The sequence below is a fragment of the Pleurodeles waltl genome, chromosome 4_1 (assembly GCF_031143425.1).
Source record: "Pleurodeles waltl isolate 20211129_DDA chromosome 4_1, aPleWal1.hap1.20221129, whole genome shotgun sequence".
Classification (NCBI taxonomy): Eukaryota; Metazoa; Chordata; class Amphibia; order Caudata; family Salamandridae; genus Pleurodeles; species Pleurodeles waltl.
In genome coordinates this window covers 657,833,108-657,977,286 of record NC_090442.1, presented here as the reverse complement: position 1 = coordinate 657,977,286, position 144,179 = coordinate 657,833,108, and the positions used below count along the sequence as shown (strand labels likewise).

General features: G+C 43.6%; 1 protein-coding gene across 2 annotated transcripts; it reads left to right on the top strand.

The window, feature by feature from the left end:
- Positions 1-26,264: 26,264 nt before the first annotated feature.
- On the top strand, positions 26,265-124,606 carry KICS2 (KICSTOR subunit 2). Of its 2 annotated transcripts, XM_069229121.1 has the most exons (5): positions 26,265-26,371; positions 26,794-27,171; positions 51,871-52,315; positions 85,317-85,605; positions 123,705-124,606. In XM_069229121.1, the coding sequence occupies exons 3-5, from the start codon at positions 51,967-51,969 to the stop codon at positions 124,513-124,515; spliced, it is 1,449 nt and encodes a 482-aa protein (XP_069085222.1). In that variant the 5' UTR covers positions 26,265-26,371; positions 26,794-27,171; positions 51,871-51,966; the 3' UTR covers positions 124,516-124,606. The 2 variants fall into 2 exon arrangements, with proteins under 2 accessions (XP_069085222.1, XP_069085223.1); XM_069229122.1 differs by lacking the exons at positions 26,265-26,371; positions 26,794-27,171 and adding an exon at positions 27,189-27,366.
- Positions 124,607-144,179: the final 19,573 nt, after the last annotated feature.

Sequence of the window (144,179 nt, the reverse complement as noted above, 5' to 3'; positions counted from 1 at the left end):
CCGAATATGGCCATGTAACATGTCTATGATCATGGAATTGCCCCCTCTATGCCATCCTGGCATAGTTGGCACAATCCCATGATCCCAGTGGTCTGTAGCACAGACCCTGGTACTGCCAAACTGCCCTTCCTGGGGTTTCACTGCAGCTGCTGCTGCTGCCAACCCCTCAGACAGGCATCTGCCCTCCTGGGGTCCAGCCAGGCCTGGCCCAGGATGGCAGAACAAAGAACTTCCTCTGAGAGAGGGTGTGACACCCTCTCCCTTTGGAAAATGGTGTGAAGGCAGGGGAGGAGTAGCCTCCCCCAGCCTCTGGAAATGCTTTGTTGGGCACAGAGGTGCCCAATTCTGCATAAGCCAGTCTACACCGGTTCAGGGGACCCCTTAGCCCTGCTCTGGCGCGAAACTGGACAAAGGAAAGGGGAGTGACCACTCCCCTGACCTGCACCTCCCCTGGGAGGTGTCCAGAGCTCCTCCAGTGTGCTCCAGACCTCTGCCATCTTGGAAACAGAGGTGCTGCTGGCACACTGGACTGCTCTGAGTGGCCAGTGGCACCAGGTGACGTCAGAGACTCCTGCTGATAGGCTCCTTCAGGTGTTAGTAGCCTATCCTCTCTCCTAGGTAGCTAAACCCTCTTTTCTGGCTATTTAGGGTCTCTGTCTCTGGGGAAACTTCAGATAACGAATGCATGAGCTCAGCCGAGTTCCTCTGCATCTCTCTCTTCACCTTCTGATAAGGAATCGACTGCTGACCGCGCTGGAAGCCTGCAAACCTGCAACATAGTAGCAAAGACGACTACTGCAACTCTGTAACGCTGATCCTGCCGCCTTCTCGACTGTTTTCCTGCTTGTGCATGCTGTGGGGGTAGTCTGCCTCCTCTCTGCACCAGAAGCTCCGAAGAAATCTCCCGTGGGTCGACGGAATCTTCCCCCTGCAACCGCAGGCACCAAAAAGCTGCATTACCGGTCCCTTGGGTCTCCTCTCAGCACGACGAGCGAGGTCCCTCGAATCCAGCGACTCTGTCCAAGTGACCCCCACAGTCCAGTGACTCTTCAGTCCAAGTTTGGTGGAGGTAAGTCCTTGCCTCACCTCGCTGGGCTGCATTGCTGGGAACCGCGACTTTGCAGCTACTCCGGCCCCTGTGCACTTCCGGCGGAAATCCTTTGTGCACAGCCAAGCCTGGGTCCACGGCACTCTAACCTGCATTGCACGACTTTCTAAGTTGGTCTCCGGCGACGTGGGACTCCTTTGTGCAACTTCGGCGAGCACCGTTTCACGCATCCTCGTAGTGCCTGTTTCTGGCACTTCTCTGGGTGCTACCTGCTTCAGTGAGGGCTCTTTGTCTTGCTCGACGTCCCCTCTCTCTTCAGGTCCAATTTGCGACCTCCTGGTCCCTCCTGGGCCCCAGCAGCGTCCAAAAACGCCAAACGCACGATTTGCGACTAGCAAGGCTTGTTGGCGTCCTTTCGGCGGGAAAACACTTCTGCACGACTCTCCAAGGCGAGAGGGATCCGTCCACCAAAGGGGAAGTCTCTAGCCCTTTTCGTTCCTGCAGAAACCTCAGCTTCTTCTGTCCAGTAGAAGCTTCTTTGCACCCGCAGCGGGCATTTCCTGGGCATCTGCCCATCTCCGACTTGCTTGTGACTTTTGGACTTGGTCCCCTTGTTCCACAGGTACCCTAGATTGGAAATCCACAGTTGTTGCATTGCTGGTTTGTGTCTTTCCTGCATTATTCCTCTAACACGACTTCTTTGTCCTTAGGGGAACTTTAGTGCACTTTGCACTCACTTTTCAGGGTCTTGGGGAGGGTTATTTTTCTAACTCTCACTATTTTCTAATAGTCCCAGTGACCCTCCACAAGGTCACATAGGTTTGGGGTCCATTCGTGGTTCGCATTCCACTTTTGGAGTATATGGTTTGTGTTGCCCCTATCCCTATGTTTCCCCATTGCATCGTATTGTAACTATACATTGTTTGCACTGTTTTCTAAGACTATACTGCATATTTTTGCTATTGTGTATATATATCTTGTGTATATTTCCTGTCCTCTCACTGAGGGTACACTCTAAGATACTTTGGCATATTGTCATAAAAATAAAGTGCCTTTATTTTTAGTATAACTGTGTATTGTGTTTTCTTATGATATTGTGCATATGACACTAAGTGGTACTGTAGTAGCTTCACACGTCTCCTAGTTCAGCCTAAGCTGCTCTGCTAAGCTACCATTATCTATCAGCCTAAGCTGCTAGACACCCTATACACTAATAAGGGATAACTGGGCCTGGTGCAAGGTGCAAGTACCCCTTGGTACTCACTACAAGCCAGTCCAGCCTCCTACATTGGTTGTGCAGTGGTGGGATAAGTGCTTTGAGACTACTTACCACTCTTGTCATTGTACTTTTCATAAGAGAAAAATATACAAAACAAGGTCAGTGTATATACACATAGCCAAAAAGTTTTGCATTTCCTCTTTTCACTCTTTTCTAAGTGCTGAAAAGTACTTCTAACTTTCTAAAAAGTTCTAAAAAGTTTTAAAAGTTTTTTTCTCTGTCTTTCTAAAAGCTCTGACAAACTTTTTATCTTTTACTATCACTTTAACTCTCTCTAAAAATGTCTGGCACAGGCCAAAATGTTGAGCTGTCCAAACTTGCATATGACAACCTTAGCTGGAAAAGAGCAAGGAGTCTCTGTATAGAGAGAGGTTTGAGTGTAGGGAAGAATCCTTCCTTGGAACTGTTACTTAACATGCTTAGAGAACAGGATAAGGCCATAGGTGCCTCATCTGTTGAAAAAGTACCTAATAGTTCTCAATCTGATTCAGGGACTCCCCCAGGAAAAGATTCAGGAAAGAAACTTCCTAGCCTGCCCATTACTAGACAGTCTAGCATAGTTGGTAATGATGATGAACCACACCATACAAATAGTGTTGTCTCACATCATAGCAAAAGCATTTATTCTCACCATACTGGTAGTAATGTTTCTGTTAACCAAGCTGTTAGGGTGGCTCCTGTAAGGGACAGGTCTCCTTCTGTTCATTCCCATCATACCTCTGTTTCTAGGAATGTCCCTCCCACCAACCCTGATGACAGAATGTTAGAGAGGGAACTCAATAAGTTGAGGGTGGAACAAACCAGACTGAAGCTTAAAAAGCAACAGCTGGATTTGGATAGACAGTCTTTTGAATTAGAGAAGGAAAGACAGAAGTTGGGTTTAGATCACCATGGTGGCAGCAGCAGTATTCCCCATAGTCATCCTGCAAAAGAGCATGATTCCAGGAATCTGCACAAGATAGTTCCCCCTTATAAGGAGGGGGATGACATTAACAAGTGGTTTGCTGCACTTGAGAGGGCCTGTGTTGTACAGGATGTCCCTCAAAGGCAGTGGGCTGCTATCCTATGGCTATCATTTAGTGGAAATGGTAGGGATAGACTCCTTACTGTGAAAGAAAGTGATGCCAATAATTTTACAGTTCTTAAGAATGCACTCCTGGATGGTTATGGCTTAACCACTGAACAATACAGGATAAAGTTCAGAGAGACCAAAAAGGAGTCTTCACAAGACTGGGTTGATTTCATTGACCATTCAGTGAAGGCCTTGGAGGGGTGGTTACATGGCAGTAAAGTTACTGATTATGAAAGCCTGTATAACACAATTCTGAGAGAGCATATACTTAATAATTGTGTGTCTGATTTGTTGCACCAGTACCTGGTAGACTCTGATCTGACCTTTCCCCAAGAATTGGGAAAGAAGGCAGACAAATGGGTCAGAACAAGGGTGAACAGAAAAGTTCATACAGGGGGTGACAAAGATGGCAATAAGAAGAAAGATGGTGAAAAATCTCAAGATAAGCATGGGGATAAGGGTAAAACCAAAGATCCCACTTCAAATCTTAAACACTCTTCAGAGGGTGGGGATAAAACAAATTCTTCCTCTTCTTCCCAACCTGCACACATTAAAAAGCCTTGGTGCTTTGTGTGTAAAAACAGAGGCCATAGGCCAGGGGATAAGTCCTGTCCAGGTAAACCCTCTGAGCCTACCACCACTAATACATCAAGCTCTAGTGCCCCTAGCAGTAGTGGTACTAGTGGTGGGACTGCTGGCAACAGTCAAGTTAAGGGTGTAGTTGGGTTCACTTTTGGGTCCATAGTAGAAACTGGGGTAGTCAGTCCCAAGACAGTTTCTGTCACACCTAGTGGCATTGGCCTTGCCACACTGGCTGCTTGTCCCCTTACAATGGATAAGTACAGGCAGACAGTTTCAATAAATGGTGTTGAGGCCTTGGCCTACAGGGACACAGGTGCCAGTATCACTTTGGTGACTGAAAACCTAGTGCACCCTGATCAACACATCATTGGACAACAGTATAAGATTATTGATGTCCATAACTCCACTAAGTTTCTTCCCTTAGCTATAATTCAGTTTAGTTGGGGTGGAGTTACTGGCCCTAAGCAGGTGGTGGTATCACCTAGCTTACCTGTAGACTGTCTCTTAGGTAATGACCTAGAGGCCTCAGGTTGGGCTGATGTAGAGTTTTATGCCCATGCAGCCATGCTGGGCATCCCTGAGGGATTGTTCCCTCTCATTTCTACTGAAATGAAAAAGCAAAGGAGAGAAGGCCTGAAAACTCAGGATCCCTCTCCATCAACAGGTAAAAAGGGTATCACAGTATCCCCTAACCACCCTACCATTCAGGATACCATTCCTGTGGTGGGAGAAACCTCTCCTGGGGTGGCACCTGTTCCAAGGGAATCATCAGCTGGCAAAGCTGGACTCCCTGAGGTAGAAGTACCTCTCTGTGGGATAACTAACATTGGTGACAAAAAGAGCACCATTTTAGTTAACATGGAGCATCCCTCCAACCCTCCCAGAGAAACTTTAGTGCAGAAACCCTGCACTGCCTCACAACACTTAGGACAGCATCCCTGCCCTAGTGTGGAGCTCATAGGACAGCATCCCTGCCCTGCTCCAACTCAAGAGAAACAGCATCCCTGTTCTCTCTTCCAGCCATATGGACAAAGTTTTTGCCCAGCTATGGCTTTACTGAGACAGCATCCCTGTCTGGCATTTCCATCATTACAATTAGGTTCAGTGGACAATTCCCACTGCTCTAACCTTAAACTTACTGATAGAAACTCTGAAAATACATCTTCACATTGTTGCTTAGCTAAAAAACTTCAAACAGGGTGGTTTACATCCCCACAGGGAAGTAACCATATAGTGGATGATAAAGGGAGTAACCAGTCTATTGCAGAGCTACTCTCTACTTATCACCACTTAGACAATAAAGTCTCAACTGGCCAAGGTGAGCCTTATTGTCCTTCGTTTGGGGGGGGGTTGTGTGAGAAAGTAGCCTCTTTCTAGCCTTGTTACCCCCACTTTTGGCCTGTTTGTGAGTGTATGTCAGGGTGTTTTCACTGTCTCACTGGGATCCTGCTAGCCAGGGCCCAGTGCTCATAGTGAAAACCCCATGTTTTCAGTATGTTTCTTATGTGTCACTGGGACCCTGCTAGTCAGGACCCCAGTGCTCATAAGTTTGTGGCCTATATGTATGTGTTCCCTGTGTGGTGCCTAACTGTCTCACTGAGGCTCTGCTAACCAGAACCTCAGTGGTTATGCTCTCTCATTTATTTCAAATTGTCACTAACAGGCTAGTGACTATCTTTACCAATTTACATTGGCTTACTGGAACACCCTTATAATTCCCTAGTATATGGTACTGAGGTACCCAGGGTATTGGGGTTCCAGGAGATCCCTATGGGCTGCAGCATTTCTTTTGCCACCCATAGGGAGCTCTGACAATTCTTACACAGGCCTGCCACTGCAGCCTGAGTGAAATAACGTCCACGTTATTTCACAGCCATTTTACACTGCACTTAAGTAACTTATAAGTCACCTATATGTCTAACCTTTACCTGGTAAAGGTTAGGTGCAAAGTTTCTTAGTGTGAGGGCACCCTGGCACTAGCCAAGGTGCCCCCACATTGTTCAGAGCCAATTCCCTGAACTTTGTGAGTGCGGGGACACCATTACACGCGTGCACTACATATAGGTCACTACCTATATGTAGCTTCACAATGGTAACTCCGAATATGGCCATGTAACATGTCTATGATCATGGAATTGCCCCCTCTATGCCATCCTGGCATAGTTGGCACAATCCCATGATCCCAGTGGTCTGTAGCACAGACCCTGGTACTGCCAAACTGCCCTTCCTGGGGTTTCACTGCAGCTGCTGCTGCTGCCAACCCCTCAGACAGGCATCTGCCCTCCTGGGGTCCAGCCAGGCCTGGCCCAGGATGGCAGAACAAAGAACTTCCTCTGAGAGAGGGTGTGACACCCTCTCCCTTTGGAAAATGGTGTGAAGGCAGGGGAGGAGTAGCCTCCCCCAGCCTCTGGAAATGCTTTGTTGGGCACAGAGGTGCCCAATTCTGCATAAGCCAGTCTACACCGGTTCAGGGGACCCCTTAGCCCTGCTCTGGCGCGAAACTGGACAAAGGAAAGGGGAGTGACCACTCCCCTGACCTGCACCTCCCCTGGGAGGTGTCCAGAGCTCCTCCAGTGTGCTCCAGACCTCTGCCATCTTGGAAACAGAGGTGCTGCTGGCACACTGGACTGCTCTGAGTGGCCAGTGGCACCAGGTGACGTCAGAGACTCCTGCTGATAGGCTCCTTCAGGTGTTAGTAGCCTATCCTCTCTCCTAGGTAGCCAAACCCTCTTTTCTGGCTATTTAGGGTCTCTGTCTCTGGGGAAACTTCAGATAACGAATGCATGAGCTCAGCCGAGTTCCTCTGCATCTCTCTCTTCACCTTCTGATAAGGAATCGACTGCTGACCACGCTGGAAGCCTGCAAACCTGCAACATAGTAGCAAAGACGACTACTGCAACTCTGTAACGCTGATCCTGCCGCCTTCTCGACTGTTTTCCTGCTTGTGCATGCTGTGGGGGTAGTCTGCCTCCTCTCTGCACCAGAAGCTCCGAAGAAATCTCCCGTGGGTCGACGGAATCTTCCCCCTGCAACCGCAGGCACCAAAAAGCTGCATTACCGGTCCCTTGGGTCTCCTCTCAGCACGACGAGCGAGGTCCCTCGAATCCAGCGACTCTGTCCAAGTGACCCCCACAGTCCAGTGACTCTTCAGTCCAAGTTTGGTGGAGGTAAGTCCTTGCCTCACCTCGCTGGGCTGCATTGCTGGGAACCGCGACTTTGCAGCTACTCCGGCCCCTGTGCACTTCCGGCGGAAATCCTTTGTGCACAGCCAAGCCTGGGTCCACGGCACTCTAACCTGCATTGCACGACTTTCTAAGTTGGTCTCCGGCGACGTGGGACTCCTTTGTGCAACTTCGGCGAGCACCGTTTCACGCATCCTCGTAGTGCCTGTTTCTGGCACTTCTCCGGGTGCTACCTGCTTCAGTGAGGGCTCTTTGTCTTGCTCGACGTCCCCTCTCTCTTCAGGTCCAATTTGCGACCTCCTGGTCCCTCCTGGGCCCCAGCAGCGTCCAAAAACGCCAAACGCACGATTTGCGACTAGCAAGGCTTGTTGGCGTCCTTTCGGCGGGAAAACACTTCTGCACGACTCTCCAAGGCGAGAGGGATCCGTCCACCAAAGGGGAAGTCTCTAGCCCTTTTCGTTCCTGCAGAAACCTCAGCTTCTTCTGTCCAGTAGAAGCTTCTTTGCACCCGCAGCTGGCATTTCCTGGGCATCTGCCCATCTCCGACTTGCTTGTGACTTTTGGACTTGGTCCCCTTGTTCCACAGGTACCCTAGATTGGAAATCCACAGTTGTTGCATTGCTGGTTTGTGTCTATCCTGCATTATTCCTCTAACACGACTTCTTTGTCCTTAGGGGAACTTTAGTGCACTTTGCACTCACTTTTCAGGGTCTTGGGGAGGGTTATTTTTCTAACTCTCACTATTTTCTAATAGTCCCAGCGACCCTCTACAAGGTCACATAGGTTTGGGGTCCATTCGTGGTTCGCATTCCACTTTTGGAGTATATGGTTTGTGTTGCCCCTATCCCTATGTTTCCCCATTGCATCCTATTGTAACTATACATTGTTTGCACTGTTTTCTAAGACTATACTGCATATTTTTGCTATTGTGTATATATATCTTGTGTATATTTCCTGTCCTCTCACTGAGGGTACACTCTAAGATACTTTGGCATATTGTCATAAAAATAAAGTGCCTTTATTTTTAGTATAACTGTGTATTGTGTTTTCTTATGATATTGTGCATATGACACTAAGTGGTACTGTAGTAGCTTCACACGTCTCCTAGTTCAGCCTAAGCTGCTCTGCTAAACTACCATTATCTATCAGCCTAAGCTGCTAGACACCCTATACACTAATAAGGGATAACTGGGCCTGGTGCAAGGTGCAAGTACCCCTTGGTACTCACTACAAGCCAGTCCAGACTCCTACACAATGTTATCATGTTTACACAAGAGAGAACAAGCACTTTAGCACTGGTCAGCAGTGGTAAAGAGCTTAGAGCCCTTAAGCCAACAAAACAAGGTCTGAAAAGATGAGGAGGAAGGCAAAAGGATTTGGGTAACACTGCCAGAAGGGCTATCTCCAACAATGACCGCCAAGTCAAAGTCTTACATTCTATGTTATCTATAAGGCAGCCATTCATAATCCATTCTTTAATTTTGGAATCCTCGTTGCTGATCAAGTTGTATTCACATGAAATTAAAGCATGTTGAAAATAGTTACTGGCTCAATTTTAGGATTGGATGTGTTGTTAAAATGTAATCAATTCTAGTGAAGGTGTTTTGTGAACAAGAGTAGAATGTATAGTCTCTATTTGATGGATAGTGTAATGTGACCTACATAAGTGTAGTATTTGCACAAGTGGTCTATATTTGGAATGAAGTTCTGTCAATAGTGCCATCCACAGGGAGGTTAAAGTCACATCCCATTATAAGTTCAGCATGTTTTGGAAGATCTATCATAGACTTATTGAGGTGGGACAAGAATTCAGGGATATCAATTTTAGTGCATATATGTTGACTACAAATGCAATAAAATAATCTTTTTTGATTTCTGGGATCAGCCATCTACCTTCTGTATCACTCAAAATACCGAAATATCAGATTTTTAGGTATTCAAGATAATGCACAATTTTTCCTTTTTTGGGGGCAGGTGAGATAATGACTCATCTATTCAATGTGATCTCAGTTGGAAGCTTTTCCTATTAAAATCCTAGTTTCTTTTCCGAGAACTTTTTTCTTTTGACTGAGTGGTTTAAACCTTTGGTGTTCAGGGAAAGGAAATTATAGTTGCTCATGTTGTTCAAGTAGTCATTTGTTTTCCTGTTGGGATCATTGGATCGATGAGCATGCTTTTTTATTGCCCATTCTCACATGCCAAAATATTTAAAGCGATGATTCATTTGCGAATGAACACATGTATGTTACCAGGTCATCAAAATCCCCAGCTCTAACTATCCAAATTAGCATTGTAACCCTGTGCAGATGTGGATGTATTTTTGCTTTTTGACAGTCAGTTATTATAAGAAAGAGCAATTTTTGGAAACATAAATAAAGGAAATGAAGAATTAAAAAGCCCTAAAATGGCTGGCCCTGTGATCATCTTTCCTTTCCCCACAGAAGTTCCCAAGGTGTAGACGTCCATTAACAGCCACCCAATGTACAGTTTGGTCAAGGTTTTGAAGTAGGTAAATAAAGTGGGTTTTTAGCTTCTGCTGGCATCAGTTTACTTAGTATACATGTAACATTTAACTGTCTGCTAGCATCAGTTTACTTAGTATACATGTAACTTTGAACTGTCTGCTGAACCAACAGTATATAAACGTTAGGACAATCCAGCATCATGCCTTTCAGGCATAGCTAATCAAACTGTAATAAGCTGCTAATATATAAATGTGATTTGGATTTACTACAGATTGGCCCAATTAACAGAACAAAATCCTGGTAAATTTCAAAGAGGAAAAATGTGTGAGTAATTGTTGCAAAGTGACCTCTTTTTAGATGGTCAACCCCAGTTTTTCATTTTTTTATTTCTTCTGGTAATTTTGACCTGGGACACTGCTATTCAGTGCTTAATATATGCACCATGACCCCTAAAACATGTTGAATTAACTTAAAACCTGATTTACATGTTTAACTTTCCCCTAAGGCCATAGTATATGGTGAAGAAATACACCCATGGCATGGAAAGTTAAATGCCATTTGTGGACTGCAGCACTTATTGTGCCACCCACTACACTGGCACTGACAAACATGTCTCTAGGCCTACCCTCTATATCTTGACTTCTGTAGTGTAAAACCTGCAGTGTGACCTGCAAAAATAACTCCTTTTAACTGGTAAACACTTCTCTTTTAAATATTAGTAAGTCATCTCTATCCAGGCCGTGTAGCTCCCAAGGCAGGGTGCAAGATATTGGAAAGTGAAAGGGCCCCAAAAGCTATTTTTACTGTGGCAGGTCAAGCTGTCCTATGTAGAAACCAAACTGCAGATTAAAATGGTACTACTGATATCTCAGGAATTGGACCTGCTAGAAACATAATTAAACCACTATTTTAATAGTTAATAAAAATCCAATTTAATAGTGAATTCAGATTTTTAACAAAACATTAGGAAAAGTAACCTTTAGAAAGTTACCATTTCTTGCTCGTGCCTTCAGGGGGCTAATTAGCGTTAGCCTCTGGCAGCTGGTCAGCCTGTACTTGGTCTGAATAAGATGAGCTTTAGGTGTGAACTTTCTCCCAGGAGCTACACAGTAGGTCTGCTTGATTGACAAGTTGACTTGAATGGACAGGGTTGAATCCAATGAGCTCAGCACAATATTTGGGCTAGATGCTGTGGGCATCCTATTGGGAAAGCAGTGTCAGATCCTGCCTGACATGTCTGCCTGAGGCACATATATACTTTTGTGCTCTTGAAAGGGATCAAATAGGACAAGATAACAAATATTGCATATCTTGTCTCTGGTCACTGAGGGGCACTACTTTTATTTACTAGACCTCTGCCTACTCGTTTGCATCAAACTGGTTTTTAGTGTTAAATGTAGGTGGACACTGCTGATTCCCATGTTACATTCCTACGCTATCCCAGCCATTAGAGCCCACATTTAGTGCGGCTGAAGATGGCCTTCTTGGTACCTGGTGCATGGCATTTTAGACCTGTTTGCAGTAAGGCAAACATAAACTACTGAAAAAGTGAGTAGGCCTGGGAATATTTATTGCATTGGTCAGAGAAGGAGTAGGATTTTCTTTAGGTGACCACCGCCCCATACTGGTGACCCCTACAAAGCTGGGCCAGCCTTCCTCAGATACTTTCTGGACCTGCCTATGATCAGAAGAAGACTAGACCTGCTGTCTCTGATCTTAGAGGAGCCCTGAAGGACCTAACCTACTTCTTCTTGTGTCCAAGACAAAGAGGTGGACTCCAAAAGACAGTTGGCTGACGTTTGTGGCTACAATGACACAACAAGCTGCAAGAGGCTGTTTCTTGGAAATGCTCAGCTGACCAGTAGGAACTGGACCTAGACTAGACTTTACTGCTGGCTTCTGGCCAGATACCCAGAGACTCTGTAAGTGGCCTTCCCTGAGGTCCTGTAGGCCTTACAATTGTACTCCTGTAGTTGCTTGGGCACCTCAAAAATGTTTGGAAATTTTGAAAATGTTTCTTCGAGCACTCTAGAGCCCTCAGCAGCACCTTCCGAAAAAAGTATCCAAGCAGCTGTTCCATGGCGTTGGACTGAAGTTCAGGTTTGTTCAGCTCAAGGATCCCCACACCTTCAAAAAATGAGTAAGTCCCATTCTGTTTTGGGAATAGAAATGTTTCAGTGAGAAGTCTTCAAACTTCTTCAGGTATCCGGCCTTTAGTTCCACAGCGGTGGCTCCAATTTTAATTGCGACTCACTTGGGGAGCAATTTTTTCTCCAAAAAGTCCCTTTAAGCATTGGGACGTAGAAGAAATATCAACGCTTTTCTTCAAAAAAGTGGTAGTCTTTTTCTGAAGTGGGACTTTGTCTACTTTTAACTTCCTGACTTTCACCGGGGCCAGTGTACTTGGTGTATTCAATCTAATGACTTGTAAAGTTCCACTTCGCCACCAGCAGGCCCACTGTAACCAAGGGGTGGCTCCCCAAAGTGCCCGTCACCTCACTCAATGTGTTTATATATCTTGGACCAGTACTGGGATATCCTGGCGCACCCCTCACCATATAGCACAATTTAGCAGACTTCAACCTGTTGCGTCTGGCAATGAAGGTTATAATAGGTTTGGGGGAAATTTTGAACTACATAAAGGAATCTTGGTAGCCTCACCATTTTAAACAGTTGCCCATGGCTCATGATCAATAGAGGCTGTTTTTCCCAGACCTGCCCCTGCACCTGGCAGCTGCTTCTTCATTAGGATGGAGGAGTGTTGGCCCATGCTGCGAGTGCAACAAACATGAAAAATAAAATATTAATACAATTATTTTATTACCATTTTATTTTTCATGTTACCATCCCAAGCCAATTCTGAGAATGGGATGGAGCCAGCCCACCCCAGCCAATCCTTGTACCTCTCTCATGCTGGTTAATAGTATTAACAGCATTACAGCAGCATCTGGATTGGTTAGGGGAGTTGAATCTGTGACCCTGCGTTTGAGCCATGAACTGGCGCAACTGGAGAGGAACGCCAAGACAGTGGGTAAATACAATATTTTTTTAATTAAAAATTCCTTTTGACTCACTGACAGGCACTGTGGGAAACTCGCACTGCCTTCAGCCTCAACTCCAGAGCTCTCAACCATGGTCCGTTATAAACTCTGCTTATAACAGATCATGATTGAGAGCTTCGGCATTGAGCCTAAGGGTATTTCTGGTTTCTCAATACCTGGCATTGGGTCAGAATATTTGCCCAACCACTTTCATTTATCAGCAGGCCCCTTCTACCTGCCAACTGTAACAAAAAATGAATTGTATGTGAAGGGGCGGGGTACCTTGGAGGAGTTAGGGTTTACTTATTGGACATCAGTGGTTCAGAGCCTCCGAAAAACAAACGTGAAACCCACTGTTTACAGTGGTTTTTGGCTTGTTTTTGCAGAGGCTGCCCCCAAAGGTGGCATCAGGGGCCAGCGCAATAACAGCTACAGGGGACTGGGAAATGAATGGTTCTAGCCGCCTTAGTGGCAAAACAACATGGGGAGGGGCATCTCGCTCCCCCCCTCAATGGGACGAAAAGTGCGCCGTGGTTGGCGCGAAGGCGCTAGGCCAATGAGAGAGTTTGAACGTCCGTATGGGGGACACTTCTGCATCCTCAGCGGAGGCACGGGTGGTTAAAAGGACTGCGCTGCCCCGCAGAAGATACATTCATGGGGCAGCGCATGCAAGTTTTATCTATGATAGGAGGACATGGGAGTCCTCCTATCGTGGATAACATTTCCTATACACTGAGTGATAGCTATAGGATTCATTTTCTCTATGTAATATGCTTGTGACGCAAAGGGCACTGGCAAAGCACTGGGGTTAGGAGCATTGCTTTAAGGGTTAAAAAAAAACAAGAATAGTATTGGGAGTGGTAGAGGTAGAGGTAACTGAGAAGAGTGCAGAACAAAGCTTGCTCCTATATCAGCTAGCTGGTATTAGAACTCATCCGGCAAGGTAACTAAGTATCTGAGTTACCAGACACCTGATGGGGACAACTACTGTTGGATGCCTCTTCCCCCTATCAGGGATATAGCGCTAGGGGACCAAAAGAAGGGTCCCTGTCATACCTGTCAAAGGGATGTATTCCTCCACGGTGACAGTTGGGGTTTTAATGGGCCTCAGGCTCTTGGTTAGGCAGCGTAGCCAGGCCGGCTGCTGAGAAAGTACCAGCCATAAGGATGGTATCACTAGAGAAGGCAAATGTTAGGAGCCCCCCGCCAGTGTGGCAGAGAAAGCACCTTTAAACAGCTGCATTTAAGTATAAAAGTTGCCAATAGGCCGGCAGAAATGTATGCATTGTCATGATAGTGATTCATGGGAGGCCTGGCGGCCGGGACACATAGGTGCAATAACGAGAGCCAGTCATTAGCTGAGAGCTGCACTGAAAAGAGGAAGAAGGAGCAAAACCTCAAAGGACCAAAGGGGGAACCGCCTGGGACGTAAGCCCCTCAGGCGATGTGGCGATAAAAGGGGTACGTTGGTTGGAAAATGAGGCGCACCAGAGAGCAGTGTGCCGGAGAAAAGGCCACTTACCTTGGGATACACACATGACTGGTACTCAAACATACAACACTGCGGCTTTGAGTGTATAGGAGAGCAGTCCATAATAATGCAAAATAAACATGCACAATTACATCTCCTAACAATGGATTAAGATGAAGAAAACTGTTACAACCACAGCCAAGAGACATCCCACCAGCACAAGGTTAAAAACATTGACCATTGCACTTAGTCCCCAGTGATCATTAATAGTCCGTAGGTAAGCACAAAATGGCTCCCAGAATTCTTTGGGCCTTGGCACACTAAGAAGAGTCATAGAGCATGTTTCCATTCATTCCTCACACAATGTCATATCTTTAAGCCAGTCTTTAAATCAAGGAGAGTGACACTCCCCCCCCTCCCTAACACAACAGCAACATGGCCGGTTACCTAAAAGAATTAAAAGAATCACAATTGAAATGGGCTTCTGAAAATCCTTGGGTAGGGGTTTAACATATCCCAGTAACACAATGCTTGCTGATAGCTGAAGTCCAGTTTGAGTCATAGGTTCCACAACCTGTTGTAGTTGTGCCCAGAACTCAGCTACACTTGAGCAGTTCCATGCAAGATGTAAAAAAGTCTGCATCTCAAAAACCCACACCTTTTACAGCGACTGTCCTCAGATCCATTATCTTTAGCTAAAGTGTTCAGGATGAGATACAGCCGTAAGAGGAAACTGTAATGTATTAACCAAAGTCCACCATTAGTGGACACCTCTCCAGTCTGTTGACAGCAATAGCACCACATCTCACCTGTAATATCTATACCCAGATCTTCTGCCTATTTCAATTGAGCGAAATTCCACTTCTAGCAGGGACATGACCACCAAATACAGATGGGAGACAAGCTTAAGGGGCCAACAGTACAGGTAATTCCGGGGGATCTCTAGGAAACATTGGATATAGGCTCAGAACAGCATGGTAAAGAGAACCATATGTAATGGTATCAAGGAGCGTGGATGCAGCCCCTGGATATCTCCATACCATTTGAAATTGTGGTTTTGGAATAGGTCGCCTATAGTGATGATATGTCTGCTATGGAGATTAGTCATTGGAGGAAAGTGCCCCTTTTGGCATGGTTACTCCCCCACTTTTTGCCTGATATTGATGCTGACCTGGCTGCGAGTGTGTTAGGATCCTGCTAACCAGGCCTCAGCACCAGTGTTCTTTCTAAAAACCTGTACCATTGTCCCCACAACTGGCACATCCTCAGCACACAGTTAAGTCCCTTGTAAAAGGGCCCATGGTACCAAGGGCCCTGTGGGCAGGGAAGTTCCGCAAGGGCTGCAGCACTTGTTATGCCACCCTGGGGGATCCCTCACTAAGCACATGAACACTGCCTTTACAGCTTGTGTGTGATGGAGGGGAGAAAAAGACAAAGTCGACATGGCATCCCTCTCAGGGTGCCATGCCCACAAACCCCTCCCTGTGGCATAGGTAAGTCACTCCTCTAGAAGGCCTTACAGCTCTAAGGAAATATGCACTATACCACAGGTGAGGGCATAGCTGCATGAGCAATATACCCCTACAGTGTCTAAGTCCATTCTTAGACATTGTAAGTGCAGTGTGGCCATATAAAGTATATGGGCTGGGAGCTTATCATTACGAACTCCAGAGCTCCATAATGGCTTCACTGAAGTCTGGGAGGTTTGGTATCAACCTTCCCACCACAAAAAAACCCACACTGATGCTAGTGTTGGGTTTATTGAAAAATGCACCCAGAGGGCAGCTTAGAGATGCCCCCTGTATTTTAGCCAAACTTCTAGTTCAGGACTGGCTAGCCTATGCCAGCCTGCTACTTCCCGATGAGTTTCTGATCACATGGGGCAAGAGCCTTTGTGCTCTCTGTGGCTAGAAACAAAGCCTGCACTGGGTGGAGGTGCTTCACACTTCCCCCTACAGGAACTGTAACACCTGGTGGTGAGCCTCAAAGGCTCAGGCCTCTTGTTACAGTGCTCCAGGGCACTTCAGCTAGTGGAGATGCCCGCCCCCCTGACAAAGCCCCACTTTTGGCAGCAAGTCCGGCAGGAAAATTAGGAAAAACAAGGAGGAGTGACCACTTCAGCTGGGACCACCCCTAAGGTGTCCAGAGCTGAAGTGGACCCCTCCTTGCAAAATCCTCCATCTTGGTTTGGAGGACAGGGACCAATAGGGTTAGTTCTGTGTCTCCCTCCCCAAAGTGAGTGGACACTGGAAGGGTGTAGTCACCCTCAGGGACAGTAGAAATTGGATACTGCCCTCTGACCCCTGTAATGTCCCTAAATCCAGGATTTAAGGGCTCCCCTGAACCTAGCTCATCAGATTCCTGGAGACCTCAATTAGAAGAAAGAAGAAAAGAAGAAGGACTGCTAAGCCGACCATCAGCAGAGAAGCCTGAAGACACCAACTGACTTGCCTCCAGCCCTACAGGCCTGTCTCCAGCATCTGAAATCCTGCAACCAAAAGGCAATGCATCCTGCAGGACCAGCGAACTCTTAAAAGCCTTAAGAGGACTTCCTGCACCCCAGAGGACCAAGAACAACGGCCCTGTCCAGAAAGAAACTCCAACAAAGGACTCCAGAACCATCCAGGATCCGCAAGTCCTGCCCTCTCTGCACCCAACGCCCAACCGACTAGAGCTGGTCCCTAAGCGATTCTGACCTGGTGTGCACCCTGGGTTGATCCCTCCTGTTCAACTCGACGACTCCTGAAGCCTAAATCCAGAGGACCCCTGTGACCGTGACAGAACTGGACGTAGATTCCCAACGCCGAAAGGCACCCCTGCACCCTCAGCCCCCTGGCACTGGGGAATCCGACATTCGGTGCAGCAACGTCTAGCAGGCGGCCCTCCTCCTTGTCCAACCTTTAGTTTCCCGGAACCAACCCCCTGGACTTGGCCTGAAGAATTTTATGACCCCCGGGGTCCCCCTATTAGAAAGCATTAGGAGCCCAACCCTGTGATTGCACCCAGCACCTGCCCGCCTCTGCGCCACAGAGGGGGTGTGTTTGGTGCTGACCTGTGCCCCCGGAGACTGGAACTTTAAGTCTTGTACTTACCTCAAAACTGTGCTCACTTATCTTCCCCCCAGAACTGCCTTTGAAAATTGCACTGTGTCGACTTTTAAAACAGATTATTCCTATTTATTCGAAACCCGTATAACTTGCCAATTTGAAACAAAATGGTATTGATGCATAAGTTTGACACTAACTTGCAAATGTACTTACCTGCAACTTGAAACTTGTGGTTCTAGAAATAAAGTAACAAAATATATTTTTGATATATAAAAACAATTGGCCTGGAGTTAGTTATTGAGTGTGTGCTTCATGTATTGCCTGTGTGTACAACAAATGCTTTGTACTACCCTCTGATAAGCCTAACTGCGCGACCACACTACCACAAAAGAGAACATTAGTGCTATCTACTTTAGCCTCTGTTATGCCTCTGGGGAACCCCTGGACTCTGTCTGAGGTGTGTTCTATACAAATGGGGCTGTAGTGTTTAAAGGAATAAAAGGGGAGTAAGACATTGCCACTCCACATACTGTAGTCAATCTAGACAAGGCCCAGGCCGTGCACTGTACCACTTGAATCTTTGCCTTTGGCTCAGGAAAAAGAGAATAAGGTGCCTCTAGTATAGGCAGTGGGTGTATTTGATCTACTCTAACACACAGTGTGGGGCATGTCGACTATGAATCCAATGATGCATAAATTGACCCTGGGCCACCAAATAGTGTATCTAAAATTGCAGTGCTTCAAACCCTTCTCTGTCATTAGGGAGACATAACCGGTTTCAACCCAAACAAGACTGTTTATCCACCTAGGCCAAGAGTATCATAAGCAAGTTTAGTTGCTTAAAGAAAGACTTGTTTCCAATGGATAGGAATGTTTTAAAAACATATGGAGTAACCTTGGCAGAGTTATCATTTTCATCAGAGCCACCCTGCCAGCCAAGGACAGGGGCAGTGTTATCCAGCATTTCACTTTATCCCAGAGCCCTTCAATATGTGCCCCATAGGTCTGAAGAAGAACTGTCTGAGGATCGACATGATACATAATGCCTAAGTAGCGTAGTGGATCCGTCTGTCATTGTAGTGAGTGACAAAGCGGGCTTGGTAGTGGCATCTGTAAGCGGAACAAGAATGGACTTCATCCACTTAATTTGGAAACCTGTCAAGTGGCCAAATTGGGTAATCTCATCAATAATGGGACAAAGGTTAAGTTCAGTATCCCGCACCACCAGAAGAGCATCATCTGCATACACCCTGAGTAAGATGTAGCAATAACCCAAAGTAGGCCTGTGTCTGTAGTGAAATTCTCTAAGTATACATGCAAGGGGCTCCACCATAAGGGGAAAAAGTATGAGGCAGAGGTGAGAGCCTTGACTTGTGCCCCTGCTAATTGAAAAAGCTGCATTGACCCTACCTTGAGCGAGGGGGCCTGTGCAGAGAAATCAAATCCATATGGCCACAGCACCTCCCAAGCCCATTCGACAGTGTCAAACACCTTAGCGGCATCTAAAAACACTGGCACAACTTTTAAATTAGAGTCTAGTTGATGTGTAAGAGCGAACAGGGAGCGAAGGTTGTCAGCAGTGGAGTGCCCAGGAATAAAACTAGATTGATCTGGTTGATTTAGGTTGGGCATAAGATGAAACAGTCGGTTCACCAGTATTTTATCTAAAATCTTAGCATCCACATTTATAAGGGACAATAAGAATTACAACGTTCTGTGGGCTTATGCGACTTAAGGAGGGTGATAAAAAGCAACTTTTGCATTGTGTGCTGAAGTATACCTGCCTCATAAGCTTCCTCATAAGTTGCTAAAAGTAATGGTGCAAGTTTGGGGGCATATGTCTTATAAGGTTTGGCAGGGAGGACATCATCGCTAGGGTCAGTACCATTTTTAAGCTGCTGAATCACCACTTTAATCTCTACTAATGGAATAGGCTTCTTCAATGTATTGGCTCTTTGGGCCCTAACCAGGCCAAAGTTGCACACTCTCTAGGTAGCTGTGAATAACTGCATCATCAGCCTGCAGTTTGAAAGTGTATAGATCCCTGTAAAATGCGGCAAAGATATCTACAATGGCTTCTGGCGTGTAATGGTCTCCAACATTGTGAGTCTGTATGTAAGTAATATGCTCTGCAGCCCACTGAGGCCTGAGTAAGGAGGCTAAAGTGCACCTGGATCTGCCTCCCTCCCCATGTCACCAGGCCAATGCATGTTTGCCCAAGAACTTTAGTTCTCTGTCTGCCTTTTCTTTAAACTCCAGCAGGGAGCCATCGTGCAGGGTTATACTGCTGTTCTAAATTACGCAATTCATTCTCTAATCTATGAAGGCAGGTCCGAATGGACTTTAAGATCCTGTTACCCTTATTGATGCATTCACCTTGAATGGCGGTTTTCAGGGTGTCATATATTGTGACCAACCCCCTATTTAACTCTAGAAAATCTGTAATCGCTTTGCATATCTCCTCACGAAAAACTGAATCCAACGAAGTTTTAGGAGATGAGCGCCAGTGATGCGTCTGTTTCCAGCCACAGGGCCAATCTAGAAGCAGCATCATGGGGGAGTGATCTGAAAAGGTCCGGGGAGGGGTGACTGACTTTCCCCAGCCAGCCTACCACATCTTTCACGCCTAGCCAAAAATCTATCATGAAGAGGAGTTGTTAACCGATGAGTGGAAAGTATACTCATGATGGGATGGGCTTTATGCTCTCCAAAGGTCAATCAACGCAAAGTGTTGCCTGATGCCATGAAGAGCATCATGAACTTTAGCGTGATGCGGGTGTCCTCAGTCAGAACAGTCTAAGGACATATTCAGCACTATGAATCTCCCCAAATAATGTTAGATGGGTCCAGTCCTGCACGGTGTTTTATGACTGTATAAAAGAATTCAGGACAGTCTGTCTTAGGGACATATGAATCGATCAAACATGAGTGTAGTTAACTAGGCCTTGTAAAATCACAAATCTGCCCTCTGAATCAATTACAGGGCTCATGTGTTGAAATAGAACTTTCTTACGGATAAGTGTTATCACCCCTCTGGAGAAAGTGGAGTATGAGGAAAATAATCTATTAGGGCCCCATGTGGAGTCAAAGTGGTTTTACTGGTGAGGAGAAAGGTGCATCTCTTGAAGGAAGACAATATCTACTGTGTACCTAGCTAGGTAGGCAAGAACCTGCTGACATTTCTTCGGATTATTGAGACCGTCAACATTCCATGTGAGCAATTTTAAAGTGCTGGGACCTCTATGTTTGCACACAACCATAATAATCTGTCAATTGCATTACTAGCCCAGTATGAAGCAAAATGGACCTTTACCAAATAACAGAATAAACAAAATGTATTACTGCCCCTTTTGACAAACTGCCCAACCGCACCCTCCATTCACATCATGACCCAGTCTCCCAATGGATACCCTCAACATACTTTTCCACAACATACAAATTTACCAGTATGTATTGAATTACCAGCTTTAGGCTCACAATCGGTAAAAGCTGGGGGCGGCCAGAATAACTTATGATATAAATGTAATTCCATGCTCAGCCTGAATATACAATAAGTATATGAATACAGCTAAAATGAACCACTAATCAGTTGGCTGAAACAAATTGTGGACTCATTGGTGACCTCACACATTTCTCCAACATGATCAAAACACAGATTAATTCAGATGAACAGTAGCTCTCATACAAAACAGTATTGTCTAGTACAGATAAGGGTTGATACACCAGGATGGTAGAGGCTAATTCAAATTCACCAGTGGCGAACCAGAGTCGCCCCATTTCGGGGAGATCCTAAACCGCGGTCCAGAGTAGTGCGATGAAGAAAGGAGAGAGCCATCCCAGAATCAGTAAAAATCATTGGTTTGCCTTCCCAGCTAAATTTAGGATGATCGGATATATAATAGTGTAGGGAATGCCTCTTTCTTGCAATTTTTTTTTTAACTGGAAGAATTTATTTTCTGGGCATTCTGTACAGCATCTGTGTAATCGAGAAAAAAAGGAGAGTTTCATCCCCACATGTTGCGTCTCTACAGCTTCTCTGGCTAAGCGGAGTAATTGGTTTCAGTCTTTATAATTGAGGAACTTAGCAATAATTGGATGAGGCGGGGCATTCAGGACTGTCCTGGGGCCCAGTGATGAGGGAGCTCTGTCAATAACAAATATTTTGGAGACCCAACTGGCACCAAAAAGTGTGGTAAGCATGTAGTCCTCCATGCAACCCATGCTGGTGAATTCAGAGATGCCCAGTATGCAGACATTGTTTTGCCGTGAACTAGCTTCCAGATCTTCATTTTTATGGTGTATTCACCCAAGTGTGTCTTACATCTCATAAACCCACTTGGACCGTTGTGCTGCATCATCCTCGATGTCGGAGATATGCTGTTTGGCATTCGTGATCCGAGCATGTTGCTTGTCCAAGCGATATCTCATGTCATCCATGTGCTGCGTCAGGGAGCCTATTTTGTGGTCAACTGCTGAGAGGCTAGGCTTCATTATGTTAGACCTAATTTGGGGTGGTAGTAGACATAAAGTGGTGCTTGCAAACTTCAGTTACAAAAATTAGAAGGATACCTAGGAACTATGAGACTAAGGGCCTAATTTAGAACTCGGGAGATGGGTGACTACCTCACAAAGATGACGGATATCCCATTCGCCAAAATCTAAATCCCATTATTTTCTATTAGATTTCTGCAGATGAGATATCCGTCACCATTGTGACAGAGTAACCGTCGGCTGAGTTCTAAATCAGGCCCTCAATACCTGTCAGCATAGATACATGGGCAGCCAAAGGAGTAGCAGAATCCAACACTGAAGGGACTAGTTTACTGGAGAGCTCTGTGAGCTATGGGACCTGGTTGGAGACCGTTTGAGGGACACAATGGGACTTTATGATAAAGTGGACCCATGAAGACAGTTTCTGTTTGGAATGATGACTAAGGTGCGTTAAATCACATGTGGCCTATGCCCCCCAGAGTGACACTGTGGTGGTCCCATAAGTTTAAGGACAATAGCAATACATGGACAAAAAGCTATGACTGGTGAATGGTATACATGAGCTAGGCAACTTATTTGATGGTGACACAGTGTACACATGCCTAAGCCTTAGATAATTATACTCATGCCAGCTGGCCAGTTCCTATTATATGGCTCATTGACTAAGGTAATAAGGCTGCGTGGAAAAACAATGCTACTGTACAACAAACACACAATATGCGAAACTTGCTTGTTAAACAAGGAGGAAAGGGAACCCTTAATATACTGGGATAAAAAAGGGATGCTCAAAAGCAAGGAGATGTGATGTGAGAGAAATAGAAACAAAAAACATAAAGACTTATCTGACTCAGAATGGACAGTAGACTTACATCCCTAGTGCCAGTATCCAGGAATGTTAGGCTTAAGTTAATCTAGTATTGTATCTTATGTAGGGCATATCTAAACCCATACAGAGTGCGCATGATATCGCCAGGACTCAGGCACAAGCCTGAGATGCAAAGCAGACAGGACAAGCTTTGTTTACATACTACAGTCATGCCCACTTATTAAAAGGTACTGGGCTACAACTAAAGGTGAAATCGCTACATTCACTTACAGACCCAACATATGCATGCCTGGAACTGCTTATCTTGGCCTGATAGTCAGACCAAAAAATAAATTAGAATGTAGAATTGCTGAATCAGCACTCAATTTTGCTAAAAGACACACCGTTTAGAAGTGGAAATTCCTGAATGCCCCGCACATCCTGAACAGCAGGTTGGCACCTGTGAATTGGACAAAGGCCGAAAATACTGCCATTTATACTCAAGTGATATGGGGCGGCTGACACAGCTATCACTGTCAGGGAAACAATATTAGCTAGTCTTATGGACAAAAACAATGTGAAACCCCCTGAATGTGTGCTAAGCAGACACATATTTCAAACTCTTATATCCATAGCCACAACTGATGGGGCCCCAGAGGGTGGGTATGTCCCTCACTCATGAGGAAGACATAATATCAAACTTAACTAAACATGCAATGATGACAGAATGGGTGACTATGGTTGATTGGAGAATACCCCTAATGTCTAGTATTTAGACACACTCAGGTAAACAGCTGTAACCCCCAATCGCAGATCATGTGCCTGACAGCAAGGCTATTTAGCAGTTAACCACATATATGTATGTATGTATATGTGTAAGTTTGCAAGACTACAGAGATCTGTTATTGCTAAGTATTGTTTGATAGTTTCCAGAATGCCTTAATGCTGGCAGCATGAATGATATGGCTTTAAAATAACAAAATAAGTGCTGTATGTTTCAAACTGTTAAAATCAATAGAAATGTAATAAAAATGAACGGAGTTTGGGGAATTCTCTGTGGATGTCTCAATACGTGGATAATGGCGCAAACAGCTCCATTATGAGGCCTTGATGGACGATTCATTACTTCAGAACCAATGCACTGTGCCAAACAGCCAGAATACAATTGCGTTGTTAGTGCTATGTGGATATTTCAGTACCTGCACAGAAACCGATGTTGGTCAGAATAGACTTGTTGACAGAGCTTCTAGTACATCTCAGTTCAGGGACAGCCTCACACATCAACTCTTGTGAATGTCTCCTTATTGCAAAAGCACTGTATTGTGCAGGTAAGTATGCATTTACACTGTGAGAGCTCTGTGAATGTCTCAGTACTGTGATTTTAGAATATATTACACATATCAGAATAGAGATATTTTAAATAGGGTGCACTCCACGTTCAAGATTCCAGTAGCTAATTTGTCAGAATCCTCGCTCTCTGATTATTTCAAAGATGGAACACGAGCAGCGCATGGCTATTTCATTGTTAATAGCCCAGGCAGATAATGATTAGATGCTAGAATACAAGGATTGGAGCTCCTTCGGAGGTCATCTGTTGAGATGAAGTTTCCAGATGATTGCTAACTCACTTATGTGTAAATGAGTAAGTCAAGCCAAAGACATGAACACAACTGGCGGTTGGAGGGGGGGTGGACATGCTAATTTCTAGGGAAGTTCACACAAAAATGTGGGGGAATACGATAATGTTGTCTTGACCTATCGAGGGGGTTGGGCAATTATGCTGTTGTTAGTTGATACTATTGCCCTGGGAGGGGGAGGTAAGTTTGGTTTTAACAATTGTATGGTTGGAGATATTTTTTCACTATCTAACTGGGGGATCAAAAAGTGGGGGAATGTGATCAATAATGTACGAGGCCTGGACATGGCACAAAAAGATATAGAGTATTATCACTGCTTAAACGGCATAGTATTTGCATTGCCTGTACACAGGAAACATATCTCAAAGATGATGAAGCCGGTAAATTAGCTAAAAATGGAGGGGACAAACATACTTTGCAAACTCCTCCTCCTACGCCAAAGGGGTTCTGACATAGTTTGCCCTGAGAGTCCCCTTTGCACTAACATATAAGGAAGTGACATAGAAGGAGGATATATCGTACTGTAGGGTAGGTTGGATGGAGTGGATGTGATGTTTGTAAATTCATACGGTTTAAAAATAGATTCCTACTATGATGGGATTAAAGTCATGGTGTCTCTGGCGACAGACATTGGCCTATTATGGTTAGGCGATTTTAACTGCATACTTGATGGTGATCTAGATCGCTCTTCGACAGGACACCAAGCCAAAAATGACAGTGCAGTTGCGAGGGGCCATGCCACATTTGGGCCTATGTGATATATGGCTGGAGACGCACCCACTTCAACGCTATTACACCTGCTACTCCCCCACCCACGGCACATACAGCAGACTAGATTGCATATTATTGACCACACAATGGGCTACTCGGGTCATGGAGCTGATTCACTGAACGTGTTATCTATTGGATCATGTCCAAGTTACATGTACACTCAAATGGGGAAAAGCTTCACCAGGTCCAGGCACATGGAGATTGCAGGTACAAGATTGCCTGGGCAGGGAGACACTTGGGGAGGAGAGGGCTAGACAGAATATATCTAAACCAACTGGTTGTCTGCAGGGACCTGGGTGACGGAGTGGGAGGCAATGAAATCCTTATTGAGGGGCCGATGTATAGGACTCACGTGTGGAGTTCAAAAGACAGTACAATCGGAGCTCCTTATTAAGGAGGGAGCAGTGGCACAAATTTAAAAAATCTGTCTCTAAAACAGAGCGAGAACGTAGTGAGGAGACTGCCTTGCAACATCAGGAAGCAGCTGTGTGAGATAGACTAGACCAGAATACTCTTAAATCGTACTGACAATTCCTAAACAGAGAGGGCGATGCCAATGGACACCTTCTGACTTGGATACTTAGGCGTGAAACACCTAATACCCCAATACTGCATCCGAAGACACCGGTGGGAACTGAGGTTAACATGCAAAGAGATATTATAAACAGGCTTAGGGACTATCTCAAGATGGACTTCCTATTGTCCACTTACTATGATAAATACAGACACCAAAGTCTTATGCAAACTTCTCGCCCTCAGACTCCGGACAGTAATTTCTCAACGAATACACCCTAATCAATGTGGGTTTATCCAGGGGCGGAATACAACCATGAACCTACAAAGACTAATGCATGTGATGCATGAGGTTGAGGGGATAAAGGAGGAGCTAGCAGTTGTCAGTTGATATACCTAAGGCCTTTGACACTATGAACTGACAATAATTATTAACTGACCTGTCCTGATAGCAATTCAAAGCGTCGATAAGGTTATCGTACACTAAACCCACGGCCAGGGTCTATGTTTTTCACCATAGAAGGAAGGAAGAAGGACACGACAGAGGTGTCCCTTATCCCTCTTGTTATTCGCCATGGCTCTAGAACCACTGGCGATACAGATTTTTCATGATAAGGCGGGATATGTTGCAACATTGAGGGGGGTTGGCTCTGTGACGTTGGGGGACCTTTATCCAAATAAAACATTTATCTCATACAGAGAGGCTGAGAGGTAATAAGGAGATACATGCTGTTGATTATGACAATAAATTATATTTAAATAATTTAACACTTCACGCCGCTTCTCAAAATTGGCGCGAGCTGGGGAAACGACCTGCCTGTAATAGTGTCACAGGGCGTTTTCATAAGGAATTAGTGTTCATCGGACTGCAGACTACGCTCCAGTCAGAGAAAGGAAAATTGGCATAATTGATGACATTGCTGACAACAGCGGTCAGCACACCTGAGGAGACGAGGAGAGCTGACAGGCAAGTGTAATAATGTTAATGCAGATTGTGCAGATTTAAAAAACTGAAGCGCAAAGAGCGAGATAAATGCATGAGCAGGAAACTTACTAAAGCGCGAGGTGAAAGGAGCAAGAACATGTGCATACCTGCATATACATCTATAAAACAGCTCGAGCAGGAGCATTCTAATCGTGCTCAGTTCAGCACAAGGCTACCTTTACAATATATTTAAGGAGTATAAATCCTTTTAAAAATCTGTTTATAAAACAGAGGTCTTGTGTTTACCTAGGATTTGGCCACCGAATCACGATCTCCAAAATTCCAAACTTCCTGTAAGGATTTCACTGTCACTTCATCATTACGCTTTATTTTCAGGATACACTGCCTTATAGTAGATATTTGTATTATATGCACTGACAGTTTAATTCTGTTCATTGTTACAGCAATCAAAATTTGTCAGCAATACAAGTTTTAAGAAAAAAAGAAAGCATGAAACAAGTTTGAAAACTGCTGTGGTGAATCCTCACTAGCCGAGCCGAAACCGTGGCTGATGAAACTGATGAGGAAGGGAAATACCATAGCGAGTACCCCAGGGGGACGATACAGGAAAGACCTGCAGGACTAGTGGCTCCTTCGTAATCACGTCTGCACAACGTCCGACAGCGTAAAAAAGGAGGCGGGGCTGTGAGAGAGGGGTGTGGCTGTGAAGCTGGAGAACTGGAGCAGGGCCAAAGAGGAACAAACAAACAAACCCAAGGGAATCATCACCGTATGAGGAAGGCGGAGAGGACGCCGGGGAGAGGCTAGAGTGTCTAATGCAGGTACGCTGCGGGACTTTAAGAGGCGTTGTGGTGAGGGGAACAGGGGAAACCCCTACCTAGGCGGTGCATGCAGGAGGCTTTTGTGGTGGGGAGGAGCCAACTGCGCCGGTCGGAAAGCAGAGGGGAAGCACCGCCTACTAAATCTTCCTGGTACAGGAATGAGCCACGGTGACTCTCTGCACACTAAAACCACGGGTGAACCCAGTCTCCTCACTTAAAACCTTCCCCTGCTCTTTTAGAGGTGTTGGTACACTCACATGGATCTCTGTGCCTTTTTCTTTTCTTTGCTGAGGCCCGCATCCACCCATGATCAATTAGAGAGAGCAACAGATGGGACAATCCTTAACATAAAAAAATAAGCATTTGCAGTACAATAGGGTCTCGAATTTCTCCGCGTTAAAGCTATTAGCAGTTGTAAACTCCCAACCAGACTTTTTTCTTGCCACATTAAATGGAGAAAAACGGTGCAATAGTGCTGCTAAGTTCTCTTGTACGGACAGTTGAAGACTGCATGCAGGTAGGAAAAAAATGCAAAAAAGAGCGTGATCGCGCTGCAACAGTTCACTCGTAGTGAAACCTATCGGCAATTATGTACGTAACCGGCAAAAGTGCAATTAACTATGTAACAGGTTTGATGTCATGCAAAGTGGTGGACTTCTGCCAAGCGAGATCGTGCTGCGAAAAAAAGATAAAAAGTAGTCCACAAACCTGACGGGAAACAGTGAGCCTCGCATGTTTTCAGTACTTGGTCGCTGCGCTCGAGGAGGGCTAACCACCGTAAAAAGCACGACATATGCGTGCCTTCTACTAATGAAAGCAAGCAGATTTTGAAACGCAAGCACACAAACCAATGAAAGGCACTGACATAACATGGATGGGGCTCTGAGCCTTTTTCTGTCTACTAAAGCAGTGATACTCAAAGTAAGGCCCGGGGTCCGCATACGGCCCTCTCGACCTTGACATGCGGCCCCCCTGGTGCACAGCAGCACTCTGCTGCTGTTCACACTAATAGATTCTAACAATAAAAAAAGATGTTGAAGAAACAGGCAAGCATTTATTTAAAGCATTATTAATGTTAAAAAAAAAAAAGATGGCAACTGTTAAGTCCTGCATCACTTAACTTTAGGAGCACCTTCATTTTAAAGTAATCTTGCAGCGAAGTGCGAACATATGAAAAAGTCTCAAAATTCAAACCGTATATTTAATTAACATGCAGAACCTTTTCACTAGAGTACATCAGATTATATCAGGGGATTGAGAAGTATTATTTTAAAAGTGATAGTTTTCAAACATGAAGTTAGAAACATCAATTTTTCCCCCTACTCTGACAATGCCAACAGTGAAATGTGCCAAGTAAGTTATGTGCACCCTTTGGGTGACCTGGCTTCCTATTATACAAGTAAAACATTCGTTTTTTTAAAATCAAACATAGGAGAAGTTTTTGTACAGCGGACATCATGAAGTCATGTCTTTTTTTAGGTCCTGTTTATGTGATAATGAAGGGCAGAGAAATAAGACTATTGCCTAGGATCACACAATTTGGTAAAGTGGGGAAGCCGGGATTAATCCAAGGTTTTCTGGTTTCACATTGTGCAATTCAGAAACAACATGTATATGCTTTGTTTCATTTATACCCGCCTTACAACCAATGCCCCCACCCCAACCACATCCCACTGACATCAGTGCGGCCCTCGGACACATAACAGACCACATCTTTTGGCCCCTGGGAAAATGTTTGTGAGTACCCATGTACTAAAGCGTCTTGCATGTGTAGTTGAATTTCTTATCAATAATAAAGAAGTGACACAATTCTAGTAGTAATTGAGCATTTATAAGCAAAATAAAATACGACCGGGAGTACAGCACAGTTCTGCAACTGAAGCTCCACTCAACTCAGCTCTTACACACAGTGATTTTTTTTACACTTGGTGGGCATTTAAAATCCACCTCCTTCACAACACTTCTAATTAACAAAACAATAATTCTTTAAATGCTATCTGACTGCTTGTTACAAAAAATACATTCATGGCAGATATGACGTACATATGATCTAACATACACAATGTCCTTCGATCCTGCCCTGTGACCTCTATCAATATGTTCCCCCCTACACGTCTACCAGTCTCTGAAGTTTTACTTCCTGTCTCCTCCTTTCTGCCAGCCTTGAAACAAAAACATCTAACGCCGTGTCTCACTTTCAAGTCTGTCATGATTTACCCTTCTCCTTTCCTGATATCAGAAAGTAGCTCAGACTCTTCCTTGTGTGTGTCCTTCTAAGTTATCTGTGGTATGCTAAGCTGGATCGTAACTACTTTACCCTGCACCTGGCCTCTCTTCTCATTCTCCTTTCTGTCCCTGCATTCCTTATTGACCATTATGTTCAAACCGAGGCCTGTACTTTTGTCGTATAACATAATATGGACTTCTGCACGTTTGTTTTCTAATTTGTGTGTTGACCAGAGTAGGCCCGCTGCAGTTTTCTTAAGGCCTATTACACAAGCAAAACGCATGCGCAAGTGCATGCAACGCTGGCTTGACCCTAAAAAGGAAATGAGACTGAGTAATCAGGGTATGAAGAGAACAACCCCAACAAAACCAAGAGACACTGTATTACGTAATAACGATCCCTGGTAATAAAAAGTAAATAAGGAGTGAACACCACTTACCTCTGCCTGGTCTGCATCTACTTACCAACCTACCTAACAAAGAGCTGTAGGTCCAGACCCTACAGCAACCACATTAATATTATTACATAATATATAATTCTAATATTAATAATTACAACAAATAAAAAATGTCAATATTGTACAGAAGATCTGATACTAAAGAAATGTGAAAGATCTTCATTTAGGCACCACTCCAAGAAAGCGTCCAACTCCCAGGTCAACAGAAACATAACTGTTGATCTGGAACAGAACACATCCAGAATATACATTGGCATAATGCACACATCGTAGGACACGCGTGCAATAGACCTAACACATCCTGCTTTTCTTTATAAATAAAACAATGAACTGAAAAAAAAAAACTCTAATGCAATTTTGCTGTGTGTCTGTCTGTCTGTGTGTGTGTGTGTGTGTGTGTGTATATATATATATATATATATATATATATATATATATATACATACACTAATAATCATTATTTAAACAATATAATGAGCAAGCCATTTTGGTTTACATCTACTTCTCTTAGACCCAGTAACAGAATTATAAACTGGCACATACGACTCTGACCACTCAACTCCTGGAGTTCCAACATTCGTGATATCCTGGGCGTTGTTTATAAGATTATTATCTTCATATAACTCAAAATCCTGTCTGGCTTGTTCGCTCTTTAAATTCTGCGCTCCATGAGCACATTCAAAAGGTTCATTCTCTTTGCTGTTTTTCAACAAATTAGACTTGTGCATCAATTCATACTCAAAAGGAATCTTGCATTAATAAGGTATATTATGATCAGTAAAATACACCCATTTATCCCCATTTAGGACTGCAGTACGTTTTAAATTCCATACTTTGCCGTCTGACACTCTCACAGCATTTTTCAAAACCTTGATTACTTCACTAACTTTTCTTGACTTTCCATGGTTTCTTAATCTTGACTAACATTCCCACCTTAATGTTGATTCTGGACCTAGTACCCCTGCTTTGATCAAATTTTGTTTAATAATGATTGTCACTTGGTTACACCTTACCGGCCTCTAAATCCATAGTAACTACAGGATTCTCAAATAACCATGAAAGGTTGCTTTTAGTTCTTGATACTCTCCCTCTCATGATTTCAAAAGGAGTAGATCCTGTCATTTCATTCATCGAGGTGCGATACATCCACACTGTTTTATGTACATGTAACTCCCAGTTGTAATTGGCAATACCCTCGGATTGTATTGCCCCCTTAAGTACTCTGTTAAATCATTCATTACAACCATTACCACTGGGATTGTATAAAGAGATAGTACAATGTTTCACACCCACTGTTCTGAAATAATCCTTAGCCTTTTTTGACATAAAATGTACCCCATTATCCGTAATTACTTATGTGGGAGTACCTTCATCAGTAAAAATGTTATCCAAAAATGTAAGGACTGTGTCAGTATCTAACTTATCCACAATTTCAGTGACCGGCCATTTAGAAAAAATGTAAACAACAGCAATAATATATTTGCCTTTATTACTAATGGGGCCCAAAAAATCCAAAGCAATGACATCCCAAGGATTCATTGGGTTACAAAAACTACCCATGTTGGGTTTAGAAGTTCTCAAAGATTTGTCGTTATTAGCACATTTTATACAATCCCTCACACACCGTTCTATGAAAAAAATCATACCCAGGGCACCAAAAATTATTTGTTTACAGATTGTTTGGTTCTTACAATCCCTCTATGTCCCTCATGGCATTGCAGTGTTTGATCTCCTTGAATTAGCTGGGGGGATTGCTCAATTGCCCCCTCCATAATATGCCATTGAAATGGGATAACTCATTTCTAACTTCCCAAAACATTTTCAAATTTTGTTATAAAACTTTCTTCTCTGGCCATCCTTGGACAATGCATTTTAACACTTTTTGTACCATAACATCTTTAGAATACTCTTTTTCCCATGCCTTCTTGTCAATAAAAGGAATATCTTCATCATGTATCCAAGCAATATGATCATTATCCCACTGAGAATTGATATTCTCCTTAATCCGTAAAGGCATCCTGGAAAGAAAATCGGCAGACAAATTGTCCTTTCCAGTTACATTGTAAATAAAATCTTGGAGTCTCATAGATAGTCTGGCTGTGCGAGCAGATTCCTTGACCATGCCTTTAGTTGTAAGTAATTTGACTAATGGTTTGTGATCACTACGGACCTCACACGGTCTGCCCCAGACAAATGCTCTGAAATGCCCCAAAGCCCACACACATGTTAGCGTCTCTTTCAATAACTGAATATTTCTCTTCTGCATTAGTGAGAGATCTTGAGGCATAAGTGATTATAGATTCACCACCATCAACCTTTTTCTGTGATAACATTGCACCCATACCTTTCGAGCCTGCATCGGTAGTAATAATGCTAGATAAATTAGGATCAAATTCTGACAATGCAGCAGCGTTAGCAATAGTTGATTTAACATTTTCAAATTCTCTATTTAACTCCTTACTCCCCAAAAATATTTTGCTGTTTTTGAGTAACTGTCTTATATGGAATGTTTTGCAAGAAAAATTAATAATATATTTAGAATAAAACACTGCGAGTCCAAGAAATGATCTTGCATCATCCTTGCAAGTTGGTTCAGGGGCTAAATGTATTGCATCAATCAAATCTGGTTTAGGCTTTATTCCTTCCTCGCTCAGCCCATTTCCTAAATAAACAACACTTTTAACTGCAAATCTACACTTAGAAAATTTTACTGTCAATCCTCTCTCATCCAGAGTACTCAAAACACAATCTAAAATGTTATCATGTTCAGTTTTATCCTTACCATGAATCAAAATATAATCCTGAAAACAATGCACATTTGTTATATTACCAAATAAGGAATGCATAAGTCTCTGAAAACCAGGGGCAGCAGAGGCCACCCCGAAAAGCATTCTTGTGTATTGGTAACACCCAACCGGAGTAATGAATGCTGTGTAATTATTACAATCCTGCTGTAACACAATCTGGTGGTAGGCAGGAGAAAGATCTGTGGTGTGAAAAACTTTGCACCCTTAATGGTGGAAAGCATTTCCGAAATCCGTTATAAAGGAAATTTGTCTGATTTATATTATTGTTCAGATAACGTAAATCAATACATAATCTAATTTTGCCATCCGAACATCTAGCAACTACAACTGGAGAAACCCATTCGGATGATTCTATTTTTTTTTTATTATGTCCTCCTTCACCAATGTATCCAACTCTTTCTCTTCTTCTTTCCTAATCGTGATCGGTATATTTCTCAATTTGAAAATTTTAGAAACAGCAATTTCTTTAAGTACAATTCTATGTTCGAAATCAGTTAATTTGCCAATGCGATCATTAAAGACTCTAGAAAACTTTTTATGAAACAAACTTCTTTTTTGTTCACACTCGTCAGTTACCATTATGGGTTCGGGATTATTAGGGTTCAGAATAATGCCCAAACTACCTTGATCTTGCCAACCTAAAACTGCAGGACCCTTAAGCTCAAATAGAAATTTGGAAAAAAACCCATAAATATATATATTTTTTTTCTTCAGAAAAACCTTCCGGAGAAATATCAGGACTAACCATCCTTCCTTCCTTTTAAACTTGTCAACCCAAATTTGTTCATGAATAATAGAGTAAGGAGAGCCAGAATCGGCGTACATTTGAACCCCAACTCTACCAATAGTTATCATACATACAGGTTTTTTTCTTGACTTTACTCGTATCAACATTTTAAAACTTTTTGTCTTTACTACTGTTGATGTTTAATACAAATTTATCATTTTCTCTTTTGTCCCACGAGAAAACCTCATCTGTCGCTCCCTTCATCCACAAACATAATCCCATTATGGAGTTTCTTTCTGCAAACTTTAGAAAAATGCCCTAACACATCGCATAGTGAACACTTCTGTTTGAAAGCAGGGCATAATTTGCTATTTGCCAAATGTGACGTACTATCACATGTAAAACATTTAAGGTTTTCTTCGGAGACTTCTTTTGAACTATCCGTTTTTACCTCTTGTTTCCTTCCTGTTTTTCTTCCTTGATAATTAGAATGAACTTTGCTTACACATTCATCTAGTTTGGACTCTTTATGTATAGCCTTGGCACTCCTGGAAGACAGTTCTGCTTTTCTGACTATATCAAGGATTTGTTGTAAATTTAGAATCTCCATTTACCCATAACCTCTCTTGGATAGAAGAATCATCAACATGCATAACTACTTAATCTCTTATTAAACCCTCTTGTAAGACGCCAAAGTTGCAATCTAACGATAATGTTCTGAGTGCAGCAACATAATCATCAATATTTTCATCAGCCTCCTGCTTTCTGTGGAAAAATTTGTATCTCAATATACCAGTACACACTTTAGGTGAAAAGTTTTGATCAAAAGCACTGATAACGTTATCAAACACATTATGACCCCCACCCACCTCTTTAGTCATTTGGTCATATGCTTTCAAACCCTCAGGTCCAACACAATGTAGGAAAATGATGATTATTATTTTTTGTTTTTTTTCTGTTGTGGAGGCATTTCATCTTGGACATCAATAGTAACAATATATTTAAGGAAGAATGCTGTCCATTCTGGCCATTTCATACAGGGAACACTGTCTGCTGGCCATAATACTTGAGGGGAGGAAGAGAAAAACTTTGTGCACACATAGTGGTAAGACAAAACAAATGGATAACAACAAAAAACAAACACAACTTTAAAATGTAAACTCCAAATAAAAAAAATTGCACTAAAATCCAACAAATGGTAGAAGAAAAATTGCTCCAAATAAGTAGCTGCTCAGATCAATAATCTTTAAATCCGATAGAACGAAGGGTTTAATGATTCCAGAGATTGAGGGTGAGCAGATGGAAAAAATGAACCAAATGTAGAACAACAAAATGAACAGCTCACAAAATTGACAGTGACACTTCCTGGTTGCAACCTCCAGTGAAATTGAGGGGGAGCGTGAAGGTGTGAGACGTCACAATAAGGAATCCTAGAGATCATCAGACGATGCAGCTGAAATCAAAACAATTGCCAAAGAGAGAAACTTCAAAGGTAAGCAGAGCTCGCGCGTGTGAGAGAAAACGAGCTTGACGTGTAGACCACAAAAACACAGAGGAGGAATGTATAACTTGTTAAAAAATCAGTAGTGGAGACAAACCGGCACACAGAGACGCAAAATGTCACCATGGCATTCACAGCACACTCCACTGTATAATTACGGCATACACTTCTGAGAAGTGTGAACATGTCTGATTGAAGCAGGCTTACCACTGAATAAAGAGATAAGAATTCAATAAAACGGAACTCAACTTTTTGGTCACATTTTTTACTAGTCAAGGAATGCGTCCTGATTCATCAAGAGTACACTCGATACGTCATACACCAGTACCAACTGATTTATCAGAAGTAAGATCTTTCTTGGACATACCAAGTTACTCTTCACACTATAGTCCACAATCTTTAACTATCAGTGCAACATTAAGAGAACTAATGAATAAAGGACACATTTTTGATTGGCCTTCAATGTACTGACTCCCTTAAAATAAATAAAATAAGGAAAAGGTTACATCAGCAGAAAATATGGCATATTTGTATCCCAGCCTATGTCCTTAATTAACTGTGGATGCTAGTCTAATTAGACTAGGTGTTATTTTAGCACAGCATACACCAGGAAGAGATTCAACAAGAAAAATAGTGTCATATGCTAGTCAAAGCTTAAGTGAAATAGAGCAAGCGTACTATCAAGTTGAAATAAATTCTTGCTGTTTCGGCTTGTGAATATTATAATTTATTCCTCTGTGGTAAACCATTCACCATAGTTGTAGATCATCAAGCTCTTTTGACAATATTTGGTAATCCGAGAGCAAAGATACCTCCAAGAATAGAAAGATTGGGTATTTGTTTCATGGAGTATGATTACAAGATTATACACAGACGCAGCAAACAGCCCAATCCAGCTGTTTATTTTTCTGGACATCCACTTCCAACAACAAAAGACAACATTACAACAGCCGAAGAATATATTCACTTCATAATTAAACAATCAATTCCTGAAAGGATATTGGAATCTTATCTTGTGATAGCAACTTTAGAAAATTCAACTCTTCAAGAAATATAACATAACAACGGAGCGTAAACGGAAACCTATAAATAGTTCAAGTAAGTTTGTGAACGGAATAGTAACTAAAGACACATTAGTGTTTAAACAAGTCCAGAATTAATTGTCAATATCAGCAAGTGGATAATTGTTGAGATGTACTCACGTTCTGATTCCACAATTTTTACGAAAGAAAATAGTAGAAACAGCTCATAAAAGTCACATGGGTATAATAAAGCATTTTTGAGAGACAAAGTTTAGTTTACCAGATTAGATGCATTTGTTGAGTCATTCAGTCATGCCATCTGCTTTAGGGCCCTGTGAATCTTCCACTCCAGAGAAGTTAATTGTTCAATCTTCCTGATTCTATATGGGACACAGTAGCAATTGTTTTTTATGGCCCAGCAGAGTCTTTACATTATCTACTTGTAATAGATGAATGCTCTTGTTTTCCAATTGTACTTCAAGTTCCATCCACATCCTTAAAATGCATGTTTCCCATTTTGGATGAATTGTTTGCAGAATGGGGTATACCCACCACACTCAAGTGAGATAATGGGCCTCCATTTAATGGGAGAGAATTTAAATGATTTGAACAGTATTTCAGGGATAAATCATCGAAAGTTCACACCCATGTGGCCACAAGCCAATGGAATGGCAAATAGGTTTATGGTCAATCTATAAAAAGAAATACAAGCAAAAATGACTTGGATTACAACCCATCAAGAATTGTCAACTTCGAGATTATTGTGGGACTCCACATATTTCAACAGGAAAAGCACCATCTGAGTTAAGGTTTGGTCATATGGAGCAAATTAGAATGCCTCAAGTTATAGACTTTTAGCAAATAACACAATGACATTTCCAGAAAAGATCATCTTTCAAAGGCAAGAATGAAAGAAAATGCAGATCTCATCAGAAATGCCATAGTGTTAAATATTGCTCTAGGTGACTGGGTTATTGTAAAACAGATCTAGAGAAGAAGGGCACATCCTATATTTCATAATGAACCATTGCATGTCACACATGTCAAAGAAACTATGATTTCCGTTGAATCTCCATCCAGATCGGTCACCAGAAATGTTTCCTATTTCATGAAAATATCTGAACAAGATAATGGAATAACATCTTACGAATTAGTCAGTGAATGATGGAACCCGAAATGAAGACATCACAACAGTATACAAGTAGAACTGAAGAAGATGCAGTGATAAAATGTCCAACTAGAATTGTGCGCGATCCACAGGGTCTAATCGAGGAGATATATAATTAGCATTTAATTACTTGATTTGTCTTAACCTCAGTTAATTAATTTTGATATTTCCATAATTGTTTTCTTGTCTGTCTTCTCTTATTTCTTTGAGTGGGGGGGGGGGGGTGTCTTCTCTTACCACTTTAAGTGGGAGAAGATGTTATGTATTGTGAGTGCATCATTTACAATAAGCAGTTCTATTCTAGAATGTTAACGCCCGTTAGGGGGCAGTACGGAGAGGCTGCCAGGGATAAGGACATACATGCTGTTAATGCTGACTGTAAATAATATATTTAAATAATTTAACACCTCATGCCTATTTCTCAACATTAGGGAGGAGGGCTAGAATCAGAATTTTACTATGCCTTTTACAGAACTCAGCTGTGCATAGAAAAGCTACTGGGAGCTGAAGAGGCTTCAGCAAGCCATTCCACTACAGGAGGAGTCACCAACACATATTTTCAGTTGTTAGGAGGAATCCTTTTGGACTCCTCTGCATGCTGCACCTCTACTTTTATAAGCCATCTTTAGTTAGTTTTGATATTGCTCATTTTACCTGTCCTGAATGTTTGTATCATTTCCATGCTAAACATTTTTGTTTTCTCACTGATGTATATCATGAAGTATGCTGTTTAGTTCCCAGTCATATGACTGCTAAAAACTTGAGCGTTCTACGTACTGGACGTTGACGCTTGACTTGCACGTTCAAATCAAATATCCACTCTTACTGTCACCCCCTCCAACCCCATTGTGGGTTTACAAATGTATTACCTCAGACTGACTTGATTTGGTCCTGAAGACAGACATCAAGAGGCTAATAAAATGATTACAGCTGCTCTGAAGTGGGATTTTTGTAACATGCATGTCCACTATTGTAAGAGTGTATTCCTCCCCGGGGCCTGACTCTACAAGGCATTGACAACGATGCCTGGGATCTCCAGGTCTGTGCAGTCAGCACAAGGGGGGCGCACTAGTGAACAGAGAGACCAGAGACCACGACTACACATCACTAGCCTGCAGGTAGATCTGAAAAGAGCTCACTGGAGGCTGGAAAAGTGCAATTCGGAGGAATAAAGCAAGCAAGACTCAGTAAAAGGAGAGAATTAGCAAAGAGCAGACAGATGGTCTGCTGATGAGGAGACAGTAACAAGGGAATTGTAAACCAAGTGAAGAGACACAGGAGATAGCACCTAGCACAAGCCAGAGGGTGCTGCAAAACTACACACTGCTCAGACAAAAGTAATCCTTTGCAGTAATACACACAATGGCCTCAAAAGCTATAGAGCCATTTGCTGTCACCGGCCTATCATCAGCCCGGGCACAGAAATGTAAACTGTGGTAGAAAGATTAGAAATGTATTTTGTGGTCACAGCTTAAGATAACCAAAAAAGCCCCTTGCTACCACACTTAGTAGGAGAAGGGGTCTGCAAACTTTCCCAAAGCCTACCAGAATCTGGTTCTCTGATCACACATGATACCATAAGTACTACGTTGAATAACCATTATGAACCCATGGTGAGTCCAGATTAAAAAAAAGACATTCTCCTGAAGCAAGTACAATAGATCCCAGTGGAGATTGTAGATGTTTTCTGCCCAAATCTAAAAAAGATGGCCAGTACATGTACTTGGTGCGACAAAGTTGAAGAAATTCTTGCACAATCCATTCAGGGTTAAGAGCACAAATAGTGCAGGAGCCATGGATGTTGATGCAAGACATTCTAACAATAGGGTGATCCGAAGAGCTGGCAGAAGCCCATAAAGACGGAGCATGCCAGCCAAATTACCAAGTAAATCACACCACTGAAAATAGAGAGAACTCAAAGACTGTGGAAAACTTGTGGACGCTTAGTGTAAGTTTCCCTACTACACAAGAGTGCCCAGAGAATAGGAAGACATTCTTAGCATGAAGAAGGCTGAATCATTTTGCAAAAGTATGTTGATTGTCGAGAGTGCAAAAAGCTACAGGGTGGAAGTCAGCAAACACAATTATGCCAGGTACATCTGGCTAAATTAATACTAAAATGGGTGACAGAAATGAGTCTTTAAATGTGATACATGTTGTGGATCCAGACAGAAACTGGGTGCCATGCCCCTGAAATGTCAAGTCATAATCAAGGCAAAACCAGTAACTGCCATCATTGACCATGGAGCATCAATTAACATCAAAGACGCTTACTGGTTGCTGGCTCAGTGTCCAAAGCTCCATAAGACCAGTATAATGGTCTATGTGTATGGACACTGGTCTCCTCTTCAGCTAGCAGGAGTGTTTTTTACAGTGGACATCTCTCATGATGAAAAGACATTAGGACCAAAGTAATATATTATGCAGTGGAAGAAACATATATAATTGAAGGTGGAAGAGCCAATACCACGCGTATCTCCCATTATTGTGGCCAGAAAACCTAAGTAACTGGGAGAAGTGCATCGTTACGGAACTGCGGACTCACAACCTGGTGAACAATTGGAAATGACACATCGCCCCGATGATATGATATTGTAAGTAAAGCTGGAGGCTTGAAATGGTTCTCGAAAATGGATCTATTGTCAGGATATCACCAACTTTTGCTAGACCATTAGTTGCGATATCTCTACGCATATGGGCCAGCCCCACAATAAAAGCTGGTGTTCTGCCTGCCGTATTTAGATGTATTATGACTGAGCTGTAAACTGCAACGACAGAGTGCGCTTCCTAGGTGTCAGGCTGGCGGTCCACAGCTGGTCTTTAGATGTTGCAGTCCTGATGGGGCGGTCTTCTGGTGGAGGGACGACATTGCTGGCCCCAATGGACATTGGGTAATCTGCCAAGTCGGAAGTGGAGGTCAGACTGCCACATTTTGATTGGCGGTAAGGCACGTCCAAATATGCACGGTGTTAAGTGTGGCTGAAGTCCCGCTGCCTATAGTGCTGTCCTGGCGGATGGGAATCCTTGGCGGAGTCGGCAGGACTCGGGCATGTTCTCGTCTATGGGACCGCCAATATCTAAATTGGGCTGGTGGACAGCCAAGCCGGTGGATGTGGTTTCCATTGAAAAAGTGGATGTGGAACCAATACCGCCAACATCAAAATAAGGCCCTTAATTTCAGAATATCCAGTGCTGTGGAGATGTTCCAAAACACCATTAGAGAAATCCTTTTAGAGATACATGGGATCCTGAATGTGAGCAATGACATTTTAGTGTTTGCCCTGATACTGGAGAAGCACCATGCACACCTACAGGGGGTACTTCAGAGACTCACAGTGGTCTTGCACTGTACTGAGAGAAAGTCGAATTTCTGAGAAGGGATATTAGCTTTTATAGGTGTCACTTCTCCAATGAAGGAGGGGCTCCAACTCCTTGAAAGTGAGAAGTATCAAAGAAGCCCCAGCTCCAGTGTGAGTCACGGCGGTCACGAGAATGATGAACTATTGTAGGCATTTTATAAGAAACATGACAACACTCGTAGCCGCATTCCATGAGCTAACAAAAGCATTAGCCAGCAGGACATGAGATGAGCAGCATGAAACATCATTCTAAAACTCAGAAGCTGCTTTGCCTGCTGAGACAACACTAGTATACTTCAAGCCAAAGAAAATCTCAAAACTATGAGTTGATGCCAGCCTCATTATTTGTGGTCGGTGCTGTCGCTGAGGCCTGATTGCACTGCTGGTGTACGCGAGCTGATCACTCACCTGTGCAGAGCAGTGCTATCCCCATGTTGAGAGGAAGGCCACTGCAGTGCACTGTGAATGCAGATATTCTTACTTGAACTTGCATGGTGACCCGTTTGTTGTCCACACAGATCATAAACCGCAGGAGCTCCAAATATCTGCATCAATCGCTCCACCCATTGATAGAAAAATGGATCCTGCAGCTACCGGAGTATTTGTTCATAGTGGCCTACACCCCATGGTCACAGACCCCCGCTGACTAGACACTGGAGCTGCTACTAAAGAAGAAGAAGCTCAAGCACAAAAAAACAAGGAATATGTGTGGTTTATGGTCAAGTGATTGCAGCCACTACCTATTTAATTGGCTGAAATCATAAGAGCTGGCGAGTGGCTATGGATGTGGTTTGAATAGGGAACTGAAGTGGCCTAAGACTTCTGTTATTGAGGAAGACTGCCAAAGCCTGACAGATACTGCCCTTGTATAATGTTCAGTAGGAGCTGGCATTATCAGGAAAGGGCTTTTTGAAGTGGGGTCCCAGTCTTGTGATCCCTGGAAGTCTATCACATGAGTGATTTACTTAATACACGTTAGCCTCCCAAGCATGGTTAAGATGAACAGTGGATAACGAGCAACTTAAGGTTCCCCCAACCTGTTGAGCTGGTGGAACAGGTGGTCCGAGAGTGAACTGTGCCAGGCTATAAATAGCCCCAAAATGCCAAAACTGATCATTACTGTGGACGTTCCCCCCACACCCTGCGTCATTATTGTGGACTTTTGGAGTATATTGGACGAATGTTACATGTTGATCATCATTGATGACTATTCTGTATACATATGCATGTATGTGGTATTTCTATAGCACGAGTCTAGCCAAAAGGCACTGGATCTCTGTACATAGTCAAAATCAAGAGTAAGGCTTGCAAGTACTAGGAAAGAAAGCTGAATTATGGACAGTTAATGCATTGTAATGTAGTGATCTTTGAAGACCCGAGTCTTCAAGTCTTTCCTAAATTGGAGCAGGATCCTGATTGAACAGGGATGTTACAGATCCTCTGTGCATAGATGGAAATGGCCTGTTGTCTTGTGTGTGTTTTTTTTTTTTTTTTTTTTTCCACTCCTTAATCTTCAGTCTGACAGTGTTGTGACTGCGGGTGTGCCAAGAACCAGCGGAGAAGGTAAAGCTATTTTCAAGATGAGTGGAGGCGCTAGTTGTAATGTTTTTGTAATTTATTCAGCTAGTTTTGAAGATCGGTCGGGCAAGGGGAGCCAATGGAGTTTCTTTGGGGTGGGAGTGATGTGATCACATTTCTTCAGACCCTGGATGAGACGTGCAGTGCAGCGTGTAGGATGCTAATAGGGGTTGCCAATGTGGAATCTGGGAGGCAATAGAGTAGGGCATTACCACCATGCGCATGCAAGAGTACAAAGGCTTGAACAGCAGTTCTGAAGTTGCTTTCTGGAACCAATGGATTGTCGCTCTTCAGTAAAGAGAGCTGGTACCAAGCTATCTTTGTTTTTTGGCGGTGTATTACTTCAGTAAGAAGGTGATGCCCAGTGTGAATCCAAATGATTTGGCATTCGGTGAGAGTTCAGGTTGAAATGGTCAAGGTTCATGTCATTAAGCTATGTTTGTACTGTATCGTGTTGGCAATTAATAGGAAGATTATCTTAGTTGCTTTGAGCTTCAGGTAGGTGCTAGGCATCTAGGCCTGGATGATGTGCAAGCTGTGTTTTGGGCATTGGATGTCTGAAGCAAAGGAGCCTTTAAAGTTTGATTATGTATCATCAGCATATTGGTGAATCTTGATTCTGTTATCTGTGAGTAGAGCACCAGTGGCTCCATGTGAAGGTTGAAGATGACGGGAGACAGCATAGAACCCTGGGGGACCCCACAGATCATAGGAATCTTTTGTGACCTGAAGTGTTCCATGTGAACAAAGTGATGGTGGTGGTTGAAAAGATAGAAAAAGAACTAGTGGTGGACATTGCTGGTGAATCCCATTCGTGACTCAACTGTGCTTTATGAGGGTGGGATGGTGGACTGTGCTGGTGGCAGCTGAGAGGCCCAGCAATTTAAGGAGGCAGGGGTCCTCTTCATCTGTGGTCAAGAGTGCATTTCCCATTATGTCTAAGGTAACAGTCTCCATGCTGTAGTATGATCCGAACCCAGTCTGGTAGTCATGATATAGATGGTTAGTACCGATGTGATCTTGGAGTTGAACATATTCTGCTTTATCAATGAGTGATTCTAAGTGCCTGAAAGTGGAGATACTTCAACCAGTAGTGTGTGGCCCAAGATGAGAAAGATTATGGGCGTGCATGGTTTGATTCAGAAAATCTGCACTGATAATGGTCTCTTCCACAGTTAGGAACTAGCAGGGAACTTGGCGTCACTTTAGAGTTAGACATTGGAAGATCATATCCAGGTTACTGCAAGCGAATGTAGTGGCCAAATGTTTTTATGCTTACCCTCTCTGAAGTGACACCCACACAAGCTAATAATCACAATTTGGAATGGTCCATCCAGCCTTTCTCCTAGGAGTATCACCAACCTCCTCATGTGGCTGTGGACACAGTCTGGTTGTCCCCCATGGGCTGTCTGTATGAAACGTGGAGTAAAGATGTGATACCTCATCCCACGACTGGGTTCATGGTGATGTCAAAAACAAGAGGTCTTTCCAACATCGAAATAAGCAAAACGCCAGGACCGGTCATAATCACTGAGCCAGGCTGTGTCAGCTGATAATAGGGGTTTTGGTGAAGGAAAGACATCCATAAAGTAAGTTCAGGCTCATCTTTGAGCAGGAGTCAGGCAAGGCAGTGACCATTAGAGGCATAACAGCCTGGCAAGTTGATGGGAAAGTTACACCGAACATTTCACATTTTAGGAGATTCTACGGTGCTGCAGAGGGATTAAATCAATGTAAACAGGGTTTTCAACTGCCCACATCAATGATTCTCTCCAGAGACCCTTTGAGAGTTCTATAATGGAGGGGTGTTTAAGAGACCTGATTTGAGTGCCCGGCCTGGGCTAGTATCCACAGTGCTTTCCTGGAAAGGTCTGTAGATTTGCAGGACGGGGAGCCCAGCGACAGCAGGAGTCATTCCCGATATCATCTGAGATCTAACCCTGCTCCTTCACTGAAATACTGAGATCATATATTGTGGAATGGTAGTGTTTTTTAAAAATGTGTTCTCTGTATTTTCAGGTTATATTCCATTATATATTGGGGAGGAATGTAGTATCTGAGCATGCACAAATACATACATTCGTCTGGGGTGTAGGGATATATTACACATTCAGGGGAGCTGTTTTGTTTGGTTCTGACACAGTCAAAATGCCAATAAAAGGTTACTGCTGTGCTGAGGCAAGGCTTTTTTTTTTTTTTGTAATGCACAGATCCGGCACACTGTGCCTAAGCGTGGCTAAGGGTTTATTTCTCCCTAGGGCTGGACACTACAGGGATGTGGGGCAGTGAGCGAAGTCGAAGCTAGGTTATCATCCCACATGTCTTTCATGTGTTTTCAGTTTGTGTGCCCTTGTTGCCAGTGGCCTTGGATCCAGTAACCTTCCTCCCCATATATGTATATCTCCTACTCCTCTCATTTAAAGTAGGTGACTAAATCCCTGCCTCCTCAGTCGTTGCAGCTGCTGCCTGCCCCAGGAATTTCAGACTTGCCAGAAAATATAATATTTAGCAACCTACATAGCCCCTACAGGAGGCCACACCATGCCAGGCTGGTCACCATGTAAATAAAGGGCACAAGCTGTGAACTTGGAGCTGGGAGTGCCACTGAAAGCTTGAGTCTGAAGCCTGGCTCTGGCTCATATTGAGGTCCTGTTGGAAGCAAGAGCCCATAATTAGCTGAGCTTTCATGTGGCTTCTGCCTGCCTCCCTCCTCCCAGGATTTTGCCTTACATCCAGAGCTGCTGACTTTGGTACTGGAGAGCCAGATTTGAATATCTGCCTTGGATCAGTATCCTGTGATTGTGGGTGAGTCTCTTGAACCACCCCTCCACCCCAAAATGCCTATGAACATTGAATGTAATTGGAGCTTATACAAAGTACTCTAAGTTTGTGCTATATTAAAAAAACAAAATGCACAGGTAAAAACAAAGCTTTAACATAAGGAAATGCAAATAGATACCCATTTACTGGTGTAGTTGCACAAAGTGAATCCAGAAAACCTGGATCAATTGTGGTTTCTTCACTTCTATTGGGTGAGCTTGCGCAAATATTTCATTTCACCAAAACATTTTTTTTCTTCTACATCATTGCACTTTCAAATATGTGAGTTCACACTACCAGTTGCACAAAAATCTAATATGTTTCATTCAATAGACTTTAATGTTGCTCTTTAATAATCTGGGCAATTTACAGGGTTTACCTGACTGTCTTGCCTCATAGTTCAATAGAGGTTCCTGTTTAAAAACCTCTTACTTACAATAAGTACTTCTCAGTGCAGTGCTTTAATGTGACTTATTACTGTCAAAGCTTCGATATGTAGGAAATGCACTATTTTGAAGAGACTTAATTGTATGTTATGTATCAGTTACATAGCAAACATTTTCAGGACTCTGCTTGTGCATTGACTCTAAGATCCGAGCCACACCCTTGGCTCAGTTCTCATTGTTAATTTGTTGGCCTGCCCCTCTCTGATTGGTCTATGTATATACACAGAATCAGAGGCCCTTGGCAAAGGGGTGCCACCTGGTGGTTTTGTACCTGCCTGAACTGGATTTTGTCCCAGTCGGTAAAAATAAAAATGACACAAGTCACCGGAAGCAGGTGTTTTTTCTGTTTATCAAATGGCAAATATAAGAAGAAAGCATTTTAAGGCGTGCCCTTGACATGCCTTAACGATCCCTGACAGTTGAACAGAAAAGTCACATTACAAATACAGACACTTTTCATCTGCATGTATCAATACTTCAACATGTTGGTTTGCCACCACTGTTGGAAGACATGCAGGTGCACGCTCCTGTTGTCCTCTGGGTCTGTCTTGTTGTTAGGGACACCATGATATGTTTTCTCTACAGGAAGTAAGTACCATCCTCACTGAACAAAATCAGCAGCACCTGCTCACTTCCTGCAGCTGTTGAGAGATTTTGGCTGGTTTCAGATGAAAAGTGGAGGGAGGTCTGTGTTTGAGGTCTTCTGTCCACAGTGGGAAGGTAAGGCTTCAGGTCAAGAACCCAAGTCTGATTCAGAACTTCTGGCTTCTGCAGGAAACCACTGTTCAGCTTAAGTGGGTGTATTTTCTGTTTTGATTAAATGGATGAGTGGGTGTTGTGATGCCAATAACGGTGAACACATGAAAAGATTACCAGTGGCGGGTAAGGTGGCAAACTTGTGTAACTATCAAGTAGTCTAATCCGTTTAGTCTCCACCAGGCTTGTATTCTTCTTAACCGATTGTGGTTTGTTCTCTATAATTGAACTAAAAAACCTACTGCTGGCTATCATTGAGAATCTTTAAGTTGGTAGTATATTGTGGTTTGACTATAATTTGTTTTAGCCTCTAATGTGTGCTACACAGTAGGTCACTGAGTAGAGCTCTGGACCAAAACTCTCGTTTGGAGTATAGTGTCTTACATATGTTTTAATGTTTACTATTGTCTGTGCATTTTATCTTTAAATTTATATAATGTATTTAATTCCCACGTTCTTTTGGAACTCAGCTGGTTGCTAGGAGAAAGAGAGTCAGTTGACTTGTATCCTTTGCTCCAGCGGTTGTTCCTGCTGTGGGTCTGCTTTCTTGAAGCCTAAAGAAAATTCTTTACCACTTGTTTTTTGTTCAGACAACCACCCCCCCCCGTTCTACATTCATTGGTACCACAAGTGGGGGTTTCCATTTTTTTTCACTCCAGAGCTTCATTGTGACTTAGACCCACGAGCTGAAATTTGTCGTGCTTGAGAGGACACTTACTTCAGCTGTGTCACTTTACCCACACTAGCTCGGAAATTATATTTTACATCTTCTATTGTTAATCTTTCATTTAGACTTATTTTGCATGCTTTGCAATTGCTGCCTAGATACTGTTTCAGTTTTATAATGTGCTCCGTCTCTTTGAGCATTCTTGTGCTCCTTCGCTTTATTGCACGTCTCCTGACAACCAACTCCTTTCAGGAAGCTTGTTTATTTATTCTTGCACTGGCACCTGAGGCTGAAGATATTTATTTCTACTCGCGCTAACGTGCACACCACTGTGTAAGCCTGAAGTTCTAGCAGCAACGTATTTTTAGTTGCACCTGCGCTGACCTGCCCCCTATTGTGTGAATGGAAGGCATACATGAATAGCTTCACCGGTATAGCGTGTGCATCGTTGTAAGGATTTTAGCTGGATATTATTTCTGCAAAGTAAGAGATTTTACCAGCCAGCACGTCCATTATTTGACATTTAGAGACCTCTTCACTTATGCATTGTGCTCTATTTACATAGTGGGAACATTATAATCCTTGGGAGTTAATCTATACTTGTTTCTGCCGCCATATGGCTACCTCGTGACATTTGGACACATTTAATTTACGAAGTGATCTATTTACATTGTGGAAACGAGTTAATCCTTGGCTGCAATTTTTATACTTGTTCGTGCAACAACATGGCTACTTCACAAAATGTACTCATCCCTCCTCCTTTTCTATAGAATCCAGGGAAAGCTGATATCAAATTGAAACAGTGGATTAAAAGTTTTTAAAATTATTGATCAGATATTGATGGCCTTGACTATACTCCTGCACGGAAATTTATTGTATAACCTTTTGGGAATAGCTGGCCAGAACATTTTTGATTTGTCTATAGTGATTTTTTGATTTGTCTGGTGATACTGAATGGAACGTTTATGTTGAAGCTAAACAGAGACTTAAAGTAATTTTCTGAAGAAGCAAGTGTTCTTTTAAACTAAAACAAGCCTTCGATGAATCTGTGGAAGAGTACGTAGCCGCTTTGCATTTATTATTCTCATCTTATGAATTTTAAAATTCTGTTGATGTGTATGTTAGAGACCAATTTGTGTTTAATTGTTTCTCTGAGAAAATGCAAGAAAGACCGCTTCCATGTAGGATTCCATCTTTTTCCGAAGTAATTGACATTGCAAGAAAAATAGAATGTTCTATAGTTTCTACCTAAGCATTATTGAACCAGGAAGGATATTCTCCGGTATCTTTCATGTATGATGATATTACTGTTGCAGCCATGAAAACTCACGAAGATTATAAAAAATAAAATAAAAAAAAAACGTGTGCTTTCGGTGTGGTTCTAGAAATCACGTTGGTAATAATCCCTCGTGCCCCTCCTTGCGGGAAAAAATGCATTAGGCGCAAGAAAGTTGGCCACTTCCAAACTGTTTGCAGATCTCAAGGAAATGGGAGCAATATTAAAATATATCATCTTGATTTATCAAAAACATTTCAAAAGAACTGAAATTCAATAATGCTCCAACACTTTATCCAATCTAATTCTCACTATTGATGATGAGCAAGATAAAGTAAATATAGTTGGTCCTAATTGCCATGCTGTTATTGATGACAAATTTATTCAGTTGATGGCAGATTCTGGTTCTCCAACAACAGTATTGTCAGATAGTACTTTCTATTCATTGTGGTCATCCACCTTTATATTCTAAACACCTGACATTTGCCCAAAGGCATTTGGTGATAAGGAGATTGAACAGCTTGGTTTATTTCAAGCCAATCTTTGCATTTTAGGGAGAAGTGTTCACACCAAAGTTTATGTTGCAGTTAAAGAAAATGATTTAGTCGGATGGAAGGATTTAGCTATATTATGAATTTTCTTGAAACCAGTATACAAAAAGGCATTTGTTTTAGGGTAAGTACCTGTGCTTTCTATTGACAATGATATTTTACAAAATATGATTTCAAAATTTCCTAATGTATTCAGAAATGCGATAGGATTAGTTCAAGGCTTTGAACACAAAAGAAAACTTAAAAGTAACGCCACACCAATTGTTCATAAAGTGAGACCTGTCCCCATTAGTGTTCGTACTGAACTTGAGAACCTTTTAGTTAAACCTTCTAGTGAAGGGATAATTACGCCTACTGACTCTTCGGAGTGGGTTTCTTTCATTGTCCTTGCTGAAAACAAATTGATGGAACTTCGCCTTTGTGTTTGACTTGAGGTTTCTTAACAATAATATTCTTGTTTATTGCCATCTGCTTCCTCATATTCAGAAAACGCGAGCCAATTTCGGAGAAGCCAAGTATTTCTTCACTATCGATCTGCACTCTGCTTATAACCAGATACCCTTGAGTACTCCTAAGGATTTAGCCACTTTTGTAACACCTTTTGATGCATATAAGTATGTATGGTTACCTTTTGGCTTTGCTTCAGCAGTCAGTGTTTTCCCATCTTTGGACAGAGTTAATGGTAAAGAAATCACAATACCACTTGCTTCAAAAAGTCGTCTTGAATCAGAAAAGCATTACAGTACAATTGAAAAAGAAGCATTAGCCTGTGTTTGGGCTCTTCAAAAATGTAAAATATATCTAAGGCTGTCATCTTTTAAGATTTACACAGATCATAAACCTTTGATATATTTACTTAATGGCAATGGTGTAGAAAAAGGATCTGCTAGTTTGGTACGTTTTCTTTCTAAACTTCAAGAGTATAATTTTTTCCATTGATTATATTCAAGGTGGTAAAAAATTTAGAGCAGATTGTCTCTCACGTTTACCATTACCTTCTAATGCTGAATTAGATGATGAATCCGAAGTGTTGTAGCACCTATTGATGCAGTGTCTAATTGTCAAGGTTCTATTAATGAAAAAGATTGGTTGGATGCCACTATGCTAGATGAAACTTTAGTTGAAGTCAAAGATTTGCCCCCAATTCTCAATTTACCACATAGCTTAAAACCTTTTGCTCAAATTGCTTCTGAACTATCCATGGAAACTATTTTCACTAGAAATGGTAATTTTATTCCTCCTGGACTTTCTTCTAAGACACAAAATAATCACATTGGTCACCTTCGTATCACAGCCGCTTGTAAAAAATTAAGGGAAAGGTATTGGTGGCACAAACATGCTCTGGATGTTGCTGGTCCTTTCAATTTATTGCCAAATTGTGACAGATTTGATTCTTTTGATTTATTCCTTTATTGAATCACCTTGCACACAAAATGTCTTGTAGTTTCTTCAGGATATATACTTTTATTTTTTTTATAGAAGGTATTCCTAGAGAAATTGTACCATACAATGGCATGCAGTTCACCTCTCTTAGGATGAAAACCTTTATTTGCAAGTATGATAATAAGCGTATTCAAACTGCAATCTATAATCTTTCTGCAAATGGTCTGATTGAAAGAGCCAACCGTTTTCTCAAAGAAGGGACTCAGTCTGCTTTGTCAGCTTATATTAATGTTAAACAATTTTTGAAAGAAACTTTCAGCACATCACACCTTACCACATTCTACTATGGGTGTCTCTCCTTTTGAATTGTTGAGGGGAAGAAAGTGTAATTCTAATATGTTACCCAATTGGCTAAATGAACAATCTCGTTCTAAGATCAGTCTTGTCCCTCAAATGCATCTGCGTTAATAGACCGTACAAATGAAACAACTGAAACAAAAAAAATATATATATTATGAGGCTTCCAAACATAAACAAACCGAGTTTATTTCAGGTAACTATGTGCTCATTTTTAAAAGGGGGAAAAAAAAAAAAACATTTAAAGGGAGAATCTGTATTCACTACTCCAGTTAAGATTGATCGTGTAGGAAATATGCTGCCCTATTACATAATAAAGGTTGGTGGAATAAAAATAGGCTAGTGAATATTCATAATACTCAACCAAATATTAAGCAAGTAAGGCAGGGTTATGATAAAGACTCTTACGACTTCAGCTGACAGAAAAGACCGTCCGCCGAAGTCATGACATTCAGGCTGCCGGCAGATCGGACACCTTTCCGCAGGACCCATTAGGAGTTTCCTGCTGGGTCAGCGCACAAACTGTTTCTGCCAGCTGGTCCAGTGGGGAAACGACCTAAAACATTGATGCCAGTTAGCCAGGAGGCCCCCCGCACTGCCCATGCCAAGTGCACCGGCAGTGCAGGGGCCCTCCTGGGGCCCTCTACACCCAGTCTCCACCAGCAGCTACATGGTGGTGCTACTTCCATGTAACCACCAGCGGAGGAGGGACTCTTAATCCCCAGGGCTTCCCTGACGGATTAGGACTACCAGCATCGCCAGTCCCTCCTGTGGAGGAAAACTGGCGGTCCTCATTGGCGGCGGTCTGACCGCCACCGCGACCCTGGAGGTCTCAGGACTGCCAGGGTCGTTATGACCCCCTCTGTGTGTTTTTTTTTTTTTTTTTTTTTTTTTTTTTTTTTTAAGCCCCTGTTTCAGGTAAAGACATACTTTCACAATGTAATTTTGATGATCACAGCTCTTTAGACGCAGCTTTAATTCCATCTACCCTTTGTTAAAATGAACCTCAGCATGAAAACGTTGTCTGTCTGTCTTTCTGTATTTGATAACACTTGGTCTTCTACATCTAATGTGTCACCCATATGAAAAGAATGTCCAGATGACCAATACAATTTAAAGATTATGAATTAACTTAATGTTTTATAGGGGGAAGATGATGTAGTGTCTTACATATATTTTAATGTTTACTGTTTTGTGCATTTTTTTTCTTTAGGCTTATAGAATGTATTTCATTCCCACTTTCTTTTGGAACTCCGCTGGTTGCTAGGAGAAAGAGTCAGTTGACTTTCGTCCTTCGCTCCAGCGGTTTTTCCTGCCGTGGGTCTGCTTTCTTGAAGTCTAAAGAAGGATTTTCTTTACCCCTCGTGTCCTGTTCTGACATTTCCTACCCTCTGTGCTACAGAGCTATGCTTACTAAGCATGGGTGAAAAGTGTGGACTGACTACTACCTTGTGTTAGTCTTTGATGGCTAAACACTTATACTGATATTTCAGTTGCCTGGCTGATTGCAGCCGCCCCCATCCACAAATGTTTGCATTGCTGTATTGAATCTGAAAGACTAATATATCTAGTAATATGTTCTTTTTCTGTGTCCAAGCATCGTCCTGTAACTTGCTGGAGCTATGCATGGTTGGTCCTGAGAGGAAGCTGGACACAGCGAGCTGCTGTCTAGGCATTGCACCCTACCCTCTGGATGCTGGTACCGGAAGAAACTGGTGCTTCTTCCCTCCAGGAGCAGGTGGTGGTGGAGGAGGAGGATTATTACTATGATGACACTGACGAGGAGCCAGAGATCATGATGAGTGATTGCATTGCTACACTGGCGATGAATCCTCCTGTGCCTGTGGAGCAGGCTGTCTTGGAGACATTTTTCTCCCATCTTGGAATTTTCTCCTATGACAAAGCCAAGGACAATGTGGAAAAGGAAAAGGAGGGGAACAAGGCAGCTGGGGTCAGCTGGTCTTCCCTACTGGCAGCTTTGGCCCATCTTGCAGCAGCAGAAAAGGCTTATCACAGCATGACATTTCTCGGCCAGAAACTAGGTAATGTTCTAATCTTTAATCATTTTTTACTTCAGTGATCTTATGTCGCACAAATTGCAAGCTACTTAGTTTTAAGACGAGGTTCAGAAAGTCCGTTAGTTCCCTTGAACTGTTGGGGTTCTTGAAGTTCAACTTGGGGCTTTGCTGCAGGCCAAAGTAATCTACATAGTTTGTGGCCTGATTGCAAAGTGTACTATTCTCTGACTTGCAGAGTGGTGAGCCTTGAGTTGTTGGAGGAAAAAAATGTTTCCACATCACATTAAGAGGGAGGTTTTGCTAGTGTGGTAAGACTAGGTGGTAACAGTCAGCATTTGTGGGTTAAACAAGGACACAACTTATAATTTTGGCATTCACTGTGAGTAGAACATTTGTGTTATATTCAACTGTAATTCATTTTGTTGTGCATGTCTTCCATAGAAAGCCTTTGTCATGTGTACCAGATTCTAAATCTTATAACTCACAGCTGTGACATAGCAACAGTTGATGTTTTTTTGTTTTTTTTTGTTTTTTTAATTCTCTTTACCCTCTGAAACATTTTAAAGGCCTTCCAGGCCTGGCTGACCAGACTCTCTGAGAGCCTTTCAATGCAGTGCTTGCTAGTCTCCTTTTAATGAAAGAGGAAAGCACAGCTAAGGGGCAGGTGGGTAGTCTGGGAAAGTGGTGGGGGTTGATTGAGTATGCTAGGGTAAGTATTTTGTTTTTTCCATTTGGGACTAGGAGGAGAGGACATAGTCTGTATGACTCCTCTGCCCCTGCGTAGCATTTGAAAGCAATGGCAGATAATTTTGGGGCCATACATAACATAAAATTATAGATGGGCTAAAAAGTTAATTACAGGGATGCTTTTCATCTCTGGGTTCTGAGTGACATCACAGACAACTCCAGCTTCACTGTCAGTCTATTTGATGTCACTTAGGCCACCTCATTAAAAAGAAACTAAAAAAATAAAAAATAAAAAATCCCCGTAATTCATTGTTCCTGATCTATAATTCTATGTGCCATTCATGGCTTCGATAGGAAACCTGTATTTGACTCCAGATTTTAAATCTGGTAACTCATTGCTGTGACTTAGCAAAAGTTGATAAAACATGTTACCCACTGTGTCATAAAGGTCCTCCATACCTGACTGACTAGGTTCTCTGAAAGCTGGTCACTGCAAGGCTGCTAGTCTTGTTTTGGCTGAAAGCAGAAAGCACAGCTGCAGGAGGGGGAAGGAAGGCTGGGGGTGTGGTGGAGGGGGGGGGGCAGGCAAGGTATTTTATCACATTTTGGTCTGGTAGTATAGGCTATGGGTGGCTCCCCCCATTACTCTTCTCCCCCTGCATAGCAATTGAAATGAGGAGGCAGATGGTTTTGTGGGCCATATATAACATAAAATTGCAGATGGGTAAAAAGTGAATTACAAGGATATTTTTTACCTCTGGTTTCTGAGTGATGGTATAGATAACTCAACTTTTGTTCTTGTTGTCTATTTGATGTCACTCAGAACTCCTTGGTGAAAAACATCCTTGTTATTTAGTTACACTTATACAGTTCTATATATAATTGTGAAAACTGTTCAAATGGTATATAATCTCCATTGACATTGAAATCTTGCTTCTTAAAATGCCTGTATCCGAGGTAGCACCTGTAGAAAACTATAGTTTAATCTCACTTTGTGCTGAAGTTTGTCAGGGTAAACTGTTTGTTTTCTTATACTAGTTCCTCAAATCCTGATCGACCATTGGGTTTCTAGTAAGGAATATAGTACTTATTTATCTATAGTAATCTCAGGGTGCCCTCCTTTTTCCATAGAATCTTGCATCAAGTTTCCCGGATCTCAGAACCATAGTTACTCAATTAATTTGTGTGTTCCTTTATTGAATGCACTGTACAGGGCAATTTGGAAATTAGTGTAGGCTTTCTAGGTCCCTTGGATCAAGTTTCGAGTATGGCAAGCCAACATAGTCTGACATCTGTGGTGCAAGCAAGAGTATCTTGGCTGAAGATATTTAATTTAAATCACATTGTTCTCCGCTTCGTTACCCCATGAGATTCTGAATGTGTCCTGTTCAGTAGCAGTGCTTCAGATTCTTAACTTTTACAATTATTTTTCTTTTAAAAATGTAATTCATTTTTAATGAAAATAGCTCACAACAAACCACGTGAAAGGAACAAAGTGGCACACTCTGTAATAGCAAAACACTCCACATTCAATTAACTTCACAGGCTTGATGACCATAAGCCCTATCAGTATTTAATCACAATTTTTGTGCTGCACTTTAGGTTATAAATAACTAAAATCATTTCACTTACTGGTTCATGATATGGGTTGGGATAAGTTGGGAGGAGGGGTATGAATAAAAATGATAAGTAAGAAAAATACCTTAAACAGGGACAAAGAACAATATATAAATTACCTATTTTGTTATCACGGATAGAAAATTACTAACAAATTGCAGCAGTTGGTGTCAGTTAAAAAAAACATACCTAGCAAAAGAGGCGGCCTCCTTCTAAAAAGGATATAGTATCCTCCACATTGGAAACAGGTAACATTTTCCTCTATATATTTTAGCATGTCCCAGAGCCATAGTGAAGCCTGTGTTCTCAAATTTAGCAGTCCCGTTCACAGTATCATAATCTGTTGCTTTCTCGATTGAGTTACTAACGTATACCTGGGGAAAAGCACAATTTTCTCATGTTGTAAATCCTGTATGCTCTGTATATGTGAGAAGACAGAATAACTTAAAAGAATTGGGTGGTCATTTAAACAAAGTGTAGCCCTCACATACATTTTCCTCAGCAAGAGTTGGACGTCCATAAACTTGTATATGTTGGATGCCACCCTCCCATTTTTCAATTCCTTCAACTGTTGTCTTCCTTAGCAAGTAAGGCTTTTAAAGTGCAATGGAAAAATGCTGATATTGGCAGTTCCACACATGCCGTCTCAATATGCTCTATAGTACCTGTAGTCTTTGGTCCAGTGATGACCCTGTGCTTTCCACTCCATCCTTCATTTTATCACTTTCCCAAGCCTCTTGTGGACTGCTGTACCCTTTTCAATTTCGTTTTTTTTTCTTAGGCTGTTCATTGCCTCCAACATCTTTCTGCCCCCTCCTAGAAATTTGCATCTCTGCCGTCATGCTCCTTTGTGTCTTTATTCTGCCATGTGTTAAGTGTTTACTATACTACTTTTTACCAAGTGTCTGCTCTACTGTCAATCTATTGATAAGTTCCCACCAAAGTCAACAGGATGAGACAGCAAGACCTTAACTTGCTGACTCTCTTGCGCCACAAAGTACTTAGCTCTGTGTGTCCCGTCTCACGGTTGTCAGCAGGTTTTGATGAGTATTGGAAGGAGAAGCCAGGTCTTTTGCATTTTTGAGGTTGAGAGCACAAGTGCTGTGACCTGTAGTACTCTATTTGTGGGCTTTTAACCACGCACACTGCACGCCCATCACTATCACTCGTTCATGGGCGTGCCTTTCAAAAATCTTTTGTTAGCATTGGTAAATGCATTACGTTTGTCCCTCCTCGGGGCTGTTTTGTTACCGCCTTGGACACTGACCCTATTATTATCTAGATAATTGCACTTTTGCCAAAACGTTTGACTGCGAGCAAAATTATTTTTCCTTCTGCGTCCCTCCTTCGTGCTCATGGCGGCCGTGGTACTTGGAATCGGCTTGCTTATGTCAACTGTTTTTTACTTTCCAGTTTATGTGGCAAGAAACATCCAGTTAGGAATTTACAACGCTAATAGCTCTAATACGAGAACCATTGCACTGCAAATGTTTATTTACTGTGCCAACACAGGCTCCTGCAAGTGCCAGGAGTGTCGTATTCCATGACGGCTTCCATGATTGAAAAGTCCTAAATGGTGTTTTAAGAACTGTTGCTGCTGAGATGCAGAACAATTTTTGAATAACTTTAAACCTCAGAGGTACAGGTTGGGCATAACTACATCTTGGGCCACTGTTAAACGCAGACTCATTTGCTTAGATCATATGCAATGTATTAAACATTTTCTGGCTCGCTGTGTGAGAATTCCAGGTCACATTAAAACAATTGTAGCTATTGCTCTAATTGAAAAAGCTTTTTTGGACCTTGTAGAACCCCAGCCAGTTATAGACCAATGAGCTAAGTGCTCATTCTAGCGAATCATTTTAATTTGGAAAAGCATTTGGAACTAGAGGGGTGTTTAGGGAACCACTCTTTACATTTAGTCCCTAATGGAGAAATCAACAGCCCAGTTGGACGGCAGAAACTAACAACAAGTGAAGCAGATCAGGTTATGGCCTCACTGGTGGTATTTCTTGACAGTTTTGCTGCATTTGATACTATTGATCATTCTGAAGCTATTGAGAGCAATTGTATTGGATGAAGCCCTAAGATGATTTGATTGTTTGTTTTTATCAGGTCCTTCAAAGTGAGTGAGTGTAGGTAAGGTTCAATCTTCAATTGCAAGTTTAAAATGTATAGTTCAACAATTTCTTGTTATCCACCACCTCTTTAAGATAGGTCTGGTGCCTACGTATGTGTTTTTAGCAATTTAAGGGGTGGGGTTTCACAGTGATGTGGTTGATGTGCAATTGTTTTACTCAAGGTAATTATAAGCAAGACTTTAACACTGGACGATTATCATAATACTTTGACTTTTTGCTAATAAGAAAATGTAACTTTAGTTTGCTCCTTTTAAGCTATAGCATATTTATAGGTTGTGTTTCCAGGTATTCTGCATTCATTTCACTGCCTGTTTCAGTTAAGAAATTTGCTTATAAAAATAGGCTATTTGGAAAGATTCTTGATTTTGAAAATCCATTAGAAGTTGAAGCATTAATAGAAAGAAGCATCTTTTTCTTTTAAAAAATGCATATCCTCTTTAAAATGGAAGCACTTAACGAGCTAACCATACTGTCAGAAACTGGTTGATTAATTGTGTAGTGGGTACACCTACCAACTCAATTAACCCACTGTGGTTAAGTCAGAATAGGGTTTTTTAAAAATGTCTGCTAAACCACTGTTAGCTATGGCACAAGCAGCAGGCAGTCTCCAGAGGAGTTTGTGCTAAGCTCAAGCAGTACCAACAATTTTAAAGTAAAGAACACAAGACTATAAAAATTGCCAAACCAATTTAGAAAAAGATAAAAAAAACATGAATGGGGGAAAAAAAAGACACCTCGGCCTTCTTCTTTAGATGGAATTTTCCAGGTGCAAGAATGTTCAGAGGAGATAGTGGTTGAGATGCCAGATTTATCCTGTGAAGAAGCCAGTGCCTGGAGAAAGTCTACCTCCCACAACAAGCTAGTTTCTCTAAACACCCCAACTCCTTTTGCAGCACTTCCTCTTTGCCTTTCTATAACCCAGGTTTCGAAATGGCAGGATATAGAAGGGTTTGGTGCACATGATAAATGAATACCAAAATACTAAACCAGCAATTATTAACAAGCAATCCCAGACTTGAGATGAAAGTCCATAAACCAAATTTAATTGTCTTTCAAGAACTTGAAGATACGTAAGTGAAGAAATTACAACCTAGTGTAAGACTAATTCCAAGGCAGTTTGCAAGTAGCCAAGTAAAGGTTGCTTTAGGGCAGCCAACAAGTGTTTTGTCCTTGTGAACTTTATCACGGCTGTAGTATAACCTAATACATTTTTATGTCTTAAAGTGATATTCTAACAGCAGTACAAATTATAAGAGATGGAAGAGTGAGGATGTTAAAAAACGTGCCCAGATATCATGTATAGGTCTGGGGCGGTGGGGGGGCGGGGGAAGATATATGGGAACCGTGAGAAGAAAGGGGGAAAGAGGAGATAGATCTCAATAAATGAAGAGTGACGTGTAGCTAAAGGACATGATGGTAAGAACACCTGTCAATAAAAACCAGGATTATTTCAATCTTATGTTGGCCTACTCCTAAAAAGAAAATCTCAAGATTGAAAACGGGAGAATATTAACTAAAGAAAGGTATGTATAGCAAGTGTCTTTCCTTACAACCAGCACCAGGGGTGATACTGGAGTGTTGTAGAAAATTACAATCCCAGATGCCTGCTCAGGATGTGTGTGCAGACTGGAAGAGGTGACCACTGTAAATAACGTCCTATACCTGATTGATTTGATAAATGTTTCCCAATATTTGTACCAATTTTCATTTATGAAACTGAATTAGGAAATTCTGGTATTGGAAACCCAATACAGGGAAGAAATGGAAATATGGGAGGAAGATAGAAGAAAATTGTGGCATTATATTTATACCTGGACCTTACAAACAGCAAAAGCAGAAACAAAGTAACAAGGTATGGTAGCTTGTCAGTTGTCATTAAATTGGAAAGAAGTAGAATTGGGTGCTATGCGTTCTTAGTCATAAGCAAATGTGATGCCAGTTATGAACAACCCTTGGTAAGCCATCCAAATTAAAAGGATCCCTGCATATACAAGGGATGTTTCCATGTAAAAATGGGCCCCAAGTTCTTGTGTGTAAGAAAAAAAGTCTGAATGTATCACTGTCTGAATGTGATGAACTACCTCATGCACCGTTAATACAGACAGCTGATTTTTAAAGTCCTGTCTAGTCAGAACAATAAATGCCCGTTATAAAAAATGGGAAATCTGTGTTGTGAACGTTATGGGATGAGGCGCAAAGCAGAAAATAGTCCAAGAATTAGCATGACATGAATGCTAAAGGTTAACATTAACTAGTGAGTTTGAGATAAAGACACAATATAGTTGTCATAAATGTATGAAAACAAAAGCCAGACCCCAGGGGAGAGTAGTGAAAAGGCCATAACCTACGACATAGCCTGGAACGGTATTGCAGCTGAAAGGCAAAGGGGGTGCCCCAAACAGTGTTAATGCTGTTAAGTAAATATGATAAAAAGACACAGAATGAGAAATTTCCTAGCTATCCAAAAGCTACCCCATGAACCACCGGGGAAAGGTATCTGTAAAAATCATTGTCCAATCACATAACAGTCCTTTGTGTGTGTGTGTGTGTGTGTGTGTGTGTGTGTGTGTGTGTGTGTCTATATTTAGCGCGTCTGTTCCTGTTCCTTTTCTTCACTGGAGGAAGTGAGTTTCTGCTCAGTACCTACAGGAAAAAAAAGGTGGAAAGCATTATCCAGATCCTTACAATGAACTTGCATATCAACTGCCAGTACATTGCATGAGTTCATCAAGTTAGCACTTGATATAAACAAATATCATTGCTTTACCTTAGCAGATTCATAACACTTTCCTGAGATCAGTTAAGTTATTCAACATTGTTACTTACTGTTAGAGCAAACTATCCTGGGAAGGTATCCCTTCATGATGACTCTGAGTGGGATATTCCTCGCCTGCATATGCTTAATTGAATTGAAACTTTCTTGACAGCTAGGAAATTTTGCGTTCTAAGTCAGGACCAGAGGTGAGGATTATGCATGTTTAAAGCTTGCTTGTCACCAGAGATGCAATTTAAGAAATGGGTTTGGAATAACACTTCTTAAAAGTCTACTCTGACCAGTGCTAGCATTAAAAATGTCTTACAATCTATCACCTACCTGAATGGCTTTAGATGCCATGCCCCCCTCCCCCTTTGTAGAGTGGGCCCTACACTGTTGGGACATCAGTTCGTGCTTCAGCACATCCTGCACTTTACCCACCTGGCAGTGGAAGGGGAGGATACAGCCTGGAAAGGCTTCTTCAGAGCAATAAGGAGTTGCAGCTCCCTTGCTGCCCTAATCTCAGCTGTCATATGCTTGGATTCCTTAATGCATCTAACCATGCACAGTATTGGTTTATCCCCAAAAAGCGGGATAAGATACTGACCTGGTATTTGTCTTAGTCCTCCTAGAAAGATTAGAAGTAACACCCTCCAGTGTAAAGACCTTGACTAGATATCCAATGCACTCACATTGGGGACACTGTTGCATGAAATCGAGCATAACAAAATAGCCGGTTTCGCAGAGAGCTCCTTTCTGGAAAGGTAATGGTTACCCTGCCAATTCATGAGAAGTTGTAGTACCCAATTCATATCCCATAATCAGGAATACATGGGTTCCTGGGGTCTAGAGAGTCCGATACACTTAATCAGTTTACATATCCAGGGATAGTCTCCCACTGGAACGTCATTAATGGGTCCATGACCAGCAGACATGGCTGACCTGAAAGAATTCACAGTACGATAGGCGAGGCCCGACTACTCTTGTTCCACCAGGAAATATCGGATATCTGTAATCCCTGCCCACCTGGCATCCAGATGTCTCTCCACACACCAGTGTACTCATCTTCTCCATGTTGATCGGTACCTCTTGATGGTACCCACAGCCCACTTGTTGGCTGAATTTTGCAACGTCTTCTGAAAGTCTGCTGTTCTCCAACTTCACCAGAAATCCTCCAAACTGAGTTTGAAATGTCTCTGCAAAACTAGTAGATATTGGTAAACCTGGGGCTGTGTAGAACTAAAGGGGAGCTGTGTCAGAGGGTCCCACGAGAGTTCCATCTGGGTCAGGAACATGCCTGTGACTTGCACATTCGAGTCACTAACACCAATGATGCTTTCTGATGCCTGACTCGAGCCGCTACTCTGGGAATTACCCGGAAAGATGGGAAGGTGTAGGATTGGCCGTGCACCCAATCCTGAAGGAAAGCATCAGCCGCCAACTCACAAATTGGGGTAACTGAAAGTTCAACCTGAAGCCAAACAGATCCACATCGATTGGTCCCCCATCTGTCCATAAAGGCTAAGAAAACTCTGATTCAATTAGCAATCACTGCTGTCTGTGATGTGCCTAGAATTCCAATCTGCCAGCATATTCTGGATCCCTGGAAGGTATTCTGCTGTCACCAAAATCTGACTTTAGGCAGTAATGAAAGAAATCCTTTGCTAATTCTGACAGGGTCCTCGAACGAATGCCTCCCAATCAGTTGATGTATTGGACTGCTGATATGTTGTCCATCCTCAGAAAAAAACAGCTGGAGACTTTGTCCCTGTGTGAGAGATGATCACAAAGGATCCAGCGAAGAGTTCCAAACAGTTGATGTGCAGATCTAGGTCCTCCTACGTCCATCTTCTTCCCCATGGAGATGTTGCCATACCTGGCTCCCCAGCCCTGATAGGTTGTGGTCCGATTCTATAATCCTGTCTAGAGCTGAAAATCGCCCTGCCATTCCAGGTCTCCATGTCCTCTGTCCACCACTGGAGTTCCATCCCAGCCTTGGGTGACGGGGGGAAATCTGTTCCGAAAATGTGAAACCTCTCCTGAGATGTGTGACCTTCAACTGCTATAGCACTCTGTAGTGTAATGGGTCCGGAAAGGTGGCCGGAATCAGCGAGGATAATAGCTCCACAATCCTGGCCAACTAGCGGAGTGAGATTTTCTCTCGACTCATAACTTTTATTAGTTCTTTCCTTTTCTTGGAGATCTTCTTCTCCGGCAGACTTGGAGTAGCTGAATTTGAATCTATTAAAAAAAGAAAAAACAGGAAGGTTATCCCCTGAGACAGATTCAGTTCGAACTTCTGGCTGCTGATCACAAAGCCCAGGTCCTGTAGGAGCACAGTAGTCACGTTCAAATTTGAAATTAACGGTGGCCGAGGTTGGACCGTTAGTAGGATGTCCTCCAGATAAATGTCGAACTCCCTTCATTCTGAGAACTTCCACCACCGGGCTTAGGAGTTTGGTGAAGCACCACTGGGATTGACAAGTGGGATGGATGGTGCATATGATAAAGACAAACCCAGCTGTTCTCCTCAAACCCTCCCATGCCCATCTCATGCACTCAACTGTATTGATTTCAGCTCATGGAACTTTGTAGGGCAAGAATAGGGCCGTTGATGGATGGCAGAGAGCTGTGCAGTCTTCCTCAGCTGCCAGGTGGGGCTGAAATGGGGTCAGGTAGAGCCAGAAATGTAAAAAGCGGGCTTGACAACAGAGGGCATAAAGTGTCATGTCTGGCGCTCCCAAACCACCTTGCGTGAGTGGTGGGGTAAGGAGCTCCCAAGAGATTTGTGGTTGCCCACCCACCAAGGCCAAGAACACCAGGTTAGATTTCAGCTGCTTAAGCAGGCCTTGAAAAATCATTAAAATGTTACACCTGCCGGTCGAGTAGCTTGAATAACCTACTCGACCTAACTGTAATTTACTTGACCCTTCCGGTCTTAAATTGTGTGGTTCTAGGCAAATATTGTATTTTACAGTCTCCTTTTTCTTCGTTCTCACATATAAGAGCACTTTCAAATGTGTGAGTTCAACATTTCTGCTTTAAAAAAAAAAAAATAATAATCTAAATACACTAAGCGTTTGCCCCATGTTTAATAAATCTAGCCCACATATAGGGTACACGTCACCTATGCATGATTTGCCTCAGTTTCCTAATAGCTTTGCCATCAGGGCAGGAGTGTATCTCAGTTTGTTTAAACACTAACTTTTAATAAATATATTACTAAAGCATGATGTGGTAGTGCACTGCCATTTACATTTACAGACAGTAAATTTCCAAACCATGTCCAAAAACCTTCTCACTAACTTGCAGCTTTACTGTTGAAACGATATAGTGTATTAACAATAATCTGTGAAAATTGGGTTTCAGAAAATTTATCATGTGCACATCACCAAGTAAAGCGTTCTGACCTCTTTTTTTCATTCTATTAAAATATTTTTTTCATCACACAGAATTAGAAAAAAGGTCTTTCACAGCTACTGAAATATATTATGAAATATCCTGGAACTCTACAGTCACAAGGAAAAGTATTTGTATTGCAAGAACACAAATTGACTTTTGACCTCCTGTCTCTGACTATAGAGAAAATGTGACAAGAATAAGATATAAATGCATCTTAATTGCTAATTCAGTTTCTGACTGAACAGAACACCTGTTCTTTGTCCACTGGTCAGAAGGGTCGTGGAATCTAAAAATAGCTTAACTTCATAAAATAACACCTGTAGGCATTGAGCGGGAGAGGGATATTAAGGAAGAGGTAGAGGAACTTAGGGATAATAATAATTTTTGAGATGCGACCTGCAAGGAAGAGGGACAGCTTAGACCATGTTTGTATTATGTCTTCCAAAACATGGTGCAGCTGTAATTTGCTTGCTGTTGTTCCTCTTGGTCTCGACTTAGCCATATCCGTAGGTACCTAACTGGTTTGTCTGCCCACTTCAAAGGGTATTCATTTTGTCAGGGAGGGGAAATATAATGGATTTGGCCCAGTTAACCTGTATACCGGAATAGCCACCAAATGTCACTGCCTCTCGTATTAGTAGGGTCAGGTTCTCTGGATGATCACAAGCATATAGGGTGATGCCATCAGTGTACATTGAGACCCACGAAGCCCCTAGTGGTGAAACATATTCCCCTGTTCGTGTGGCATTGTCGTAGTCTTACTGCCAGGGGCTACATTGCAAAAATAACGTTTAACAGAGATAAAGGGCACCCCTGTCGTGTAGCTCAGGTTACTGGGAAGGAGTTGGGGTGAGCCCGTTTAAATGCATTAGGGCAGTGGATAATGTATACAGAAGTTGTATTCGTTTGATGAAATGAGGCCAAGCTGTGCTACAAGAGGAAAGAGGTAAGCCCATTCCAGGGAGTCAAACGCTTTCAGTTGTGTCACCACAGAGATTTGAGGGCTTAGATGGTGCGTGCCTTTAAAGATGGTTCCGGAGGTTATGTGATGTAGCCTAACCTGAAATGATTAGGCCATTATATCTTGGGCACGAGGGGTAGCAGACGATTGGCAAGCACCTTGTCATAGATTTTGTTGTTGCGTTTATGAGGGTCAGGGGTCTATACAAATCACGGCGGTCAGCTGGTTTGTCTGGTTTGAGGAGTGTAATGATGGGTAGCGAGTCTGTATTTAGGGATTCTTAGTACTTTGTCAGGAGGTATGGGGCCAGTGGGAGAGCATATTCCTTGTAAAAGGTAGTGGTGAACCCATAGAGACAGGACGCCTTGTCCCCAGAGAGGCCTCTGATGAATTGGACAATATTTTTGTGGTGATGTGGGAATCTAGATGGGGGCTGTAAGGAAATGCCTCCTTGGCATGGTTACCCCCTAACTTTTTGCCTTTGCTGATGCTTAGTTTTGATTGCAAGTGTCCTGGGACCCTGCTAACCAGGCCCCAGCACCAGTGTTCTTTCCCTAAACTGTACCTTTGCTTCCACAATTGGTACAGCCCTGGCACTCAGATAAGTCCCTTGTAACTGGTTCCAAGGGCCCTGATGCCAGGGTAGGTCTCTAAGGGCTGCAGCATGTCTTATGCCCCTCACTCTGCACATACTGCCTCTCAGCTTGTGTGTACTGGTGGGGAGAAAATTACTAAGTCGACATGGCACTTCCCTCGGAGTGCCATGCCAACCTCACACTGCCTGTGGCATAGTTAAGTCACCCTTCTAGCAGGCCTTACATCCCTAAAGCAGGGTGCACTATACCACAGGTGAGGGCACATGTGCATGAGCACTAGGCCCCTACAGTGACTAAGCAAAACCTTAGACATTGTAAGTGGAGGGTAGCCATAAGAGTATATGGTCTGGGAGTTTGTCAAACACGAACGCCACAGTTCCATAATGGCTACACTGAAATCTGGGAAGTTTGGTATCAAACTTCTCAGCACAATAAATGCACACTGATGCCAGTGTGCAATTTATTGTAACATGCACCCAGAGGGCATCTTAGAGATGCCCCCTGAATACCAATCCGAATACTAGTGTTAGGCTGACCAGTTCCTGCCACAAACCAGACGAGTTGCTGGCCACATGGGGAGAGTGCCTTTGTCACTCTGTGGCCAGGAACAAAGCCTGTACTGGGTGGAGGTGCTTCTCACCTCCCTCTGCAGGAACTGTAACACCTGGCAGTGAGCCTCAAAGGCTCACCCCTTTTTGTTACAGCGCCCCAGGGCATCCTAGCTAGTGGAGATGCCCACCCCTCCGGCCACTGCCCCCACTTTTGGCGGCAAGGCTGGAGGAGATAATGAGAAAAACAAGGAGGAGTCACCCACCAGTCAGGACAGCCCCTAAGGTGCCCTGAGCCGGGGATGACCCCTGCCTTTACATATCCTCCATCTTAGTTTTGGAGGATTCCCCCAATAGGATTAGGGATGTGTCCCCCTCCCCACAGGGAGGATGCACAAAGAGGGTGTAGCCACCCTCCAGGACAGTAGCCATTGGCTACTACCCTCCCAGACCTAAACACACCCCTAACTTTAGTATTTAGGGGCACCCCAGAACCCAGGAAATCAGATTCCTGCAACCTGAACTACAAAGAAGGACTGCCGACCTATAAGCCTGCAGAGACGACGGACGACGACAACTGCTTTGGCCCCAGCCCTACCGGCCTGTCTCCTGAGTCGAAAACGACGCATCCAACAGGGATCAGCAACCTCTGAAGCCTCAGAGGGCTGCCCTGACCCCCAGGACCAAGAAACTCCCATGAGCAGCGGCTCTGCTCAACAACAGCTACATCTTTGCAACAAAGAAGCAACTTTCGAAGAACTCGCTCTTCCCGCCGGAAGCGTGAGACTTCACACTCTACACCCGACGCCCCCGGTTCGAGATCCAGAGAACAAACACCACAGGGAGGACTCCCTGGCAACTGCGACTCCGTGAGTAGCCCAAGACAACCCCCGCTTCCCCCCCCCCCCAAATAGACCCCCACAGCGACGCCTGTAGAGAGAATCCAGAGGCTCCCCTGCCTGTAACAAGGGACCCGACACCTGGACCAAGCACTGCACCCGCAGCCCCCAGGACCAGAAGGAACCGAACTTCAGTGCAGGAGTAACCCCCAGGTGACCCTCTGCCTAGCCCAGGTGGTGGCTGTCCTGAGAAGACCCTCCCCCCCCGTGCCAGCCTGCACCGCTAGAGTGACCCCAGGGTCCCTCCATTGAATCCTATCTAAAACCAGACGCCTGCTTTGCACACTGCACCCGGCCGCCCCTGAGCCGCTGTGGGTGTGTTTTGTGTGCCTACTTGTGTTCTCCTCCCCCCCCCCCCCCCACAGGTGCTCTACAAAACCCCCCCTGGTCTGCCCACCGAGGACGCGGGTACTTACCTGCTGGCAGACTGGAACAGAACACCCATGTTCTCCATAGGCGCCTGTGTGTTTTGGGCTCCTCTTTGACCTCTGCACCTGACCGGCCCTGGGCTGCTGGTGTGGTAACTTTGGGGTTGCCCTGAACCCCCAAATGTGGGCTGCCTATGCCCAGGAACTGAGACTTGTAAGTGTCTTACTTAACTCACAAACTAACAATACTTACCTGTTGATTTTTGCACTGTCTACTTTTGAAATAGCTTATTGACATTTTAACAAAGACTATATATGATATTGCTTTAATTCAAAGTTCCTAACTTACCCGTGTCGAGTACCTTGTATTTTATGTATTTACTCCAGATTTTGAAACTGTGGTTTTTAAAATAAACTAAGAAAATATATTTTTCTATATAAAAACCTATTGGCCTGGAGTAAGTCTTTGAGTGTGTGTTCCTCATTTATTGCCTGTGTGTGTACAACAAATGCTGAACACTAACCTCTGATAAGCCTACTGCTTGACCACACTACCACAAAATCGAGTGTTTGAATTATCTAATTTTGCCACTATCTGACCTCTAAGGGGAACCCTTGGACTCTGTGCACACTATTTCTTACTTTGAAATAGTATATACAGAGCCAACTTCCTACAGGGGCAGTGGGTGCGATCGAGCCAGAGTAGTTGTATAGTGTCAAAGCACTTAGTGAGTTCTGCTGTGCTGAGTACCGGGGTGGCTGTGTATAGCTGAGCATAGAAGGCTGACATTGCGTTCAATATTTCTGGTGTGGAGAACACGAGGTTAGAGTCAGAATCAAGAAGTTCAGCGATATAACCGGAAGTGCGCGAGGGACAAAGTGGACCTGCAAGTGTTTTGCCCGGCCGGTCACCTACACTGTAGCATCTAGCCTGTACTTTATGAAATAGATAGCTAGTTTCGCAGAGGGCCTCCTCCTGGAATTCTGACAGTTTGTTGTGGATACTGGCCAGGACGGCAGCATCCTTGGGATGAAAATACTATGGCCCTCATTATGACTTCGGCGGTCAAAACAGTTGACTGCCGAAGTCACGCCCGCCAGTGATGACTCCTGGCAGTTCTCCATCATAAATGGGGTGGAGAGCCGTCAGCAGCCATACTGGTGGTAGGCGGTCTAGTGGAGGTTGCTCTGCTGGCACTGTCAGGTCATCACAACACCACCCGCCGTATTACAACTTTATAATCAGCATGGTGGTGTTGTGGTGACTGTTTGGTGCCGGTGGAGCAGGCCCCATGGTCCCCGTTCCCTCCCAGACAACTGACAAGGAGATAATGGCGGGGGGGTTTGTGTGCTTTTTTTTTTTTTTCTTTTTGTGTGTGAGAGAAAATAGAGGGGTGTGGGGTGTGTCAAGTGTCTGTGCTCGTCTGAATGCGTGTATGCAGGGGGTGAGGGGAGTGTTTTGTGTGTGTGTGTGTGTGTGTGTGTGTGTGTGTGTGTGTGTGTGAATGAGTAAGCGTGTATGTCTGTATTTGTGGTGTGTGTGGATCGGGGATGGGCCAGTACAGGATCGTGGGGGGGGTCAGTTCAGGGATCGGAGGTGTCACTGCTTGGGAGTGTGGGGGACTCCTAATGGGGTGGGGGGCTCCTACAGGGAGGGGGAGTGTTGGGGAGTGCTGTAGTGATGACAGGAATTAGTATTCCTGTCGCCATTATCCTTACTGCCAGGGATTTTGTGGCAGGGCTGCTGCCACGGAATTCCTAGCAGTAAGGATACTCATTATATCGGGGGCAGTGTTAGGTGGACTGTTGGGCTGAAGGTGGTCAACCTTCGGCCAGGCGTTCCCACATCCCTGGCAGTACAGGCGGTGAACTGTCATAATTTAGCAATTGGCGGTCTGGCTGCTACTGCTGGCGTGCCAGGGCAGGACCGCCAGGTTCCTAATGACCCCCCTATGTCTCCAGGGTGCGAATGTCTGCTCTAGTCTGGTCAGAGACCCCCAAATTGCCTTCAGAACTTCAGATTGTTTTGCAATAGAGGTGCACTGTACTACTACCACCTTAAAGGCTTCCCAGAGTATGGATGGCGATTTTTACAAAGTCCTTGTGAGAAAAGTAGTCTGTGATTTCTGTGTGGCTTTACTCTGAGTACTGTATCACACATCGCTGCTGGCGGTAGTCTCCAAGTGAGTGCTGTGGTACCTGAATTGAATCTCCAGCAAGACAGGAGCATGGTCCGAAAGGGTGTGGGGCAGGTGAGCCACATTAGCCGTCCAAGTCTGGACACCTTTGGATACCAGCCAGAAGTCTGTCATGTACCAAGCATTGTGAAATGCTTAAAGGCAGTTACCTTTATGAGCTTGGGGTTGTGTGAGGTGCCAGACATCTTGGAGGTAGCTGTCTTGCGATAATCTGTTTACTGTCATCGTAGCACGTGGGTGTACTTTTTGGTAGACTTCGGATCAGTCCAGGGGTCGTCCAGCCCCATTGAAGAGCGCAGGAGCCTAATGCAGATCATTTTGTCCAGGTGGGGCCAAAGTCACTGGGTGCCCATGTAGGGTCACCACAATGATAACCTATCGACCTGCGGGGTCAATAAGGGAATGAGACCACTGCCATGGAAGACTATGCAGCAAAACTGACCCATCTTGGGTAGGTGAAGGAGTAAGTGTCACTGACCATCTGGCATGCAGGACCGTGGCCAAAGGGTTATGCATGTGAGTTTTCTGTAAGAAGCATATATCTGTTATGTCTATTGAGGTAGGAGTGTATCAGGAGTGCTTTACGATGAGAGTTCAGACCCCGGATGTTCCAGGTAATGCAATTTAAGGTGACCATGTTATCTGTGGAGATAAAGCGGTGTGTATGAGGGTCTAACGCTGTGTGACCAGTGGTGAGCCGGTGCAGTCAGCGGAAAGGAGGTCTTGTGGCGGGTACTAGGATAGGAACAGTAATCAGAATAAGAAACCATAACCTGCAATAAGCGATCCGTGCCTCCCCACCCCCGCCCCACTCCAACCCCCAACCAGATTGAGACAAGCATTCCCTCCCCAGCTAACACTTATCCACAATAAGACAGGCTGGAATAATTTCTGGGGGCTTGGAAACATCAGGTGACAGCCCTGCCATTTACAGCTATTGTGGCCGAACAAGGAATAAGAAGGGAACATCCCACTTAAATGAATACACCATAACATTGACACGGGGTATGAAGCATTACAGAAAACAAGTTGAGTAGGTATAAACTCCCTGCACCAAAAGCACAGAGGGGCATTGTGAAGCCCACCAACATAAGCGAGTGCCGTTAGAGAATGAGGGTAACTTGTTGCAGTGTCTAGTTATTTGCTGCTACTTGGGGGGGGGGGGGGGGGGGGGGGGTGTGTGGAGGGAAGTGGGTCTCTATGGCGATGGCTGAGCCTGCAGGGGAGCCTTTAACAGCATGCTTATCGAATTTCAATACAAACTTTGCGTCCGTGAAGAAACTTCACTTTCCCTCGAGAGTTCCTCAGTTTGGCTGGCTATAGGCAGGCAGAGGGAATCTCCACTTTTTGGATATTTTTTTGATGGGCATGAAGCCGCGATCCTAGTAGTTTAGTAGTCTTGCAATTATGGGACCTTCCAGCATGCCCTGTGTTGTACGAGGGCCAAGCAAGCGATGAGTGCGCTCCACAATGAATACCTTTGACAGGCTCGCACCAGAGAGGTCCTGCAGCAATGTCTCGACAAAGTCTTCCATTTTGGAAATCGTGATTGGTTCTGGGATCCTTGTGATTTGAAGATTACTTTGTGATCTTGCTTCCTGGTCCTTGTTTTGAAACTTTATAAGGTTAAGTACCTTATCCATACATAGTAAATGCTCTTTGCAGTCTTTCTGGAGGCGATCAGCATCTGAAATGCAATTTTCTAGGTGGTCTAGTGTTGCTTCATGTTGTACACACATTATTTAAACTAATCTAAACGAATAGTGAGCAGGTCCAGCTTGGTGTCTACAGTTTTAAGACGTGCTGCCCAAGAGCAGCTCTCTAGGGGCCATCTTCCTCAGAGTGATCTTCGACAGGCTCGGAGTCCTGACTCTGCTCCCCCACCCCCCATCCCAAGCAGGTAAGGTGTTTATTCTTGAAGGAGAGTTTTGTTTGCTTGGCTTCATGTTTGCCCATGGTGAGGTCAACATAGCCGAGGCAGGTGGTCTCCCAGCACAGAGGAGGTCAAACTATGCTATGAAGTGCCAGGCTACGTGGTGGAAATGACTGGTCAGCTGGTGAGTGTATGTGCACTAGCAACTGGATCTGGAGCAATGGGTAGGCGGACCCCTGTCTTGTTGGAGTTGGTATGTGAGGGAGCACAAGCAGGCTCGAAAATATGGATCCATAGCCGGGCAGTCCATCAGCACTGGCATGAGTCAGGAGAGCCCGCAGAATTGTTATCCAGCGCCACAGCTGCTAAGACACCCTACCCATCATTCCCGCCACCCAACCCAGCCAGCCTCCATGCAGGAGTTCAGAAGGTCCACTTTCATCCCAAGTTCAGCGTGATTGGGTGTTGTCAGTGAGGCAGCAACCTAGGTTGTTGGAGGCCAGGGTGTGTTCTGTGTCTGTAAGAGCTAGTGGCATGCAACATGAGTGGTCCCACCCACACAAACCAGCAGATTCAGCAGTGCGCGTGCTGGTCAGGGAGTGAGATGTAGATCTCTGGCTGCAACAGTGGCTTGGGGGATATGGCAGCCAAGACTTTCAGTAAATGCTAGCCGTGCGGCAGGCAGGGTGGACATTGCATGGTACGTTGTAGCGGCCTCACCACAGTGGCAGGTACAGTCACAATTGAGGTGCCTGCGGTACACGGCTGAATAGCATGGAAGCCAGCTGAAATTTGATGCAGGCTCTTACAATCTTAGCAGTCCAGGAGGGGGTATTATAATTGCAGGGCTGAGGCATGACTTATCAGCACACAGCAGGGCATGTTGATCTGGGAAGCGGCAAGCAGGCAGCCCTCAGAGGCCACATGCAGTCCAGGGTGCGCTCAGGCCGGCCCAGTAGAAAGCCGCCGCCACAACAGGCCAAGAGCGCTCGTAGGCCACATGCTACAGCACGGCTCCCAGATCCACGGCCGTTTCGCTGGGACTGCAGCAGTGTTCACGTGCGCCCAAGCTGACCGGGGATGCAGAGCAGATGTCAAGCTGTAGGTGGGAGTAGCCATGCCGCAAACAGAGCCCGCCACCTCCAGAACGGTGTGGGCCCGCCCCTCGCCTGCACCATGCCAGCCATCCCGCTTCTTGGTGCACACAGGCCTCCTCTCCCACCCTGTCCTAATGGGATGCTGGTGCACTCCGAGGGGGCCCAGAGGACCTCCGTTCAGTCCTGGGACCCCGTACAGGTTTAGTTCAGGCACTGGGCATCACTTTTTTATGATGGATGACTGATGGGATGTTCAGCAGGCAGAGCCTTCTACAGAGAGGCCATCTAGTGGCCTGGCAATGTCATGCCCCACGAAGACAGTAGTTAACAGCCATTGGCCTTTCCTGTGCCCAGAGAAGTCATTGTTCTCCGAGCCAGAGTCCCTAACTGTCTCAGCCAAGAATGTGTGAAGCTGTGATATGATCTGGTGTAGACGTGTACAGTCAGTAAGGAAAGGATGTTTTTTTTTTTTTTTTTTTTCGGGTCTCTGTCTTCAGCATGACGTGTGTTGGGAAAGTAGGGCAAGACAAATGTGTGTGGCATTAGCATACAGCTGGTACAAGAAGCTAAAAGAAAATTATATTAAGGGGTTGGTGTAAAGAGAAATTAAGGATGTCCCTGGCCTTATCTTTGGGGGGGGATGCCAATAGATGATCAACGCAATTTAAATAGGTAGCCTTACATTAACCTATATTTCCATGATCTTGCAGTTGTAGGATTTTGGTTATATATCTTAACATAGAGGGCACTTCAGCAGAGTCTGAGGCATCACTGATGTGTAATCCATGATTCAACCAAGAAGTTCAGTCATTGTTGACCGTTTCAGCATTCAGGAAGTGTGAGTAAAAGCCTCTATTCACTTAATACATCATGCAGTTGTGGGCAAACCACTATTTTCACTTGTGTTTTACTCATTTGTGCACAGGTAGCACAAAGGAACAGTTCAACATATTGTTTGCTGTATTACCTATGCTTATTATATGTTGGTTCTTAGCACACAAATTGGCCAGTATTGCCAAAACTGCTAATAAATGATGAAATGTTGACGCTGCACATTTCAGTTTTTAGTATGTGAACAGAAGTGAATGCCCTTCTGTTTACAGTAGACCAGAGTCATTGTATTTGCTTAACCCCTTCGCTGCCAGGCCTTTTCCCCCTCCTGTGCTGAGCCTTTTATTTTTTTTTAGCTATTTGGGGCAGTTTGTCGCTTAGGCCCTCATAACTTTTTGTCCACATAAGCTAGCCAAGCCAAATTTGCGTCTTTTTTTTTTTCAACATCCTAGGGATTCTAGAGGTACCCAGACTTTGTGGGTTCCCCAGAAGGAGGCCAAGAAATTAGCCAAAATACAGTGAAATCTTTGTTTTTTTTTCAAAAAAATTGGAAAAAGGGGCTGCAGAAGAAGGCTTGTGGTTTTTTCCCTGAAAAGGACATCAACAAAGGGTTTGGGGTGCTAAAATCACCAGCTTCCCAGCTTTCAGGAACAGGCAGACTTGAATCAGAAAACCCAATTTTTCAACACAATTTTGGCATTTTACTGGGACATACCCCATTTTTACGATTTTTTTTGTGTGCTTTCAGCCTCCTTCCAGTCAGTGACAGAAATGGGCATGAAACCAACCCTGGATCCCAGAAACCGCAACATGTTTGAAAAGTAGACAAAATTCTGAATTCAGCAAGGGGTAATTTGTGTAGATCCTACAAGGGTTTCCTACAGAAAATAACAACTGAAAAAGAAAAATATTGAAATTGAGGTGAAAAAAACATAAATTTTTCTCTACGTTTTACTCTGTAACTTTTTTTCCTGCAATGTCAGATTTTGGAAAGCAATATACTGTTACGTCTGCTGGACTCTTCTGGTTGCGGGATATATAGGGCTTGTAGGTTCATCAAGAACTCTAGGTACCCAGAGCCAATAAATGACCTGCACCCTGCAGTGGGTTTTCATTCTATACCGGGTATACAGCAACTCATTTGCTGAAATATAAAGAGTAAAAAATAGCTATCAAGAAAACCTTTGTATTTCCAAAATGGGCACAAGATAAGGTGTTGAGAAGCAGTGGTTATTTGCACATCTCTGAATTCCGGGGTGCCCATACTAGCATGTGAATTACAGGGCATTTCTCAAATAGACGTCTTTTTTACACACTGTCTTACATTTGGAAGGGAAAAATGTAGAGAAAGACCAGGGGCAATAACACTTGTTTTGCTATTCTATGTTCCCCCAAGTCTCCCGATAAAAATGATACCTCACTTGTGTGGGTAGACCTAGCGCCCGCGACAGGATATGCCCCAAAACACAACGTGGACACATCACAGAAAACAGAGCTGTTTTTTGCAAAGTGCCTACCTGTAGATTTTGGCCTCTAGCTCAGCCGGCACCTAGGGAAACCTACCAAACATGTGCATTTTTGAAAACTAGAGACCTAGGGGAATCCAAGATGGGGTGACTTGTGGGGCTCTGGCCAGGTTCTGTTACCCAGAATCCTTTGCAAACCTCAATTTGGCTAAAAAAAAACCATTTTCCTCACATTTTGGTGACAGAAAGTTCTGGAATCTGAGAGGAGCCACAAATTTCCTTCCACCCAGCGGTCCCCCAAGTCTGCTGATAAAAATGATACCTCACTTGTGTGGGTAGGCCTAGCGCCTGCGACAGGAAATGGCCCAAAACACAACGTGGACACATCACATTTTTTCATAGAAAACCGTGCCTACCTGTGGATTTTGGCCTCTAGCTCAGCCGGCTCTGGGGGGGGGGGGGGGCAGAAATGGCCTAAAATAACTTTGTCCCCCAACCCCACCGCCTCCCCGGGAGCGACCCTTGCCTATGGGGTCGCTCCCCCTGCGTGACATTGGCGCCAAAAAAAAACAAAAAAACAGTGCCTAGTGGTTTCTGCCCCCCCTTGGGGGCAGATTGACCTACAATCGGCCAATCTGCCCCCAAGGGGGGCAGAAATGGTCTAAATACAGTTTGCCCCCCAGGGGAGCGACCCTTGCCTAATGGGTTGCTCCCCATCTCAAACAAAAAAAAACACAAAAAAAATATTTGCCCTGGCACCTAGAGGTTTCTGCCCCCCCTGGGGGCAGATCGGCCTAATACCAATAGGCTGATCTGCCCCCTGGGGGGGAAGAAATGGCCTAAAATAAATTTGACCCTCCAACCCCCCCCGGGGAGCGACCCTTGCCTACAAGGTCGCTCCCCTTGCGTGACGGCGCAAAAAAAGATCCCTGGTGCCTAGCGCTCCCTCTGGGCTGGGTGCCCAGGACGTAATGGTTATGTCCTGGGCACAGCAGCACTGTGCCGCAGGACGTAACCATTACGTCCTCGGCACAGAAGGGGTTAAGGTTTTAGCTGACCTGCTGTGTTTATTTTTCAGTCACATGGTTGGAACATAATCTCCGTCCTTAAGGCATCACCCCCATATAAATCCAGGACACAAACCTCATATCTGAGATTTACTGTCTGAATATCTTAGCTGCACCTATAGAACTGACTCCTCACAATGTGATCATGTGGCTTCTTCTGAGCCCTATCGTTCTTAGCTACAACTGTAGCATCATCTGTATTCAGCGAAATCATAGCTGGATGCCTAAAACCGGTTAGCTGCCTCCTCTTAAGAGCAACTCTGATTTTGCCTTAAAAGTGCAAAGCGCATTGTTGATCAGCCTGTGAGGAGTTAGACTGTTAATGTTGGTTTCTTTTGCTCTTTTGAGTAACTTAGATATCTGAAGTGCCACTGTTCCTCTTCCTTGTATCCCTTCCGTGAACAATCTGAGACTTTCTATAGGAGTACACAGTACTTTACAAAATAATACAAATACATTCATTCATTGTTCATATTACATATCACTACATTGCCACTGCTACTTCACCCTGGCAGGTATAATATTGTTTTTTTAGTTGTATTGTCTCCATCTTTTGTAATTATTACAACTATCTAATTTTAAATATGAATGAATTTAGTACCTTTTTATTTACATCTGTAAATGTAATTAATTTAGATTTGTTAGAAAATGGGTTATTGAGATGGGTGCGAGTCCACATAAAGAATAAGACCCCAAATCTTCCGGGTAAAACTCAGTTTTAATAATTTAAACCTGTTCAACACCTTAGTAGCTATGGCACAGAGCAGACCGGGTTAATGTGTACAGTATTTAGCAGTAGCACAATAAAAATCCAATGACTAAAAATAGTTATTTGTAAAGAACAAAATGATACTAATTCAACAAAAATACCAATACCGGACCTAGATATGTGAATTTTTAAAGATTTAAGGGAGGAAAAAGTGCTAAGAAAAGAGCTAATCAGTAGTCACTGTTCGCCGTTGACCGGGACCTGCATGTGATCTAAGACCGATTGCGATGAAGCATGGGAAAGATACACTACGTGGGTCATCCCATCAAAGATTTTATCATCTTAATTAGTCTTCGAAATCCTGTAACGGGGCAAGGTTGCAGGCTGTATCCAACGAAGTCCTCTGTCCAACTGAAGCAGTTGATTTTGTCTATAAAAGCTGTGAGCAGGAGAAATATAAAATTTGGAGCCACCAAAATCCTTGCATCCAGCAGATACTTTTCACCCGCTCAAGATTTCTACCTTCAGACTTAGCCTTTTTATATGGAGCTCACAATCTTCCAGTAGGGCAAGGTTGTTGCTGTATCCGATGACGTCTGCTTGAGACCTGAAGTCCAAAACTGTTCTAAGTCCCATCTATTCAGACTTTCTGTGGCAGTTTGGCTTTGTCACTTCTAAGACTCCCACAACCTCACTGACAGCACTTGGGGACCTAGATTCACTCCAGCAGTGGCCATTTGGGTACGTCGGGGGAAAAATGCCTCTTGCAGCTTGTTGTGTTTCTGTAGCCACACAGGAGGTCAGTCCACTGACCCTTACAGTCCACGTCTTAATCATGGGTACAAGTGAGAGCAGGTCCAGTCCTTCAGGTCTCCACAGACGACTTCTACAGCAAGTCCAGCCTTCTACAAGCTGTGGGTGAGTTGACACCTTTTTTTACCATTCATTAACCACTGGTTGGGGGTATCTCCGGGACATACCCTAACCAATGAGGAAAAAGTTCCCAAGGGCAAATCTTCATAATTTTGTAGCACATCCTATTTGCCTTACTACAAATGTTCACACAGTGTACATTTCTAATTACAATCCAAGATGCACAACCACTTTGCTCTTGGAAGTGGCTGGGGTGATTAGGGAAATGAGCAGCCCCTGTTTTAAATTACACCAAACTGGTTTTGGGACCAGCTCTCCTCCCACCGGGACTGATGTCAGGCTGGCTCCAGAGAGTCCAGGAAACAAAGGGCTTTTCTCCATGGCTCCCTTTACTCTCAACTACGAATGGGCAATTCTCATCCTGATCTGCTTCAAGCTAACAAAGCTCCTGAACTCTATCCAGCTGCCCTTCCTCAGCCGATGTAAGTCACACACTTCACACCCAAGTATATATATATTTTTTCCCCCCGGAAAGGAATCATACAACAAATATACCAATATACTCTAATATCAGTTTACATTGAGTAAAAAGAGACATCAATTTTGGCCGACAAAGAATTAATTACAATGGGGGGGGGGGGGGGGTAAGTAATCTGATTAGTTTAAACATTAATCCTTATGAGCAAGAATCCAGTCCTGGAGTGACCCCCAAATTGCCTTCCCTTTCCTCCTGGCGTGCTTCCCCTTGCGTTCATACAATGCCTTCTCCAGATAATATACAGCCCGCAATCTAGCCAGCCATTGCTGCCAAGATGGAGGTTGTGCATTCAGCCACGCAGAAGATATACATATTCGATACACAGCCATAGCTACAAAAATAAATGCTCTATCTGGGCCGCCCTCTTCTCCCGCTACCCCTAAAATCATAATCTCAGGGGTAAGAGCCAGATCACGTCCCAGAACCTTTCTCAGAACTTTTTGAATACCCTCCCTCAAAGCCCTTAATTCCCCACATGTAGCCATCATGTGTACAATATCTGTTCCGTACATCCCGCGTCTTGGGCAATTTGTTCCTGATAAACTACCCCATTTGACAAGATGAGCTGGGGTATGATACAGATCGAATATAGTCTTATAGTGTTGCGCTTGCAGGGAAGAGGAGAGTAGGATAGTTATTATTCCCATCTACCAGCTTCTCCCTCCTCCTTTCCTTGTTCTTCTTTAGATCGTCAGGCTGTTCTGCCTGCAATAATGGATAGATTGACCTGATGGATATTTTGGGATTGGCCAAGATCTCGTTCAACAGTTGGTCGCTTCTAAAACCATGCACACCCCCTGTTTTCCTCATAAGGAAATCTCGTATCTGTAAGTATTTAAAGAAATCCCTGCGCTCTAACCCTTACTGTTCCTGTAAATCACAAAACGCCTTGAGCCCAGACTTGTCGTAGAAGTTCCCTAGCCTCACTATACCTAAAGAAATCCAGCTTTCCATATATCTATCCTTAAATATTTCGGGGAGTGATGGATTCTTCTCAATCATGGTGTACCAGTTATATCTGCCAAATCCTTTCTTTTTATACCATGACTGCCAACACTTATAAGCTGCTTCCAATACCTTATATCGAGTTTTCTTATAATATCCGGGCTCATGAAATGTTACCAGGCACCCATTGGCTGCTGCTCCTATCTGAAGCTCGTAAATATTAGGGGAGTCCACTTCAGCTTTCCCTTCTTCATTAATACCCCATAGTGAGCGCATATACTGGAAGGCTGCTGCCATTTGGTATAATTTTATATTTGGTAATGACCAACCCCCCTTTCTCGAGGGAGACACATGAATTTACTTGCTCTTCTACACTTCCCATATGCCCAGATAAATCTCATGACCACTCTTTCTATCTCTTTAAATCTAGAATTAGTAAAGTTCAGTGGTATAGCACGGAACAGATAACAGCTTAGGGAGGAAGATCATTTTTACCATATTACACCTTCCCATAATAGTCAAATGTAAATTATTCCATCTGCACATATCTTTCCTGGCTTTGGCAAGTATGGGATCCAAATTCAGGTTAACAATTTCTTCTATTTTTGGTGGAATATTTATACCCAGATATACTGCCTGAGCCACCCTTCGAGTGTCCTGAGTGATTGTATATGAGTTAGTCAATAGCTGCGTTTTAGCTCTATTTAGGAGATATCCGGAAAATCTTCCAAATTTCATTGACACCTTTTCAACCTCTGTGTGCCGAGTCAGGGGCAGAGATTAATATAGCTATGTCGTCTGCATATGCTAATACTTTTGTGTCGAATCCCTGCCTATGCATCGGTGGGATCTTACTATTTGCTTCTAGCTGTCTAAGCAGGGGGTCTATGTATAGAGCAAACAGAAGGGGAGAGCATGGACATCCCTGTCTGGTACCCCTCCTAACCTGTACACTCTCAGATTGTCCCCCCCATTAGTTGTATTTTCACTGTCGGAAGTTTATATAGAGCCCTTACTGCTAGAATGAATTTCTTCCCTAACCCATAATACTCAATTACAAACCACAAATACTTCCAGTTTACCCGGTCAAACGCTTTTTCTGCATCTAATAGTGCGACTGCCATAGGTGCCTCTGCTGCTGCCTTAGCATCAGAGTGCGATGACTCTCCGAATATGATCAGTAGTATCCCTTCCTGGTACGAACCCATGTTGTCTGGGGGAGACTAGTTTCCTAATCACCATGGACAATCGAGCGGCCAGTATCTTTGAATATATTTTAACATCGCTATTAATTAATGTGATCGGCCGGTATGATGCCGGATTTAAGGAGGGCTTCCCTTTCTTCAGAAACATTACTATGTTGGCCCTATCCCAAGATGGGGGGGGTTAACCCTCCACTTTGAACCTGAATGAATAGTTCTATCATTACTGGGAGCAGTACTGCTTTAAAAGTTTTTTAAAACTCTAGGGGATCAAGTCAGGGCCTACAGCTTTTCCAGTGCGAAGATCGCTCAATGCATTATCAATTTCTGAAATATCTATCTGTTCTTCCATATTTAGGATATCCCTTTCAGATAGTTTGTTAACCTTAATGGGGCTTAAAAATTCCAACATATCTTCCTCTGAGCATACGGACGTCTCCTCATATAGTTCAGTATAGTATCTATGAAACACCTTCCTGATTCCATCCACTGTTGATACAGTCTGTCCTTGCCAATCTTCAATCTCTCTGATGGCCCCGGATGCTACTTTCTGACTAGCCCGTACTGCTAGCAAGCGTCCGGATTTTTCTCCAAACTCATACCCTTGTTCACGTTGCGCTAAATATTTTTCCGCTATTCTTTGAGCCATATTCTCGTTAATTGCTGCCTTAGCTATAACAACTTCCTCTTGAGCCTTTTTTATGTCACCTCCAGTTTCTATTGCAATTACCAATTGTCTTTCTAATGCCCTTCGCTTCGTTTGGAGATCCTGTATTCTGCTTTGGGCGATTTTCTGCTTTTTGATACTAAAACTCAAGGTTTCACCTCGTATTCCTGCCTTTAAGGTGTCCCAAACTATCTCAACTAGGGCTGACCCTTGATTAAACCCCAGAAATTCAACTAACCAGTTACTCATATACTTGGAATATTCCGGGTCGTTAAGGAGTCCCTTTTCAAATGTCCATCCCCTAACCCTTGATTCTAACCAGTCCAGTTCCACATCCAATACTAGGGGATTATGATCTGAGACAACCCGTGGATATAATTCCACCCTCCCCTGATTTAACAATACGGGAGAAGTCAGAAAATAATCGAGTCGTGCTAATTTCATATGAGGAGCCGAATAGTACGTATACCCGGGGTCTGGATTACATAATCTCGCCCAGGCATCCACTAGTCCTAGTTCCTTCTGGATGGCGACCATTGCTTTATATAGCCGAGGTTTACGCCCCTGATACTTCTTTGTTGTGGGTGCGAGTACATCCTGTAGTCCCTCCCAGGAGCCGTTAAAATTAAAATCACCACATAGAATATAGGGAGGGGCCCATCCTGCTAGCTCAATAGCGAGGGTGTCTAAAACAACTGGATCATCCGTTACTGCCCCATATAAAGAGCATAGTGTGAAGCTACTATGCCCATAGCTACACTCTACAATTACCCATCTCCCTCCCCTGTCCGCCTTCTGCCTTATAAAATTCAATCTATGCGTCCGGTCTAGTATCGCCACCCCTTTAGTTCTGGCCTCCTGTGCTGATCTAACTATTACTTTCATACCAAGTGAGCCAAGAAACCCATTATTATTATATTCCACATGTCTCCTGTAGACAATAGATATCTGCCTTAAAGGTTTTTAGTTCCTCAGCCACTCTCCTTCTTTTACGAGGGTCATTAAGTCCGCATATGTTTATTGAAGCAATTCGGAGCCTAACCATTTTCTATTTTTTTTTTTTTCTTTTTTTCTCCCCCCCTATTTCTCCTTCTGCGCCCCCCAAATATTTGGGGTCTAGCGGCTCTTTCTCTCGAGTTTTCCTCTCCCTTTGTTCCCCTCCTTCTATTTTTTCCATTTCCAACACTTCCCTTGGTGCATTCCTTTCCTTTTTTACTCCCACATTTTCCTGTCCCTTCTCCCCCCCCCTCCTCCTCTCCAGACCAGTCCCCTCCATACCCCTTCCAAGCACCCATTCCCCACCCCCCCCGGGGCTGGCCCCCCATCCTGTTGAGCAATCAGACCAATCATGGCCTGGATATTGGTGTCGTGTATAAGTGGGCCCACCCACCCACCAGTCTCCCAAGCCCCTTTGTTTTCCATATATCTCTATACTCTATTACTGAATCCCCATCAAATATTCTTTTGCTTTTATTTCTGACGTAAATACTTTTACTTTCCCATTCATAACTGTTTTAAGTCGAGCAGGGGCCAACAAGTATGCCTCCCCTCCTTTCTCTGAAAATGGTTTAATAAGTTGTCTAAGCCGCCATCTCCGCTCAACAGTGGCATGGCAGCAGTCAGGGCGGGTAAAGAAGGTAACCCCATCCACCGTGCATGGCGTATTAGGGCGAGCCTTGACAGAGATTTCCTGTCGAAGTAAATAATTTCCAAAATAGACTAGGATAGCTCTAGGATATTTCAAGTCTGCCCGTTGGCCCCCCTCCCGCCGAGTTAGCGGGAACCTGTGAACCCGCTGCAGCTCACTCTCCCAATCCCAATTCCCCAGTTCTGGGAAGGCCCCGCGTAAAAGTTTGACCATATAAGTCCGTATATTACTTCCTTCAAGCCCTTCCGGTATGCCCAAAAATCGAAGGTTGTTCCTTCTCTGTCTATTCTCAAAATCCTCCATTTTCCACATAACATCCGTCAATTGTTCATTCCTCACAATACTCTGTTCTTTAAGTGTATCGACCTCCTCCTCAACTGCGACGATTCTTTCTTCCATCGAGCCTAACTTTGCTTCGATTTCTGTGCATGATTTTACAACCTTACGAACCGAGCCCTGCAGCCTCTTTGTGGCTATCCTTGCACGTCGGCTTTCAATCCTAGTCTCTGTTTGCAGCTCTTTAATTGAACTGTATATTGACTGCAGCAACCCAGCCTCAGTACCCATTGTGGACGAGCTGTTAGGGCGAGCTCCTGTCTCTATTTCCATTTTACCAGTAGTTGAGCCCTGGTGACTTAAAGTGGGAGTTTCTGCAAGCCCGATACCAGAGTAGTCCCATTTTAAAGTCTTGACGCTCATAGACATAGAGTTCTCAGAGCCCTCCTGAGCGCAGGGCCGTATTTTCACAGATTTCCGCTGTCTGCGCGGTTGCCGCACTGTAGGCTCATTACTTGAAGATATATTTCCAGTTGCCGATATTTCACTGTCTTCAGACTCACTCAAGCTGTAGTCAGTATTGCTGGGATCAGACTCTTCTGTCAAAGAATAAAATTTATCGCTACTATCGTTGCCCCAGTCCATGAGTTGAGAATCTTTCCCTGTAGTTTTACCCCATCTTTTAGGGCTTCCATGATCTTCCTGTTGATCTACCCTTTCCATGATAGGTCCCGTTAGAATTACAGTTCTTCCCTACTTCGAGGCTCCGGGTGCTCCCTCTGATCAATTTGTTGCGTTTGGGGGTGGTTGTTCCCCTTGGGGGGACCAAACTCCTTTTCTCTGCTCTCCCCAACTTTAATCTCCAACATAATGTCAGTGTCTTGTATAGGTTTAACGGAAGATTCGCTGTTCTCAATACATAACTCCCTACTAGTGATATTCGGGAGAGTAAATTCTTCACCTAATTTGTCCTTATTTTCAGAGGAGGGAGTTACAGAGACATTGTCTTGTGCCCCGCTGGCAAAAAAAGTCATGATAGTAGATTGGCTTTTGTCTTTGCCCTTGATTTCCAGTGAGGGGGTAATACTGTCGCTTGTCTCAACGTCTTTCCCCGATCCTGGCATATTTTCCCCCAACTGTTTTGCCTGCTAATGACGTCAGACGTTTATTTACTTGTGCCGGTTCTCCTTTATCTCTCCCAGTACGAGTCATCTTAGTTCCTTCATTCTTGTCTCCAGGGTTCCGGATAGTCTTAGGTGCCATATTTACTTTAAACACGAGAAATAATGACCCAAAACGTACAATTGCACCACCGATTGTCATTAATGCGTCAGCTATTTTTTGTTTCGTAACATTTCTCAGAAGCCATAGCGAGGTGTTTAAATGCCAGGATAAATCTGCTTGTACGCCCGACAGCATTGGAGTCCGTAAGCCTTTTAAATCTCTTCCCCCCCCTTCTTTGGCGCCCTGCTCTTCCCTAGCCATGAGAGAGAACATCGGGAATTTTTCAACAATTCACCGGTTGCACAGGCTACATCAGCCTGTAAAAGTTACTCAACAGCTTGACTAAATAGCCCGTATAATCCGTATTAAAAAATGGGGGGAGAAGGATTGATTAACAGTCTACAGCTCAATGCCTGTGTTGAGAATACCACTTAGGCGAGGCAAAACAAAAGAGTTCAATCTGCTCCTTCTCTCCTCTGGGTGAGAGAAGCAATTGCATACACCCTTATCGTGTCCTACCGCCTCTATACTTCCACCGGTCTCCAGGCGAGCGCTGAGTCTCTTGAGAGGTCTTAGTCCGAGTCTGCCGGTTTCTCTACCATACCGCGGTCCATGCGGTGCTCGGCGTCCTCCTCCCGAGCGCCGCTGCTGCCGCCTCGTCTCTCCTCTAGACCGCGATATCCTGAGTGGCCCTGGGCGGCCGAGGAGAGCTCGGAGCCCCGAGCTCTCTGTAAGCGGCGTACAGTCGAGGAGCCGCGCTTTCAGATGCGACCATTACGGCCGCGGATTCAGCGGCTGACTGCTTGGGTCCTGGTGGGCGGGGCCGGTGAGCCGCTCTGTCTACGCCGGCACCATGTTGCTCTCCACACCCAAGTATTTCTATCAAATTCCTAAGCAATGTTTTCTGCTCTGGGAGCAGTTTACACTTGACCCGGGGGAAGCACCTTCAGTGCCATCTGCTAACAACCTTATGCCTATTAACCTATTGGAGGTTGAGACAGCTAAAAGTTAACTTTTTAAAAGTTACTTTTCCTAAATCTTTATTAAAAATCTAACTTATCACTGATTTGGATTTTTAATAAACATTCAAATATTGTGTGAATTATTCTGGTAGTATGCCACAAACCAGAAATAAGAGTTATGATTTTATTATTAACTTAAGTTTTAATCGTGGGATAGCTAAAGCTCATCACAATGAAACCAGCTTGGGGGCTTCTTACTGCAGGTCAATGCAAACATTAAATCCCTGCATGTACCACTTATAAATAATAGACACACTACCTCCCTGGCTACAAGGTCTACTGAGGGGTGACTTTATTAATGTTTAAAACTAGGCTTTATGTCAAAGTGTTTTTTTTTTTTTACCTTCCCTTGCAGGTTTAAAAGCTGCAAGTCTCAGGCTACACAAGTAGGCCTGAAGCCATGTGCATAGCACAACCTATGTTACAGTCTACAGGAGACGCTTAACTTTTACACACCATTTGTGTATTTCCTGCACCACATTCTATGGCCTTACTTGGAAGTTAATTATGGCAATTAAGAGTTCGTCAATTTCACCATGTTTCAGAGGGTCCGATTACATACATTTGGGATTGGAGAGCTTTGTCCCTGTCAACAGATATAAAACCAGCAGCATCAGCCCACAGAGAAAGTAGGGTAACAGCGCAAAAAGAGCCACTTTATCACAGATGTAATTAATTAAATGTGTTTATTCAACTGGTGAATTTCAGCGGTTTGTTTGGTTTATAAATATTAGTTTTAACCTATTTCAACACTTAATTATAATGCCACTTTAATCTTTGTTTTTTCCCAGTTAATAAATATTATGCAAATTATATTTTAGTTTTCAAGATTTAATAGGAATTTTTCATTTATGAACTGTACCCCCCTTTCTTGGTTGCTATTTTTTTGTACTTAAAACGTAAAGCGCCTGTTTCTAACTATCTAGGTATGGATTACCATACATGTACATATGCATGCTCTTATTCAGATGGAGAGGAAGTGAGGAGCTTGAGGTTCAACTTGGTTTATAATAACCTACCCCCATTAACCTTCTCTATAAATCTATGTTTGTATGTGGCATTGATGCTCGAGTTTTACAAGCACCTGGAGTTTTGTGATTGGAGCACTACACTAGCTTCCCTAGTACCTATACTGAAATGTGCTTACCTGTATTAGGAAATGTGAGCTGTTACTGGGAATTCTATGCAGGTCTCTTCACCTGCTTAAAATTCTGTAGGAAAATGCAAAAACAATTTACAGGAAAATACAAATGGAAATTCTTCGACTTTGAAATTGGAATTTATAGTTTTATGATTGTTTATTGTAGTGTCATCTGAAGCCAGGGAGTTAAACTATTGTAACAACATTTTGAGAGCCTGCTTGTATTCGTTCAGATTTGTTCTGTTTCTTAGGCTTGTTTTTTCGGCATTTGCAGGAGGCCAGTCATTCTTCAGCCGAAAGGATTCAATCCGGACCATCTACACGTCTCTTTACAATGAGCTGAAGAAGGTGGTGGTGACTGGTCGTAATGCAGTTGGAGGAACAGCACCTCACTTTGAAGAGCTGCTGTCACACTTAGCTGAACAGCTCTGCTTTTTCATCCAAGCTCGAATGGAAATTGCTGATTTCTATGAGAAAATGTACGCTCTCAGCAGCCAAAAGTTTATTAACTCAGAGGAACTGGTGAACATTTTGGAAACCATCCTGCAAAAGTACAGCTCACGGTAAGTTATTTATGTATTTTTAATTTCCATATTTATTTGGATCTATTGTAAATATAAAACTGTAACATTAATAAACATGTTAAAGATTGCAGCTACAGCTCTGGAAAATCATATTTGCAAGAACCCTTTCTTTTCATCAAGTACATAGTATCTGGTTTCTTGATCAGTAAATCATTAATTTGAGTGCAGTAGTTTTGTGCCTTTACTTGAACTTCTGCTTTGCCCTGTCCTAAAGTTTCAAGTTTAAAATAGAGATTTAACTCCATTAATGTGCAGCTGTCTAATAAAATCCATAAGAATCATCCTGAATGTTGTCACATCAACTACTAAATGCATTGTGGCAAAATATATTTTAATAGCACATCCTGTAATGGCACATTTTGTCAACTATTTATTTGCATCAAATAATATTATATTTGCTTTGTTTGTGGAACTGGTAATACATTCATTTTATAGCTCAGCTTGCCTGGTCTCACTTTTGCCTTTTTATGATGAATGAATTATAATCCTTGAGGCCTACAGACATCCTTATGTCAAAAATCTGTCTACATGCTGCTAGTTCTGTAATCATTCTGATGTGTGGTCAGGTACTAGATTAATAAAAAGCACAAGAAGAAAGTCTGAATTTAAATTCCAAAATAACGCTATAAAAATAATTAGGGAACAGTTCCAATAATCACTTAAATAGCATGGGAAGAGGAGCTACATTAGATTCTAGTGGTAAAATAAAGTCTAGTGATTTCTGTTTTGATAAATGTACCATGAACACTGGGAATCTATTCAACATTGACATCCTTGTGGCATACAGCTGTCAGAATAGGATCTCAAGTAAACATGCTAAAGCAGTGGCAGCCTGAAATGGCATAATGCTGGGCTCTGACATCAGAGTAAGGCTAGTGCGACAAATTAACAAATGGACTCTTGAAAAGAAGCTCCTGCTGCTTTAAGATGGGTGAGAAGATGTAGTGGCTATTGTAAAGAAATGGCTCCTTGTTGCAGTTACCCCCCGCTTTTTGCCTGATACTGATGCTGACTTGACTGAGAAGTGTGCTGGGACCCTGCTAACCAGGCCCCAGCACCAGTGTTCTTTCACCTAAAATGTACCATTGTCTCCACAATTGGCACAACCCTGGCATCCAGGTTAGTCCCTTGTAACTGGTACCCCTGGTACCAAGGGCCCTGATGCCAGGGAAGGTCTCTAAGGGCTGCAGCATGTCTTATGCCACCCTAGGGACCCCTCACACAGGACAGACACACTGCTTGCCAGCTTGTGTGGGCTGGTGGGGAGAAAATGACTAAGTCGACATGGCACTCCCCTCAGGGTGCCATGCCAACCTCACACTGCCTGTGGCATAGGTAAGTCACCCCTCTAGCAGGCCTTACAGCCCTAAGGAAGGGTGCACTATACCATAGGTGAGGGTACCAGTGCATGAGCACTGTACCCCTACAGTGTCTAAGCAAAACCTTAGACATTGTAAGTGCAGGGTAGCCATAAGAGTATATGGTCTGGGAGTCTGTTTTACACGAACTCCACAGCACCATAATGGCTACACTGAAAACTGGGAAGTTTGGTATCAAACTTCTCAGCACAATAAATGCACACTGATGCCAGTGTACATTTTATTGTAAAATACACCACAGAGGGCACCTTAGAGGTGCCCCCTGAAACTTAACCGACTATCTGTGTAGGCTGACTGGTTCCAGCAGCCTGCCACACTAGAGACATGTTGCTGGCCCCATGGGGAGAGTGCCTTTGTCACTCTGAGGCCAGTAACAAAGCCTGCACTGGGTGGAGATGCTAACACCTCCCCCCTGCAGGAACTGTAACACCTAGCAGTGCGCTTCAAAGGCTCAAGCTTCGTGTTACAATGCCCCAGGGCACTCCAGCTAGTGGAGATGCCCACCCCCTGGAAACCGGCCCCACTTTTGGCGGCAAGTCCAGGAGAGATAATGAGAAAAACAAGGAGGAGTCACTGGCCAGTCGGGACAGCCCCTAAGGTGTCCTGAGCTGAGGTGACTCTGACTTTTAGAAATCCTCCATCTTGATTTTGGAGGATTCCCCCAATAGGATTAGGGATGTGCCTCCTCCCCTCAGGGAGGAGGCACAAAGAGGGTGTAGCCACCCTCAAAGACAGTAGCCATTGGCTACTGCCCTCCCAGACCTAAACACACCACTAAATTCAGTATTTAGGGGCTCCCCAGAACCTAGGAAATCAGATTCCTGCAACCTAAGAAGAAGAGGACTGCTAAGCTGAAAAACCCTAAAAGAAGGAGCCCCCAACTGCTTTGGCCCCAGCTCTACCGGCCTGTCTCCCCACTTCTAAAGACACTGCTCCAGCGACGCTTTCCCCAGGGACCAGCGACCTCTGAATGCTCAGAGGACTGCCCTGCTCTAGAAGGACCAAGAAACTCCCGAGGACAGCGGCTCTGTTCACCCAAGACTGCAACTTTGTTTCAAAGGAGCAACTTTAAAACAACTGCTTTCCCGCCGGAAGCGTGAGACTTGCTACTCTGCACTCGACGCCCCCGGCTCGACTTGTGGAGAAACAACACTCCAGGGAGGACTCCCCGGCGACTACGAGACCGTGAGTAGCCAGAGTTGCCCCCCCTGAGACCCCACAGCGACGCCTGCAGAGGGAATCCTGAGGCTCCCCCTGACCGCAACTGCCTGTCTCCCAGATCCCGACGCCTGGTAAAGACTCTGCACCCGCAGCCCCCAGGACCTGAAGGATCGGAACTCCAGTGCAGGAGTGACCCCCAGGAGGCCCTCTCCCTTGCCCAGGTGGTGGCTACCACGAGGAGCCCCCCCTTGCCTGCCTGCATCGCTGAAGAGACCCCTTGGTCTCCCATTGATTTCCATTGGAAACCCGATGTGTGTTTGCACACTGCACCCAGCCGACCCCGTGCTGCTGAGGGTGTACTTTCTGTGCTAACTTGTGTCCCCCCTGGTGCCCTACAAAACCCCTCTGGTCTGCCCTCCGAAGAAGCGGGTACTTACCTGCTGGCAGACTGGAACCGGGGCACCCCCTTCTCCATTGAAGCCAATGCGTTTTGGGCACCGCTTTGACCTCTGCACCTGACCGGCCCTGAGCTGCTGGTGTGGTAACTTTGGGGTTGCTCTGAACCCCCAACGGTGGGCTACCTTGGACCCAAATTTGAACCCCGTAGGTGGTTTACTTACCTGCAAAAACTAACAAACTCTTACTCCCCCCAGGAACTGTTAAAAATTGCACTAAGTGGCTAGTTTTAAAATAGCTATATGCCATTTGTGTGAAAACTGTATATGCTATTTTGCTAATTCAAAGTTCCTAAAGTACCTACCTGCAATACCTTTCATTTAAAGTATTACATGTAAAATTTGAACCTGTGGTTCTTAAAATAAACTAAGAAAATATATTTTTCTATACAAAAACCTATTGGCCTGGAATTGTCTCTGAGTGTGTGTTCCTCATTTATTGCCTGTGTGTATGTACAACAAATGCTTAACACTACTCCTTGGATAAGCCTACTGCTCGACCACACTACCACAAAATAGAGCATTAGTATTATCTCTTTTTGCCACTATCTTACCTCTAAGGGGAACCCTTGGACTCTCTGCATACTATTCCTTACTTTGAAATAGTGCATACAGAGCCAACTCCCTACAGCTATAAATTGATTTTGTACAAGTCAGCATTTCTGTTTCTGCCTTCCTTTCTGGGCTTATCTTTGTCGATGAGTTCCTGAAGCTGAAAGTTTGATATCCCAGTATGATTTTGATTTGAAGTGTGTAAGGAAATGCCTCCTTGGCATTGTTACCCCCTGACTTTTTGCCTTTGCTGATGCTATGTTTTGAATTGAAAGTGTGCTGAGGCCTGCTAACCAGGCCCCAGCACCAGTGTTCTTTCCCTAACCTGTACTTTTGATTCCACAATTGGCACACCCTGGCATCCAGATAGGTCCCTTGTAACTGGTACCTCTGGTACCAAGGGCCCTGATGCCAGGGAAGGTCTCTAAGGGCTGCAGCATGTATTGTGCCACCCTAGAGACCCCTCACTCAGCACAGACACACTGCTTACAAGCCTGTGTGTGCTAGTGAGAACAAAATGAGTAAGTCGACATGGCACTCCCCTCAGGGTGCCATGCCAGCCTCTCACTGCCTATGCAGTATAGGTAAGACACCCCTCTAGCAGGCCTTGCAGCCCCAAGGCAGGGTGCACTATACCATAGGTGAGGGTACCAGTGCATGAGCACTGTACCCCTACAGTGTCTAAGCAAAACCTTAGACATTGTAAGTGCAGGGTAGCCATAAGAGTATATGGTCTGGGAGTCTGTTTTACACGAACTCCACAGCACCATAATGGCTACACTGAAAACTGGGAAGTTTGGTATCAAACTTCTCAGCACAATAAATGCACACTGATGCCAGTGTACATTTTATTGTAAAATACACCACAGAGGGCACCTTAGAGGTGCCCCCTGAAACTTAACCGACTATCTGTGTAGGCTGACTGGTTCCAGCAGCCTGCCACACTAGAGACATGTTGCTGGCCCCATGGGGAGAGTGCCTTTGTCACTCTGAGGCCAGTAACAAAGCCTGCACTGGGTGGAGATGCTAACACCTCCCCCAGGCAGGAGCTGTAACACCTGGCGGTGAGCCTCAAAGGCTCACCCCTTTGTCACAGCACCGCAGGACACTCCAGCTAGTGGAGTTGCCCGCCCCCTCCGGCCCCGGCCCCCACTTTTGGCGGCAAGGCCGGAGAAAATAATGAGAATAACAAGGAGGAGTCACTGGCCAGTCAGGACAGCCCCTAAGGTGTCCTGAGCTGAGGTGACTCTAACATTTAGAAATCCTCCATCTTGCAGATGGAGGATTCCCCCAATAGGATTAGGGATGTGACCCCCTCCCCTTGGGAGGAGGCACAAAGAGGGTGTACCCACCCTCAGGGCTAGTAGCCATTGGCTACTAACCCCCCAGACCTAAACACGCCCTTAAACTTAGTATTTAAGGGCTCTCCCTGAACCTAGAAATTAGATTCCTGCAACAACAAGAAGGACTGCCTAGCTGAAAACCCCTGCAGAGGAAGACCAGAAGACAACAACTGCCTTGGCTCCAGAAACTCACCGGCCTGTCTCCTGCCTTCCAAAGAACTCTGCTCCAGCTACGCCTTCCAAAGGGACCAGCGACCTCTGCATCCTCTGAGGACTGCCCTGCTTCGACGACGACAAGAAACTCCCGAGGACAGCGGACCTGCTCCAAAAAGACTGCAACTTTATCCAAAGGAGCAGCTTTAAAGAACCCTGCAATCTCTCCGCAAGAAGCGTGAGACTTGCAACACTGCACCCGGCGACCCCGACTCGGCTGGTGGAGAACCAACACCTCAGGGAGGACCCCCGGACTACTCTACGACTGTGAGTACCAAAACCTGTCCCCCCTGAGCCCCCACAGCGCCGCCTGCAGAGGGAATCCCGAGGCTTCCCCTGACCGCGACTCTCTGAAACCTAAGTCCCGACGCCTGGAAAAGACCCTGCACCCGCAGCCCCCAGGACCTGAAGGACCGGACTTTCACTGCAGAAGTGACCCCCAGGAGTCCCTCTCCCTTGCCAAGCATTGACTTCCATTGCGAACCCGACGCTTGTTCTAACACTGCACCCGGCCGCCCCCGCGCCACTGAGGGTGAAATATCTGTGTGGGCTTGTGTCCCCCCCGGTGCCCTACAAAACCCCCCTGGTCTGCCCTCCGAAGACGCGGGTACTTACCTGCTGGCAGACTGGAACCGGGGCACCCCCTTCTCTCCATTGAAGCCTATGCGTTTTGGGCACCACTTTGAACTCTGCACCTGACCGGCCCTGAGCTGCTGGTGTGGTAACTTTGGGGTTGCTCTGAACCCCCAACGGTGGGTGACCTTGGACCAAGAACTGAACCCTGTAAGTGTCTTACTTACCTGGTAAAACTAACAAAAACTTACCTCCCCAGGAACTGTGAAAATTGTCCACTTTTAAAATAGCTATTTGTGAATAACTTGAAAAGTATACATGCAATTGAAATGATTCAAAGTTCCTAATGTACTTACCTGCAATACCTTTCAAACAAGATATTACATGTTAAATTTGAACCTGTGGTTCTTAAAATAAACTAAGAAAAGATATTTTTCTATACAAAACCTATTGGCTGAATTTGTCTCTGAGTGTGTGTACCTCATTTATTGTCTATGTGTATGTACAACAAATGCTTAACACTACTCCTTGGATAAGCCTACTGCTCGACCACACTACCACAAAATAGAGCATTAGTATTATCTCTTTTTACCACTATTTTACCTCTAAGGGGAACCCTTGGACTCTGTGCATGCTATTCCTTACTTTGAAATAGCACATACAGAGCCAACTTCCTACAAAGTGTCAAACCCGTGGCGAGAGATGAGGTCAGAGTCGCTATGTGTATGCTGCTTGCACCATACTGCTTTATGATCTTGAATGCAGGTGTTTGGATGTGATCCATCACAAGACAAGGTCTTATGTGCCAGGTCTGGTTTTGCAGCATGGTCAGTAGTAATCTTTAGTGCACGCTTCCTGATAATGCCTCGTCTCCATGAATGTACTGCATCAAGCTCTAAGTGATGGCCAACCCTCATCCCTTGGGATCACTTCATACGCACAGTTTCCTTCTTCGCCAGCCTATTGTCTGTCCCACCATCTTGATCCTTACCTCTAGTGAACCACACCATTCACTCCCCCAACCACCCTGAAAACAAGATGCATCCCTCACTGGAGGAGGAGGGGGCTCGGCCTTACCCTTAAAGCCACGCTAAATGTAATTCTTCCTTGTTTGTATATTAGCCATATTTCAGCTGCTGGTCATGATAAAAGGCCATGACTGGATCTCCAATCTCCCTTTGGTTATTGTTGTTGTTGTTGGCTCCTCGATTCTTTCCATACACCCTCTTTGCCCCATGCTGCCCTCCATGACACCAGACATAGGGAAGACACTTATTTGCCCAAGTTTGGCTGGCCATAAGAAGCAGTGGGTCGGCATCATGGCAGTGTCTCCTTCTCTGCTCTTTCAACCTGCTTTATCGTCTCTTTCTTGGCATTCTTGATTCCTTTTTTCCCTGGGGCGATGTGGGAACGAGAAGATCTCTTCTTGCTGCATCTTTCCATTTCTTCTGCCAAATTGATGCTGTTGCCTCAGAATCTGCAGGCGGGGAGCACTGAAACCTAGTATGGCTTCAGCTTTTGGAGGTGCGCCGACCAGCCAAAATGGCTGTCCCAATTGGTAAGGCATTTCATGTTGCCTAAAAAAAAATCTCCGATTTAGCCTAAATCGGCTAGATCAATGTAGAGGGTCAATTTATGTCCTTTGAAAGATATAGCGCTTTCATTACAAATTGGCCCCATGATCTCCTCCTTCTTTTTCCACACAACTGAACCGTGTCTTATGCTGGCCAGCACCCAGGGCAGGGTTTCCAAAGGTCCTCAGCTACTTCTTCTAGAGGCAGGCCCTTGTGTGTCTTTAGTGGGGCCCTCTCTGCTATTCGAGCAGGCCCCATAAATTTGCTATTTGGGTTTATACTTAAGAACACTGGCTCACGTGCCCACCATGACGATGCAAAGCTGTGGGCATGCAATATTCTAGTTCAGTCCTTTGCCCCTAGGGACTCTGACCTTCACATCTGCTGCATTACAGAGTGCCTCCACTTTCTGGGACTTCTGCAGTTGACTCATCTTTGTCATCTCTGCAGTGCTTCCCTATTTTTGGTCACCAAGGCAGGTCTGGCCTGGTGTCACAGGTCCAAGCCACCCACCAGCTTAGCAGCTTCCAGTCCCTGGCTTGCATGGTGGCCCTGAGTAAGGTGCTCAAGGTAGGCCTGTCCCTCAAAGCCTGCAGAAAATGGCAAGTGGGCAAATGTTCATTTAGAGTTCATCTGATGATGATTCTCAGGCAAGCCTCTCTCCCAGCTGCCCAAAGGCTCAGCACCCTCCTCTCCCATAGCTCCTCCATTGTCCTACATAATTACGCTGCCTACGGGATGGACATGGAGGATGGGCACTGATGCCTGCAGAATTCTGTGAAGGAGCGGAGCCACTTCTGCAAAGTCCTCTCCGTTCTGTGCTGCCAGGTCCCCATGATGAACCTTTTATGCCACAAAGTGGTTTATCAGATGCTTCAGGCCACTGAGAGAAAAAAAAAAAAAAATACATATATATATATATATATATGTGTGTGTGTGTATATATATATATATATATATATATATGTTCGATGGCATGTGTAGCTGCAGATACACATGCTGTGCACATCCCGCCATCTAGTGTTGGGCTCGGAGTGTTACAAGTTGTTTTTCTTCGAAGAAGTCTTTTCGAGTCACGAGATCAAGGGACTCCTCCCATTTTGGCTCCATTGCGCATGGGCGTCGACTCCATCTTAGATTTTTTTTTTTTTTTTTTTTTTCGCCATCAGGTTCGGACGCGTTCCTTTTTGCTCCGTGTTTCGGGTCGGAAAGTTAGTTAGAATCTCGGAAAAATCATCAGTATTGTTTGCGTTCGGTATCGGGTTAGTTATAACAGATCTACACCGATTTTGAAGAGCTCCGGTGGCCCTTTGGGGTTTTTTCGATTTCCCCCCGTCTGGGCCTGGTTGGCCCGGCCACGTGTCTCTTCAAGGCTGATGGAACAGACCCCATTCCGCTTCTGCCCAAAATGTCACAACAAGTATCCGTATACAGATCAGCATCTGGTCTGTAACTTGTGTTTGTCTCCAGAGCACAAGGAAGATACTTGTGAAGCCTGTCGAGCGTTTCGGTCCAGAAAGACATTAAGAGACCGAAGAGCTAGAAGACTGCAGATGGCGTCGGCGCCGACAGGACAAGGGCGTTTCAAGGAGGAAGAAGAAACTTTCTCCATCCAGGAGTCGGACTCGGACGAGCTCGATCCAGAAGAAACGCCGAAAACCGTGAGTAAGACGTCGAATTATAAAACTCACGAGAAGACCACAAAAGCCCAGGGGACACCACCGCCAACAGGCCATGGCTTAACCCGAAAAATAGGTGACCGATCATCGGCACCGAAAAAGGGCACGCTGGTGTCTAAGTCATCCGACTCCGGTCGAGATACCGCCACTCAGCAATCTCGGGCCCGAGACAGTGGCTCAGAGCAAGTTCGGCACCGAGACAGCAGAACCGAAATTAGTCGGCACTGAGAGACCACGACGCCGAAAATAAAAAAGGTTTTATCGGAACTGAAAAGAGCAGCCGAAAAGGTTTCGATACCGAAATATCCGGCCTCGGAACCGAAATCAAGTTCCTACACAGAGGAACAAGGACTGTCCTCACAAATGAAAACACACAGATTTGGACAGGAACTAGAGACAATGGAGCCAGACTACACCCAAAGAAGGCTCCACATCCAAAAAGAAACGGGGAAGATTAGCACTCTCCCTCCTATTAGAATGAAACGCAAACTTGCCTTCCAGGAGAAAGACAAGCAGCCACAGGCAAAGATAGCTAAACAAGTAAGCCCGCCACCATCCCCACAACGCTCTCCGCAACCATCACCAGTAGCCACTCCACCAGTGATACAATCCCTGACTCATACAGGGATGAGTCAGGACGATCCAGACGCGTGGGATCTTTATGATGCGCCAGTGCCAGATAACAGTCCGGACTGTTATCCAGCTAGACCGTCACCACCAGAAGATAGTACAGCCTACGCACAGGTGGTGTCTAGGGCAGCGGCGTTTCATAATGTCAGCCTACATTCAGAGCCAATTGAAGACGACTTTCTATTCAATACACTGTCGTCAACACACAGCCAGTACCAGAGTCTCCCCATGCTACCTGGAATGCTAAAGCACGTCAAACAAGTGTTTGAGGAGCTTGTAAAAGGAAGGGCCATTACTCCAAGAGTGGAGAAAAAATATAAACCGCCACCAACGGACCCCGTGTACATCACACAACAGCTAACACCAGACTCGGTAGTAGTAGGGGCAGCTCGCAAGAGGGCGAACTCACACACCGACGCAGCAGGAAAAAGAGTGGCGGCACAGGCAGCAAACCAGTGGCGTACTGCAAACTCACAGGCTTTGTTGGCCAGATACGATAAAGCTCATTGGGATGAAATGCAACACTTTATAGAACATTTGCCCAAGGAGTTCCAAAAGAAAGCACAGCAAGTAGTGGAAGAAGGACAGAGTATCTCAAACAATCGGATACGGTCAGCAATAGATGCGGCGGACACAGCTGCTAGAACTCTAAACACAGCAGTGACAATAAGGAGACATGCATGGCTGCGTACATCAGGATTCAAGCCGGAAATACAACAAGCCGTGCTGAATATGCCATTTAACGGACAGCAGTTGTTTGGGCCGGAGGTGGACACTGCCATCGAAAAGCTTAAAAAAAGACACAGATACGGCCAAAGCCATGAGCGCACTCTACTCCCCACAGAGCAGAGGCACATTTCAAAAGACACAGTTTCGAGGGGGGTTTCGAGGACAAAGCACAGAACCCACAACCTGACAAACAAGGCCCACTTATCAAAGCCAATATCAGCGGGGAAGTTTTCGGGGACAATATAGAGGGGGCCAATTCCAAAAAAGTAGAGGGAAATTCCAAAGTCCCAAAACTCCACAAAGCAAGCAGTGACTTACACCGCACAAATCCCCAACACAACACCTGTGGGGGGGAGACTAACCAAGTTCTACAAACAATGGGAGGAGATAACAACAGATACTTGGGTCTTAGCAATTATCAAGCATGGTTATTGCATAGAATTTCTCAAATTCCCACCAAATATCCCACCGAAAACACACTATGTCAAAGCAACACATGGATCTTCTACAACTAGAGGTCCAAGCGTTGTTACAAAAACAAGCAATAGAATTAGTACCAGTTCATCAAAAAGGAACAGGAGTTTACTCTCTGTACTTTCTCATACCCAAAAAAGACAAGACTCTAAGACCTATATTAGATCTCAGAACGTTAAATACGTACATCAAAATTTATCACTTTCACCTGGTGACGTTACAGGACGTAATCCCATTGCTCAAACAGCAAGACACTCCGAGCCCAACATTAGATGGCGGGATGTGCACAGCATGTGAATCTGCAGCGACTAATGCCACGAACAGATGTACACTGGGTAAGTGACTATATATATATATATATATATATATATATATATATATAATATGTGTGTGTGTGTGTGTATATATATATATATGTATATATATATATATATGTGTTCAATGGCATGTGTAGCTGCAGATACACATGCTGTGCACATCCCGCCATCTAGGGTTGGGCTCGGAGTGTTACAAGTTGTTTTTCTTAGAAGAAGTCTTTTCAAGTCACGAGATCGAGGGACTCCTCCCCTTTCGGCTCCATTGCGTATGGGCGTCGACTCCATCTTAGATTGTTTTCTTTCTGCCACGGGTTCGGACGTGTTCCTCTTTGCTCCGTGTTTCGGTTCGGAAAGTAAGTTAAAATCTCGGAAAATTCGACGGTATTGTTTGCGTTCGGTATCTGTTTAGTAAACGCAGATCGACACCAAATTTTTAAGAGCTCCGGTGGCCCTTCGGGGTTTCGATTCTCCGGCAGGGCCTGGTCGGCCCGACCACGTGCGTCTTCAAGGCTAATGGAACGGACCCCATTCCGCTTCTGCCCCGAATGCCACAACAAGTATCCTTACACAGATCAGCATCTGGTCTCTAATTTGTGTTTGTCTCCCGAACACAAAGAGGATACCTGCGAGGCCTGTCGAGCGTTTCGGTCGAGGAAAACGCTAAGAGACCGGAGAGCAAGAAGACTTCAAATGGCGTCGGCGCCGGCAGGACACCAAGACTTGGAGGAAGAAGAAACCTTCTCCATCATGGCTTTGGACTCATACGAGGCCGAAACCGACCAGACGCCGAAAACCGTGAGTAAAACACCCCTGGCCAAAACTCACGGAAAATACATTAAAGCCCAGGGGACGCCACTGCTGACAGGCCATGGCTTAACCTGAAAATTAGGTGACCGGCCATTGGCACCGAAAAAGGGCACGCTGGTGTCGAAGTCATCCGACTCCGGTCGAGATACCAGCACAGAACAGGCTCGACACTGGGTCAGAGCAATCTCGACATTGAGAAACCGGCACCGAAAAAGATCGGCACCGAGATATCCGAACACCGAAAGCCAAAAAAGTGTCTTCGGAGCACAAAAAGATGGTTGAAAAAGTTTCGATACCAAAACATTCGGCTTCGGAGCCGAAACCAAGTTCCTACACTGAGGAGCAGGGACTCTCCTCACAAATGCAAGGACACAAATTTGGGCAGGAGCTAGAAGCAGGGGAGCCAGATTACACACAGAGAAGGCTCCACATTCAAAAAGAGACAGGGAAAATCAGAACTCTCCCTCCAATCCGAATGAAAAGGAAACTTGCTTTCCAAGAGAAAGACAAACAGCCACAAGCAAAGGTGGCAAGACAAGTAACTCCGCCACCATCACCACATCGCTCACCACAACCATCACCAATGGCCACTCCACCAATGGTGCCGTCCCCAACGCATACAGGGATGAGCCAAGATGATCCCGACGCATGGGATCTTTATGATGCGCCTGTATCAGATAACCGTCTCGACTGCTACCCAGCGAGACCATCACCACCTGAGGACAGTACCGCTTACACACAGGTGGTGTCCAGAGCAGCCGCATTTCACAATGTCACCCTGCACGCTGAACCAATAGAAGATAATTTTTTTTGTTTAATACTCTGTCGTCCACACATAGTCAGTACCAGAGTCTTCCTACAGGGAGTGCAGAATTATTAGGCAAGTTGTATTTTTGAGGATTAATTTTATTATTGAACAACAACCATGTTCTCAATGAACCCAAAAAACTCCTTAATATCAAAACTGAATATTTTTGAAAGTAGTTTTTAGTTTGTTTTTAGTTTTAGCTATGTTAGGGGGATATCTGTGTGTGCAGGTGACTATCACTGTGCATAATTATTAGGCAACTTAACAAAAAAAAATATATACCCATTTCAATTATTTATTATTACCAGTGAAACCAATATAACATCTCAACATTCACAAATATACATTTCTGACATTCAAAAACAAAACAAAAACAAATCAGTGACCAATATAGCCACCTTTCTTGGCAAGGACACTCAAAAGCCTGCCATCCATGGATTCTGTCAGTGTTTTGATCTGTTCACCATCAACATTGCATGCAGCAGCAACCACAGCCTCCCAGACACTGTTCAGAGAGGTGTACTGTTTTCCCTCCTTGTAAATCTCACATTTGATGATGGACCACAGGTTCTCAATGGGGTTCAGATCAGGTGAACAAGGAGGCCATGTCATTATATTTCCTTCTTTTATACCCTTTCTTGCCAGCCACGCTGTGGAGTACTTGGACGCGTGTGATGGAGCATTGTCCTGCATGAAAATCATGTTTTTCTTGAAGGATGCAGACTTCTTCCTGTACCACTGCTTGAAGAAGGTGTCTTCCAGGAACTGGCAGTAGGACTGGGAGTTGAGCTTGACTCCATCCTCAACCCGAAAAGGCCCCACAAGCTCATCTTTGATGATACCAGCCCAAACCAGTACTCCACCTCCACCTTGCTGGTGTCTGAGTCGGACTGGAGCTCTCTGCCCTTTACCAATCCAGCCACGGGCCCATCCATCTGGCCCATCAAGACTCACTCTCATTTCATCAGTCCATAAAACCTTAGAAAAATCAGTCTTGAGATATTTCTTGGCCCAGTCTTGACGTTTCAGCTTGTGTGTCTTGTTCAGTGGTGGTCGTCTTTCAGCCTTTCTTACCTTGGCCATGTCTCGGAGTATTGCACACCTTGTGCTTTTGGGCACTCCAGTGATGTTGCAGCTCTGAAATATGGCCAAACTGGTGGCAAGTGGCATCGTGGCAGCTGCACGCTTGACTTTTCTCAGTTCATGGGCAGTTATTTTGCGCCTTGGTTTTTCCACACGCTTCTTGCGACCCTGTTGACTATTTTGAATGAAACGCTTGATTGTTCGATGATCACGCTTCAGAAGCTTTGCAATTTTAAGAGTGCTGCATCCCTCTGCAAGATATCTCACTATTTTTTGACTTTTCTGAGCCTGTCAAGTCCTTCTTTTGACCCATTTTGCCAAAGGAAAGGAAGTTGCCTAATAATTATGCACACCTGATATAGGGTGTTGATGTCATTAGACCACACCCCTTCTCATTACAGAGATGCACATCACCTAATATGCTTAATTGGTAGTAGGCTTTCGAGCCTATACAGCTTGGAGTAAGACAACATGCATAAAGAGGATGATGTGGTCAAAATACTCATTTGCCTAATAATTCTGCACTCCCTGTATGTTACCGGGAATGTTGAAACACTCCAAACAAGTCTTTCAAGAGCCTGTGAAAGGCAGAGCCATCACTCCAAGGGTGGAGAAAAAGTACAAACCACCACCAACAGACCCTTTGTACATCACGCAGCAATTAACACCGGACTCAGTGGTAGTAGGTGCAGCTCGCAAAAGGGCGAACTCGCACAGCTCGGGAGATGCACCACCACCCAACAAGGAAAGTCGCAAGTTCGACGCAGCGGGGAAAAGGGTTGCGGCACAAGCAGCCAACCAGTGGCGCATTGCCAATTCACAGGCCTTTCTATCAAGATACGATAGAGCTCATTGGGATGAAATGTAACACTTCATAGAGCATCTACCCAAAGAGTTCCAAAAGCGTGCGCAACAAGTGGTGGAAGAAGGCCAGAGGATCTTTAATAACCAGATACGGTCGGCAATGGATGCAGCAGACACAGCTGCAAGAACTGTAAATACAGCGGTCACCATACGGAGACACGCATGGCTACGCACCTCAGGATTCAAGCCAGAAATTCAACAGGCGGTGCTGAATATGCCTTTCAACGGACAGCAGTTGTTTGGGCCGGAAGTGGACACTGCTATCGAAACTTAAAAAGGACACAGATACGGCCAAGGCCATGGGCGCACTCTACTCCCCACAGGGCAGAGGCACATTTAGAAAAACACAGTTTAGAGGGGGGTTTCGGGGACAGAGTACAGAACCCTCAGCCTCACAAACAAGGCCCACATACCAGAGCCAGTATCAGAGGGGAAGTTTTTGGGGACAAAACAGTGGGGGACAGTTCCCTAAAACTAGAGGAAAGTTCCAAAGTCCCAAGACCCCGCAAAATAAACAATGACTTCAGTGTCGCAAATCCCCAACACAACACCAGTGGTGGGGAGACTAACAAATTTTTACCAAAACTGGGAGGAAATAACAGACATGTGGGTCCTAGCCATTATCCAACATGGTTATTGCATAGAATTCCTACAATTCCCTCCAAATGTGCCACCGAAAACACACAACATGTCCAAACAACACATGGATCTATTACAGCTGGAGGTCCAAGCGTTGTTGCAAAAAGATGCAATAGAACTAGTACGAAACCATCAGAAAGGAACAGGTGTTTACTCCCTGTACTTTCTCATACCCAAAAAAGACAAAACTCTAAGACCCATCTTAGATCTCAGAACCTTAAATCTTTACATCAAATCAGATCACTTTCACATGGTGACACTGCAAGACGTGATCCCATTGCTCAAACAACAAGACTACATGACAACATTAGACCTCAAGGATGCGTATTTCCATATACCGATACATCCTTCACACAGAAAGTACTTAAGGTTTGTATTCCAAGGGGTACATTACCAATTCAAAGTGTTGCAATTTGGGATAACAACTGCACCAAGAGTTTTCACAAAATGCCTGGCAGTGGTAGCTGCGCATATCAGAAGACAGCAAATACACGTCTTCCCGTACCTAGACGATTGGTTAATCAAAACCAACACGCAGAAACGGTGTTCACAACACACAAGGTACGTTATCGAGACCCTCCACAAACTAGGTTTCTCACTCAACTACACAAAGTCGCACATTCAGCCGTGCCAAACACAGCAGTACTTAGGGGCGACAAGCAACACAACAAAAAGGGTTGCCACTCCAAGTCCACAAAGGGTACAAGCCTTTCACAAGGTAATACAGGTTGTGTATCCAAAACAAAGAATACAGGTCAACATGGTAATGAAACTACTAGGCATGATGTCCTCATGCGTAGCCATTGTCCCAAACGCCAGATTGTACATGCGGCCCTTACAACAGTGCCTAGCATCACAATGGTCACAGGCACAGGGTCAACTTCTAGATCTAGTGTTGATAGACCGCCAAACATACACCTCGCTTCTATGGTGGAACAGCATAAATTTAAACCAAGGGCGGCCTCTCCAAGACCCAGTGCCTCAATACGTAATAACTACAGATGCCTCCATGATAGGGTGGGGAGCTCATCTCAATCAACACAGCATCCAGGGACAATTGGACACTAAGCAAAAACAATTTCACATAAATCACTTAGAACCACTGGCAGTATTTCTAGCTCTAAAAGCATTTCAACCCATAATAAGCCACAAACCCATCCTTGTCAAAACAGACAACATGACAACAATGTATTATCTGAACAAACAGGGAGGAACACACTCAACTCTTTTGGAGGGTCTGAAAAGGATTATCCCACCAAGAACACCACCAGTTCCTTCGTGGAACCTCAGCATCGTATTAACACGACTCATGGGTCCACCATTTGAACCCATGCACTCATGTGAGATACAGTACTTAACATGGAAAGTAGCCTTTCTAATAGCTATCACATCTCTCAGAAGAGTAAGTGAAATACAAGCATTTAGCATACAAGAACCCTTTATACAAATACACAAACATAAAGTAGTTCTACGCACAAATCCAAAATTCTTACCTAAAGTCATTTCACCGTTCCACTTAAATCAAACAGTGGAACTCCCAGTGTTCTTTCCAGAACCAGATTCTGTAGCTGAGAGAGCATTACATACATTAGTGCCCTTGTGATGTCTAATGTACTACATTGATAGAACCAAACAAATTCGCAAAACAAAACAATTGTTTGTTGCTTTCCAAAAACCTCATACAGGGAATCCAATATCCAAACAAGGCATTGCCAGATGGATAGTTAAATGTATTCAAACCTGTTATATAAAATCAAAAAGAGAACTGCCTATTACACCAAATGCACACTCCACTAGAAAGAAAGGTGCCACCATGGCTTTTCTAGGAAACATACCAATTACTGAAATCTGTAAGGCAGCCACATGGTCTACGCCTCATACATTTACCAAGCATTACTGCGTGGATGTGTTAACAACACAACAAGCCACAGTAGGACAAGCAGTATTAAGAACATTATTTCAAACAATTTCAACCCCTACAGGCTAAACCACCGCTTTTGGGGAGATAACTGCTTACTAGTCTATGCACAGCATGTGTATCTGCAGCGACACATGCCATTAAACGGAAAATGTCACTTACCCAGTGTACATCTGTTCGTGGCATGAGACGCTGCAGATTCACATGCGCCCTCCCACCTCCCCGGGAGCCTGTAGCCGTTTGAAGTTGACAAAAAATGTAAACTTGTACATTTTGTAAATCTGTAAATATATCACTTTTAGTCACATTATGTACATACATACTTACTCCATTGCATGGGCACTATTACTATATACACAACTCCTACCTCACCCTCTGCGGGGAAAACAATCTAAGATGGAGTCGATGCCCATGCGCAATGGAGCCGAAAGGGGAGGAGTACCTCGATCTCGTGACTCGAAAAGACTTCTTCGAAGAAAAACAACTTGTAACACTCCAAGCCCAACACTAGATGGCGGGATGTGCACAACATGTGAATCTGCAGCGTCTCATGCCACGAACAGATGTACACTGGCTAAGTGACATTTTCCATATATATATAATAGTTGGAAAAACCACAGGTCTGTAATTTGTGCAGAAGTCTTGCGGAATGGACCAATTGAATGGAGCTAGTACCTACCTAAATATAAAGTGGTTTATCTTGACGCCTTTTTGCAGCACCCGTCTAAAGTGGTGGTGGTCAAAGGCTTCCTACACTGTTTTTTCTAGATTTGAGGCTTAGAAAATAGTTGCATATGCTCAGGCTACCCCTAGGACATCCTGGTGCTTTCATTCAGATTTGGTAGGCTTATTATGCTCTAATAAGACTAGCTTTTACATAATCTGCTTTTCTGTTCCCTTTTCCTACTTTTAATTACACCACATTATTCCCTAATCACTTGGTAGGTTAGTATATTAACTTAGGTAAAGGATTGAAAAATGATATAATTATAAATGAGGGTGAAGTGGTAAAGAAAAGATAAATTAAATCATTAAGGAGAAATGGAAAAGAGGAGTAAAAGGAAATGCAGAAATTGAGTTTTCTGGTTTAACCCTTTCACTGCTGGGGTGTTTGTGCACCATCTGGTGGCATTTTTTTTTTTTTTTTTTTTTAAGTAGAACAAAGGTCTGTTTGTTTCCTTCGGTTTATTTCCTTGTTAAAAAATTGCCTCAATATTTTGTTGTGTTTCTCGAATGATCAAGAATTCCTGGAATGCAGCTCATGGAAATGTTGACCTGAATTTGTAGTCTGAAAATTACAACTATATATGGGGTTTTCTATGGGATGTGGGCTGCACTGGCAGTTAGGAAAACCTAGTATAGGTCCCTCACTTGTGGCAGAATTACTATTTGTGGTGCCCTGGTCATTTGATGACTGAAATCAAACCCAGGACTACATGCAAAAGTATTTAAAAAACCGATATGCTTTAATTCAGTAAAACCTAAGGTATCTACTGGTGCATGTCAGACCTTTCTTGCCCGGATTAGTTGGTAGGGACAACACTTTGAACATATTTGTCAGACTTTTCAGCAGTTTTTTTCCTAAAACATGGTATTTCCCTCCATCCTCCCTCATGCAGAAACATATTACTTCCAAGGCTTGACTGACATCTTTCCAAACCATGGATGTATAGGTATACCAGACGTGGTAATCTGTTTAATAAGGGATCTTGTGGCTAAAGCCCATGGGTGCTTTTCAGGGAGAGAGTTTCCATAGGAGATTTTTGCTGTTTTTAGGCTGCTGTTTGCCACCTCCAGAAGAACCCTACCAATCACAGATCTTTCGTAAAAATGGAGACCCAAAAGAATTCAGGGTGATGCAGCTTTTATGAATCCAAACACATTTTATTACCTAGAATGCACATCAAATGTAAGAGTACAGTTAAAAAAAAATAAAAAAATAAAAAAACACACAATTTATCCACTTTACTGTGAGAAAATCCAGAAGATCTGCCAGCTGTCAAAAGTCCGACCATCAAACATTCCCACGCTTCTCCTTATTAAAACAGTGTTCCACATGTGTGGGCGGGCCTATTACATAGGGCACCAATATGCTGAACTTGTGAACACCATAATAATTTCAAACAATTGCAGTTTTGACCTTTTTCTGTCTGTTACTATAGGCCCACCCACACACTGTTTATTGGTAGAAGTGTGGGAATGCTGCATGGTGAGACCTTTGCAGTTACCCACAAATATCAGATCTTTTTGTCAAATCTGAAGAAATTATGTTTTTACCGATCCAAAAGTTGACATTTTCATGGCATTTTGAGGAAGTAAAAGTGGTATCCATGCAAGGGATGCCAACTTAGGCTTCCCCAGGTGTGTAGTTAAATTTCTGAGTTTGGTTGCTTCCCTGAGCCCAAGTGACTTTGGGCCCAAATACCATAGCTACCGGCATCCCAAAGATCAACCTAATTGCACTCTTTCTTGCGCTTTTTGTGGACACAATTTTGTGCCTTTGTTGTTCCTTGCTGTAATACTCTTATGGGTTTCGGTTTATTCAGACGTGTGGGAACGCAGGATGGTAGGATGTTTCACAATGTTTGAAGTTAATTATAGTTTTGTTTTCCTACAGTAAGTCCATAGCCACCAAAAAGACTATCTGGTATTGTGGGTAATGCAAAATCTAGTCTCACAATGACTGCTAAACTTCGATTATTGGTTACATAAATAAAATTAAAAAAATACATAATTTCCATGCATCCTTAATTCTTACTCATTAAATGTTTCATTATCAAGTGATGTATGTTTGGTACATAGTGAAAAAAACATTGTAAATCATGGTTTGGGTGTTGGCTGTGGGTATTATGGGCAGCAGAAAGTGAACCAAAACTATGTGGATTTCCATTAGACTAAGGAAAAAACAAATTCAAACTGTGTCTGGACTTTGCTCCTTACTCTCATGCTTCTTGTGGCGAGAGTTTTATTACAGTGGATTAGCTGTCTGAAGCGAAGCAGAAGTAGAAATTGAAGAGGGAGGGATAGTGAGAGGTACTGAGCTGCTCCTACTGCCTATCCCCACTTCCTTTTACTCCTCGCCTTCGGACATTTTTAATTGAGCTGGTGACCATGGCGTACAAGGTGCTAGAGGCAATGATGGCTATTCTTGGGCTCTTATATAGCCCGCCTGTCAGTCTGATCCTGGGGAAAGACATTGTTGGGGCTAGGGAATCCTGGTACATCATTTTGATATCTGTGTGATATCAAGTGCATATCCATGAAGCAGTCCATAAGTTTGGACCTTGCCAGTTGATTTATGAGTTTTAGTGCCCAGGAGGGATCAGACACAAGTAAATTTCCTGCCAGTACCCCCGACTGTAACTAGAGATTTTCTCCAATCGTAGCAGGAGATGGGGACAAAAAAAGGGGTGTTGGGCCAGGGGAGAGAGAGATTAACATACATATGTCTCCATGGCATCCTGGGGGCATCCTTTTGAAAAGCTCAAGTATAGTTTTCTGGTTCTGTAGATGGTGTCCATTGTCCTTGTAGTTTCTGACTGTCATGTTCGGAGACACTTGGGCCAGTGGCAAACAGAAAAGTAGCTTCAAGAGGTGTGTTAATGGGGGGCAGTTGCCTGGAGCAAGAGGTTAAAAAAAACAAAAAAAAGGCCTTAGATTACGTTTGTTTGAAAAGGACATACAAAGAGACAGATTAGAGCAAATTTAAAGTTGGAATCCAATCTTAAATAATGTCTAAGAACTGTATAATAAATTAGGCAGTGCCAATAGTCTTTGGCCTATTGAGCAGAAGAGGAAGGCTATTCTCTTGATATCCGATTCTAGGACTACCATACCTCGGTTGTATGAGACCCATATTCGTTTGAGCATTACATATCTCCTGAACAGTCTCTGGATGACGTTCAGGTTAATCAAAAGTGCAATTCGGGGAACAGCGCTACTGACCCAGAATTCATATGGACTAATAAATGTTGATACATAAATTGATGTTCTAGAGAGATGATGTACTGCTACTTTAAAATTATACTTATGACCACTTAGTTTTGTGTGTTCCTGGTCCTAATTTGAATTAACGCTTTGTGGTGCAAAAGTTAGGGATAGAGGTAGCTAATATGAATTTTCCAGTATTTTGAAGGGAGATTGGAACCTGTTTTTTTGCTCCTATGGATCGCTCTAGTAACTGGGAAAGTGTATTGAGACTCAGAATTCTGGAGGCAGGTCAGATCCTGGGTTCTCTAGGGTTTTTATGGCAAATGGTGCAGGAGATTTCCAGACAACACTGGCTTTATGCATCTTTCTCTTTAAAATTCTTTGAAATAAGCACATAGTCCACATGTGACAAACACCTTTCAGTGTGTTTTAAGATGCAAGTTAAACAGATCTTAGATCCGTTATAGGCCCACTGGATGCTTTCACTGCCATTCAAGTATTTTCAGGGGGAAAAAAACCACTCCGCGTTGGATGATGAATTATAAGTTATTGGGTAACAGTAATTTTACTCAATATCTCCAATCTTTTTTTCATTGACTATTGGAACTGTAATTCACTGTATGGAATATGTACCACTCCTTAATTGTAAAGATTGTAAAATGATCTATACGTTTGGCTCAAGGTGACAACATGTTATTATTAACATACATAAGATTAGAAAATGATATCTGGAAGAGGTAGATAATGCTTAGCAAGAACTTTAAAACTCCACTGTGCAATTGGAACAAAGAGCTAGTGGGCATATTAAAATGAAATGGACTTTCATCAAAGTCTCTCAGAAATTAGCTGCTTGCCAAGGAAAGCTTTTTGGATACAATAAAAATTGTAAAATTGCTAACCTGTCTACCAAAAAAGGGGGAATGGTACCCACCTGAAACAAATTAGATCAGAGGGTAAAACTTGGCAGGATTATGAATTCATTGAGGTCTAGCTGGTAAACTATCTCTCGACGGTTTGTTCTGATCGTGATCTTTTGAATCTGTCTGTGTGAGCAGTTCAAGGTTAATCTTGTCTTATCTCACTTGACTGAAGCTGAAAAGGATGATAGTGAAGCAAGTGAAGTAAAAGGAGCAATTGAAACATGGTAAAGCTCCAGGGCCTATAGTGCCAGCAGGGGATTTTTGGAAGATAATGTCTCTGCAGATTCTGAAGCACTTCACGTCTTAAAGGGGGGCACTTACCAATATTCCGACAAGAAGCTAATATTGCTCTTGTTTGTCAACAGAGAAAAGATATGGAATAATGAATTTAGATAATCCGATCGGAAACTAATTTGATAGTTGCCCATGTGTTAGGGAATCTAATATGCATAGACCAGCAGAGTTTCCATCATAATCTGTCATTTAAGGATAAAATTGCTGACGTTCTGGCTTATATTGCCATGTCCTCGTACTTTAACAGTCTGTGATAGTGATTTTGGTGGAAGCAAAAGAACGGCTTACATCCATTCCAAAAGGGTTCCCTGTGGACAGTCTTGTATAAATGTGATATTACTTATACTAACTTTAACATCAATAAAGCCTTTAATGTTCATCCTAAAGCTTCAATGAATTTAAAGCAGCAACATTTTAATTAATTCTGGCTGAAGTGAGGTATCCAGCAAGGTTCCTCCTGTCTCCATTACTAGATTTAAGCTCTAAATGTTTGAAAGGAAACACAGAAAGACCATGTTTTGAGTTTGGACCATTATCTGTTAACATGCATTTATATGCTGATTACTTTTGATCTGAACTAAGACTTTGGAATCTCAGAGAATTTTGATTGTTAATATAGTTGGTACTTGCTGTGGTATAAAATCAATAGTTCCAAAACAGAAGCAGATTTGCTAATAAGCATTTGGCAAAGCCTGTAGGTTTGATGGTTTTCAAACGCAGACATAAGCAACAAAATGCCTATTTGCAGCGCACAAAAAAAGGGCTGCTTTATGCATACTTTTCACACAAAACGGCCAATAGAAAGAAGGTTGATTTCCTCTGACCAAATATGTGAGTGGTGTAGAGCGTCTCCTCTCAATGAAAACTGGTATTTTTTACATCTGGGGGTGATGTATCCCTACAATGTTATGCAGAAATCCTCTGCAGGGTGGGCCCTGATTGATACCAGAAGAAAGATGGTCTGACAACTTCCCACTCTAGTCCCCCCCCCACCCCCCCCCCCACATATTTAGGTCTGTGGGAAAAGGGACATGGGCTGGTGGTCCTTGTCTGAGAAACAAATTTGAGTCGAGGCTGCCCTAAAAAGGTGGGACAGGATATGGCAGCCATGGCCTTATCTGCAGCCTGCATCTTAAGCTGATTGGACCTGTGGATCAGACCTTTTCTGGGTGGGTTGTAGTAGGGGTTCTCATATGTAATGATAAAGGTATCTTAGTGAGGGCTACGCATACTGCAGGACCATCACTCTGTGGAGTTGAGTTGTGTGTAGTGTCATTTGTTCTTTGTGAGTGAAATTTTCATTAAAAAGATCTGACAAAAAGAAATTTAAGTGATGTTGCAGGCCAATGGCTGAAGGGTCCTGAGCCAAAGAAGCTAATGTTTTGAGTAGGCTGAACCAGAACTCATTAGGGAATTGTAGAATGTCAGTCCTTAAAAAAAGAAACTAGTGTAATGGCGGTTCTAAAACGTAAATGTCAAGTCAAATTGTTTGTGTTTGGTTGGAGATTAAAAAAAATAAAGGGATCAAGTTCTACTACTTAATGATGGCGCAATGCATTAAAATAGCCAGCCTTCCCAAACGTATTTTTTCTCTTAAATATTCAAGATCTCCCTGCTTATATCCCAACTAAATAATTTAATAAACTAGAATCTGGAATCAACACCTTGATTTAGGCAATTAAAACCTCCTGTGTAGCCAGGATTAAATTGGCTCACAAGCTGGAAAAAGCTGAACTTGGCATATCCTGATTTTGAATGATCTTACTGGACTCCTATACTTTCTCTCACACATTTTCTTTTACTTGCTTCAAATACAAGTCTACTAGTTGGGTTTAGGTTTCTGGGTGCTCTGATCTTGCTAATCAATTCTGATGCCTATTTTAATAAATCAGACAGTCCAACATATTTCAGATTCTATCTAAGATTATTTGAGACACTGCTCACATGATCCTCTAGCGAGATGTTCACATATATATTTTCCACCATAATTTTAGTAAAGAAAAAACAACGTATAGTCTGAAGAAACCTTGAATTTCCAAACAAATAAAATCCTGATCCAACTCGGCCATAATGAATTCTATTTATTTTAAACGTTTTTAGACAACCTGGGTAATATCAAATGCTTTCTTTAGAAATTGAATGTCTAGTCTCATTTTTACTTGATGGTCAAATTTTTAAATGTGTTCAGTGTTTGTAGATGAACTACCAAAACCATTGCATACCTTCCTTAACGCAATATGTATTACATGGTCTGAGATGGTGACTGTGTAGTTACGGTTCATTCCACAACTATCAGCGTTCCATTTGTGTAACCATTCTTTATTACGGTCAGCTCGTTGAGTTCATATTACACTAATGTATATGAACATAACCTAATATTCTGCATGTGTCAGATCATCACTAATCCTCGCACTATCGAAAATCACACTATTCACTTCTGGATGCACGAGGGAAAAGGTAAAACAATAATAGTTATGACATAGGTAAACATTGATACTAATAGGGAGGTGGGGGAATGATGAAAGTTTGATATTAGAACCTCTGCTAAACATGACCGAGTATATTTTCACAAGCTAAATATTTCTCAAGGTGATTTGTCACCTGTCTTTGGCTTAAGGGTGTACAGACTGAGGAGAGAGAACTTCTAAATGTGGTGCCAGAAACTGATCACCCAACATGCTGTGGCTAATCTTAGCACCGGCAAGTGCTAAAATGATCATACTGTCACTCCCTTGGCAAGGTTTCACTGACGGCCCCTACCAGCCTGTTTGGGACTTCCACCACTCTGCATCATTCACAAAGACCTTTGTTCCCACAAGCAGGTGTACCTATTAGAAATATAATATGTATATAGAATCGTGTGCTGATCTCATTATAAATAACACCATTCAAATGATCCAAGATCCGTGCTTAATTTGAGGTGGTGGTTTCCAGTGCAGGGCACCAGCACTTATTTTTGAGGACAACACTTTTTTTTTTTTGTGCCTCAAGCATTTACTGCGAGCAAAAGACACATATGGGAAAGATGGAGGAAGAGAAAAACGAGAAAGCGGCATAAAGAGCTGCAGGGAGTTGCTGTAAATGGATTAAAGAGGTCCGAGATGGCTTCAGGATTACGCAGCCTCAGTATTCCGTGCTCGCACATTTAATTGCAGCAGCCGCGTGTTTAAGAGGAGGGCTTTGGGCACTGCACGTTTTTTATTAAAAAATTAAGTGCTGTCCAAGATAACTCTAAATAAAAACTGAAGACTAAGAAGCAAGCCTTCCCCACACTGAGGCACAATCTGGTCCCTCTCCAGGCTAACACTTTTAAAATACTTTTAGATCTAACCTAAAATGCCTGTTCCTCTAAACTCCCTCATTGCTCTACTCTCCTCCTTTCCTTTGACTTCTTTGACTCTCCTTTACTTCCCTATTTATTTCTCACCCTGGTCGGCCTGTGTTTAAACCCGTGATTAATGAATCTCATCTGTACACATGTAGTATTGTACTTATCTTCTTTCCAGGTTTGGATGTTGCTTGGTGCTATATATCTTTTGCTATTGTATGTATCCCCCCAATCTTCCCTTCCTCAATTGCTAAATTCCTCTTTCTCCTTTCTGTGGTCTTTGTCATCCTTTTCTTTCTTCCCCTCTCCAGATACCTGCTTGCCTCATTGTCTTCTGAAACTGATGGTTCTCGCTGTCCCTCTTTTGCCATCATGGTGTTTACTATTGCCAGTGCTGGAAACTTTTACAATCTTTGCCAATGGGTGCTGCCAGTCATAAAGCTTCATTGTTGCACGTAGTGTGCGTTATTCTCACGTTGCATCATGCAGTGTGGCCGCCACATTTAAAAGTTAATAGAAAACATTTTCTGTGCGTTAAAAATGGTGATCACATTGCGTGAGGCGACGTGTTATCATTTCTCATCATGCAACACAGCAGTCATCTTGAAAGTATAGAAAGCGATTTTTATACTCAACATAGTCAGTCATGCACTGGGGCAAAGCGAGATCCAAGGGCTTTGCCAATACTCGTTTGTTCTTAGGTAATGCATTCTTATAAATGCCCATGTGCAACGTGGTTCACATTTGCCCTCATCTAATATTGTGCCAAGAAAAGCATTAGGCTGTCCGCTTTGTGCAAACTATTAAATAAAATTATACATTTCCCTTAGAAACACTGTGTAGGTCTCTGCCTTGCAAACTTGCAGTAGAGAGAGAGCGTGAGTTTTTTTTTTTTTTTTTTTTTTTTTTTTTTTTGCCGTTTCGGGTACTTCAGGAGATGGTAGCAAATTAACATATGAATTTCCTAACTTTAGATTTATGGCATACTTCGTATTAACCAATCATTCAACTTTAACTCCCTTTCAGCTTTAGCAGCCTCAGGTGTGGGTTTTCTTTTTTATTTTTTTTAAGTGTGTATATGTGTCTGTGTAGTATGGCATTTGATGCTCTAAGCAGCAACAGCCAACCAGGAAAAGCCTTTTTGTGCCGAGGAAACTTGTTCACCGGTCAAGAACCCAGTCGTTTAGATGGGAAGAGCTTGGCTGAAATCTGGGCTGTGCAAACCTGAGATCCGGTAGCACATGAGTTATGGATCATCTCCTTTTCTACTTGGTAGAGAGCCCTATACTCTTGATATTGCCCTTGGTAAGGACATTTGTTGTCTCATTTCTATTTATCTATGTAAATATGTTTGGTGATCACAATTAAGGCTCCTGGATTTCCTTTTAAACTGAGTTTTGCATATAAATACAGACAGAAAAATATTTCCCTTTGTAATTATAAATAAACAGAAAAATGCCAATAAATTGCTGCTGTTTGCTAGGAGAAGACGAGCTGTTCCGAGCACAGGCAGGGAGAGGGCTTATCAGATTTCAGCTGAGCCAATAACAAAGGTCAATGTTAAGGGACCGTCAGACCTCCTTTTGTTTAAATGTCCTGGCTGGGAGCTATTGGGGGGGGGGGGGTGTCCAAAAGCAAAACAGATGTACATAGCTTATCACTTGACAGATACGTTTTTGTCCCTGGATCCAAGAGATATGGATGTACTGTAGGAATGTTAGATGTGTTGGTCTGTCTCAGTCTTTACACAAATAGCAATTTAAATACCACTATAGCACTATTCATCCCAGTTTAGGGCGTTGGAGCGCTTACATCACACGTTATATTGACAATAAATCTTGTGTGTAAATCAGTGTGTAGGATATGTTACATAAAGACATTGAGGTTTACAAGGTCCTGCACAGCTCACTGTGATATACTAGAAGGATTGTAATTTATTACCTGCAGGTAACAAAAGTATCTGTTTGTTAAAAGCAATAACCCATTTACGCATCTACATAAATCTATCTAAACCTATGCATTGCCTAAAAATCATGTATTGCCTATTTAAAGAAATTTAAAAAAAAAAAACTAGCTGCATCGTTTTTTTTTTTGTTTTTTTTTAATGTTTTTCTTGCAACAAAATAAAATGTGGATAAATACACAGATAAAATGACCAAAAAATAAATATGGATAAATACATACAAAAATGTTAAAAAAAATAAATACCATAAAACCGGGAGCCCTTATCATAATTAATGCACAGTAGGGTACTTGGAACCTCCAGGAATAATGTGGAAGGATTTACCTATCTATTGTAAGTAACGTAGGATACCAGTTAATGTGACTAGATGTTGGTCCATGGCTTTCTTGATTACAACAGATATAAGAGCCATGAAAATAAAATTACCTCTTCACATACACCTGGTCATTGGAATAACTATCACACCTGCTAGACTGCTAGACTTATTATTCATCTGACTCAGGCTTGTACTAGGTGAATATCCACTTACAAAGTGTGGGCTGAGGATTGCAACGCTTGAACCCCCACTGTGAAACATCACACAGACAATCCACTAACTGGTCAGCATTTGTACAGTTAAAGATGGAAAATTACAGGCTTCCCCTCACCCTTGATACTATGGTATGCGTTTGTAAAGATAACCCACATACTCCAAATCACTCATCCCAAACTTGGAAAATTCCTTTCTAAACCACAGTGTGAATCCTCCACTAGATAAATGCTGACCGAAGGCCAAAATGGCAATATTGGGTTAAGAGGCAAAGTAGTTGGTGAATGCTGCGCTAATCAAATAGATGGTAAGATGACCAAGCAATTTCTTCTTTTTTCCCAGTACTTTAACCCCTTCGCTGGCAGGCCTTTTCCCCCTCAGGTGCCAAGCCTGTTTTTGGCTGCTTGGGGCAGTTTGTGCTTAGGCCCTCAAAACTTTTTGTCCACATAAGTTACCCACGCCAAATTTGCATTCCCCCCCACCACATCCTAGGGATTCTAGAGGTACCCAGACTTTGTGGGTTCCCCTGAAGGAGACCAAGAAATTTGCCAAAATACAGCGAAAAGTTCATTTAAAAAAAAAAAAAAATAGGGAAAAAAGGACTGCAGATGGCTTGGGTTTTTTCTTTCCCTGAAAATGGCATCAACAAAGGGTTTGCGGTGCTAAATTCACCATCTTCCCAGCTTTCAGGAACAGGCAGACTTGAATCAGAAAACCCCATTTTCAACATAATTTTGGCATTTTACTGGGACATACCCCATTTTTACTATTTTGGGGCTTTCAGCCTCCTTCCATTTAGTGACAGAAATGGGTGTGAAACCAATGCTGGATCCCAGAAGGCTAAACATTTCTGAAAAGTGTACAAAATTCTGAATTCAGCAAGGGGTAATTTGTGTAGATCCTGCAAGTGTTTCCTACAGAAAATAACAGCTGAAATAAAAGAAATATTGAAATTGAGGTGGAAAAAAACAGCCATTTTTCTGTAACTTTTTCCTGCGATGTTCGATTTTTGAAAGCCATTTACCACTATGTTTGCTGGACTCTTCTGGTTGCAGGGATATGTAGGGCTTGTTGGTTCATCCAGAACTCTAGGTACCCAGAGCCAATAAATGAGCTGCACCTTGCAATGTGTTTTCATTCTCTGTTTATACAGCAATTCATTTGCTGAAATATAAAAAGTGAAAAATAGGTATCAAGAAAACCTTTGTATTTCCAAAATAGGCACAAGATAAGGTGATGCGAAGCAGTGGTTATTTGCACATCTCTGAATTCCGGGGTGCCCATACTAGCATGTGAATTACATGGCATTTCTCAAATAGACATCTTTTTTTATACACTGTTTTACGTTTGGAAGGAAAAAATGTAGAGAAAGACAAGGGGCAATAACACTTGTTTTGCTATTCTGTGTCCAAATATAAAACTACCAGTTTTTGGTGGGGATGGTGGGGGACCTGTGTTTTTGGTCCTGGGCACAGCAGCCATCTAGGGAAACCTACCAAACCCAGACATTTCTGAAAACTATCCACTATTTCTGAAAACTATCCACTTGTATGGATCCCCCAATGATTTCTTACCCAGAATCCTCAGCAAACCTCAAATTTAGCTAAAAAATCAAATTTTTCCCACATTTCTGTGTGGGATCACCGCACCGGGACAAATTTCCTACCACCAACATGCCCCTCCGTCTCCCAGTAAAAATTATACCTCACTTGTGTAAGCGGGCCAAGTGCCTGTGACAGGGAAGAGACAAAAACATGTCGAAATTGAGGGGGGAACCAAAGCAGGTCCAAGGGCAGTTTGGGGGGAAAAAAAAAAAAAAAAAATTTTTTAGGCTGACAAGTGCAGCAGAATTTGTATCTGTATAAGTGATACAATGTTGCAGGAATTTTGTGGATTCTTACAGATTCCAGAAGGTTCATCACAAAAATGTGGGGAAAATGTGTGATTTCCAGCACAATTGGAGGTTTGCAGGGCATTGTGGGTAAGAAAATGGTGCAAGTGCATGTGAAGCACACCACACTGGAATCAACCAGATGTTTAGTTTTCTGATGTGTCTGGGTCTTGTGGATTTTTCTACATGGCAGCATCCCAAAGTCAAAGTGCAGCCCTCACCATTCCAAGTGGGATGATTTTGAGACTTACCAAGCTCTCATGGCCCAGATGTAAAACCAAAACCCAAAATAATCAAATGTCATCTTGCGTGCCGTGGAATAAAATGTTTTAGTGTGCGGGGGAGAGCTGAAAGACTTAGACTTTCTGCCCCCCCTCCCCCCAACTCCTACCTGGGGTGTGGATCGGGGGTAATTGCCCCATCTGCCCACTGCTGGGCAAAACAACTTTGGCCCCATTTATTTGGGGTGGGGATATGGCCCCACCCTCTTATTTTGAAAAAAAAAAAATCTTCCCTGGTCTCTGATGCGCCTTCCAAAAATAGGCTGATCTGCCCCCACAGGGGCAGATATGGCCAACAGTAATGTGCCCCCATGGGGAGCGACCCTTGCCCAAGGGGCAGCCCTCCAAAACAAAACACACACCAATCCCTGGTGTCTAGTGGTTTCTTCCCCCCTTGGATGCAGATTGGCCTAACAAAAATAGGCTGATCTGCCCCCAAGGGGGGTAGAAATGGGCTAAATACAATTTGCCCCCCCAGGGGAGCGACCCTTGCCTAGGGGTTCGCTCCCCATACATAAAGTAAATTAAAAAAAAAAAAAAAAAAAAATTATATATATATATATATATATATATCCGTGTTGTCTAGAGGTTTCTGCCCCCCCCTTCCCCCCCCCCCCCCCCCCCCCCCCCCCCCCCCCCCCCCAAGAGGCAGATTGGCCTAGAAATGATTTGCCTCCCTGGGGAGCAGCTCTTACAAAAATCCCTGGTGTCTAGTGTGCATTTCTTCTGCCCGATTGCATCGCAATCGGGCAGCAGAAATGCTTGCAGAGGCATGAAAGGAAAGGCCTTTCCTTTCCTTTCATGCCTCTGCTGGCCCCAGGGGGGCTGAAATGGCCTAAACACAATATGGCCCCCAGGGAGCGACCCTTGCCGACTGGGTCGCTCCCTACACATAAAAGAAGAAAAAAAATGATCCCTGGTGTTTAAGGGTTTTCTGGTAAAGTTTATTTGCAGACGTTCTGATGGTTAGGAGGCTGATAGCCCCAAGAGGCTTCTTGGGAGTGACAGACTTGTTCATACGAATCCATATATAAATATAATAATAAATACCCTCCTTTGTAGTTATAATACTGATGCTTACTTGTATCTCGATTTACAAACTATAGGTGGCCTGAACACTTAACTGAAAAGAGACATATCCCTTAACCTTCTGGTCTTGCTTCAGGGGACGTTTTCTCATTTACAACTGTGGTATGTAAAGTAGCTGAAGCATTGGAATTTACGTTTCCTCTGTGAATAGACAAGCTTATCATCCTCTTCACACACCACAACAGCTATACCTCTAAATATGGGACATGGTTGGATGTAGAGGACAAACCCAGATGCAGCAGGATCAGTCTCTCTCGTCCTCTGCAGGCTATGCTTCCTCAAAACCCCTGTGACTTCCCTTCCTGAACCGTTTAATGCGTAGATGTTGAGGGTCCTCTGTCTTACGGACATGTTTGTCTTGTCCTGTCCAGAGGCTTCCCCCAGTTAACACCCCCCCCCCCCCGCCCCAAAAAAGCCAACCAAAAAAAGAAATAAGTGGAATTGCTTTCGCCTCAGACCCTGCCCTCATCAACGACTTCGGTTTACAACAAGGTGCAGTGGTGTAATTCGCCCAGCAGACAACAGGTGAGTGGATTTCTCTCCCTGTCAGACTTCTTTAGCTTTGGGAAGGAATACACACGAGGCCACCAGGGAAGCTTGGTCTTGGTCTTTGTCTTGGTCTTTGTCTTTCTCTTAGTCTTGTTTTTTTTTTTTTTTCTTCTCTTTTACTTTTCTTTTTCTCCTTCCCCCCTTTTTTTCTTCACCCTTTTTTTTTTTTTATTTATTTTTTTTGTCTTCTCTATCCCCCACCCCCCCTTGTGAAGCTGTGCGTGTTTACCCAGACGAGAATGAACGAACCTGGAACCATAAGTGACTATGGTTATTTTTTTTATTTTTTTTTATCTATTTGTCATGGTTGAAATGTCCAGCCACAGATGTGGGTTTACCATTTTTATGAAGTAAAGTGTGGTAGCACTAGATGGTAGCAATTTTTGGGATCCCCATAGATTCTGGAACCTACCCTCACAGAAATATGACATGCATGAACTTGGCCAATGTGTATTACTTTCAGAAATGTCTGAATTTAGTTGGTTGCACATCAGTATTAATGGCGAAACCTTTGTCTCCACGTTGTGTTTTGTAGCCTTTCCTGTCATGGGCAATAGACCTAGTGACGCAAGTGTATTTTTTTAAATCTGGAAAAGTGTTGAAATACAGATTAGCAGAATGCTGGGTATTTGCTAACTTTTTGCTGCCCCTTTCAACGTATAAATCTAAGCCAGTGTTCAAGAAAAAACATTGAGCAAAATGTCCTCTTTATCACATTATTATATGGGTAACCCCAAATTCAGAGTTGTACTAATAGACGCTATTTCTAAAATCTTGTGTTTAGGGAACATTTAAAAAAATATTGTTCATACTTCATACTCCTTTTTTAAATTTTTTTATTATACGTTACTATAGTAACTGACGTATGTTTGTGACAGAATTATGAATCATAAGCTGCAATACCCTGGATATGTCCACATCAGCTAACATGGTGGTGCAGGATTCTATTTAAAGATGTAGCTTGTGGCTGGTGCAGAAATGGGGAATTTTCCTGCTAGTGACTGAGCTAGCTGATTCCTTCAATGTGTGAGCAGATGTTGTCACCTCTCAGTGTCATCAACAAGCTGAGACAGAAGAGTCTGCAGGAAGATGTATCCATTGGAAGACCATGTTAATTTCCTTTGGTAATGACGTTTCTGGTGGACACAGTCTTCCAGAATGTTCCTCACTGTATGCCGAACTACCTTGAGGAGTTGGTGCCATGACTAAATAAGATGCAATGCATGCCAACATGCATGCTGTATTTTTTGTCATGTCTTCTCCTTATGCCCAAGTGAGGCACGGCGAAAGTCGAGGCATTGATGTTAGCATGCTGATAGATGTTGGTGTGATCACAGTTTGAGGCAGGGTCATTGCTGGAGCTGCATGCTTCCTCCTGATAGACCTGGAAGAACCGCTGCCATGTAAACTCTTGGTGAGAAAATCATTGCTAAGGTGAGGAATCTGCCAGAGGTTTATCTGTCCTTAAGCAGTATTGCTACTGAAGAGAAGTAACCTTTTCTTACACTCCTCTTTAGCCATATTTTCTTAAAGAAATGACCAGTTTTACAGCATGTCCTTTTCTACCTAGCCCCATCAAACCGTTGCTTTCGGTAGTTTTGCTGACATATCTATAAATTATATCCCCCTCCAACCCACCTTCTCCACCACCGCCAATTAACCAACAGCTGCCCTCTGCCTCCATCACTTGTTCTGCATCCTCCTACCCCATTAATTTCTGACCTAGGCTGGGTCTGTGTTTCATAATCAAAACCTGACTAGTTAAAGATTATTCTGCAAGCTTCACAAAGCTGTCATACCAAAAACACTGGCAGAGAACGTCTTCCCTACACCGATTTCCAAGTCTGCTTATACCTAGTGTGTGGATCCTCACTCAAGTGATCCACACCTTTATTTTTTCCTTATCTACAGACCCACTCTGCACAATCCGGCCTTGCCGGATTTCATCCTCAGCTACACTGCTGACGTTGTCATAGACTGCAGTAACCCATGCATCCTGGGGGACATCCACACTTATTTGACAAACCCGGCCTTCCACAAAACAGATTCCTCTGATCAACCCGGAAGCCCTGAACCTTCACCAGTTGGTTTCTGGCCCCCATTTACCCAGATGGGCACACACTATGCACTGTGGACTTCCATAGGAACATTATGGTGACAGGAAAGAAGCCTCATTTAGCAATCACGTTTTTATTTACTTCCACCTCAAACTTCCCTATGGCCCATCACTGCCAATTCACTGAGATGCGAAGGCCCTTTTCGGACCATGGAAGTGCTTCTATATTCTTCAGCCACTGCTTGTGGATTCCATCTGCATCTGCCCAGTTTTCTTCGTGCAATAGTTTTAGCTCTGGATCTGACCTACTCACAACACTGACTTCAGACTGGTTGGTTCTCTAATGCATTTCACGCCTTTACTGCACAAACAGAACCATTAAAAGACACAACAATATGGGCAGCCCCAGTTAAAGGCTATGCTCTGAGTCACTGCAGAATATACGGAGCTGCTATCAGGAGAATGAAGAGACTTCAGTATGCACACTCCTGTCATGCGTTATTGTGAATTCTGTAGTCTATGATGTATCTCCACTAACATAACCAGTGTCAGAACTCTGACACACACTGACAGCCCACTTCACATCCAGTGCCAGAATCTAAACCACCTCCTCCAGATTATGCTAATTACATCATCTGGAGGAACTCCTCAAAGTCCCTTTCTTCTCTGCTGTGCCAGAAAAACTAGTTCTGCATGTCTGTAACTACGATTAGACCGCCCTGGCCCTGCAAGTTGTCCACAGACTGAATGTGGAAATGCACTCATTCTAGGCTTTCTGCATTGCACATGGAGCCATCCATGGCACTGAACTGATAATTCTCAACTCCAACTTTGCAGTTGGTTACAAAACTCCCAAAGAGGGGCCATCAGACCCACGTTTCACATTTCCAGACCAACCTATCATTCAGAAAGTCCTGCTTGGGCGGTATATTATTCTCTTTCCAGTTAGCTAAGGCTTAGTACCTGCACCCCTGAAAAATAAGGATCCTCTGTAACCAACTGAGGTTTCAGATAGCTGTAAATACCTGGCTGTTCTCTAATACCTGACACCTGCTTTGGCTTTCATTGGACAAGACGAAGATGAATTGCGAAGAGGTACTCTATCTGACTTACTTGATGCCCAAATGAAGCTGCAAATGAGACGCTGCACAATTGGAGCACTCCAACCTCACACATGACACTGCGTTCCATGATGAACAAATAGTTCTCTTGAACCCTCCAGGCTAAACGAGACAAACAGCTGTCTGAAACTGAACTCTGACAAGACTGAGGGCCTCATCCTCGGCTCCACCCCTCTACCTGGGACGACTCCTGGTGGCCTGCCACACTGGGAACCGCACCAACACCCACCAACCACGCTCGCAACCTGGGGTTCATCCTGGACTCATTGCTATCAATGACCCAGCAAGTCAACACCGTCTCTTCCTCCTGCTTCAACACCCTCCGCATGCTTTGGAAGATCTACAGATGGATCCCCACGGGAACCAGAAGGACGGTCACCCAAGCCCTCGTAAGCAGCAGACTAGACTATGGCAATGCCCTCTACGCAGGACCCACTGCCAAGCTCCAAAAAAGACTGCAACACATACAGAATGCCGCCGAATGCCTCATCCTGGACATCCACAGCCACATCACAGCCCACCTGAGAGACCTGCACTGTCTCCCCGTCAACAAGAGAATCACGTTCAAGCTCCTCACCCACGCTCACAAAGCACTGCACAGCGCTGGACCAGAATACCTCAACAGATGACTCACCTTCTACACCTCCGACCCGCCAGCTTCGCTGACTTTGCCCTCGCCACCGTTCCACACATCGATAGAACGACCGCTGGTGGCAAATCGTTCTCCCACCTCGCCGCCAAGACATGGAACAACCTACCTGCGCCAGACACAGGACCTGCTAACCTTCAGGAGCCACCTTAAGACCTGGCTGTTCGAGCAGTAGCAGCACACCTCCCTTCTTCCTACCCCCCCACCCCCACCACCCCCTGTCTTGAGACCCCCGCAGGTGAGTAGGTGTGCTTTACAAATACTATGATTGATTCGGTCTGCCACACATGCCTGCGTTGTGGCTGGGGAGGGCAAGGATGCTTTTAAGATCATGTTTAACGAGCATTTGCAATGCACTAGGGTCTCACGTTTGTCCGAGTTACAGCTATTACCAGTTGTAAACTTCCAACCGGATTTTTCGTGCCACGTTAAAAAAAAAAAAAAAAAAAAAAAAAAAAAAAAAAAAAATGCGCTATTGCGCTGCTACAGATCACGCGTAATGAAACCTATCGGCAAAAGTGCAATTATGTATGTAACCGGCAAAAGTGCAATTAACTGTGTAACAGGGTCGATATTATGCAAAGTGCTCGACTTCTGCCAAGCGAGATAGCGCTGCGAAAATATAGAAAAAGTAGTCAACAAACCTGACAGGAAACAGCGGGCCTTGCATGTTTTCTGTACTTGGTCGCTGCGCTCAAGGAGGGCTAACCACCGGAAAAGGCATGACTGATGCATCATTAGTGATGAGTGCCTTCCACTAATGAAAACAAGCAGATTATAACTGGCAAGCCCACAAAGCAATGAAAGACACTGACGTGACGTGGACGGGGGTCCGAGCCTTTTTCTAATTCATAAAGCGTCTCGCTAGCAATACGCATGTGCAGGCTCGACCCTAAAATTTACTCTTAACTGCTTCTCAGCGTTGTTCTAACCTGGTGAACTAAGGCAAAACATTTCTGCGTGTTAAAGTTAATTCAACATTTTTCATAAGTTTTTATCATATTTTTACGTGATGCTTGTTGCATGCCAAATAGTTTCATCGCTCGGCTCGTATGCAGGCTTTTAGAAGCTGCTTGGCAGAACTAACCCTGGGCTCGATTCTCCCTGTTAATTTGTTGGTTCGCCCACCTCTATGCCAGAGCACCCAAGAAAGCCTTAGGTCCTTGGGAGGAGTACGAAGCAGTATAAAATGAGGTAAATACAAGAGTGGTGTACCTCCCGGTTTTTCTTTTCCTCTTCACCCCTTCTGCCTTCCCTATCATCCTCTCCTGTCTCTGGCTCCTTTTTACGAAGGCAGACCAGTGTTGATGATGGGGCTAGCTGGGAACCGACCTCACCATTACAAACAAATAAACAAAGAAAGAACTAGCAGCAGATGCCCAGGTCTCCCCGTCCTTAAAAGCAAATGGTGACCTCACCTGGGAGCGGTCATTAAAACTTTATGCACATCGAGATCAGCCGTATGTTTCCAATGACGTCTGAACACAATTTTAATGGATCAGATTCTTTGTTGCCTGTTGCTTTCACCTATAAAATAATACATTATTTTACGGTCAAATGCAGGAGACGTGGGCTCGGGGGATGCAACATACCGAACTTTGTCACCAACTAGAGCCTTAACGCAAGAAGTTAATGTTCATTAGTATAGTGTTCTGGCCGAACGTTGTCATCGGGGTATAGTCAAGGTGGCCACTTGGCCCAAGAGAGTTGGCCCTAGAGAGTTCCATTGCTCTGAATCTTAGAGAAGCAGACGACGTGTATATTTCCCTCTGTATTTAATCCCTGGTGATATAGGGGTACAGGGGCGCTAACTGTGTATTGTGAAGATGCCCCCTGTCTTCCCCTGGAGTGGGGTACTTCCTTGACGGCTTACTCTTCCCAAACCAGTTTGTTCAGACACATTCTGCAGTTAATTAACAATTTCATCACCCACGGTCCATTAATGGATAGAATAATTATGTACATTGAGTATTTCGTTTAAAAAGAATGAGTGAAGATCTGTTTATACTGTGCCCAAATAAAGGATTCCCTAACCCAATGCTTTTAATCTCCCTTCCTGTTCCTGTACAATACACGTACACGCACTGTTTTCAAACAGTAGCATTACAGCCTGCATTCATTTAAGGTCTTGCCTACAACCCTCTGCTGATACCTTTGATTACTGTTCTTATGTTTGATCAGATTTAGCTTGTTTTTTGATGCTCGTTGTCCAGTTCCCACAGAGCTGTAGCTGTTGCGTGATCCATCCATTTGACTGATGCCTTTTCTTTTACTCCTTAGATTCCATCATCCCATCCTGTCCCCGCTGGAGAGCAGTTTTCAACTCGAGGTAGATGTACTTACACACCTCTTGAAGGCTCAAGCTCAGACCTCAGAGTGGAAATTTCTTCCATCCCTCGTCAATTTGCACAGCGCTCACACCAAACTGCAGACCTGGGGCCAAATCTTTGAGAAACAAAGGGAGACCAAGAAGCACTTGTTTGGCGGACAGTCCCAGAAGGCTGTCCAGCCTCCACATCTTTTCCTCTGGCTGATGAAGCTAAAAAATAACCTGCTGGCCAAATTCAGTTTCTACTTCCACGATGCGCTCAGCCGGCAAACAACAGAAATGAAAACTCTGACTGCCAAAACCAATCCGGACTACTTTGGAAAAATCTCCAGTTTCATCAGGAAGTACGATGCCATCAATGTTTCTCTCATCTTTGACAACCGTGGCTCGGTGAACTTCCAGGGGCATGGCTACCACCATCCGGATTCTTACAGGGAAGCCCCCAAGGGGGTGGACCAGTACCCGGCGGTGGTGTCACTGCCTGGTGACCGGCCAGTGATGCACTGGCCAAACGTGATCATGATTATGACAGATCGAAGCTCGGACCTCAACACGTTGGATAAGGTTGTACATTTTTATGATGATAAAGTACAAAGCACTTACTTTCTAACCAGACCAGAGCCACATTTTACTATTGTGGTGATTTTCGAGTCCAAAAAGTCTGAGAGAGACTCCCATTTCATTTCGTTTCTCAACGAAATATCACATTCCCTTAAGAACGCCAAAGTCTTTGCAAGCCTTAAGCCTGGATCGAAAAGCTAAATTGTGCTGGGCAACTGTTGCTAATTTCTCTACATTTAACAAGCTTCATGTTACATGCTTTGAAAATTTGGAATAAATCATTTGCAAGATATTGCTTGTCTGTAATAAATTGCCTCCATTTTTTCTTAGTATGCTTTTAACCTTTAAACAATTTGCACGTTTGGGAAGGGGGGGGGGGTTGATACAAAGCAGCATGCCTTCAGTTGGCTAAAGAAATGTATTTGATTTGTAGGAGGTTCCATTTTAGGTCTATGATTTCCATCACCTATCAATAATAGGGATAATATCAAGCGCATTTGTATTTAAAATATGTTTAATGAAAGCTAGCAACTTGAATGAAAAGGATTTCTGTCTCTGACTTTAAATTGCTTTCACAATGGCACAGGAACGTGCTTGGGTTTACTGAAATAGACGTTAGCCCAATACAGTTTAATTCGTACAACAAAGTCTCCAAAGATGTTGTTGCTTTCACACATTAAACTGGTACTCATAAGAACAAACTTTCGCCCAGTGTTAACCCCCAAATACAGCAATGGGCAACTGAAAGGTGACTTGCTACTGCACAGCGAATAGCCTGTTACTGTGCTGCAACCTTTGTGGGAGGGTTTTTAGGATCCATTCAAGCTAAAAAAAATGTTAGTTTGTAAGTTATGCGGAAGATTATAGATTGTGACAAATCCATAATTAAAATACAACTTTTCATAATTACAGTGGCAGGCTCTGTAGTATTCAGGAGGTGCTTTGGGGCTCAAAGTGTGCTTTAGAGTTGTCGTGCACATATTGTTGAAAGTGGTGAAGTAAGGATAGATTTGTGACCTGCATATATGAATATGGGATGTGACCCAAGGTTTACTTTGACACTGGCTTTGTAATAAACCAGGTCTTTATAGCTTTTCTGAATTCCCAATGTATAGTGATGATTCTAATTTTATTGGTAGTATATCATGCACACTGCGGAGAAGCTACTACCTCCAATGTGGGATTTTTAGTGACCATGAGTTTTTCAGTTGTGGTGCATTCTTTTTCTGAGTTTTCTCACATTAGTGTATAGGTAGATATTTGATTTATGGAAGTGGTCCGAGCCCATTGATTGCCGGTGTGCAATATGGGGCTTTAAAGGAAATTCTTCCAACAGGTAACTTGTGAAGTTTTATGAATGCAGTGGTAATCTGATCCCGTCTCTCCATGTTGATATTTCTGTGGCTGCTGCATTTCTGATTTTTGGTAGCCTGACGTTTAGTATTTAATTCAGTCCAATGTAGAGGCTTTAGGAGTCCTCTTGACATGCCTTCAATAGAGACAGTGATGCTTGCATCCTATGAGATGGACATACGTAGAAAAAATATATTTTATGCTTATGTAAATTGTCTTCTGTAACACTTTGATAATCGAAGAGAGAGGCTGGAGTGCATAGCCTCACAAAGGTTTTTCACTTTAGTCAATGTTGTTGATAGCTGTCCTATTTCTTGATGCCAAAAAGATCTTGGGTTGTGACTTTGATAGGATACAGAGGTGATTAAAGTTTTTAAAAGTTTAAGTTTCAGGTCATTCTGTAGCATCCAGTGCTCAAAGGCCGGGCGGCACTCTTTAAGTGTGGAATTCTTTACTTCTTAGGGATATTTCCAGCTTCTCAGATGATCAGATTGTCATCATCTTAGTTGCAGATAAGATTGAATAAGTTAACAAGGTCAGGAAAGGGGTCTGGTGAGATACTGAAAAGTAATGCTGTGATTGTCCTGCAGGATGCCAGCTGGTGTATGGTGAAGAGCTGAGTGGTGGTAGTGTCCATTTTAGGGCTTTACTTACAGAAGGAACACATCCATTTCCGTACTTTGCCTAGATTCCCAGTGTTCTAGAATGTTTAGGTTAAATGTAGGTTATCAGATGCTGGTCTAGTAGCAGAGCAGCAACCCTGATAACAGTCACCATTTCTTGAGATTGTCCCAGATGTAGTTTAGTGATGCTTTAGTGCTTCTATCAGGTTGGAAATCATTCTGTCTCTATAACAGAAGTGTGTTTTTTCAATGAAAGTTGAGATCTGTAAGAATGAGTTTACTAAAATGGTTTATTAGGTATAGGTCTGTAGTTCACTTGCTAATCCTGGCCAATCCCTTGTTTCTTTATAATCCTCTAGTCTTAATTTAGGGTGTTTTCTGTTGGAATGTGGAAATTTCCTAGTTGCTATGGAGAAGATGATGATCTCTGACCAGTATGGAGGCAGAGGATTCTAGTAGGATTGTTTGGAGGGCAATGACCTGCTCTGGAGTCAGGCAGGTATATACCTTAGACCACTGGTTTCTATTTGTTTAAAAGGCTTGAAAGAGTGTGTTAGTGCTGTTAATGTCACATAATTCGGTGGGGGAGGTTGTGAGTTTGCCATTGCTGGTCTGAGAAGATGTAAGCTTGTAAGCTTTATCAATTAAGTGGTTTGCTAAGGCAGCTCACATTTTCCTAGAGTGTTTTACAATTATTGACGTGCTGGTTAGGTTATGGAATTTATTGTGTTTTGAAGAGCGTTTTGGTTGGTAGTAGAGCTTCCAAGATGTTTTGGGTGTGGTGGGAATTCTTGGGCGTTTTTTATGGTGGCTCTCTAGATTCTTTACTGCCTGTGGCTTTTTGTTTTGTTTTATTAAAGATGTATATTTTTCCTTCAGTCATTTAAAGGATCTTCCTTTAAAAAAGAAAATGTGTCTTGAGTTAAACCATCTTGCCATGTCTGTGGTTGAGGCCATTTTAATTCCAGCATGTCTATTGCCCCCAGATACCCAATGGTAAAAGTGTTTAATGGTCCTTATCTTTTCTGATGTGTGGGAAGTAGAGAGATGTTCTTTGAATCAGTTCAGGTAAACACATTTCCAACGTCTGGTAATTGTGGTTCTGTTGTGTTATGCTGTTCTGAAGAATTCTGCTAGAGTCTAGTAAGGTATCTGGGGAAGCTGGGTTGTGTGTGGAATTTTGGGAGATTATGAAGGTGCTGGAGCCGCAGATCAGTATTGATGGGCCTCTAGAAATAGTGAGGGCTTTAATATTGGATAAATAGTGAGGGCTTTAATATTGGATGTGGGTATAGTGTTTTTGTGGGCCACTGCTAACCCAATAACTTAGGGGTCGATTGTCTGTCTGAAGAGGGTGGATATCTGTCTGGTATTGCTTCTTTTAGTATGGTGGCTTCTTCGTCCTCGCCAAGCCTGTTTCTTAGATGGTCAAATATATCATCTTTGCTTATGTTTAGTGACCTTGCATTTATTAATTATTGTAGCTTGACCAGTACATGTCTTGTAGCATGAGGCGTCTTCCCACTTTGGTTCCACTTCCAACTCCCATATCGGCACCTCAGACAATTCTGTCCTCTAACACGGTACCTTTGAATTTGCCGATACTCCTGAGTGTTTGCATGAATTTTCTCTTTAAGCCTTGCAGATGAAGGAGCTCTGATAACTAACCATCCTCCTTTTAGATATCCTTGTACGTGTACAATGCATACCGTGAATCCTCTTTAGTGGAACTAGTGTAAGAATTCTCTTTGGCAGATGCGTAAAACAGGCCCCTGCGGTACACGGAGTGGGTGAATGGATCTCATCCTCCAGGGGGCCCCATTCACAATATCTGCGAGATATGGTAGTCTCAGGGGCCCCTCAACACATTCTGCAGGGAAGCACCTTTATTCTGTATTATGTCACTGCTCTGTGGTTGCCCCAGATCCATTACAGAGACTATAAGCCATATTGTTTATCAGGGTTTTGTACATTTTCAAGATTAGAATTGTTCTTTACTTCAGCATCAACACCATGGCTTTAAAAAAACAAATGTATTATAGAAAACTCTTCCCGCTCTCCTGTTTCTCAAAGGCATGTCAAACCTACAAATATTTGTAAAACACCATCCAATTTAAGTTCAACTCTGATCAGTGCTCTTCAAAATATTTAAGCCCACTTTGATCACCAACATGACCAAACCTTGAAATGCCAATCAGATTGCTTTATGAAGCCATCTAATCTAGACGCGTACCCCAGGGATGTGCCCTCTCAAAGTTCCATCTCCCTAGTCAGCCTTCCCTTCCTGCCTACAATGGCGGATGCTCCTTCCAACTCCTAAGTGCCACTTCAGTGGCCTCAGGCAGTGTATCCACGATTAACCTCACTAAATAATGTGCACACATTTTCTTTCATTACTTCCCCTTTAGTTGGAGCGAGGCCTCTCTCTGGATGGCACAAATGTCCATTCATTTACTACTTACATCTTTGAAGTCTCAATCCTTTGTAACTTCTGCCAGGATAGTTAACGCAGCCTTCTCTTACCTCACGCAGCCTTCTCTTACCTCACGCAGCCTTCTCTTACTTAACACAGCCTAGTAATGTTACCCCCTTAATCCTGGATAGGGAACAGAATGGATTTGCTCTTGTTTATCTTGAAGCCAGAAGGTCGCTCATATGCAGTGACTTTAAGGGTCACTTAAAATTTAGGGAAACCGGAGACCCCATTAAGTTTGTGTACCACCAAACGTGCTGTTGCCACACATAATTTAGAGGTGATGTAGCTGCTTGAGTCACTCATTTTTAGCACTGTAAATGGCAGATGTTAGTATTGGTCTCTTATAAAGAGACATGCAGCTATTATAATTTTTCACAATTATTAGTAACACTACTAACATCATTACTATTTTTGAATGTTCAATATACAATTGCATCAGTAAATATTTGCAATTAAAGCTCCACTCAGATACTCTGTATGAAGGTCGTGTGGGCAGTTTTGTTAGAGGTGACACATCATTTATATGCGGGCTTGCAGGCACCCAAGTTTGGATTGTGTAAATCTCTCACATTCTGGCGAGCCTTCCAGAGGCTACGTATGTTGTGCCCCTAGTCACAAACGATGACCCCTCCTCCCCGTCCCCCAATTAATGTGGTATTCATTTTAAGCAAGCTATGTTTTGCCACTGTGATGCGTAAAAGCTCATTAGAGATCAGGATAAAAAAAATTCTAGCATTCGCGCTAAGAATTTTTCAATTCTATTAAGGACACGGAGGCGAGGATTATGCTTCTCTTTCCATGCTTTATTTTAACAGCAGCCAATGAAAATCATGGAAAGTAAAAAACTACATGACCCAACTTTAGTCATATCACATGATCAACCATAGAGGAGGAAGCCTATAAAGTGTTGCATCACACCCAGCCACTCCTCTTTCTTTGTTCAAAATTCGCAACAGAAAAGTTAAAGTTTTAACGAAATACGCCAATGAAAAATCCTGAGAACAGATGAACTGGCATCCGACTTGACCGGAAGAAGAACGAAATCGCGGCAGTCCGCATTACTTCTCATCATTTCCTAGAAAAAATGAAAAAAGTCCAGGCCATAAAAACTGAATAATACAATAAATACTTATATATCCATTATTCAATAGGGAGGGATAGCACTGAAGTACAGTCACTTGCACACAAATCAAATAACATGAAACTTTACAATTATATATACATATTTTACACAGTGCGGCGGGATAATCCTCGCCTCCGTGTCCTTAATAGAATTGAAAAATTCTTGGCGCGAATGCTAGAATTTTTTTTATTCTATGTCAGGACCGGAGGCTCAGATTATGCTTGTTCAAAGCTGATTTACCACCACCGATGCTATATCCACAATAGGTTTATAATAAAACGTTTTAAAAGTTGAAGGCGAGGACCAATCCGCTGCCTTTAAAATGTCCTCTAAGTGAGAACCCAAACCTAAAGACTTCGATGCCATAGCTCCTCTGGCCGAATGTGCACCAAATTTAGAAACATCAATACCTGCTTCACTCAGCAACCAACGCATCCATCTAGCGAGTGTGGCTGAGGAAACAGGATGATATGGTTTAACCAAAGAAATGAGTAATTGACCTCCCATATCAGAACAAAACTCTTCCGTACTCACCTCGTAAGCTTTAAGACATTGTACCACACAAAGCTTGGGATTGTCCACAAAACAGGGGTAAGATACTGACTTCAAATTGCATTTTGTTCTACGCGAAATGGAGAACAATACTCCTTCAGGAGAAAACACTCTCCCAGCCAAATCAAGAGCTCTAACATCTGAAACTCTTACAAGATATCAAACACAATAACATGGTGAGTTTAGCTGATAATTGTTTCCTAGACAAAAATCTATTAGCAGGCCAAGATTCTAAGAATCGAAGGACAACATTAACATCCCAAAGGGACGAATAACGGGGACGAGGGGGATTAGCTAACCTGATACCCCTCATTAATTTACATACAATAGGAGACTCTCCGATGGGCTTACCCTCCACTGGTACATGACCTGCTGAAATAGCGGATCTATAATTATAAATAGAACGGTAAGCCAACCCTGACGCTACTAGGGAGGAAAGGAAATTCAAGACCAGACAGTTGCCTGCTGAAGAAGGATCTGCACTCCTAGAACTACACCAAGCACTCCATCGCTTCCATGCTGAAGCGTATCTTTTGTGAGTACTGGAGGACCAGGCACCCGCAATGAAGTCAGAAGACTCTTGCGAAAGTCCTGGGATGACCCATCTTTCCCTGAAAGACGCCATGCCATCAGGGATAACTTGCCTGACAGGATCAACGGATGCAACAGACCCCGAGGGTCCTGGAGAAGATTCTCTCAGAATGGAAGAAGGAGCGGATGATCGCAACTCAGTTCCATAGCTACCGGAAACCACGCTTGCGACCTCCAAAGAGGCGTCACTAGAACTAGCTCCGCTTGTTGGCGCCTGATCTGGGCCAAGACCCTGGGAATCATCAGGAAGGGAGGAAAGGCATAACCGAATTCCAGAGACCAGTCCTGAAGGAACGCATCCGTCCTTGATGCCTCTGGATCTGGTCTCCAACTGAAAAAACGTTATATCTGACGATTGAGTCGAGATGCAAACAGATCGATCGAGAAGGGGCCCCACTTCGCAGAAAGCATTTGGAAAACTCTGGGATGTAACCTCCAATCGCTGAAGTCTCTCAGGTGACGGGAGTTCCAATCGGCCACTAAGTTGCTGGTCCCTGGAAGGTATTCCACCACAACTGAAATCCTGTGTTGAAGGCAAAAATGCCAGAATTCCTTGGCAATCTCCGCCAGAATGCGGGAACGAGTTCCCCCCAACTTGTTGACATATCTCACTGCTGAGATATTGTCCATGCGAAGCAGAATACAACAATTCGTCTTGACGGGGGAAAGACTCTTGATTGCAAAAGAGCCTGCTAGAAGTTCCAAACAGTTTATGTGGAGACTCAACTCCGAGTTGGACCATCTGCCTCCCGTGGACACTGATCCGCACCGGGCTCCCCAACCCCACCGTCTGGCGTCGGACTCTATCACTACATCTGGGAGAGAGTTGAATATGGCTCTGCCGTTCCAGGCTTCCATATGCTCGAGCCACCAAAGCATCTCTGCCCTGGCTTCCTCTGACAAAGGAATCTGGTCTGCATACCGAAGCCCTTTCTGAAGGTGAGAGATCTTCAAACGTTGAAGGGCTCGGTAGTGCAATGGACCCCGGAAGATCGCCTGAATCGAAGAAGACAGCAGGCCCACCATGCGAGCAATCGCTCTCAAGGAAACAGTCTGTTTGGATAATAGACACCTCAATTCTCTCTTGATTGAACGTATCTTCCCTGATGGAAGAATCAGAAGAGACTGCAGCGAGTCTATCTGGAACCCCAGAAAGTCTATTCGATGAGAGGGGACTAGAACCGATTTTTGAGCATTTATTATGAAACCGAGATCTTGTAGTAGAGACACTGACCATTCGAGATGATTTAACAAGAGGTCTCGATCCTGGGCCATGATAAGAATGTCGTCTAGGTATACAATTAACCTGACCCCTTGAGATCGAAGGAATTCCACTACTGGGCGCATAACTTTTGTGAAACACCAAGGGGCGGAGGATAGACCAAAAGGGAGAACCTTTTACTCATAATAGTCTGTCTCCCAACAAAACTGAAGAAACCTCCGATGGGGAGGAAAAATCGGAGTGGTCAAGTAAGCGTCCTTTAAATCCAGGCGGACTAACCAGTCTCCTTCTTGGAGAACATCTCTCAGTAAATGGATACCTTCCATTTTGAAATGGCGATAAAGTAAGAAACCGTTGAAGTCTTTTAAGTTGAGAACTAGGCGCAAGCCGCCCCCCTTCTTGTCTACCAGAAATACTGGACTGACAAAACCTGACGGATGATGGGGAACTCTGATAAGGGCACCTTTTTTGAGAAGAGACAAAATTTCCGCGGAAATACGACTGTGTTCTTGAAGGGAAAAAGTCCCTGTCTGGGAAGGCATGTCTGATAAGGGGATTTGTAAAATTCTAGCTTGAACCCCTGCACGGTCTCTAGGACCCAAGCATCCGATGAAATCAGACGCCAATTCCCCAAACATTTATGAGTTCTGCCCCCCAAAATCACTTTTGAATTCAAGACCAAGCTCACCTGTGGCTCCCGACTCTTGGGAGAAAGATTGTTGACTTTTGGCTCTCCCTCTGCGGAATCTGCCTCGTCCGTACCTAGGCCTTCATGGGTAGAAGGTAGCTGTGGAGGAATCGTATCCCTGATAACCCCCTCTTCCTTGTTGGAAGGAGCCACAATGGGGGCCTTGCTGATTGAAACGGCCGAAAGCACGCCCTCTGTAGCGTCAGGCCCCTCGAAAAAGTGGACGTAGCACTCTCCGGATGGATCCTTGTGCCTTGTCCAGACTGGCGTAGGTGGATAAAAATTTAGATAGTTCCTTCATAAAAGGCGAACCAAAAAGTAAACCCTGGGCCACGGGTCCTGATTCTGAAACTGCGAGGTCTGCTAGTTTGGGATCCAATTTAATCAAAACCGTCCTGCATCGCTCAGACGAAATGGCGCAATTAGCATTGCCCAAGAAACATAGAGCTCTCAGAGCCCAGCCTACCAAAATATCAGGGTTAATAGGATCACCCGATTTCTTGGCCTGAAAGGCTAATTCGAGGATCTTGGTTAGTGGACCAGAAATGTCTAAGAGTTTATCTTGGCAGCCACACCATGCGCGATCAATACCCTTCTTAGGATCTTTAGCAGATTTTTTGAGAAAAGTTACTAGGGTCGGATCTAACTCCGGAGTCTCTGTAACCTTGGATGGAAAATCTGGTCTGGGACACTCTGATCTTAATCTCGAACGAATATCTTTATCAAAGCCATGCCTGATATGGGCTTCAACATAATCCGCCACCTCAGGGGGCGGTAGCCAAAGAGAGGATCTGGGGTGAACAATGTCCTCTGGTTAGAAAGTTAACACCTTAGGGGTGGGAACCTCCTGGTGATGAGCTTTCTTCTTGCGTTTACGAGGAGGCGCGTCCTCTTGTTCTGAGGAGGGCTCAGAGGAAGAAGATGATGAGGGTGGAACATCCTTACCCTTTTTATGCGAACCTGCATTGTAATCATGTTCTCTAGCCATATTCCTTATAAGGGATTGGAAATCCGCAGCATGCGGGTTGGAAAGTTGCTTTTCGGGTTGCTGGATTGCCGCAAAAGAGGGGTCCTCCAAGGTAGATGCGCTCCCTGGCGCTGCCCAAGCCTGTTGTTCTACCAGGCCCAAGAGGTGATGTTTGATGGGCTGAATGGCCTGAACTAAGGCCTGATTAACTGAGTGACGCACACCTGCGTCAAGCGCATAAACTAAGTCCTGGTCAAACGAGCCAGCAGTATCATCCATATAGTACAGTTCCTCGGCTGGGTCATCATAGCCAGCCATACTGAGTTGCAGCAGAGATAAGCTCCAGAGGAGCAGTATAAAAAATAAAATAGTAACAACAGTAGAAAAATAAATCAGGGCAGGAATCACAAAAATAGTCTTTAAGATGTGGAGGGAGCTGCCCTGAAAGGGTTAAAACCCTTAAGCCAGGCCCAGCCTGAATCAAAATTGTTCCAACCCCAGTGTCCCAGCACTGGGGCGTAATGGGAGCTGAGCCGGTGTAGGAATTTCTCAGAGGGTCTTAAGAGCGTTGCAAAACGCTTAGCGATTATGAGGTAACACCTCTAATTAAAAGTTCCACAAATAATGATATGATATCGGCGCAGGAGCGCTGATATTACTCGAGGCAGTGCCTCTTAAACGCCCTCGAGGTGAAGAGAGAAAACTGGGCCGCGCTCGGAGCGAGCGTTCCAGTCCGGCCCGCTAGGGGATCGAAAGAAAACTAAGCGAGGCGCTCTGTGTGAGCGCGCGAGTCAAGCAAATAAAGCGCTCCGACCGAGCGTGACCAAATGGATTGAGGGCCCAAGCCGAAGCGCTCCGATCGCAGCAGAGACGGAGGATCGGCAATTGCAGTGGGGGAGACAGGCTTCACACGCGCGTCTAATACACACGCGGTGGAGCCGGACAAGAGATTGAACGCGGGTCATAAAACGCGCTCACGCTGAGCGCCGATCGTAAATACAGGGAAGGAGAATGGGAAGAAAAACCTCACCGGCTTGCCAAGGGACTGCGCTGGAAGCGCGAGACCACGCTCCCTGCTCCCACTCCACCAGACGTGAAAGCGTTCCAAGGGACGCTTAAGGGGGGGAGGGGAAAAGCCCGCTCCAACATTGTTTAAAATCTCAATTCAGTTAAGCAAATAAAATAAATCACACTTATCTGGCTGCGAAGCAGCAAAGAAAGAGGAGTGGCTGGGTGTGATGCAACACTTTATAGGCTTCCTCCTCTATGGTTGATCATGTGATATGACTAATGTTGGGTCATGTAGTTTTTTACTTTCCATGATTTTCATTGGCTGCTGTTAAAATAAAGCATGGAAAGAGAAGCATAATCTGAGCCTCCGGTCCTGACATAGAATCTCCATGACATGTATTTAGGAGTATTGAACGTCGGCCCGAGGGTCGGGAATGGGAGCAAGAGGGGGAGTCAGGCACTCACTTTAAAACAAGGGACGTGGGAGAGCCGACTCAGTCTGGTAAAAGTAAGTTTCGCCCGTCTGGAACTTGAGACACCAGCATAAGCAGTCTGAACACATGCTGTGGTCAGAAGAGCCGAACTTCACAATGTGGCGTTGCACTTTCAATACCATTAAAATTTCACTTTTCTTTCTAATAACGCGTTATTAGATTTTTTTTGTTTTGATTTTTTTGTTGATAATGCGCAGATTAAACTTCAGTTGGTTTAATTAATTTTCTATTTTCTTTTCAGTTGTAATACCCTAATAAAAATGAACGCTGCAGAACAACATATTTGTAAAATTAAATGTAAATTGTAGTGGTTTCTGTGCAGCGTGCTTGTGTGTAGTGTTCAATGTACGTGTATTGTCGTATATTTACATGTGTGTCATTCCTCACTTCTAATATCACATTAAAATATTGCATTAAAACATAAGTTTGTTAAATCAACAAAAAAAAGCATAATGTAGACTTCCGATTGGTGGCTCTCTCAAACAAGATGGTGAGGAGGTGCACTTTAGGAAGTTTACAGAGGTGATCGTTTCCATAATCCAACTTTCCAATGACGCAAACCACTGTACTAGTGAGAACACCGTCCGGTCCCCTCTTGTCTCGAGAGAGACGCACCCCTCCCCGCACCTCCTGTCGATCCTCTGATCCATTGCATCAAATAGGACAATTAGGCATTGCACAATGGGCTGGTCTGATGGGTCAGTGTATTGGCCTCAAAAAAAAAAAGTTAGTGGGCTTAGAGCCCGCCTGTTGCTATCATTTGTTGTCTTGCTTGGCACTCTTCTTTGCAGTTTTGTCATTTGTCACTGTAGGCATGGAATCATTTCCGTTCCTCTTTGTGGAGCAAGACCAAAGCACTGAATGATACAACTTAATCCTTGCTTGTCTGCTGCGCCTGACATGATTAAGTTACTATTTTGGTTTTTTTAGCTTCTAGTGTCCTGCAAATAGAATACTTGTAAGTGGCAAAAATGTGCCTGGCAGGACACAAGTTTAAGGTTTTTATTTTTTATAGCAAACTTTTTTATTTTGGTAAGTTGTCTTTTCTCACTTTCCATTCATGTTTTCTTTTGTTTTTGCTCGTGGGCGCTCGTCTCAAGAGGATTTATCTGTTTTTAAATATTGCAAGGTGATATTATTTCTTTATTATGTTTAATTTCAGAAATTATGTTTTGGCACATAATCCTGCATTACATGCCAATCCACCCAAACTGCTCACTCCAATCCACCTCACCTGACCTCACACCAGTCCACCCCAACTCACCCCACTCCACCCCAACTCACCCCACTCCACCCAAGTCTAATCTGCCCCACTCCAATTCGCCCTCCTGCAATCCAAAAAAATCTATCCACTCCAATGTGCTCAACACCAATCCAAAATATGCCCTACTCCAATTCAAAGCAATATGCCCCACTGCAGTCTGCTGCACTCCAATCCAAAATTATCTGCCCCACTCCAATCCAAAATCATCTGCCCCACTCAAATCCAAAACAGTCTGCCCCACTCCAATCTGCTTCATTCCAATCTGCCCACTTTAAGCCAAAACAATCTACCCCACTCCAATCAGCCCCACTAGTCTGCCCCACTCCAATCCATAAGAATCTGTCCCATTGTGATATGCCCCACCCCAATTCAGTCCACCTCACTCCATCCCAGTTCACCCCACCCCATCCAATACACACCACTTCAGTCCACCCACACCAACCCAATCCACCCCACCCACTCCAAACCACCCTAATACAACCTGCTCCACCCCAATCCAAAACAATCTGCCCTTCTCCAGCCTGCCGTACTCCAATCCAAAACAATCTGCCCCACCCCAGTCCGCCCCAATCCAAATTAATCTGCCCCATTTGTCTGTCCCACTCTAATCTGCCCCATTTTAATACAAAAGAACCTGCCCAACTTCTATCCCAAATAACCCTCTCTAATCCAAAACAGTACATCCCAGTTTGCCCCACTACATTCCAACCCACTACAGTCCAATCCACCACACCAATTCAATCCAAACCACCACATACAGCCCAGTTCAATCTACCCCTCCCCATCCAATACACCTCAACCGATCCTCTCCAACCCACCCTGCTCCAGTCCACTACACCCTACTCCAATCAAGTCCACTGCTACCCAATCCACCTAACTCCAATCCACCCACAAATCCCTAGTCCATCCCACTCAATACAGTCATTTTAAATCCACCCCTTTCCAGTACAATCCAGTCCACATTGATCCACCCTACTCCAGTCCAATTCACCCCACACACCGTAATCTACCCCACTTCAATCCAGTCAACCACTCCAATCTACCCCAATCCCATCCACTCCAATCCATCCCACCCCAATCCACCCTGCTCAGTCCAATCCACCTCATTCCATTTTACCCCACTCACTCGAATCCACCACACTGTACTTCAATCCACCCACTCTATCCCAATTCAATACACCCGATCGCATCAAAGTTCAATCCACCCCTCTCCATCCAGCCCACCCAAATCCAATCCAGCCCATTCCACCCATCTCCAGTCTAATCCACTCCACTGGAATCCAGTCCACCCCACTCAAGTCCAGGCTAATCCACCCCAGCCTTATCACATCACTCCAGTCCAAACCACCCACTCAATCCAATCAAATCTAATTCATCCCACTCCAATCGACCCCCCATCTACCCCACTCTAACCCAGTCTACCCCACTCTACCCCAATTTATCCCCCTCTACTCTAATCCACCTCGCTACCTCAATCCTCTGTAATCCACTCCACCATATTTCATCCTTCTCCATGACACTCTGCCACTGAATCACTGAACTCTACTCCCCTCAACTCTACTCTGCTTCCCCTACTCCACTCACTGACACTCTGCTCCCTTCCTCCAGTCTGACACTCCATGCCACTAACCTTTAGGCACGTTGAACCGCAGCCACACCGGTGTACAAACAACATGGCAAAACACATTGGCAAAGCCAATAGCTCTTGTATAGGCGAGGCCTGTTGGCTATACCAATGCTTGTCTATTGATTACTCCGATTTTACTAGACATTGCCTTCAGCAAAAACGAATGCATGCAAAATACCCATACAGTGTGCCTTTGCAAATTCAGACCTGACCTGAATTTAAAAAATGGGTCACTTTATTTTGGTGCCCATGCCTATTTTTTTCCCACACCGACTGGAACCACACAATTGTCACAGCATCCTTCACCATCAAGAGCATGGTAGTTTCTATGACCTTTTTTAAGGCTGGGAATACTTGGTCTGCTGAGACTTTTTTAAATTTTATATTTTTAAGTAAATGTTTTACTGAGTCAGTGAGTAAAATCGCTCAGGGCCGACAATGAGTTTTCTGGTTTGTCCAGTAGAGAGCTTGCTGGTAAATGAAATCTAATTGTTTGGATACGACTGTTATGATTTGTGTTAAATATTTCAAATCCATAGTCTAGTGCAAAACTAAGCTTCTGAATGTTTACGCTAATGTATGTTACTTCAGAAATACATTATTTTCTTTATTGTATGGGTAAAACATCGGCAAATTACCCACAATTCCCACTACAAAGCTCTTATATAGTTGTTTGGTTTAGCTATAGGGCCAAACTTGGTTTAAATTAGCACCATTTTCGTTGCTTTTTTTTTTTTTTTTTTTTTTTTTTAAACGCTATCCATTTTTTATTGTTTCTCTCAAATGTAGTTAGATTACTGTGTTTTAGTCTAAACATATTCTTTCAACCGCAGTATGTTTGTTTTTCAGCACACGCAATATGATGTATAAAGATTTGATTAAAATAATAATAATAATAATAAAATAGCCATAGAAAAACATATAGATTGTCAATATCTGTTCCTGTCCCTCTGGACGCTCGTTACTGCCTGCGCCGTTTCATTGCCATTTTATTGTACTCCTATGTGCCATCCTGGAAATAATCACTAGAGGGAGCCAAATACTCTCGTATTTATCAGATATTCATTTTTTTTTTCACGTTTAGTCGTCCGGAACTATTGTTTAGATTTCTTTCACCCGAACACAAAACAGCAAATAATCTATATGCCAGTCCGAGGGCCGTATTTTGTATTAATGTGAAATATTTTAGCTGTTCTTCTCATTATGCCATCGATCACAACCATGCTAACACATTTAATCGACAATCATTCGCATATCTCTTATTTTAAAAGTTTCACATTTTAAAATGTCATGCTATCCAGGTTTTCCCTGACTGCTTGCTCTAAGTACGTGTGCAAAATGAGCATTCAGATAAACGCGGATAATGAGAATGCTAATACTAAGTAAAATCCCAATAATCAAATAACCTCGTTTTTATAAAGTGGAAGTGTATCGCACTTTTGCCTTTCTAAATAAAGTATGGGAACTGTAATGTGTACAATGGGGGGGCGGGTCGAATGCGTGGCTTAAAAAAAATATTCTGTAACGTTTGTCGGCCTTTCACCTTAAGGTAACTACATATAAAATAAGTAGTAGCTTAATTGAAAAATAAATGGAAGCTAAGTTAATTGGTGGGAAATGCACTATCGCACACTATGGGACTTCCATTAGTTAATGCACCGTGGAGGTCTGTGTCTGTGACCAGAGAGCCACAGAATTGATTCCTGGCTGTGCAGTGATGCAGTGACTCGAGTATGTTTAGTGCTACCAGGTCCCAGTCTGTGACAGCAAGCATATGAACATGTAAGTCAATATTTCAAACTTGCATTACACACAGTATATGGTGGGCTGCTAAGTGCAGAAAGGTTTATTATATCAATAAAAAAAGCTTCCAAAATATAGAGTTTAGTAATGGTAATGCCCATACTGTAAATAGTGCATTTTTTAAACTGTCCTTTAAAAGCACACACTTCACAGCTCAGCTAGTATTTCCCTTATAATTTCCTCAAAAAGAATACATCTGTACCATCAAGACGTTTCAAGTGATTTGATCAATTATTGCCAATGCCGGCTTTTGAGCAGCCTATAAATTTGCAAAAAGACAAGTTGTGCACATTTACATTGCTTTCAGACAGCAGCCACCCTGTCAAGAAGGCTTGTTCAGCTGTCTGCACCTCCCTCATTTCACAGCCGTGGAGACTCCCTGCCTGACACTGCAACTAAAGCATTTCAACTCTCGAAATTAATCATCGTGGGACGGTTGTCCTTTGACAAGTAGTAGGGGAAAGGTTTTACTTACATAAAAAAAAAAAAAGTATGGGCATGTTGGGTCCCCTCAGATCCCACCCACTTTGACCACTGTTCACAAAAACCCAATTGAATGGATTGATTAAACCCATCCCATCCATCCGAGGTCGGTAAAATGAGTACTATTAAATATAAAATCTCCTGTCTATCCAGAAAGAAAGTTTAAATTTCATTACAGACACTTTGTTTGAATAGCAGTCGTTTCACAGTTTATTCCTTTACAAAACATGAAAAACTACTCGTCAGAAAATTTTGGGATTGAGGCAACAAAGTATCCAGATGTCCACGAATCACGTAATGCAACATGGTATAGCTAACATTGGCACCCCCTTCCTCTTTCGTCATATGAGGATCACATCTGATGAGTCTCTTAAACAGAATTTATTTTCTGGTTTGTGCACATAAAGAACAGTGTAAGAACCATTATCCCATTCCTAATTACTTAGTAAAATATTTGAGCTTGACAAGCTTTTAAGGCTTTATACATTATATTGCAAAAAATACCTAAAATACTTTTCCTTAAGCTTAAATTCAGAAATTACATTAACCAATGTGATTTAAACATGAATTATAACATCTGTTTCACTAGTTGAGAACTTTTACTTACTTCTAGGTGCCTTCTGAGAAGGAGCAAGGTAATAAAAAAAATTCTAGCTATTGCATCAAGAATTTTCAATTCTATTAAGGACACGGAGGCGAGGATTATGCTTCTCTCCTTTACTGACTTAAACACAGCAGCCAAAGAATTAAACATGAAAAACTACAACTCCCATAAACATCTGTAGTCCAGGCTGCCCAATCCCAGGCTAGCCTCAGCTATAAATGTCCCCATAACAACGGCTCCTCCTCTTTCTTTGCGAAGACGAATCAAACTCCAGTTCTTTTAAAATCTGCAGAGGAACATGTCAACGAAAACCCTCCGATCATAGACATCTGACGTCCGAGGAGAAACCAACTCAATCGCCTTTAGTAACTGCACCTAAAGAAACAGAACAAACCAGTAGTGCTCTTGGAAAGAACCAATAAGTCTCAAGGGGGGGGAAAAAACATATGTCATAGATACAATATGCAATTGACAATAATCATCTTAGTTAATATTACAAGCTTGTATCGTTTAATGGGTGGGATAATCCTCGCCTCCGTGTCCTTAATAGAATTGAAAATTCTTGACGCGATAGCTAGAATTATTTTTATTCTATGTCAGGAACGGAGGCTTCGAATTATGCTAGTTTAAAGCTGATTTTCCACAGTAGATGCTATATCAACAATAGGTTTATGATAAAATACTTTAAACGTATTGTCTGAAGACCAATCAGCCGCTGCCATAATATCTTCCAGTCTGGAACCCGCTCCAAAAGATTTGGAAGCCATAGCTCCCCGAATGGAGTGGGCCCCAAACATAGAGGTATCAATACCTGCTTCTCCCAACAACCACTTAACCCATCTGGCTAAAGTGGCTGCTGAGACAGGACCGTAAGATTTCTGCAAGGAAATCAATAGTTGGCCTCCTGAATCTCTGCGAGATTCTCTCGTACAGCTCTCATAAGGTTTCAAACATTGTACCACACACAATTTCTGATTATGCGGGAAAGCTGGATAGGAAATGCATCTAGATGCAGTTTTAGTACGCTTTGAAATTGTGAAAGAAACTCCCGTAGGAGTGAATACTCTACCTGTCAAATCCAAGGCCTTAACTTCAGAAACGCGTCTGCACGAGATAAGGCATAACAGAACCGTTAATTTAGCGGACAATTGCTTACGTGACAAATTTTCATTACATGGCCAAGCCCTAAGAAACTGAAGAACAATATTAACGTCCCACAAAACCGAATATCGCGCTTGAGGGGGATTAACCATCCGAATACCCCCGAAGGATCTTAGAAATCAATGGGTGCTCGCCAACCGGTTTACCATCTACATGGGGGTGACCTGCCGAAATAGCAGACCTAAAGTTATTAACCGTCCTGTAAGCGAGTCCCTGCGTTGCTAATTCAGAAAGAAAATTAGCAATCATGGAAATTTGGGCCCCCAAGGGATCAATACTCCGTTCACTGCACCAACCCATCCATCTCTTCCAAGATGCCTCATATCGCTTATGGGTGGAAGGAGTCCAGGATTAGGACAAAAAGAACAAAGCTTCCCCTGAAACTCCTGGCACTTGCCAACGTCTCCATGCCATGAGGCTCAGTTGATTCTGGATTACCATCGGGCGAGGGGCCCCCAAGGGATCCAGAAGGAGAGACGGGAATAATGGCAGAAGAACTGGTAAGGCACACGTTAGTGACATCGCTACCGGAAACCAAAATTGAGCTTTCCAAAGGGGCGTCACTAAAATGATGTCGGCCAACTGCCTCTTTACTTGAGCAAGGACTCTCTGAATCATTGAAAAAGGGGGAAAAGCATAAAGGAGGTGCTGAGACCAATTTTGAAGAAAAGCGTCCGTTCCCATTGCAAACGGATCCGGTCTCCAACTGTAAAATTTTGGCAGTTGCGCATTGAGCCGTGAGGCAAACAAGTCTGTCACAAAGGGCCCCCATCTCTCCATGAGTTTCTGAAAAATCGCTCGGTGCAGCATCCAATCGCTGCTGTCCCTCAAAAATCGTGAGTTACAGTCCGCTATCACATTGGAGCGTCCCGGAAGGTATTCCGCTATAACATGAATCTGGTTCTGAAGGCAAAAATCCCAAAAGTCTCTGGCAATCTCCGGCAACAGGTGAGACCTGGTCCCCCCCAGTCGATTGATGTATCTTACCGCCGAGATGTTGTCCATTCTCAAAAGAATGCAACAGCTGGCTTTGTTGGGGGAAAGAGACCGAATCGCAAACGCTCCCGCTAGGAGCTCTAAGCAATTGATGTGGAACCTCAACTCCTCCGAGGACCACTGTCCTCCCGTCTCCACCGAGCCGCAACGAGCTGGCATCCGACTCTGAGAATCTCCGGAGAGGAGGCAAAAATGGCTCTGCCATTCCACGCCTCCATATGACGATCTCCGTCTTGGCCTCCTCTGACAGCTGAATCTGGTCCGTATAGGACAGGCCCTTGCGCAGATATAAAATTTTCAGGCGCTGTAGAGCTGTGTAATGTAATGGGCTCGGAAAAATCGCCTGAATGGAAGAGGCCAGAAGCCCCACCAACCGGGCTAAGATCCGCAACGATATAGTCGGAGAGGTAAGGGCTTTCCGTAACTCTTTCTTGATAGATGTCTGTTTTGCCAAGGGTAATTTCAGTTGAGCTAGAACTGAATCCACCTGGAACCCTAAGAATTCTATACATTGTGACGGAATTGTCACTGACTTCTTGCTGTTGATCAAGAACCCTAGGTCTTGAAGGATCTGAATTGTCCAAGAGAGATGCCTTAGGACTAATTCCCTGGACTGAGCGATGATCAAAAGATCGTTGAGATAAATGATGAGGCGCACGCCTCTCTCCCAGAGAAATTGGGCTACCGGACGGAGAAGTTTCGTGAAACACCATGGGGCGGAAGAAAGGCCAAAGGGAAGGACCTTGAACTCAAACCATTGGTGTTTCCATTGAAACTGAAGAAAACGCCAATGAGGGGTGAAAATAGGCATTGACAGATAAGCGTCT

Bases quoted from the DNA above. Each gene is read 5' to 3' on its own strand.
- KICS2 (XM_069229121.1), top strand. From the start codon at position 51,967: ATGCTGGTACCGGAAGAAACTGGTGCTTCTTCCCTCCAGGAGCAGGTG. The intron at 52,316-85,316 runs GTAATGTTCTAA...CGGCATTTGCAG, and splicing joins ATTTCTCGGCCAGAAACTAG to GAGGCCAGTCATTCTTCAGC. The intron at 85,606-123,704 runs GTAAGTTATTTA...TTTACTCCTTAG, and splicing joins CTGCAAAAGTACAGCTCACG to ATTCCATCATCCCATCCTGT.